Genomic DNA, 144,179 nt, shown 5'->3' on the forward strand with positions numbered 1-144,179 from the left:
CCTGTCACGACCCCCTCAGCGGATTGCGCCTCTGTCAAAGCATCCTCCCAGCGCCACTAGTCATCGCCCCCAGCGCCACGCCCGTCGATCATGCGATGGACGACTCTTTAGTTGGGAAGTCCATAACATTCTGGTCTTGTTTGATGAACTAAACAACTGCGCCTTGGACCATGACAACGCTGATACAGGACGCCGGCACCGCCGTTGCCGCAAGTAATTTTCTTTATATTGTATCTCCATTGTATGAATGTAAAGTTAATCCTTGACTGAATGAAATTTATGGTTCGATGAACTAAGTATTTATCCCTAGATTCATGTAGTAAGCAAAAAACCATCATTGGTTTATCTGAATAAACACTCGTCACAGGTTGAATACCCGTTTCCAGATCGACAACTATCTTTCCTTTGCTTGTAAGCTAAGTGAAGAATTGGTGCCAAGGATTGGTGCAATGCGTCATGAGAAATGTTTCTATAATATGACCCATGTGCTAGTAGAGACAATCCGGGAAGATTAGAATATATATCATATCGGGTAAATTGCAATTTGTCAAATCGGAAATATTGGCATTTGTCGGTCTGGTAACATTGGCATTTGTCAACATTGTAGCACTGGCATTTGTCAAATTTGGCAGGAACAAAATCACAATTAGGGTGCAATTTTGCAACTGAAATTCACTAAACATGGATTTCATTCATACATGAAACAATGGTCTTTGTACAAAAGAGTTCAACTCGATAGGTGTATCGAACAAACTTTTGCCCAATTGCTGCCAACCACGTACTGAAATAGCTAGTTCAACTATGTATTCTAGCTAATTTAAAGTATGTGGTAAAGTTCAATGATATATATAGAAAGAATTTGTACTATGGAGGAGCTTTGTACTACTTCCGGCAGAACCGAGTGCGCTCAGTAAGAGTCGATGGAGGAGGAGTTTGCCCATGAGTCGTGTCTGTTGCCTGCCAGTCCTACCCTTCGGTGCTCAATACGCCCCTCCTTGAAGCGGTGGTTGAAAGCACAATTGCTCCCTAAGGTGGTTTTGGTAATTAATAACAACATATGTATCATTGAACTAATGATACTATCCAAGTATATTTCAGAAAAGTTCAAAGATGCATTGGCTAAAGGATTGTGAGGAGAAACCCCTTGATGCAAGGAAAGGAATAGGATTATCCAAGCTTCAAGCAAGAGGACTCTACATTTTATACTTGTGAGAAATCACTTTTGAGTCCATAGGAAAGCCAATACTGTTAAAAGGGTGTGAGGCATTTATGATGAATTGGTTGCTCAAGTTCTTAGAGATAGCCACCAAATATACTCAGCATTTCTCTCACAATATTTCTCTGTCCAAAGCCTACACATCAAAATCGGTGTAACCAAGAATTCCATTTCGGCCCTACCGATTTTCCGAGTGACAAGACCTTTCCCAAACCCTAATCTCTCCGTACCTCTAACTTTCATATCGGTGCCATCGAAAGACAGTGCCAACTTTCTGGTATGTCGATTTCAAGAATCGGAAATTCCGAGTTTTGAAATAGGTCTCGTCGAGAATTGGAAACTGCCCTAGGTCATCGAATCGGTACCACCGAGATTCATATATCAGTCTCGCCAAGAATTCAAAAAGTTGGCACATTTAGTGCAACTCGGTACCACCGAGATTCATTTCGGTGTCACCGAGTTGGGAAATAATGTTGTAACGGTTGGATTTTGGGAGATGCCTATATACACCCCTCCACCACCTCTCATTCGTAGTGGAAGCACTCAAAACACACACTCCCTTGCCATATCCATTTTTCTGAGAGAGAGACACCTACTCATGTGTTGAGATCAAGAGATGTCAGTCCATCCATTTGAAACTTGATCTCTAGCCTCCCCAAGCTTCTTTCCACCAAATCAATCTCTCCTGCCCATGCCAAAACTGTGAGAGAGTGATTGAGTGTTGAGGAGACTATCTTTTGAAGCACAAGAGCAAGGAGTTCATTGGTCTACACCATCTATTACCTTTTGGAGGGTGGTGCCTCCTAGATTGGTTAGGTGTCACTTGGGAGCCTCCTACTTCGTGTTGATGAGTTGAACCAAGAAGTTTGTACGAGAAAGGAAATCGCTTACTTCGTGAAGATCTACCCTGAGTGAGGCTAGTCTTGTGTTGTAACAGCCCGGAACCGACGCTCCAGAAGATTCCTATTTTATTCCATTGTCCTCGTGTGATTTTTTTGGTTGTCGCATTCATCATCGCATCATCCACATTGCATCAGCACTCTGTTGCCTTCAGTTTTTCAAACTTGCATCCGTTGTTAGTTTTCGGTTCCCTCCGTTTTTGTCGTTGACCGTTTTGAGATCAACCATACAAGCACACGCCCGCGACATCATTAAAATTAATGTTTTTAGAAGTGTTTATAAAACATTCTCGGATTGGGTTGAAACTTGGCGTGCGGTCTTATTTTAGTGTAGGTAAGCCACCTGCCAAATTTCGTCGCGATTGTAGATACTTTGATACTCGAACCGTTAAACCTATAGCGGCACTATAGCCGGTCAAACCGCAGACGTTTTCAGTGTTCTAAATTGTTGCCAGGCTGCTTATTTCCCTCTCATCTCAGCCCAACACCTCCACACGGCCAACTTAAACCCACCTGGCCTACCTCTCCGTTTCGGACCGCCCGATCGAGATCCGATGGTCCGAAAACACAAAAAAACCCTAGCCCTAGCACCCCCCCCTGCTATATAAGGATGCCCCCCTTCCAAAAATTGACCTCCACCTTCCTCCTCCTCAAATTATCCTTTTCATCATTTAAATGCTTCTTGTGTTGGAAATTCTAATTCAAGCCTCTCTTATTTTTTTCATCCCTCTCTATTATGTCTGGAGTGTTGACGATATCTTAGAAGTTTCAGGTTTTTCAAGCATTTCAATTATTTTGAGGTTCTCAACTCATCAAGTTTTTACTTGTACCGGTACAATCTATGTTCTCAGCAATCTTTTCAACGGTGTTTTCTTTTGAGTGGGCCCATAACGCATAGGTTTTCCCAAGATCTTAACTCGCTCTTTGCTATCCCACAAACAACAGCGCCAGAAATTGACACGTTGACAGAGGCTGGGCTTGCGTTGGTTTTTCCCTTGAAGAGGAAAGGGTGATGCAGCACAGGAGCAGTAAGTATTTCCCTCAGTATGAGAACCAAGGTATCGATCCAGAAGGAGGGTCTCGTCAAGTCCAGAGTACCTGCGCAAACACAAACAAGCTTGCACCCAACGCTTCAAAGGGGTTGTCAATCCCTTCAAGATTGTTTTCAAAGTGAGATCTGAAGGCGGAAAGTGCAACAAAGTAAAAAGTGTAAGGCTAAAAATATGGTGTGGAGTAGACCAGGGGGCCATAGTGTTTACTAGAGGCTTCTCTCATAATAGCAAATATCACGATGGGTGAACAAATTACTGTCGAGCAATTGATAGAACCGCGCAAAGTCATGACGATATCTAAGGCAATGATCATACATATAGGCATCACGTCCGAGACAAGTAGACCGATACTTTCTGCATCTACTACTATTACTCCACACATGGACCGCTATCCAGCATGCATCTAGTGTATTGAGTTCATGACGAACAGAGTAACGCCTTAAGCAAGATGACATGATGTAGAGGGATAATCTCAAACCAATGATGAAAACCCCATCTTTTTACCATTGATGGCAACTGTTGGAAATATGCCCTAGAGGCAATAATAAAATGGTTATTATCATATTTCCTTGTTCACAATAATCGTCCATTGTTCATGCTATAATTGTATTAACAGGAAACACTAATACATGTGTGAATAAATAGATCACAATGTGTCCCTAGCAAGCCTCTAGTTGGCTAGCTCGTTAGTACATAGATGATCATGGTTTCCTGATCATGGGCATTAGATGTCACTAATAACGGGATCACATCATTGGGAGAATGATGTGATGGACAAGACCCAATCCTAAGCATAGCAGCAGATCGTATTGTTCGTATGCTAAAGCTTTTCTAATGTCAAGTATCTTTTCCTTCAACCGTGAGATTGTGCAACTCCCGGATACCGTAGGAGTGCTTTGGGTGTATCAAACGTCACAACGTAACTGGGTGACTATAAAGGTGCACTACGGGTACCTCCGAAAGTGTCTGTTGGGTTGGTACGAATCGAGATCGGGATTTGTCACTCCGTGTGACGGAGAGGTATCTCTGGGCCCACTCGGTAGAACATCATCATGAGCTCAATGTGACTAAGGAGTTAGTCACATGATCACGTGCTATGGAACGAGTAAAGAGACTTACCGGTAACGAGATTGAACAAGGTATAGGTATACCGACGATCGAATCTCGGGCAAGTTCTATACCGACAGACAAAGGGAATCGTATACGGGATTGATTGAATCCTTGACATCATGGTTCATCCGATGAGATCATCGTGGAGCAAGTGGGAGCCACCATGGGTATCCAGACCCCGTTGATGGTTATTGGCCGGAGAGGTGTCCCGGTCATGTCTGCCTGTCTCCCGAACCCGTAGGGTCTACACACTTAAGGTTCGGTGATGCTAGGGTTATAGGGAATTGTTATAAGAGGTTACCGAAAGTTGTTCGGAGTCCCGGATGAGATTCCGGACGTCACGAGGAGCTCCGGAATGGTCCGGAGGTAAAGGTTGATATATAGGAGGATGGTTTCGGACACCGGAAATGTTTCGGGCATCACGGGTAACGTACCGGGACCACCGGGACCTACGGAGGTGGCCCTGAGGGTCCACCGAAGGGGGGCAACGACCCCGGAGGTAAAGTGGGCCAAGTGGGGGAGGGAACCAGCCCCTAGGTAGGCTGGTGCGCCTCCCCACTCAGCCCAATGCACAGTGGAGAGGGAAGGGGGGCAAACCCTAAGCCAGGTGGGCCTAAGGCCCACCAGGGGTGTGCCACACCCCTCCTTCCCCCCTTGGCCGCCGCACCAGCCCCATCTAGGGCTGCTGCCCCCCCCAGGAGAGGGAAACCCTCAAGGGGGCGCAGCCCCTCCCTTCCTCTATATATAGTGAGCACTTTTGGCCATTGGAGATCAGACTTTTGCCTCTCCCTCGGCGCAGCCCTGCCCTTCTTCCTCCTCCTCTCTGCCGGTGCTTGGCGAAGCCGTGCCGGGAGACCTCGTCTCTCCATCGACACCACGCCGTCGTGCTGCTAGAGTTCTTCCCCAACCTCTCCCTCCTCCTTGCTGGATCAAGGTGCGGGAGACGTCACTGGGCTGCACGTGTGTTGAACGCGGACGTGCCGTAGTTCGGCACTAGATCGGAATCACTGCGAGTACGATTCCATCAACCGCGTTCTAGCAACGCTTCCGCTTAGCGATCTTCAAAGGTATGAAGATGCTCTTACCCCTCTCTCATTGCTGGTCTCTCCATAGGAAGATCTGAATATGCGTAGGAAAATTTTGAATTTATGCTACGTTACCCAACAGTGGCATCCGAGCCAGGTTTTCTATGCGTAGATTCTATGCACGAGTAGAACACAAAAGTTGTGGGCGATGATTTGTCAATTTTCTTGCCGCTACTAGTCTTATTCTTTTCCGGCGGTATTGTGGGATGAAGCGGCCCGGACCGACTTTACACGTACGCTTACGTGAAACTGGTTCCACCGACAGACATGCACACCGTGCATAAAGGTGGCTAGCGGGTGTCTGTCTCTCCTACTCTAGTCGGATTGGATTTGATGAAAAGGGTCCTTATGAAGGGTAAATAGCTTTGGCATATCATCGTTGTGTCTGTCACGTAGGTAAGAAGGCGTTCTTGCTAGAAACCCAAATCAGCCACGTAAAACTTGCAACAACAATTAGAGGACATCTAACTTGTGTTTGCAGAGTTTGACATGTGATGTGATATGGCCAAAGTTGTGATGTTGCATGTATGATGTATGAGATGATCATGTTATTGTAATAGGTTTCACGACTTGCATGTCGATGAGTATGACAACCGGCAGGAGCCATAGGAGTTTTCTTAATTTATTGTATGAGATGCAACGCCATGTGCTTACTACTTTTACTTCATTGCTAACGGTTAGCTATAGTAGTAGTGATAGTAGTAGTTGGCGTGACGACTTCATGGAGACACGATGATGGAGATCATGGTGTCACGCCGGTGACGATGATGATCATGCGATGCCCGAAGATGGAGATCGAAAGGGCGAAGATGATAATGGCCATATCATGTCACTATATGATTGCATTGTGATGTTTATCATGTTTTGCATCTTATTGCTTAGAATGACGGTAGCATAATAAGATGATCCCTCTTAAAATTTTGAGAACGTATTCATCGAAGGTTCATTGTCTCGAAGCACCACGTGATGATCGGGTGTGATAGATTCTAACGTTAGCATACAATGGGTGTAAGCCAGATTTACACACGCGAAACACCTAGGTTGACTCGACGAGCTTAGCATGTACAGACATGACCTCGAATACAAGAGACTGAAAGGTCGAACATGAGTCGTATGGTTGAATACGATCAGCATGAAGTTGCTCACCATGGTGACTAGTCCGTCTCACGTGATGATCGGACACGGGTTAGTCAACATGGATCATGTATCACTTAGATGACTAGAGGGATGTCGATTTAAGTGGGAGTTCAGACTTAATTTGATTAAATGAACTTAATTGTCATGAACTTAGTCTAAAAGTTGTCTTTATAAATATTGTAGATGGCCAACGTCAACCTCAATTTCAACGCATTCCTAGAGAAAAGCAAGCTGAAAGATGATGGTAGCAACTATGCGGACTGGGTTCGCAACTTGAAGCTCATCCTTGAAGCAGCTAAAAAGGCTTATGTCTTTGATGCGCCGCTAGGTGACCCTCCCGCTCCTGCAGCAGCCCAGGACATTCTGAACGTCTGGCAAACGCGGAGTGATGACTACTCTCTGGTTAGGTGTGGCATGTTATACAGTTTAGAAACGGGGCTCCAAAGGCGTTTTGAGCAACACGGAGCATATGAGATGTGCGAGGAGCTGAAGCTAGTTTTTCAAGCTCATGCCCGTGTCGAGAGATATGAAGTCTCTGACAAGTTCTTTAGCTGTAAAATGGAGGAGAACAGTTCTGTCAGTTAGCACATACTCAAAATGTCTAGGTTACACGGTCGTCTGACTTCACTTGGAGTCGAACTTCCGGATGATGCTATAATTGACAGAATCCTCCAGTCTCTCCCACCAAGCTACAAAGGCTTTGTGCTTAACTACAACATGCAAGGGATGGAAAAGACCATTCCCGAGTTGTACTCGATGCTCAAGTCTGCAGAAGTAGAAATCAAGAAAGAGCATCAAGTGTTGATGGTCAACAAGACCACTAGTTTCATGAAAGACAAGGGTAAGAAGAACTTCAAGAAAGATGGCAAAGCTATTGCCACGCCCGGTAAGCCAGATGCCGGGAAGAAGAAAAAGAATGGACCCAAGCCTGAGACTGGGTGCTTCTATTGCAAGGGAAAGGGTCACTGGAAGCGGAACTGCCCCAAATACTTAGCGGACAAGAAGGCCGGCAACGTTAAAGGTATATGTGATATACATGTTATAGATGTGTACCTTACGAGCACTCGTAGTAGCTCCTGGGTATTTGATACCGGTGCTATTGCTCACATTTGCAACTCAAAGCAGGAACTGCGGAATAAGCGGAGACTGGCCAAGGACGAGGTGACGATGCGCGTCGGGAATGGTTCAAAGGTCGATGTGATCGCCGTCGGCACGCTACCCCTACATCTACCGTCGGGATTAGTTTTAAACCTTAATAATTGTTATTTAGTACCAGCTTTAAGCATGAACATTGTATCAGGGTCTTGCTTAATGCGAGACGGCTACTCATTTAAGTCAGAGAATAATGGTTGTTCTATTTATATGAGTGGTATGTTTTATGGTCATGCTCCGCTGGTGAATGGTTTATTCTTGATGAATCTCGATCGTGATGTTACACATATTCATAGTGTGAGTACCAAAAGATGTAAAGTTAATAATGATAGTCCCACATACTTGTGGCACTGCCGCCTTGGTCATATCGGCGTTAAGCGCATGAAGAAGCTCCATACTGATGGACTATTAGAGTCTCTTGATTTTGAATCATTTGACACATGCGAACCGTGCCTCATGGGCAAGATGACTAAGACTTCGTTCTCAGGGATAATGGAGAGAGAAACCGACTTATTGGAAATAATACATACCGATGTGTGTGGTCCAATGAACGTTGAAGCTCGCGGTGGCTATCGTTATGTTCTCACTCTCACCGATGATTTGAGTAGGTATGGGTATATCTACTTGATGAAACACAAATCTGAGACATTTGAAAAGTTCAAGGAATTTCAGATTGAGGTCGAGAATCAACGTGACAGAAAAATCAAGTGTCTATGATCTGATCGTGGAGGAGAATATTTGAGTCACGAGTTTGGCACACACCTAAGGAAGTGTGGAATCGTTTCACAACTGACGCCGCCTGGCACGCCGCAACGCAACGGAGTGTCTGAACGTTGTAATCGCACCTTATTAGATATGGTACGATCTATGATGTCTCTTACTGACTTAGCGCTGTCATTTTGGGGATACGCATTAGAAACTGGAGCATTCACTTTAAATAGGGCACCGTCTAAATCCATTGAGACGACACCGTATGAACTATGGTTTGGCAAGAAACCTAAGTTGTCGTTTCTTAAATTTTTGGGCTGCGATGCTTATGTGAAGAAACTTCAACCAGAAAAGCTCGAACCCAAAGCGGAGAAATGCGTATTCATAGGATACCCTAAGGAAACTATTGGGTATACCTTCTATCTTAGATTCGAAGGTAAAACCTTTGTTGCCAATAACGGATCCTTTCTAAAGAAAGAGGTTCTCTCGAAAGAAGTAAGTGGGAGGAAGGTAGAACTTGATGAGGTAATGACACCCCCTCTCGAACATGATAGTAGCACAGCGCGGGAAGTTGTTCCTGTGGCACCTACACCAACTGAAGAGGAAGTTAATGATGATGATCATGAAGCTTCGGATCAAGTTACTACTGAACCGCGAAGGTCCACAAGGGCACGCTCCGCACCAGAGTGGTACGGCAACCCTATGATGGAAATCATGTTGTTAGACAACGGTGAACCTTCGAACTATGAAGAAGCGATGGCGGGCCCGGATTCCAACAAATGGCTTGAAGCTATGAAATCCGAGATAGGATCCATGTATGAGAACAAAGTATGGACTTTGGTGGACTTGCCCGATGACCGGCGAGCCATAGAAAATAAATGGATCTTCAAGAAGAAGACTGATGCAAATGGTAATGTAACCGTTTACAAAGCTCGACTTGTCGCAAAGGGTTTTCGACAAATTCAAGGAGTTGACTACGAAGATACTTTCTCTCTCGTAACGAAGCTGAAATCAGTCCGAATCATGTTAGCAATTGCTGCCTTTTATGATTATGAAATTTGGCAAATGGACGTCAAAACAACGTTCCTTAATGGGAACCTTAAGGAAGAGTTGTATATGATGCAACCAGAAGGTTTTGTTGACCCTAAGGGTGCTAACAAAGTGTGCAAGCTCCAGCGCTCCATCTATGGGCTGGTGCAAGCATCTCGGAGTTGGAACATTCGCTTTAATGAGGTGATTAAAGCGTTTGGGTTCATACAGGTTTACGGAGAAGCCTGTCTATACAAGAAAGTGAGTGGGAGCTCTGTAGCTTTCCTCATACTGTTTGTGGATGACATATTATTGATGGGGAATAATATAGAGATGTTGGAGAGCATAAAGGCCTATTTGAACAAAACTTTTTCAATGAAGGACCTTGGAGAAGCTGCATACATATTAGGCATCAAGATCTATAGAGATAGATCAAGACGCCTCATAGGTCTTTCGCAAAGTACATACCTTGACAAGATATTGAAGAAGTTCAATATGGAAAACTCAAAGAAAGGGTTCTTGCCAGTTTTGCAAGGTGTGAGATTGAGTAAAACTCAGTCGCCGACCACGGCAATAGATAGAGAGAAGATGAGTTCTGTCCCCTATGCATCAGCCGTGGGCTCTCTAATGTATGCCATGCTGTGTACAAGACCTGATATAAACCTTGCCATAAGCTTGGTAGGGAGGTGCCAAAGTTGTTGGAATTATGCCCTAGAGGCAATAATAAATATAGTTATTATTATAATTCCTGTATCAAGATAATCGTTTATTATTCATGCTATAATTGTATTGAATGAAGACTTATATAAATGTGTGGATACATAGACAAAACACTGTCCCTGGCAAGCCTCTAGTTGGCTAGCCAGTTGATCAAAGATAGTCAGGGTCTTCTGATTATAAACAAGGTGTTGTTGCTTGATAACTGGATCACGTCATTAGGAGAATCACGTGATTGACTAGACCCAAACTAATAGACGTAGAATGTTGATCGTGTCATTTTGTTGCTACTGTTTTCTGCGTGTCAAGTATTTGTTCCTATGACCATGAGATCATATAACTCACTGACACCGGAGGAATGCTTTGTGTGTATCAAACGTCGCAACGTAACTGGGTGACTATAAAGATGCTCTACAGGTATCTCCGAAGGTGTTCGTTGAGTTAGTATGGATCGAGACTGGGATTTGTCACTCCGTGTGACGGAGAGGTATCTCGGGGCCCACTCGGTAATACAACATCACACACAAGCCTTGCAAGCAATGTGACTTAGTGTAAGTTGCGGGATCTTGTATTACGGAACGAGTAAAGAGACTTGCCGGTAAACGAGATTGAAATAGGTATGTGGATACTGACGATCGAATCTCGGGCAAGTAACATACCGAAGGACAAAGGGAATGACATACGGGATTATATGAATCCTTGGCACTGAGGTCCAAACGATAATATCTTCATAGAATATGTAGGATCCAATATGGGCATCCAGGTCCCGCTATTGGATATTGACCGAGGAGTCTCTCGGGTCATGTCTACATAGTTCTTGAACCCGCAGGGTCTGCACACTTAAGGTTCGACGTTGTTTTATGCGTATTTGAGTTATATGGTTGGTTACTGAATGTTGTTCGGAGTCCCAGATGAGATCACAGACGTCACGAGGGTTTCCGGAATGGTCCGGAAACGAAGATTGATATATAGGATGACCTCATTTGATTACCGGAAGGTTTTCGGAGTTACCGGGAATGTACCGGGAATGACGAATGGGTTCCGGGTGTTTACTGGGGGGGGGGGCAACCCACCCCGGGGAAGCCGATAGGCCTTGGGGGTGGCGCACCAGCCCTTAGTGGGCTTGTGGGACAGCCCAAGAAGGCCCTATGTGCCATTGGAAGAAAATCAAAGAGAAAAAAAAAGAGGAGGTGGGAAAAGGGGGAAGGACTCCTCCTTCCAAACCTAGTTGGACTCGGTTTGGAAGGGGAGGGTTCCCCCCCTTGGCTCGGCCGAACCCCTTGGGGCTCCTTGGACCCCAAGGCAAGGCTCCCCCTCTTCCCCCTATATATACGAAGGTTTTAGGGCTGATTTGACACAACTTTGCCACGGCAGCCCGACCACATATCTCCATGGTTTTACCTCTAGATCGCGTTTCTGTGGAGCTCGGGCGGAGCCCTGCTGAGATAAGATCATCACCAACCTCCGGAGCACCGTCACGCTGCTGGAGAACTCATCTACCTCTCCGTCTCTCTTGCTGGATCAAGAAGGCCGAGATCATCGTCGAGCTGTACGTGTGCTGAACGCGGAGGTGCCGTCCGTTCGGCACTAGATCGTGGGACTGATCGCGGGACGGTTCGCGGGGCGGATCGAGGGACGTGAGGACGTTCCACTACATCAACCGCGTTTCTTAACGCTTCTGTTGTGCGGTCTACAAGGGTACGTAGATCAAATATCCCCTCTCGTAGATGGACATCACCATGATAGGTCTTCGTGCGCGTAGGAAAATTTTTGTTTCCCATGCGACGTTCCCCAACAGTGGCATCGTGAGCTAGGTTCATGCGTAGATGTCTTCTCGAGTAGAACACAAAAGTTTTTGTGTGCGGTGATGTGCGTTTTGCTGCCCTCCTTAGTCTTTTCTTGATTCCGCGGTATTGTTGGATTGAAGCGGCTTGGACCAACATTACTCGTACGCTTACGAGAGACTGGTTTCATCGCTACGAGTAACCCCGTTGCTCAAAGATGACTGGCAAGTGTCAGTTTCTCCAACATTATTTGAATCGGATTTGATCGAGGAGGTCCTTGGATGAGGTTAAATAGCAATTCATATATCTCCGTTGTGGTGTTTGCGTAAGTAAGATGCGATCCTACTAGATACCCATGGTCACCACGCAAAACATGCAACAACAAAATTAGAGGACGTCTAACTTGTTTTTGCAGGGTATGCTTGTGATGTGATATGGCCAACGATGTGATGTGATATATTGGATGTATGAGATGATCATGTTGTAATTGATAATATCGACTTGCACGTCGATGGTACGGCAACCGGCAGGAGCCATAGGGTTGTCTTTAAACTAATGTTTGTGCTTGCAGATGCGTTTACTATTTTGCTAGGATGTAGCTTTAGTAGTAATAGCATGAGTAGCACACAACCCCGATGGTGACATGTTGATGGAGATCATGGTGTGGCGCCGGTGACAAGAAGATCTGCCGGTGCTTTGGTGATGCAGATCAAGGAGCATGTGATGATGGCCATATCATGTCACTTATGAATTGCATGTGATGTTAATCCTTTTATGCACCTTATTTTGCTTAGAACGACGGTAGCATTATGAGGTGATCTCTCACTAAAATTTCAAGACGAAATTGTGTTCTCCCCGACTGTGCACCGTTGCTACATTTCGTCGTTTCGAGACACCACGTGATGATCGGGTGTGATAGACTCAACGTTCACATACAACGGGTGCAAAACAGTTGCGCACGCGGAACACTCGGGTTAAGCTTGACGAGCCTAGAATGTGCAGACATGGCCTCGGAACACATGAGACCGAAAGGTCGATCATGAATCATATAGATGATATGATTAGCATAGGGATGCTTACCACTGAAACTATACTCAACTCACGTGATGATCGGACTTGAGCTAGTGTAAGTGGATCATGAACCACTCAAATGACTAGAGAGATGTACTTTTTGAGTGGGAGTTTAGCGAGTAATTTGATTAAGTTAAACTCTAATTATCTTGAACATAGTCTAAGTCCACTTTGAATATATTTGTGTTGTAGATCATGGCTCACGCGACAGTCACCCTGAATTTTAATACGTTCCTAGAGAAAGCTAAGTTGAAAGATGATGGAAGCAACTTTGTAGACTGGCCTCGTAATCTTAAGCTAATCTTACAAGCTGGGAAGAAGGATTATGTCCTTAATGCTGCGCTAGGAGATGAACCACCCGCTACGGCTGACCGGGATGTTAAGAACGCTTGGTCAACACGTAAGGAGGACTACTCAGTAGTTCAATGTGCAGTCTTGTATAGCTTAGAACCGTGACTTCAACGTCGCTTTGAGCGTCATGGAGCATATGAGGTGTTCCAGGAGTTGATGTTCATCTTTCAGAAGAACACCCGAATCAAGAGGTATGAGACCTCCGATAAATTCTATGCTTGCAAGATGGAGGAGAACTCATATGTTAGTGAACATGTGCTCAAAATGTCTGGGTACTCAAACCGTCTAGCTGAGCTAGGGATTGAACTCCCGCAAGAGGCTATCACTGACAGAATCCTTCAATCACTACCGCCAAGCTATAAAGGCTTTGTGTTGAACTACAACATGCAAGGGATGAACAAGTCACCCGGCGAGTTGTTTGCGATGCTGAAAGTCGCAGAGTCTGAACTCCGTAAAGAGCATCAAGTGTTGATGGTGAGTAAGACCACTAGTTTCAAGAGAAACGGCAAAGGCAAGAAGGGTAATTCAAAGAAGAGCGGCAAGCCTGTTGCCAATCCGACGAAGAAACCCAAAGCTGGACCTAAGCCTGAAACAGAGTGTTACTATTGCAAGGGTATGGGTCACTGGAAGCGCAATTGCCCCAAGTATCTGGCTGATAAGAAGGCGGCCAAAGAAAAATCAGGTATATTTGATATACATGTTATTGATGTGTACTTAACCGGCTCTCGTAGTAGTGCCTGGGTATTCGATACCGGTTCTGTTGCTCATATTTGCAACTCGAAACAGGAACTGCGGAATAGACGAAGGCTGGCGAAAGATGAAGTGACGATGCGCGTAGGAAATGGTTCCAAGGTTGATGCAATCGCCGTCGGCACAGTCTCACTTCAGTTACCATCAGGATTAGTTATGAATTTAAATAAATGTTATTTAGTGCCTGCGTTAAGCTGAACATTATATCTGGATCTTGTTTATTGCGAGACGGTTACTCTTTTAAGTCAGAGAATAATGGTTGTTCTATTTCTATGAGTAATATATTTTATGGTCTTGCACCCAATGTGAGAGGATTGTTCATATTGAATCTTGATAGTGATACACACATACATAATATTGAGACCAAAAGAGTTAGAATTAACAATGATAGCGCCATATTTTTGTGGCACTGCCGCTTAGGTCATATTGGTGTAAAGCACATGAAGAAACTCCATGCCGATGGACTTTTGGAGTCACTTGACTTTGATTCACTTGACACGTGCGAACCATGCCTCATGGGCAAGATGACTAATACTCTGTTCTCCGGAACAATGGAGTGTGCAAGTGACTAGTTGCAAATCATACATACCGATGTGTGCGGTCCGATGAGCGTAGAGGCACGCGGCGGATATCGTTATTTTCTCACCTTCACTGACGATTTGAGTAGATATGGTTATGTCTACTTAATGAAGCACAAGTCTGAAACATTTGAAAAGTTCAAAAAAATTTAGAGTGAAGTTGAAAATCATCGTAACAAGAAGATCAAGTTCCTACGGTCTGATCGTGGGGGTGAATATCTGAGTTTCGAGTTTGGTGCTCACTTAAGACAATGTGGAATTGTTTCACAGTTGACACCGCCTGGAACACCACAGCGTAATGGTGTGTCCGAACGTCGTAATCGTACTTTACTAGAGATGGTGCGATCTATGATGTCTCTTACCGATTTGCCGTTATCATTTTGGGGTTATGTATTAGACACAGCTGCATTCACTTTATATAGGGCACCATCAAAATCCGTTGAGACGACACCATACGAACTGTGGTATGGCAAAAGGCCAAAGTTGTCATTTCTTAAAGTTTGGGGATGTGATGCTTATGTAAAAAAGCTTCAGCCTGAAAAGCTGGAACCCAAAGCAGAAAAGTGCATCTTCATAGGTTACCCAAAAGAGACAGTTGGGTACACCTTCCATCTCAAATCCGAGGGCAAAGTGTTTGTTGCTAAAAACGGAGCTTTTCTCGAGGAGTTTCTCTCGAGAGAATTGAGTGGGAGGAAGATAGAACTTGATGAGGTTGTCGAACCTCTCATCCCTCTAGATGGTGGCGCAGGGCAAGGGGAAACCTCTGTCATTGCGACGCCGGTTGAGGAGGAAGTTAATGATGATGATCATGAAACTCCGGTTCAAGTTCCTGTCGAACCACGCAGGTCGACGAGACCACGTGCTGCTCGAGAGTGGTACGGTAATCCCGTTTTGTCAATCATGTTGTTAGACAACAATGAACCTGCAAGTTATGAAGAAGCAATGGTGGGCCCAGATTCCAACAAATGGCTAGAAGCCATGAAGTCCGAGATAGGATCCATGTACGAGAACAAAGTGTGGACTTTGGAAGTACTACCTGAGGGCCGCAAGGCTATTCAGAACAAATGGATCTTTAAGAGGAAGACGGACGCTGACGGGAATGTGACCGTTTATAAAGCTCGACTTGTGGCAAAGGGTTTTTCACAAGTTCAAGGAGTTGACTACGATGAGACATTCTCACCCATAGCGATGCTTAAGTCCGTCAGAATCATGTTAGCAATAGCTGCATTTTTCGATTATGAAATCTGGCAGATGGATGTCAAAACAGCGTTCCTTAACGGTTTCCTTAAGGAAGAGTTGTATATCATGCAGCCCGAAGGTTTTGTCGATCCTAAGAATGCTAACAAGGTGTGCAAGCTCCAGCGATCCATTTATGGATTGGTGCAAGCATCTCGGAGTTGGAACAAACGCTTTGATGCGGTGATCAAAGCATTTGGGTTTATACAAGTGGTTGGAGAATCTTGTATTTACAATAAAGTGAGTGGGAGCTTTGTGGCGTTTCTAATATTATATGTGGATGACATATTGCTAATTGGAAACAACGTAGAGTTTTTGGAGAGCATAAAGGATTACTTGAATAAAAGTTTCTCTATGAAGGACCTAGGAGAAGCTGCTTACATTCTAGGCATTAAGATCTACAGGGATAGATCAAAACGCCTGATAGGACTTTCACAAAGCACATACCTTGATAAAGTTTTGAAGAGGTTCAAAATGGAACAGTCCAAGAAAGGGTTCTTGCCAGTTTTACAAGGTACGAGATTGAGTAAGACTCAGTGCCCAGCAACTGATTAGGATAGAGAGCATATGAGCACCGTCCCCTATGCTTCAGCCATAGGTTCTATCATGTATGCAATGTTGTGCACTAGACCGGACGTTAGCCTGGCCATAAGTATGGCAGGAAGGTTCCAGAGTAATCCACGAGTGGATCACTGGACGGCGATCAAGAATATCCTGAAGTACCTGAAAAGGACTAAGGAGATGTTTCTCGTGTATGGAGGTGACGAAGAGCTCGCCGTAAAAGGTTACGTCGATGCAAGCTTTGACCCAGATCCGGACGACTCTAAGTCGCAGACCGGATACGTATTTATTCTTAATGGGGGTGCGGTAAGCTGGTGCAGTTCCAAGCAAAGCGTCGTAGCAGATTCTACATGTGAAGCGGAGTACATGGCTGCCTCGGAGGCGGCTAAGGAGGGTGTCTGGATGAAGCAGTTCATGATGGATCTTGGAGTGGTGCCAAGCGCACTGAATCCAATAACCTTGTTCTGTGACAACACGGGTGCCATTGCCCTAGCAAAGGAACCACGGTTTCACAAGAAGTCCAGACACATCAAACGACGCTTCAACCTCATCCGCGACTACGTCGAAGGGGAGGACGTAAATATATGCAAAGTGCACACGGATCTGAATGTAGCAGACCCCCTGACTAAAACTCTTCCACGGGCAAAGCATGATCAACACCAGAACTGTATGTGTGTTAGATTTATTACAATGTAATTCGCATGATGATGTGAGGGCTAGATTATTGACTCTAGTGCAAGTGGGAGACTGTTGGAATTATGCCCTAGAGGCAATAATAAATATAGTTATTATTATAATTCCTGTATCAAGATAATCGTTTATTATCCATGCTATAATTGTATTGAATGGAGACTTATATACATGTGTGGATACATAGACAAGACACTATCCCTAGCAAGCCTCTAGTTGGCTAGCCAGTTGATCAAAGATAGTCAGGGTCTTCTGATTATAAACAAGGTGTTGTTGCTTGATAACTGGATCACGTCATTAGGAGAATCACGTGATGGACTAGACCCAAACTAATAGACGTAGCATGTTGATCGTGTCATTTTGTTGCTACTGTTTTCTGCGTGTCAAGTATTTGTTCCTATGACCATGAGATCATATAACTCACTGACACCGGAGGAATACTTTGTGTGTATCAAATGTCGCAACGTAACTGGGTGACTATAAAGATGCTCTACAGGTATCTCCGAAGGTGTTCGTTGAGTTAGTATGGATCGAGACTGGGATTTGTCACTCCGTGTGACGGAGAGGTATCTCGGGGCCCACTCGGTAATACAACATCCCACACAAGCCTTGCAAGCAATGTGACTTAGTGTAAGCTGCGGGATCTTGTATTATGGAACGAGTAAAGAGACTTGCCGGTAAACGAGATTGAAATAGGTATGCGGATACTGATGATCGAATCTCGGGCAAGTAACATACCGAAGGACAAAGGGAATGACATACGGGATTATATGAATCCTTGGCACTGAGGTTCAAATGATAAGATCTTCGTAGAATATGTAGGATCCAATATGGGCATCCAGGTCCCGCTATTGGATATTGACCGAGGAGTCTCTCGGGTCATGTCTACATAGTTCTCGAACCCGCAGGGTCTGCACACTTAAGGTTCGACGTTGTTTTATGCGTATTTGAGTTATATGGTTGGTTACCGAATGTTGTTCGGAGTCCCGGATGATATCAAGGACGTCACGAGGGTTTCCGAAATGGTCCGGAAACGAAGATTGATATATAGGATGACCTCATTTGATTACCGGAAGGTTTTCGGAGTTACCGAGAATGTACCGGGAATGACGAATGGGTTTTGGGTGTTCACCGGGGGGGGGGGGGGCAACCCACCCCGGGGAAGCCCATAGGCCTTGGGGGTGGCGCACCAGCCCTTAGTGGGCTGGTGGGACAGCCCAAGAAGGTCCTATGCGCCACAGGAAGAAAATCAAAGAGAAAATAAAAAGGAAAGAGGAGGTGGGAAAAGGGGGAAGGACTCCTCCTTCCAAACCTAGTTGGACTTGGTTTGGAAGGGGAGGGTTCCCCCCCTTGGCTCGGCCAAACCCCTTGGGGGTCCTTGGACCCCAAGGCAAGGCTCCCCCTCTCCCCCCTATACATACGGAGGTTTTAGGGCTGATTTGACATAACTTTGTCACGGCAGCCCGACCACATATCTCCATGGTTTTACCTCTAGATCGCGTTTCTGTGGAGCTCGGGCGGAGCCCTGCTGAGATAAGATCATCACCAACCTCCAGAGCGCCGTCACGCTGCCGGAGAACTCATCTACCTCTCCGTCTCTCTTGCTGGATCAAGAAGGCCGAGATCGTCGTCGAGCTGTACGTGTGTTGAACGTGGAGGTGCCGTCCGTTCGGCACTAGATCGTGGGACTGATCGCGGGACGGTTCGCGGGGCGGATCGAGGGACGTGAGGACGTTCCACTACATCAACCGCGTTTCTTAACGCTTCTGCTGTGCGGTCTACAAGGGTACGTAGATCGAATATCCCCTCTCCTAGATGGACATCACCATGATAGGTCTTCGTGCGCGTAGGAAATTTTTTATTTCCCATGCGACGTTCCCCAACAAAAGTGATCCCGGTATGGAACACTGGACAGCGGTCAAGAATATCCTTAAGTACCTGAAAAGGACTGAGGAAATGTTTCTCGTTTATGGAGGTGATGAAGAGCTCGTCGAAAAGGGTTATGTTGACGCTAGCTTCGACACAGATCCGGATGACTCTAAGTCACATACCGGATACGTATATGTGTTGAATGGTGGGGCAGTGAGCTGGTGCAGCAGCAAGCAAGAAGTCGTGGTAGCATCTACATGTGAAGCGGAGTACATAGCTGCTTCAGAAGCAGCTCATGAAGGAATTTGGATGAAGGAGCTCATCACCGACCTTGGAGTGGTTCCAAGCGCGTCGGGTCCAATGACACTCTTCTGTGATAACACCGGGGCCATTGCCATAGCCAAGGAGCCCAGGTTTCACCGGAAGACGAAGCACATCAAATGTCGCTACAACTCCATCTAGGACCATGTCCAGAGTGGAGTGATAGATATTTGTAAAGTACACACGGATCTGAATATTGCAGAACCGTTGACTAAACCTCTTCCACGAGCAAAACATGATCAACACCATAATGCTATGGGTGTTCGATACATCACAATGTAACTAGATTATTGACTCTAGTGCATGTGGGAGACTGTTGGAAATATGCCCTAGATGCAATAATAAAATGGTTATTATCATATTTCCTTGTTCATGATAATCGTCTATTGTTCATGCTATAGTTGTATTAACAGGAAACACTAATACATGTGTGAATAAATAGATCACAATGTATCCCTAGTAAGCCTCTAGTTGGCTAGCTCGCTAGTCAATAGATGATCATAGTTTCCTGATCATGGGCATTAGATGTCATTGATAACGGGATCACATCATTGGGAGAATGATGTGATGGACAAGACCCAATCCTAAGCATAGCACTAGATCGTATTGTTCGTATGCTAAAGCTTTTCTAATGTCAAGTATCTTTTCCTTCGACCGTGAGATTGTGCAAATCCCGGATACCGTAGGAATGCTTTGGGTATGTCAAACATCACAACGTAACTGGGTGACTATAAAGGTGCACTACGGGTACCTCCGAAAGTGTCTGTTGGGTTGGTACGAATCGAGATCGGGATTTGTCACTCCGTGTGACGGAGAGGTATCTCTGGGCCCACTCGGTAGAACATCATCATGAGCTCAATGTGACTAAGGAGTTAGTCACACGATGACGTGCTACGAAACGAGTAAAGAGACTTACCGGTAACGAGATTGAACAAGGCATAGGTATACCGACGATCGAATCTCGGGCAAGTTCTATACCGACAGACAAAGGGAATCGTATACGGGATTGATTGAATCCTTGACATCGTGGTTCATCCGATGAGATCATCGTGGAGCAAGTGGGAGCTACCATGGGTATCCAGACCCCGCTAATGGATATTGGCCAGAGAGGTGTCTCGGCCATGTCTACCTGTCTCCCGAACCCGTAGGGTCTACACACTTAAGGTTCGGTGACGCTGGGGTTGTAGGGAATTGTTATACGAGGTTACCGAAAGTTGTTCGGAGTCCCGGATGAGATCCCGGACGTCACGAGGAGCTCCGAAATGGTCCGGAGGTAAAGATTGATATATAGGACGGATGGTTTCGGACATCGGAAGTGTTTCGGGCATCACTGGTAACGTACCGGGACCATCGGAGGTGGCCCCGGGGGTCCACCGAAGGGGGACAACGACCCCGGGAGGTAAGGTGGGCCAAGTGGGGGAGGGAACCAGTCCCTAGGTGGGCTGGTGCGCCTCCCCACTCAGCCCGATGCACAGGGGATAGGGAAGGGTGGGGGCAAACCCTAAGCCAGGTGGACCTAAGGCCCACCAGGGGTGCGCCACACCCCTCCTTCCCCCCTTGGCCGCCGCACCAGCCCCATCTAGGGCTGCCGCCCCCCAGGAGAGGGAAACCCTCAAGGGGGCGCAGCCCCTCCCTTCCCCTATATATAGTGGGCACTTTTTGCCATTGGAGATCAGACTTTTGCCTCTCCCTCGGTGCAGCCCTGCCCTTCTTCCTCCTCCTCTCTGCCGGTGCTTGGCGAAGCCCTGCCGGGAGACCTCGTCTCTCCATCGACACCACGCCGTCATGCTGTTGGAGTTCTTCCCCAACCTCTCCCTCCTCCTTGCTGAATCAAGGTGCGGGAGACGTCATCGGGCTGCACGTGTGTTGAACGCGGAGGTGTCGTAGTTCGGCACTAGATCGGAATCGTTGCGAGTACGACTCCATCAACCGCGTTCTAGCAACGCTTCCGCTTAGCGATCTTCAAAGGTATGAAGATGCTCTTACCCCTCTCTCGTTGCTGGTCTCTCCATAGGAAGATCTGAATATGCGTAGGAAAATTTTGAATTTATGCTACGTTACCCAACAGTGGCATTCGAGCCAGGTTTTCTATGCGTAGATTCTATGCACGAGTAGAACACAAAAGTTGTGGGCGATGATTTGTCAATTTGCTTGCCGCTACTAGTCTTATTCTTTTCCGGCGGTATTGTGGGATGAAGCGGCCCGGACCGACTTTACACGTACGCTTACGTGAGACTGGTTCCACCGACAGACATGCACACCGTGGATAAAGGTGGCTAGCGGGTGTTTGTCTCTCCTACTCTAGTCGGATTGGATTTCATGAAGAGGGTCCTTATGAAGGGTAAATAGCTTTGGCATACCATCGTTGTGGCTGTCATGTAGGTAAGAAGGCGTTCTTGCTAGAAACCCAAATCAGCCACGTAAAACTTGCAACAACAATTAGAGGACGATTAACTTGTGTTTGCAGGGTTTGACATGTGATGTGATATGGCCAAAGTTGTGATGTTGCATGTATGATGTATGAGATTATCATGTTATTGTAATAGGTTTCACGACTTGCATGTCGATGAGTATGACAACCGGCAGGAGCCATAGGAGTTGTCTTAATTTATTGTATGAGATGCAACGCCATGTGCTTACTACTTTTACTTCATTGCTAACGGTTAGCTATAGTAGTAGTGATAGTAGTAGTTGGCGTGACGACTTCACGGAGACACGATGATGGAGATCATGAAGATGGAGATCATGGTGTCACGCCGGTGACGACGATGATCATGCGATGCCCGAAGATGGAGATCGAAAGGGCGAAGATGATAATGGCCATATCATGTCACTATATGATTGCATTGTGATGTTTATCATGTTTTACATCTTATTGCTTAGAACGACGGTAGCATAATAACATGATCCCTCTTAAAATTTTGAGAACATATTCCCCTAAGTGTGCACCGTTGCGAAGGTTCGTTGTCTCGAAGCACCACGTGATGATCGGGTGTGATAGATTCTAACGTTCACATACAACGGGTGTAAGCCAGATTTACACACGCTAAACACCTAGGTTGACTCGATGAGCTTAGCATGTACAGACATGACCTCGAATACAAGAGACCGAAAGGTCGAACATGAGTCGTATGGTTGAATACGATCAGCATGAAGTTGCTCACCATGGTGACTAGTCCATCTCACGTGATGATCAGACACGGGTTAGTTAAGATGGATCAAGTATCACTTAGATGACCAGAGTGACGTCGATTTAAGTGGGAGTTCATACTTAATTTGATTAAATGAACTTAATTGTCATGAACTTAGTCTAAAAGTTGTATTTATAAATATTGTAGATGGCCAACGTCAACCTCAATTTCAACGCATTCCTAGAGAAAAGCAAGCTGAAAGATGATGGTAGCAACTATGCGGACTGGGTTCGCAACTTGAAGCTCATCCTTGAAGCAACTAAAAAGGCTTATGTCCTTGATGTGCCGCTAGGTGACCCTCCCGCTCCCGCAGCAGCCCAGGACATTCGGAACGTCTGGCAAACGCGGAGTGATGACTACTCTTTGGTTAGGTGTGGCATGTTATACAGTTTAGAAACGGGGCTCCAAAGGCGTTTTGAGCAACACGGAGCATATGTGATGTTCCAGGAGCTGAAGCTAGTTTTTCAAGCTCATGCCCGTGTCGAGAGATATGAAGTCTCCGACAAGTTCTTATATGTAAAATGGAGGAGAACAGTTCTGTCAGTGAGCACATACTCAAAATGTCTGGGTTACACGGTCGTCTGACTTCACTTGGAGTCGAACTTCCGGATGATGCTATAATTGACAGAATCCTCTAGTCTCTCCCACCAAGCTACAAAGGCTTTGTGCTTAACTACAACATGCAAGGGATGGAAAAGACCATTCCCGAGTTGTACTCGATGCTCAAGTCTGCAGAAGTAGAAATCAAGAAAGAGCATCAAGTGTTGATGGTCAACAAGACCACTAGTTTCAAGAAAGGGAAGGGTAAGAAGAACTTCAAGAAAGACGGCAAAGGTGTTGCCGCGCCCGGTAAGCCAGATGCCGGGAAGAAGAAAAAGAATGGACCCAAGCCTGAGACTGAGTGCTTCTATTGGAAGGGAAAGGGTCACTAGAAGCGGAACTGCCCCAAATACTTAGCGGACAAGAAGGCCGGCAACGTTAAAGGTATATGTGATATACATGTTATAGATGTGTACCTTACCAACACTCGTAGTAGCTCCTGGGTATTTGATAACGGTGTTGTTGCTCACATTTGCAACTCAAAGCAGGAACTGCGGAATAAGCGGAGACTGGCCAAGGACGAGGTGACGATGCGCGTCGGGAATGGTTCAAAGGTCGATGTGATCGCCGTCGGCACGCTACCTCTACATCTACCGTCGGGATTAGTTTTAAACCTTAATAATTGTTATTTAGTACGAGCTTTAAGCATGAACAGTGTATGAGGGTCTTGCTTAATGCGAGACGGCTACTCATTTAAGTCAGAGAATAATGGTTGTTCTATTTATATGAGTGATATGTTTTATGGTCATGCTCCGCTGGTGAATGGTTTATTCTTGATGAATCTCGATCGTGATGTTACACATATTCATAGTGTGAGTACCAAAAGATGTAAAGTTAATAATGATAGTCCCACATACTTGTGGCACTGCCGCCTTGGTCATATCGGCGTTAAGCGCATGAAGAAGCTCCATACTAATGGACTATTAGAGTCTCTTGATTTTGAATCATTTGACACATGCGAACCGTGCCTCATGGGCAAGATGACTAAGACTCCATTCCAGGAATAATGGAGAGAGCAACCGACTTATTGGAAATAATACATACTGATGTGTGTGGTCCAATGAACGTTGAAGCTCGCGGTGGCTATCGTTATATTCTCACTCTCACCGATGATTTGAGTAGGTATGGGTATATATACTTGATGAAACACAAATCTGAGACATTTGAAAAGTTCAAGGAATTTCAGAGTGAGGTCGAGAATCAACGTGACAGAAAAATCAAGTGTCTACGATCTGATCGTGGAGGAGAATATTTGAGTCACGAGTTTGGCACACACCTAAGGAAGTTTGGAATCGTTTCACAACTGACGCCGCCTGGCACACCGCAACGCAACGGAGTGTCTGAACATTGTTATCGCACCTTATTAGATATGGTACGATCTATGATGTCTCTTACCGACTTACCGCTATTATTTTGGGGATACGCATTAGAAACTGCAGCATTCACTTTAAATAGGGCACCGTCTAAATCCGTTGAGACGACACCGTATGAACTATGGTTTGGCAAGAAACCTAAGTTGTCGTTTCTTAAAGTTTGGGGTTGCGATGCTTATGTGAAGAAACTTCAACCAGAAAAGCTCGAACCCAAAGCGGAGAAATGCGTATTCATAGGATACCCTAGGGAAACTATTGGGTATACCTTCTATCTTAGATCTGAAGGTAAAACCTTTGTTTCCAAGAACGGATCCTTTCTAGAGAAAGAGTTTATCTCGAAAGAAGTAAGTGGGAGGAAGGTAGAACTTGATGAGGTAATTACACCCCCTCTCGAACAGGATAGTAGCACAGCGCGGGAAGTTGTTCCTATGGTGCCTACACCAACTGAAGAGGAAGTTAATGATGATGATCATGAAGCTTCGGATCAAGTTACTAGTAAACCGCGAACAGAATAACGCCTTAAGCAAGATGACATGATGTAGCGGGATAATCTCAAACCAATGATGAAAACCCCATCTTTTTACCCTTGATGGCAACAACACGATGCGTGCCTGGCTACCCCTTCTGTCACTGGGTGAGGTCACCGCAGGGTATGAACCCAAAACAAAGCACTTCTCCCATTGCAAGAATCATAGATCTAGTTGGCCAGACAAAACCCACAACTCGAAGAGAATTACAAGGATGTGAAATCATGCATAAGAGAGATCAGAAGAAACTCAAATAAGATTCATAGATAATCTGATCATAAATCCACAATTCATCAGATCTCGACAAACACACCACAAAATAAGATTACATCGGATAGATCTCCATGAAGATCATGGAGAACTTTGTATTGAAGATCCAAGAGAGAGAAGAAGCCACCTAGTTACTAGCTATGGACCCGTAGGTCTATGGTGAACTACTCACGCATCATCGGAGAGGTCATGGTGTTGATGAAGAAGCCCTCCATGTCCGAATCCCCCCTCCGGCAGGGCACCAGAACGTGCCCCGGATGGGATCTTGCGGAGACAGAAGCTTGCGGCGGCGGAAAAGTACTTTCGATGATCTCCGGATTTTTTCTGGAATTTATGGGAATATATAGGCGAAAGATCTAGGGAAAAGGGCGTCCAGGGGGCCCACAAGCCTGGATGGCGCGGCCTCCCCCTAGCCGCGAGGTGGGGGCTTGTGGGGCCCCTGAGGCTCCCCTGCCTTGGCTCCCAAGCTTCCCGATCTTCTTCCGTTCCACAAATTCATACCGGTGTATCTTCCAAGACTTATTCAAGGTGTGCTCTATGTCTCTCTCCAATCTTTTCAAGAAGAATAAGTGGTATTTTAAACATTTTGCTTGTCATAAATTTAACTTGATGAAGGATAAGCATAACATAATTCTTATTCTTGTTTCTTCAAGGTGATTTCAGTTCTTCTTCCAAACTTGTTCATGTTATGAAATTATTTATCCCAAGTGCTTCATATTTTCTTTTCCGGAGTTCCAAGTCTTCTCAGGTATCTCATCACCAAGCTTCATCTAAATCATGGAAAGGCCTTAATCTTATTCTTTTGCAACCTTCAATTCTTTTCTGTGATCCTTTCATCCCGCAGTTCTTCCAAGGGTTCTTCAAGGATTTAATTCATTCTCAAGGTGTTCTTCAAGATTCTTGTTGGAGAACCTCAAGTGTTCTTTCTCTTGCATTTCAAAGTGCAGTTCTTCCTCCTTTATTCCTTGAGGTAGTGTTATATCATTTTGATTCTTGAGAATTCTCGAAGAGAATTTGTTTCAAGAATGGGATATTTAAACCCACCAATTTCTTCAGTCATGAGATATTTTTAACCCATCTTTTCTTCGATTGAGCTACCTTGGTTTAGATTTCACCTAAAGCTTTTCCTAAGGAATGTTGCTATCATGGTGCTTGTCATTAATCCAAGTTCTCAATGTATCCTCTTGGTGAAAGAAGTTTGCCTCTCTTGTTGCTATCAAGCAATCAATTGCTTATGTTAGTGGCTGGTTGTCACCTCATAATTTTGAAATAGTTTCCATAAGACTACAACAAGTATGTTCTTTTCGTTGTTGATTTTCGAACAACTCCGTTCAATTCTTCTTCATAAGGGTGTTTCAATTCAATTGTGGTGCAAGTTATCATTTTCGTCTCTATTCTTTTCTTTCCAATGATCTAGTTTCTATTCCTTGTACGTGAGGCATGGTGATGTTGCTCTCTTTCATTCATAATCTAGTTTTGTCAAGATCTTGTTATTCCCTTGCTTGTTCAACTAACGAGAGTGTTGTGTCCTTTCATCTTATTCTCTTCATCTCATCAAATTTTGCCTCTATTTCCTACTGAAGTGGTGTCGAAATTTCTTTTGAATTATTGGTTGTTCCCCATGTCATTCTTCATCTCTTTGCAACCCCCAAGATTCATTGGTTTCACTCATTTGTCAAAGAAGCAACAAAGTTTTACCTCTTCTTTCCTCTTCCTCTTCCCCCTTTCATTCTTAGATTTTGGGTCAAGATCTCTTGTTAGTATAAGGAGAGTTGTAATAGCCAGGAACCGACGCTTCAGAAGATTCCTCTTTTATTCCATTGTCATCGTGTGATTTGTTTGGTTGTTGCATTCAGCATTGCATCATTCACATTATCCGCATTGCATCGGCACTATGTTGCCGTCAGTTTCAAACATGCATCCGTTGTTAGTTGCCGGTTCCCTTCATTTTTGTCGTTGACCGTTTCGAGACCAACCATACACGCACGCGCCCACGAAATCGTTAAAATTATTGTTTTTAAAAGTGTGTATAAAAATTTCTCGGATTGGGTTGAAACTTGGCGTGCGGTCTTACTTTAGTGTAGTTAGGCCGCATGCCAAATTTCATCGCGATCGAAGGTAGTTTGATACCTGAACCGTTAAACCTATAGCGGCACTATAGCCGGTCAAACCGCAGACATTTTCGGTGTTCTAAATTGTTGTCGGGCTACTTATTTCCCTCTCATCGCAGCCCAACACCTCCACACAGGCCACGTAAACCCACCTGGCCTACCCCTCCATTTCGGACCGCCCAATCGAGATTAGACGGTCTGAAAATGGACAAAAACCCTAGCCCTAGCACCCCCTACTATATAAGGATGCCCCCATTCCAAAAATGGACCTCCACCTTCCTCATCCTCAAATCGTCGACCCTGCAGCGCCCCAGCCAGTGCGGCCCTGTAGAGCCCATCACAGGCCCGCCCGGGGCCCGAACCACCGCCTTCGCCCAGGAGCCTCCCGTGCCTGGATCTCGAGTGCTGCCCGAGCCAGGGCCTCGCCCAACCTCGTCGCCGCCTCAACCTCACCTCGCTGGACTTTGCCCAGGCCGGTCACCCCACGCACAACTTCTCTCCTCCCCCCGTTCTATCTCTCTGTCTTATCCTCTACCCCGCTCTCCTCCAAATGGACAGGGAGAAGACCAACCATGGCCGCCGCCCGATCTGCTCCACGCTTGCTCGGATCTGTCAGCCGCCGCCGGCAATGGATCCCTCGTGCCTGGATCCGTTCAGATCCGGTCGGACCCCCATGAAATCGCGCATCCACGCCTTCCCCACGTCACCGGAATCCCCCAGCGTCGCTATGGCCTCTGCTCTCTTGTGGGAGCATGAGCGAGGAGACGCACAGCGCTAACCGCTCGCTCGCCCTCGGCCACAACGATGCGAGGCCCGCCTCTAGCAGCATCGTAGGCCGCGCCAAGGCCCGGCCGCCTACCATGACCTCCTCTCCATCAACCCCATCATGGCCCAGCCTCCGCTTCCGGCTCGATGGCCTGGAGAGCGCCATCTGCTTACCCTACGCCCGTGCGGTGTTCTGCTAACTTGCGCTCGCTACTTTATTTAGGCTAGTGGACAAATTCGGCCCATAAACATTTTCCCTGCGGTGAAAATTTAACATTTAATCTTGGACATTTAATAAATTACAGAAAAATGCACATTTTAAAATGATAATAATTCTTCAACCACGCATCGGATATAAATGATTTGAATATGTAAAATATTTAGAACTTCATGTAGATTAATAATTTCCAACTTTCGTGCATGTTAAGAATAATTAAATGTTCTGTTTGCATCGATTTGCGTGATGACATATTAAAATGATTTAGTCCATAGCCAATTAAGTGTGCTTCAAATTTAAAAACTTCATACATGAAACCTGCTTCGAATTATGTTTAGTTTTGCAATATCCAAGTCTCACATGTGTTTAAAATGTTTAACTTTCTATTTCATCTAATTTGCATTATTTTCCATGTTAGAAACAGTTTGTCTCATAACTAATTAACCGTAGCTCCGATTAAAAATGTTTCACATATGTAACTTGGCTAGAAAAATGCGTATAATAACATGGTGACGTTTATCTTCCTATTTAACAACTCTAAAATTGTGTTTAGAAAGATCTATAGCAAATTCAAAATTACATATGGAGACTTTTCAGAATTCTATTCGTTGTTCCGGCCTCATTTAAACTTGCTTAGTATTTCATGTAGTCTCATATTATCTTGTTGCATCCATCATTAATATGTTGTGATTGCCATTTGCATGCATTTTATATTCGTAGCATATCATCTTGTGTTGCTCAAATATTTTAAATTATAGCTCCATTTTAGATGATATATATATGTAAATCGATTAGAATGACGTGTAGAATCATATGGTCTACTTCATTTTAATGTTTAACAAATAAAAAATGTGTTTAGTTCAGATCTGGACATATTTCGAAATTAACATGTGGGGTCGTTTCGAAAATGCTATAGGTTGTTTCTGACCTCATTTAAAATGCCTAGCTAGTGTAGTTTATTTATGCTTCACCTCTAGCCATGTTTAACAACATTTAATATTTTTGAGTACCTAAACGGTAGTGAACTGAGTAACTAAAATGTGGAGTTTCATCAATATGCAACGAGTTGCATATTGAGATTCATTTAATGTCTAGTAATAAATTGTTATGTTTTGTTGCGTCGTGCATAATTAAATGGACATGGATCATATTTGATTGTTCATCTTTACATGAATATGTGTGGTGTTATCGGGTGTTGGTTGTTGTTCCGGATTGTTTCTTCTCGATAGAGTTCCGCAAGCGTGTCAGATTGTGATGATTCGTTCGCCTACATTGGTTCGTCTGCTTCACAGATTCGTTTGACTACGTTGGTTTGTCTCCTTCACGGATTTGTTCTTCTTCCAAGCAAGATCACATGCAAGACAATCATTTCTCTAGATACCATTACTATCATTGTCATGCTAGTTGTCTCGTTTCTTTCGCTATGTCTCACTGCGTACCACTTAAATGTCAGCCTCCCAACATTGCCATGAAAAACTTCCAATCCTTCCACAACCCAGCAAACCACTATTTGATTATGTTACCGATTGCTCATCCTTTTGATAGCGTTGCTAGTTGCAGGTGCATTTGCTTCCATGTGAAAACATGGGTTTCTTGTTATATCACCATATTATTACTATTTCATTTAATGCACCTGTATACTTGGTAAAAGTCAAAAGGCTTGGTCTTCTGGCTGGGTGTTTTCCTTCGCTTTTGCCACCTTAGTTTTGGCTACCGGTGTTATTTTCCATAAATGAGCGCTCCTAACATGCTTGGGGTTGTTATGGGGACCCCCTTGATTTTTCTTTTGGGATCAAACTCTTCCGGCAAGGCTCAACATTGGTACTATATTTTCCCAACATAATAATATTGAACACCGTTAGTAACGCATAGGGAGTTAGCGCACCTGTGGATAAATCAACATAATATAGGGAGGGCGAGTGCTGATGGTGCTGGTCCTAAATAGAGCCCTGTGCGGGGCCAACCCGGGACAACTCGGGTGATGTCTATCAGGCCATTGTACGTTGTGCTTATCCATCGTGTCCTGAAAATGAGATACGCGGCTCCTATTGGGATCGTCGACACCTCGGACGACCTTGTTGGATTTTTTTTACCTTTCTTGAATGCCTTGTGTCAGGGATTCCGATGATACTTTGGTCTATCTCAAGGTTGAGGTTTTCCATTGGTAATATGAGGAGATCGCGGGTTTCCCACGGTCGAGGTTTCCGACGCAGCGTGTGGTAGTTTGTGATGGACTAGTTGGAGCACCCCTGTAGGGTTAAATCTTTCGAAAAATCATGCCCGTGTTTATGTGCAAACTTGGAAACTTGTTTAACATCCGGTTCTAGACAACTTGAAGTAAACTTAATTAAAATATGCCAACTACGTGCATACCCGTGACTGTCTCTTCTCGTGAGTTCCACATCCAGAAGAGGACACGATGGGGTTATGTTTGGCTCGTAAGTAGGTGTTCACGATCACTTCGTGGTCATTATTAGTTAACGTCTGTTATGCGTAGATCATCTGCCCTCTTATTCTTGTACTCGTAAGTTATCCACTCAAATAAATGCGTAATTGCTTAAGCCTCAGCACCTAACCATACCTCAGTCATTAAGCTTTACTAGTCTTGATACCTTTGGAAATGAGAGTGTTGAATCCCTGTGGCTCACAGATTGCTACAACAACAGTTGCAGGTATAGGTAAAGCGATACTTTGATGTGAGTGCGATGATTGCTCTATTTGGAGTTTCTTGTTCTTCATCGGTCATACTATGGGTTCCAGGCCGGCAGCCTGGGATAGCAAGGATGGAGGTCGCTTTTTTATCGATTGATTTCGTCCGTAGTCAGACCCTGCTCTTTTACTTGGTGGCTGAATATATTGTTGTATTGTGTTGTTCACGATGCAGCTTGTGGCGAGTGTAAGACAATTCCATATACTCATCTCTTCTGTAAATATACTAGTAATGATATCCATTCTTGCAAAACAACGAGATGCGCTTCTATCCCTGTCGAGGCCCTCGTGCCAAAATAGGGATAGGATAGCATCTTGGGCGTTACATGTGTGGACGTAAGCCATGGTGGAATAGACAAGGTCGCTTCTTCGTGGACCCTTTATGGGTGGATCCTTCCATGGACTCCTGAAGTCGTTACCCTCCTACTACTAGGGAAAAGCCTAGCAGTAGCGCGGTTCTAAGGGCTATCAGTAGCGCGGGGCACCATGCTACTGATACGACGCTACAACTAACGTTTAGTAGCAACACGCTTCGGCCCGCGCTACTGCTAGCTGTGATAGCAGTAGCGTTGGTTGTAGACGCGCTACTACTAAATAGCAGTAGCGCCTACTCTATTCCCGCGCTACTAATATTAATTTCAAAAACAAAAAAAATTCTTGATCCCATGTGTGCTGTCAATTGCTGCAATGATTCGATCCATCGACGAAGGGGTCGCCGGTGGGGTGGACCGACAGCGATAGACCAGATCTGGCGATGGCTCGGCGAGGGGGGGGTCGTCGGTCGATGGGATTTGAAGGGGGGCAGCCGGATCCGTCCATCTCTGACGTTGTACATCAACGGCGGTGACCACTGGCATCTTGGGGCGACGGCGACAGGCTGCAAGCTTCTTTCCATGGCGAAACGAGAGAGTAGAGACCATGAGAAGGAGAAGGAAAAAAGAAGGAGGAGGAAGAGGGCGACGGGGAGCTCGCCTATGGTGGTGCTCCGGCAAAGGCGGCAAACGGCGAGGCCCGGCATGAGGAGAGGCGGCGCGGAGCTCGGGGATGGCCACAGTTGTCTCCTACAGTTCGTTCAAATAGAGAGAGAGTGGAGATTAGAGAGATAAGGGGAATTACGCGCGAGAGAGAGATGAGGAGCAGAGAGCTCCGACCTTGAGGTCCTTGGGGTGGCCAGGGTTGTGCCGGCGATCACTAGACGGGGCGTTCCGCTAGGAGATGAGGAAGGCGACTCGGGCGCGGCCTGTTGGGCCCTCGTGAGCTCAGCCGCCAGGTGATACGTCTCAAATGTATATATAATTTTTTATGGTTTCATGTTGTTATCTTGTCATATTTGGATGTTTTATGTACCATTTATATCTTTTTTGGGACTAACTTACTAATTCAGTGCCAAGTGCCAGTTCCTATTTTTTCTGTGTTTTTGGCTCTTTTCAGATCTGATTTTGGAATGGAGTCCAAACGGAATAAAATCCCCGAAATATTTTTTTCCCGAACGGAAGAAGATGAGGGGGCTTGTGGGCCAAGCCAGGAGAGCTACAGGGAGCCCGAAAGCCCTGTAGCCGCCACCAGGGGGCGGCGGCTAGCAGGCTTGTGGCCTCCCTGGCGCCCCCCTGACCTAGCTCCTTCGCCTATATATTCCCTAAAATACAGAAGAAAATCAAGGGGATCCACGAAAATACTTTTCCGCCGCCGCAAGCTTCCGTTTCCGCGAGATCTCATCTGGAGACCCTTCCCGGTGCCCTGCCGGAGGGGACTTTGGAGTTGGAGGGCTTCTACATCAACATCATCACCCCTCCAATGACTCGTGAGTAGTTCACTTCAGACCTACGGGTCCGTAGTTAGTAGCTAGATGGCTTCTTCTCTCTCTTGGGTCTTCAATACAAAGTTCTCCATGATCTTCATGGAGATCTATCCGATGTAATCCTCTTTGGCGGTGTGTTTGTCGAGATCCGATGAATTGTGTATTTGTGATCAGATTATCTATGATATATATTTGAGTCTTTGCTGATTTCTTATATGCATGATTTGATATCCTTGTAAGTCTCTCTGAGTATTGGGTTTTTTTTGGCCAACTAGATCTATGATTCTTGCAATTGGAGAAGTGCTTGGTGTTGGGTTCTTACCGTGTGGTGACCTTTCCCAGTGACAGTAGGGGCAGCAAGGCACACATCATGTAGTTACCATCAAGGGTAACAAGGTGGGCTTTGTCGTAGATATGAGATTGACCATCTACATCATGTTGTCTTGCTTAAGGTGTTACTCTGTTCTTTTGGACTTAATACACTAGATGCATGCTGGATAGCGGTCGACGTGTGGAGTAATAGTAGTAGATGTAGAAAGTATCGGTCTACTTGTTTTGGACGTGATGCCTATAGATATAATCATTGCCATAGATGATGCCACGACTTTGCGCGGTTCTATCAATTGCTCGACAGTAATTTGTTCACCCACCGTCTACTTGCTTTCATGAGAGAAGCCACTAGTGAACACTACGGTCCCCGTGTCTATTCACACCTATCATTTCTACTTTTGCTTTTACTTTTCTTTGTTACTTTATTGCTTTCAGTTCTCACTTGGCGAACAATCTATAAGGGATTGACAACCCCTTCATAGCGTTGGGAGCAAGCTTTTTGTGTTTGTGCAGGCACTTGCGATACTCCTTCACTGGATCGATACCTTGGTTCTCAAACTGAGGGAAATACTTACCACCGCTGCGCTACATCACCCTTTCCGCTTCGAGGGAACACCAATGCAAGGCTCCAAGGCCACGGGGGAAATCCTTTGCATATTTGCCTAGGAAGTCCCTTAAGGCGTAGCCGTAGCGGAAGGATTCCTGGTGCCGTTGCTGAGGAGTATCAAGACAAGAACAGTCTCCCGTTAGCACGTTTCTGGCGCCATTGGAAGGTCTTTTGTTGCAGTAGCATCAGGCGACTCCGCGACCCGCGGGCGCAGTGCAAGGGCGGGGAGGAGGCTCGGTGCAGCAGAGTAGAGGGGTGACAAGATTTTGGGGAGAGTGACATGAGATAGGAGGGATTTGGGGGACGAGATCGGGGGGCACACTGAAGGCCACTTAGTAGTAGCGTGGGTTATAAACCCGCGCTACTACTATCAACTTAGTACTACCGCTAGTTTATACCACGCGCTACTACTATTGTATGTCCCGGGGGGCACGGTTGAGACCACTTAGTAGTAGCGAGGGGTAAAAACCCACGCTACTACTATCAGCTTAGTAGTAGCGAGGGGTAAAAAACCGTGCTACTAGTAAGTAGCAGTAGCGAGGGGTAAAAACCCATGCTACTAGTAAGCGTCTGTCTATAAGCTTTTCCCTAGTAGTGTTCGTGAGTTCAAGTCTCCACTAACGTGGACGTATGATAGCACCACCTATCGGAACCACGCCAAAAAACATCATGTCAACCTTTGCGTTTGATCTTCCTTCCCTACCCTCTACTTATATTTGCATGTCTTTACTTTCCGCTGCTATACTCTTGGATATCCACGTGTAGGGTGAACTTGACTAGTCATAATTGCTAAAACTAGTCCACAACTAAAATTGGGAAAAGGCTAAGTTTTTAATTGGTCAAGTAGTCTAGTCACCCCCCTCCTGTAGACATACTTTAGATCCTACCAGTGGTATTAGAGCTTTGGTCTCCATTGCATTGGTTTCACAACCTAGGAGAGTATGGAGTCTAGTGAGGGAAATTACCACCGTAGAGGTCCATATTTTGATGGTACAAACTTTGCTATTTGGAAGCATCAGATGAAAATGCATATTATTGGTCATAACCCTATCATTTGGGTTGTTGTTCGTGTTGGTATGCAAGGTGATTTCTTCGGTGATGGAAGGGAACCGGATCGTGATGCGACAACAGAAAAATTGAAGATGTTGCAATACAATGCTCAAGCCTACGACTTCTATTCAACTATCTATGCCCCTAAGAATTCAACAAAGTCAGTCGCCTTGAGAATGCAAAGGAAATTTGGGATACTTTCGTTGATATGTACGAAGGTACAGAAACTGTCAGGGAATCTAAGTTGGATGTGCTAGAAAGTCAGCTTCACAAGTTCAAGATCAAGGATGGTGAAGGAGTCGCTGAGATGTACTCTAGGCTAGTTCTCATTACAAATGAGATTGTCGGCTTAGCAAGCAAAGAGATTACCAAAAAATTCATCATCAATAAGAAACTTAGAGCCTTGGATGGAAGATACGACGCCGTGTGCACATTGATCCAAACGATGCCAAACTACAAGGATCTCAAGTAAACGGAAGTCATTGTAGGGATTGTCGCTCATGAAATGTCACTCAAGGACAAAGATGAGCTGCACAACAAGTCAATCGGTGCTTACAAAACTTTAAGTGATGCTCCTGCTACTTCAAATGACAACCTTGTTACCAATGAAGAGGAAAGCCTCATGGTTAGGAAATTCAACAAGTTCTACAAGAGTACAGGCAAAGGGAGAAGCTCTAGCTCAAGACATTAAGAGAAGCGCTCATCTAGTCGTGATAGAAATTACTACAATTGTGGAAAGCCCGGACACTATTCCATTGAGTGCTTGGCTCCCCACAAATGAAGGGAAGAGTTACCTAGAAGTCGAAGCTCAAGAGAAGAGTCATCTTGCAGAGAGGGAAGAAGTAGATAAGATCGTTATGAATGAAGACACTCCCGGAGAAGTTAGGGATCGGAGAAGAAGGACAAGTACACCAAGAGCCACTCAAGAAGAAGACATCAACTCATGTTTTTGTGAATGGGTATCCGGCTCCGAGTGTGACAACCAATCCGAGAGAAGCTACCACTCCATCTGTTGCTAATCTTCCACGCGTTTCCTCCAACTCCTACGACATATCTGATTCATCAAAAGAAGGGATTGGAAACTTCTTCTTGGCAAAAGGCCCCAAGGTATCACACCTCGAGTACTTCGACTTTGATAGTGATGAGAATGACTTGTTAGGAGAAGATGACTTGCTCTTTGATAAAACTAGTGACCATGTTAAACAAAAAATTGATAATAATCATGCTAGTCAAGAGAAGTCAAATAATGATGATAGGAAATAGATTGAATGACTAACTAAAAAATTAAACACTCTTAAGTGAGCTCATAAAACTACTTTAGAAGAACATATAGGGCTTTCAAGAACTCATGAGAAGCTACGCTTCGAGAAGCTAAATTTCAAGCAAGAGCATTAGTTTCTAAAAGCAATCAATGACGATCTTCGAAAAAGGAGTTCTTCTTATCTAGCCAAACGATTACTCATGTCTACTTTTGTTCCACAATTTAAATGTAAGAACACTAGTAACAAAGGCAAGAAGGTTTGTTCATATAGTAACAACAATTCTAAAGTTAAATCAAATGATGTTGTTTTCTAGTGGCTCTCTTGATTTCACTAATGATTCTCTTAGGCAAGTTACTCGGCATAGATCTCATGCTGCATCGGTACTCGGCATAGATCTCTGCATTCCGCACCGTCATTGCGGCTTCTGCTGCAGCCGAGGCATTGGTGAGATTCTTCGCGTGCGTGACCTCGGGCTCCACCTCCTTCTCGAGGAAATAGATGTAGCGCACAAGGTTTGCCATGAAGAAGCCCGGCGGCGGGCGTTTGGCGGCCTCCACCTCCCGCATTCAGGCTGCGGTGGTCGAGCGGGTGATGACCCCGCCGCCTTACGATGGGGTCATGACCAAGGCGGACGATGATTTGGTGGCGGCCCTGGTGGCTGGTGGCGTGGTGGTGGCAATGACGGCCACCGGCAGCAGCTGCCTTCGAGCAGCGGTGGTGGAGAGAAGTTGGTGGCATGCACACACCCACCAGGGAGGCCACGTGCACTACACTCTTAACAGGACTGCCATGCTGACACGGTGAAGCCTCCTAGATGGATCTGTCCTCTGGCTGAGTGGCTGAGCGACGACGAACGACCGGTGCCATTGGCGATTGGTTGAGAAGCAAACTAGACAAGCTACCGTGAGGGAGGGGATGAACGCAATGTGGAGTTGCTGACCGTGAGGGTTTATATATAAGGCCAACAAGCATTGGGGATTTCGCCGAGCCAGGCGGTAATCTAGAGCCGTAGGACGGTTTTGTGTACGAGAAGTTGCACGATGGTGCGTGGGAACAGGATCATCGAGCCGACGCGTGGCCAAAAGCGGTGCCGAAGCATGCACTGGAATCCTCGGGCGACAACTCGGTAACAAGACGTGAGAGAGGAGGATGTGGTGATGCGCAGGCATATGGTTCATAATAATAAAACATTTGTGATATTAATAGAGGCAAACAACACTTCCCAACGTAGCATCGATAATGATTTCATCCATCTCTGACAGTTGTTTAGCAGCAACTGTTTACCCACAACACACACAGCTTGTCACTATGAATCATTTCAGTTAATATTGGTCTTCCCACACAATTCCGATGAATGAACTGCTTGTCGGGTATCACACACACCTTGTTATGGTAACTCATTTGTGTTCTAGTTGTATCAACGCAAACGGTTTGTCCGAGCAAACTATATGTCATACTTTGCACACATATGTATTTTGTGAACCGTTTGTGTTATCTTGTCTAATTGCAAAAGTTCATAAGAACCAAATGTATTCCCTGCATCACACACACTGGTCTAATCCCAAACATGCCTGATGGACCAGTCATTGCACATAGTTTTTATTATTGGCCATAGAGCTATAACTATACCATTTGTGATGGCTCGGTCGCACATAGTTTAGGTGAAGGGTCTCTGAGATATGTGTCGTCTTTGGACCTTCCTGAGTAGTGGCAATTTGAACATGGTAGCGCCTATGTTTGGTTATGCTATAGATTCTAGAAATGCTATTGTGGGAAGTTGTTGTGGAAAGATGGAGGCTGTTTGGAAAGGCTAGTCTGGTCTTACAGTGCTCGGGGTGGGCGGGGAGGAGAGGAGGTCGAGGTAAGTTGCGGCGGAAACATCTGCAACGCTTGCGGATGCAGGAGACAACACCCATGGAATCCCTAACAAGGAGGGAGTAGATCACCCCCGGGATGAAGGTATGTATGAGTAGCCATGTGTTTGATCTCTTTCGCTCGTGATCTCAATAGGGCACGATCTTGATGTATCATGAGCTTTGTTAATATAGTTGGATAATATGGTATTCTTCCCTCTCTATGTTTGTTGTGATGAATTGAGTCTTGCTCTTTGAAGTTCTTTGTGTTGGTTTGAAAATTATGAATCTGAGATTATTTGATGCATATTGAATAATTAACTCATGGAGACTAGAGGTGACAATGGGGTTCTTTAGGTGACATTGGAGTTGATTGTTGTATATCATATGGTGTTATCATAGTACGTTCTCTACATCTATTCAAGACAATTAAGGATGGCTATAGATTGATTGGAAAAATAAGTTTGATGTGGGTTTACTACCTTCAACAATTTGATCTTATTTTCTTCCCTGTCGATAAGAACTTTGGAGTGATTCTTTATCACACGCTGATGGACTGTTATGTGATTCAATTATGCTAGTGATGTTGAGAGATTGTAATAGTGAAAGTATGAACCCTAGGCTTTGTTTTAAAAGCATTGCAATACAATTTGGGCTCAGTTTTATCACTTGCTACCTTGCTATTTTTATAATTTTAGATTACAAAAACCAATATCTAATATCCATACTATACTTGTATCATCATCTCTTTGCCGAACTAGTGCACATGTATAATTTACGATTGTATTGTATGTGTTGGGAACACAAGAGACTGTTTGTATTTGATTGTGGGGTTGTTTGAGAGAGACCAACTTCATCCTACACCTCCCATGAATTCATAAATCTTAGGTTATCCACTTGAGGAAAATATGATGTTGCCCTATAAAACTCTGCGCTTTGAGGCCCAACCAAGTCTACAATAATAAAGTTGCATAGTAGACATCAGTCATGCTCAAGGTTGTGGAGAGGAGAAGCACAACAGCGTTAGCCCCACAAGTAGGCACGGATACTCCGAACATGAGTTGCATGGTAGTTGGGCTCCCTGTGTTTGTGCACTAGGTAATGATGGCATGGGTGGGCTGGGAGGGTATCGGAAGCAACACATGTGTCTATGCTTGGCAAAGACAACACAACTGGTTCATGATATGCAGTGGCAGTGCATGGCGAGGAGCCGGGGAGAGGAAGGCGTCGTCGAGGAGGGGATGACCACCGATGGTAGCATGGTGGACCAAATAGGCTTGAAATAGCGCGTTGTAGCTCTGCTATAGCATGCCATGCGCTAAGGGACCTTGATCAAAACACATGAAAAAAACATTTTAAATAGCACGTTATTGCATGCCATAGCGTTTAGAGGAGGTTTGCCGCTAAGAGGCTGAGCACACTATTTAAAACTATGATGAATGCATGCCAATAGTGTATGTACGATAACGGCGGAGGCACGTTGGATACACTGTAAGAGCATGTAGGATCCGAAGTATGTCTAGGGGGGGTGAATAGACTACTTGACCAAACAAAAACTTAGTTTTTTTCCCAATTATAATAGTTGGCAAGTTTTAGCAATTATACCAAGTCAAGCACACCCTACACATGCAAGTCTAAAAGTATAGTGGCAATAAGTAAAGAGATGCACATGTAAGTAGAGGGAAGGGATAGGAAGATCAAACACAATGGGGACACAAAGATTTTTCCCTTGGTTACGATAGGTGTTGTTATTGTATGTCCACGCCGATGGAGACTTCAACGCAAGGAGGATAAAAATCACGGGAGTCCACACATGACTCCACCCACAAGGGGTCCATGAAGAAGCAACCTTGTTTATTCCACCATGACTTACATCCACGAAGGACTAGCCTCACTCGGGGTAGATTTTCACGAAGTAGGCGATCTCCTTCCCCTTGAGAACTTCTTGGTTCAACTCCACACAAAGTCGGAGGCTCCCAAGCGACACTTAACCAATCTAGGAGACACCGCTCTCAAAAAGGTAATATACGTGGTATGGATGGTGAACTCCTTGGTCTTGTGTTTCAAAAGATAGTCTCCTCAACACTCAATCACTCTCTCACATATTTGGCTTGGTAGAAGAGATTGATTGGGTGGAAAGCAACTTGGGGATGCTAGAAATCAAGATTAATAATGTTGGAGTGGAATATCTTCATCTCAACACATGATTAGATGGTTCTCTCTCAGAAAATAGATGGGGCAAGTGTTGGCTTGTTTGGAGTACTCTATCTACGAATGTGAGGGAGGTGGAGGGGTATATATATAGGAATCTCCAACATTATACCCAACTCGGTGAAACCGGAGCAAAAACCCGGTTGCACCGACTAGTGTAAAATGTGGCAACTTTTGGCGTTTCGATGAGATCGACATATAATTCTCGGTGAGTCTTATTTGGCTGTCCTAGGCGGTTACACAGACTCGGTGGCACCGATTCGTAAAACTCGGAGATTCCAATTTTTATCAAATGGATACCAGGGAGTTGGTCACTATTTTTGGTTGCACCGGAATCAAACTTGGTGTCACCAAGAAGGTAGGGTTGGCTCTGGATCTGTCTAGGGTGAAAGTCGGTAGGGCCGATTTGGAATAGTTGGTGGCACCGAATTTGGGTGATAGGGTTTAGACAGAATATTTTTGTTGGAGAATTCATGAGTATTTTTGGTGGCTAACTCTAAGCACTTGAGCAACCAGATCATCATGGATAACTCATCCCCTTTTAATAGTATTGGCTTTCCTATGGACTCAAATGTGATTTCTCACAAAATGCAAAATATATACTCTTGAAGCTTGAAGCCATTTGATGTTCCTTGCATCTAGGGGATCTCCTCACAATCCTTTGCCAATCCATTCATTGAAATTTTCCTAAAATATACTTGGTAGAATAATTAGTTCAATGAAATATATGTTGTTATTAATTTCCAAAACCACCTAGGGAGAAGTTGTGCTTTCAATCTCCCCTTTTTTGATAATTGACGACAACATACACATCAATGCTTCGACATATAATATAATCAACGAATAGAATCGTTGCTTTGAGAAGTATGTGATAAGCAAGAGCTCCCCCTAAAATTTTGCATTATTTTGAAAAAAATTGAATGCAAATGTACAATCGATTAGGTTCATGGGATACTCTTCTATGTCACATACAACTTGGTGGTGTGCATAAAATATATGAATGGATTACAATGCACATAACACCACAAATGAGTGAATTATTATCACATAAACATCACAATGATATTGGAAATAGTATCAACAGTCATAAAGCATATTATCAAACACCATGAAGTTCAAGACCAACAAAATATAGGCCAAATGTTTTACAATGAGAAGAGCAACCAAAATGCAACACTCTCTCTGGAAGCCCTATGACCTATAACACTTAGCCCCCTTTGGCAAGAAGTTACGAGGAAGCTTGAAGGTATAGAGATAAGCGTCGCTATGGGCATGGTCTCCTTCATGGGGTGATGAAGATGCGTCGATAGTCATGGAAGGAGTCGATAAGAGAGCATATGCAAATGCTTTAGCAGAAGTCCTGTGGGTTGGTTGAGTTGACACTAGAGGTGGTGATAGAGGCACGATAGTAGCAGCAAGTGTAGACATTGAGGGTCTCGGGGTCCTGAATAGGCACATCAGTAGATCGAGCCCGAGTCATGAACTGGGTCTGGAATGGTAGTGTGGACCTCTCGTCGTCATCATATGAGCTGGGTGCAGGCACTGCATCTACCTCCTGCTTCAACTGCTTGACCGTGGTGGTGAGCTCAATCACCTTGACATCAAGGTCATTAAACTTAGTCTCCACAATCCTATCGAAGCTCGTTGATGCTCTTTTCCATACCCTAAATAGTGCTAATGAGATAGGACATTTGATCACTTTTGGTCTTGAGCACTTGAGCAGTAGTGGCTCTAGCTGCCTCTGTCTGGGCCTCACCCTCAACATCTTGTTTTGCAATGGAGGAAGTGGGATGAGATGGCTCCATCACCACGACATTGTCCTCAAAGTCTGTCTGGAGGGGCAGGTGTGGCCGATCAAGTAGATATATGCTCTTCCCAACCTTGGAATTGATGAGCATCTCGATGTAAGGAGCATATCCACACGACCTCTTCTGGCCAGGAGTTGTTCTCTTAATTGTCTCTACAATCAAATCCATCACCCTGATCCTGGTGTGGTTGTCTACATGATGCAGCATGTTGATGGAATACCATCTGTTCATCTTATCATCACCTGATTTGGGCATCAACGTGTGCCTCAGAATGGTATTGGAGGTTTGTAGACCTGCTTGCAAGAAGTAGAGTGAACGAAGCTTAGGTGTCTTCATGTATGGATTGGGGATGGGGTTATACATATTTTCCATGGAGTTGTGGTTCATCTTGGCCTCAGCATACACATCAAGATCACCATCTTGTACCTTTGGGGCTCCTAATATGGTAGCCCACTCATCAAATAACGACTGGTATCTGGTGCCCTCAGTCATCCATACAACCTTCCCATCAGGACATAAATGAGATGTGGAATAAAATTGCATGATCATCTCATCATTCCAGTGAATCATACCTCTCCCAAAAAAAATCTTCAATGTCCATCATCCTGAAGTTTTGTTGCACATGAGGGAAGTAGTCTTCATTCTTCTTGATGAACTTCCAATCAACATATCTCATGTCATTCACAACCAGGCTCTTATCAAGCAGCACAACCTCATAAAAGTCTCGTTGTTCCTTGGTCTAAAATCTCACATCCACAACAGTCCTTCTCCTCACGGCATATGGATCATCTGCTGTCCATCTTCTGAGATCCTGGTCCTTTCTCTCATTCATGTTCTCTCCCACTTGATGGTTATCATTAGGCAAGTGAGGCCCAAGCTTCCTCAAAATAGCAATCTCTTCATCATCTGCCATAGCATCTCTAGAAGTTAAACTCTTGTTCTTCTCAGCAGTAGGGATGTCTCTGATTGTCCTCTTAGGCTTGGAGGCAGCTGGCGTGGTTGTTGTAGGCTTGGCCTTGGGAGCTGAGGGATTTTCCTTAGAAGATGGCTTGCTGGGAACAACATCCTTCATTAGCTTCCTTTGCTTGGAAGGAGGAGGGTTAGCAGCTGGGGCCTCCTTTTCTCCCCCTCCTTCTCATCAGGATATTATGGAGTGGAAGGGTGCGCAACACCTTTGAAAAATCTCGTTCTTTGCCTTTTCTGCCCTGGCTTCGTAGCCAAGACCTTAATCCTCCTAGTTCCACTTGGTTGCTCTAAAAATAGAGACAACCCTCTCTTAGCTGCAACAGACTCTGGAAGTTTTTTGTTGCTGCCATATCTTTCCATTCAGACTGTTTCTGGGATGTATCTTCATCTGGAACAAAGTCTGCATCCTATTCATTTGAGTTCATATTCCTCGTGGCCTTGGGCAAGTCATGTGAACTAGGGGTGCCAGGGTCTGAAGACCTAGCTTCTAGACTAGTGCTAGCATTAAGATCTATACTTGGTTCTCTGAAAGCATTCTGACTGTCCTCTAAATTTGGCATGGCTAAGAACTGGCCATGTGAATAGATATAGAGGAGTGGACAAGATGAGCATCACCAAAAACACATATTTTTGCAAAATATGAACTCAAAAACTTAGTTTCAGATTTCCACAGTATGGGTTTCGGTTCCACCAAGTTTTAAATTTCAGAGTCTCCGAGACAAACAACTTCATCAACAAAAAATTGTACATCGTTCTTGGTTTAACCAAAACATGACTCAGTCTCATCCAAGCTTCTCTTGGAAACCCTAAAACTCCAAATCGGTGATAGGAACTTTTGGTTTCATCGAGAAATCCTTTGTGCTTTGGGTAACCCACATCGGTGATATTGATGTGTTTCGACTCGGTGACGCCAAATCACATATGGCGGAAACCTAAACCTAAATCTTCTCATTTCATCCATTCTACGGAGTTTCTTCGAGGATGGAAGTATTTCAAATCATGGCAAGATATCAAGTACTTACTAATGCACATGAATCAGACATGGAGCACAGGAGGGGTTGGAGACTTACCCTAGCTTCGCAAAATCTCCTCTAAGGCGGCAACGATGGAGAGGATTCCCGTTGACGGCGGGAGACTCCTATGGTGCAGGTGCACGTGAAGCAAAGTAGATTGTCCGTGGACTCAAGCGACAGTAGAAGTGGGGTGTGGGGTCTTTCGTTTGAGGATGAATTTCAAAGTATGGACCAACATAGCTATATATACCCACCTGCCATCGGTGATATCGAGCCACAAGTTTCAGTTCTACCGAGATGCATAATTGCTAGACAGAACAACTCGGTGATGCCGAGAGTTCGAAATCGGTGGTACCAAGAATTAAGACCAGATCAACCCTAGTGCTTCGATGGAACCGAGTTTTCAGAGTTGATTACGTCGAGTGGCACATGGGATGCTTTGGAAGTCAGCCGTTTGTCGAGAAGGTAGCACCGAGTGCTCCTCACACAAAGAGTCTGAGAAGTGCTTGCTCAAAAAAATTTATGAAGCATGAACAGAATTTGAGACGAGGAAGCATAGATGGCTAGAAGGGTTACTTAGGCATTTTTGTATGTCCAATTGGCCAAAAAATTAAAAGCCAATAGAACAACAATTGGAGGTACTCGGATGAGTAAAAATATGCATACCAACATGCTTACACAATAAGATGTCAAATAAAACATGGCAAACATACAAAACCACTCTAGTATCTATCAAGCACGTTGGTGATGAGGTAGTCATCTATATATGAGTATATTGGCTTAGGAGCCAAGTAAGGTTACTTGATCATAGGTCATACTCATGATTTAAGAACAAGTGGGGTTGCCACTGTTACATAAAGCTTATAATGTGTTCACATCTTGTGAGATGCTTTGACTCAAGTCTTAGAGTAAAGCCCCCCCTTGATGTGACATGCCCCCTAAGAGGGATAAAGTAACCTTGGGTTTGTCGTTGAAGACTTCGTGTAGGTGCTGTAGTAGTGGATGCTCTTAGATGATGAATACCATCTTGAGTTGGGAGCTATCCTTGTTGTTGTGTACTCTTCTCAATTCTCACCTACATGGCTTATCCCACACAAGGAACAAATACAATGATATCTATGGGCATGGAGTGAAACACATGTAAGATGATGTCCATTGATACATTAATAACCTTTCTCCTTGCTTACCTATGAGGGAATGTGTGACTCCTTGAACTATTGCATAAGATTAAAGTTGATTGCAATTAGTTCTTGCCAATGATGAATGTGAGTGAATTTTGTTCGCAGATTCACCCCTCAAGAACTTATCTAGTTTTTTTCTTGTGGACCCACATCAACTTGACGGGGATCCTTGGATTTCATTTAGCACATGATGAATTAGAGCTAGTGGTGGCCTTGGGAACCCACATGACTATGGCTTGGGATTCTTCTTCATATGAGTCAATGTCCTCTTGAAGCTTGTCCTTGCCCTTGAGCTTGTGGTCTTGTGTTGGAAGGTCATCTTGAGCATTTGCTCCCTTGAGGAGAGTAGGATCATACTTCTCCTTTTGGGTAAGAAACTTCATGTTGGAGTATTGACTTTCTTATTGTTCAACTCCATTTGCATTGAAATAGCCAATGCCTTGGTTCTTCTGGTGCCATCCTTGCTTGCGTACAATCTCCTAAAATTGCTTACTTCTGAAAATACTATTGTAGGTACTTTTCTTTAAAATCCCCTTCAATATATAGTTTTCTTGCTCAAGTGTAACTTGGCTAAGAATATCATTATTGGAATAAATAGAACTACTAGAATCAACATCATTTGATTTAGCATTTTTATTGTTTCTACTAGAATAAGAACCATTCTTGCCTTTTTTACTAGTTTGCTTAGATTTAACTTGTGGAACAAAAGTAGACAAGAGTAATCATTTGGCTAGATAAGAAGAAATCTTCTTCCGAAGATCATCATTGATAGCTTTAAGAAACTCATGTTCTTTCTCTAAATTTATCTTGTTGAAGCATAACTTCTCATGAGTTTTTAGAGGCTCTCTATGATCTTCTTGAGTAGATTCATGAGCTAACTTAAGAGTGTTTAATTCCTTATTTAGACGTTCAATCTCCTTCCTATCATCACACGGCTTATCTTGACTAGTATGATTATTATCAAGTTCATTTTGACTAACATCACTAGTTTTATCAAATAGCAAGTCATCATCTACTAGTAAGTCATCCTCATCACTATTAAAGTCAAAGTATTCAGGGTGTGATACCTTGGGGCCTTTAGCCATGAAGCAACTTCCACTTCTTTCATTTGGCGAATAAAATATGGCATAGGAATTGGAGGATACAAATCCTAGTCCGAGAAAACCTTCACTTTGACTATGGTCAGAGTTGGAGTGGTATCTTCTCTCGGATTGGTTGTCGGATTCGGAGCCGGAAACCCATTCACCAACATGAGCTTGATGTCTTCTTCTGGAGTATCTCTTGGTGTACTTGTCCTTCTTCTTCGAGCCCTTGCTTCTTCGGGAGGGTCTTCATTCATAATGATCTTCTCTATTGCTTCTGTCTCTACAAGGTGACTCATCTCTTGAGCTTATTATTCTAGGTGATTCTCCTCTTCTCTTGGAGGGGGTTGACCACTCATTGGAAAACTGTTCGGGCCTTCCACAATTGTAACAATTTCGTTCATGACTAGATGAACACTTCTCTTCATATCTTTAATTGGAGCTTCTCTCTTTGCCTATATTCTTGTAGAACTTGTTGAATTTATTTACCATGAGTCTTATCTCTTCATTGGTAACAAGGTTGTCACTTGAGGTAGTGTGGATGTCGCTTGAAGCTGTGTATGCACCACTTTATTTGTTGTGAAGCTCTTCTTTGTCCTTGAGTGACATTTCATGAGCAACAATCCCTCCAATGACTTCCGTAGGCTTGAGATCTTTGTAGTTTGGCATCATTTGGATCAATGTGCACATGGTGTCATACTTTCCATCCAAGGCTCTAAGGATCTTCTTGTCGGTCATCTCTTCGCTTCCGAAGCCGGCGATCTCATTTCTCATGAGAGCGAGCGTAGAGTACATTTCAGTGACTCCTACACCATCCTACATCTTGAACTTGTCAAGTTGACTTTGTAGCACATCCAACTTAGATTCCCTAATGGATTCGATACCTTTGTGCATATCAACCAAAGTATCCCAAATTTTCTTTGCATTCTCAAGACCACTAATCTTGTTGAACTCTTCGAGGCATAGGTAGTTGAATAGAATGTCGCATGCTTGAGCGTTATATTGCAACATCTTCAATTCTTCCGCAAAAGCTTCATGATCTAGTTCCTTTTCATCACCAAAGAATTCACCTTGCAATCCAACACAAACAATAGCCCAAACGGCAGGGTTATGACGAAGAATATGCATTTTCATTTTATGCTTCCAACTAGCAAAGTTTGTACCATAAAACGAAGGACCTCTACGATGATAATTTCCCTCACTAGACGTCATACTCTCCTAGGTTGTGAAACCAATGTGATGGAACCAAAGATCTAATACCACTTGTAGGATCCGGAATATGTCTATAGGGGGTCATTAGACTACTTCACCAAATAAAAACTTAGCCTTTTCCAAATTTTAATAGTTGCCAAGTTTTAGCAATTATACTAAGTCAAGCTCACCCTACACATGCAAGTCTAAGAGTATAGCAGCACAAAGTAAATACATACACATGTATGTAGAGGGAAGGGATAGGAAGATCAAATGCAATGGGGACACAGAGATTTTCCCGTGGTTCCGATAGGTGGTGTTATCATACGTCCATGCTGATGGAGACTCCACGAAGGGTAACGGTCGTGAGAATCCATGGAGGGCTCCACCCACAAGTGGTCCACAAAGAAGCAACCTTGTCTATTCCACCATGACTTACGTCCACGAAGGACTAGCCTCACTCAGGGTAGATCTTCATGAAGTAGGCGATCTTCTTGCCCTTAAAAACTTCTTAGTTCAACTCCACATGAAGTTGGAGGCTCCCAAGCAACACCTAACCAATCTAGGAGACACTACTCCACAAAAGGTAATAGATGTGGTATGGATGGTGAAGTCCTTGCTCTTGTGTCTCAAAAGATAGTCTCCTAAACACTCAATCACTCTCTCACAGATTTCGCTTGGTTGAGGAAATTGATTGGGTGGAAAGCAACTTGGGGATGCTAGAAATCAAGGTTCATAAGGTTGGAGTGGAATATCTTGATCTCAACACATGAGTAGGTGGTTCTCTCTTAGAAAATATATGGGGCAAGTGTTGGCATGTTCTCCGTGCTCTGTCTACGAATGAAAGGGATTTGGAGGGGTATATATAGGTGTCACCAAAAATCCAATTGTTACAACATTAGTGCTCAACTCGGTGAAACCGAAGCAAAAACTGAGTTGCACCGACTAGTGCAAAATGTGGAAACATTTGGCATTTCGATGAGACCGATATATAACTCTCGGTGAGTATGATTTTGCTAGCCTAGGCAGTTACACAGACTTGGTGGCACCAATTCGTAAAACTCAGAGATTCCAATCTTTAGCAAATGGATACCAGGGAGTTGGTCACTGTTTTTCGGTTGCACCGGAATCAAACTTGGTGTCACCAAGAAGGTAGGGTTGGCTCTGGATCTGTTTATGGTGAAAATCATTAGGGCCAATTTGGAATAGGTTATGGCACCAAATTTGAGTGATAGAGTTTAGACAGAATATTTTTGTGGGGAAATTCATGAGTATTTTTGGCTAACTCTAAGCATTTGAGAAACCAGATCATCATGGATACCTCATCCCCTTTTAATAGTATTGGCCTTGGTATGGACTCAAATGTGATATCTCACAGAATGCAAAATGTGAAGTCTTGAAGCTTGAAGCCATTTGAGGTTCCTTCGCTAGTAGAAAACAAGGCTTTGGTCCAGGCGATGAAAGGGCTTTAATCCCGGTTCTGTTACAAACTGGGACCAATGGGTGCATTAGTCCCGGTTCGTGAGGCGAGGGCGCCGGCCGGGCCAGGGTCCAGGTTCGCCTGACCCCTTTGGTCCTGGTTTGAGACACGAACCGGGACCAATGGTCCTTGCTCCTACTGCAACACCTTATTCCTGGTTGGTGGCTGGAACCGGGACTAAGGTTTAGTCTTCTGTGCCGTTTCTAGCCACCAACCGGGACCAAAGAGATGCCTATATATACTCTCCCCTGCCCACCCTCTCCTCTATTTTTTACCGTAGAAGGTAGGAGGTGTGTGTGCTGCTCTGTTCTGCCTTCCTATGCACATGAGGTGTTCGATGAAATGCCCGAGCCACACTTGAGCTTTATCCTCTCCAAGCTCGACCTCCAAGTTCCATTTTTATCAAGATTTGTTAGGTTTGGCGTGCACCAACTACACAAGTGTTCTAAAAGGTTAGCTACTTCATCATTTCATCTCTCACTGCTAGTTTAGCTCATTTCAAATGCTCTAGAAGTAGAGCGGTTTGTGGATTTTAGTGTAGGGGTGTATGTGGGAGTTCTTTTGATTTCGATGCACAATTTGAGCTCAAATTAACTTATTAGAGTTTGCACATGTGTAAGGTGCGGCCCCGACCCCGTCCTCACTGTCGTTGATCGCCCGCGCCGATCTCGTCACCGGCACCACTCTGGTGAGCTTCTTATTATTATCTTATTTCTAAGAGAAAAAAAATTCTTACTTGTATGATTTAGATAGATACTTGTATAAATTTCTTACTTTTATTATTGTTTCTTATTATATAGTGCGATGGTTTTGGTATCCGCCCACGTGAGCCCTAGTTCGGCCTGTGATTCGGACGTGGTATATTTTCTTTTATAACTATTTGTTTCATGTAGTGTTTATGACAATTATGCTTACCAAAGTGACATGGATGTTTTTATCTAGGATGTATGTGAACCAGAAATTCCAACCGACCCTCTTGTCGAGGGGTTAAATTTAGTTGAAAAAGAAAACAATTACTTGAAGAAAAAATTGAAAATAATTGAGGAGAAGAATATGGAATTGGAGTTGCATGTTGGCGATGTCGTCGATGATCACAAGATCAAGATGGATGCAATGCGGTTGAAGATGGATGCAATGCGGTTGAAGATGGATGCAATGCGCTTGAAGATGGATGCAATGCACTTGAAGATTAGGAATAATAGAAAATATGACATTGATAAAGAGGCTTGGTATCATTATGTTGTTGGGTCAATTGTTACCTTATTTGCGATTTTATCACATTTCTTGTTGCATTTAAGTGGTCTACATAGTTGTATGTTGTTTTACGAGAACTATATATTAATTTTATGTATTCTTTTGCAGTCATAACATTTGATCACTAATGTACTTTGGTTTTAATGTGATGATGAGGTTTTATTAATTTGGTCATTTCTCTATTCATGATCTTCTGCAATGGTTTTTGATATACTTAATTTCATAATATAGATGAACCGCCAATGGATTTACGGTGATTGACGCACTTCGGAGTACATTACGGGCCTGCATAATTTTCTCGGTGTGGCCGAGGCAGCCAATTAGAATGGTTTTACATACTGTCCATGTGTTAACTTTGAGAATACGAAGGATTACTCTTCCGCGAAAACCCTTCATGTCCACCTGCTTGAGAAGGGTTTCATGCCCCAGTATTATGTTTGGACCAAGCATGGAGAAACAGGGGTTATGATGGAAGAGAATGAAGAAGAATAGGATGATGACAACTATCTGGATCCTATGTTCCCTGAATATGGTGATACTGCAATGGGGGAAGCTGAAGATCAAGAGGCACCAGACGATGTTCACGATGATGATCTTTGTCGTGTCATTGTCGATGCACAGAGAGAATGCGAAAGTGAAATGGAGAAGTTGAAGTTCGAGCACATGTTAGAGGATCACAAAAAAGGGTTGTACCTAAATTGCGAAGATGACAACACAAAGCTCGGTACCACACTGGAATTGTTGCAATGGAAGTAAGAGAATGGTTTATCTGATAAGGGATTTGGGAAGCTACTAAAAATAATGAAGACGAAGCTTCCGAAGGATAATGAATTGCCTCATAGTACGTATGAAGCAAAGAAGGTTCTCTACCCTCTAGGATTGGAGGTGCAGAAGATGCATGCATGCCCTAATGACTGCATCCTCTACCGCTGTGAGTACGAGGATTTGAACGCATGCCTGGTATATGGTGCATTGCGGTATAAGATCAGACGAGATGACCCTGGTGATGTTGAGGGAGAGCGCCTAAGGAAGAGGGTTCTTGCAAAGGTGATGTTGTATGCTTCTATAATACCACGGTTGAAACATTTGTCCAGAAACAAATAATATCCCAAGTTGATGCGATGGCACAAGGCAGACCGTAAGAAACATGGGAAGTTGAGAGCACCCATTGATGGGTTGCAGTGGATAAGAATCGAGAGAAGGTGGGTGGACTCTGTAGGTGATGTAAGGAACGTATGGTTTGGTTTAAGTGCAGATGGCATTAATACCTTTGGGGAGCAGAGCAGCAATCGTAGCACCTGGCCTGTGACTCTATGTATCTATAACCTTCCTCCTTGGTTGTGCATGAAGCGGAAGTTCATTATGATGCCAGTGCTCATCCAAGGCCCTAAGCAACCCAGCAACGACATCGATGTGTACCTAAGGCCATTAGTTGAAGAACTTTTACAGTTGTGGAATGGAAAAGGTGTATGTGTGTGGGATGAGCACAAACATGAGGAATTTGACCTACATGTGTTGCTATTTGTAACCATCAATGATTGGCCTACTCTCAGTAGCCTTTCATGACATACAAACAAGGGATACCATGCTTGCACGCACTATTTAGATGACACCAAAAGTATATATTTGGACAAATGCAGGAAGAATGTGTACCCGGGACATCACCAATTTCTTTTGACCAACCATCAATGTCGAAAGAAAGGCAAGCATTTTAAAAGTGAGGTAGATCACCGAAAGAAGCCCGCCCTTCGTACTGGTGATCACATACTTGATATGGTCAATGATTTACAAGTAATCATTGGAAAGGGTCCTGGCGGACAATCTGTTCCGAAGGACGCTGAGGGATGCACACCCATGTGGAAGAAGAAATCTATATTTTGGGACCTACCCTATTGGAAAGACCTAGAGGTCTGCTCTGCAATCGATGTAATGCACGTGACAAAGAATGTTTGCGTGAACCTGCTAGGCTTCTTGGGCGTGTATAGGAAGACAAAAGATACACCGGAGGCATGGGAGGACCAACAACGTGTGATGAAAAAGACGCCATGCATTCAAAGCAGTACGAAGGTCCTGCCAGCTATGCTCTTACCAAAGTAGAGAAGGAAATCTTCTTTAAATGCCTTCTCAGTATGAAGGTCCCGTCTGTCTTCTCATCCAATATAAAGGGGATAATAAATATGGCAGAGAAAAAGTTCCAGAACCTATAGTCTCATGACTGCCACGTGATTATGGCGCAACTGCTTCCGGTTACATTGTGGGGGCTTCTACCAGAAAATGTCCGATTAGCCATTGTGAAGCTATGTGCATTCCTTAATGCATTCTCTTAGAAGGTAATCGATGTAGAAATCATGCCAAGGATAAAGAGTGATTTGGTGCAATGTCTTGTCAGTATCGAGCTGGTGTTAGCACCATCCTTCTTCAATATCATGACACACGTCCTAGTTCGTCTAGTCGACGAGATTGGCATTATGGGCCTTCTATTTCTACACAATATGTTCCCCTTTGAAAGGTTCATGGGAATTTTAAAGAAATATGTCCGTAACTGTGCTAGGCCAGAAAGAAGCATCTCCACGGGCCATCAAATAGAGGAGTGATAACCCACAAGTATAGGGGATCGCAACCATTTTCGAGGGTAGAGTATTCAGCCCAAATTTGTTGGTTCGAGACAAGGGGAAGCCGAAGAATATTCTCGAGTATTAGCAGTTGAGTTGTAAATTCAACCATACCTGAAAGACTTAGTATCTGCAGCAAAGTTTCAGTAGCAAAGTAGTGTGATAGTAACAGTAGCAGCGGTAACAGTAATAGTAGTGACAACAATAGCGGTAACAGTAGCAGAAGTGACAGCAGGAAAAGACTCGTAGGCATTGGATCGGTGATGGGTAATTATGTCGGATGGCATTCATCATGTAACAGTTATAAATGGGGAGATATGTCACTAGCTCCAGTTCGTCAATGTAATGTAGGCATTGATAACCCACAAGTATAGGGGATCGCAACAGTTTTCGAGGGTAGAGTATTCAACTCAAATTTGTTGATTCGACACAAGGGGAAGCCAAAGAATACTCTCGAGTATTAGCAGTTGAGTTGTCAATTCAACCACACCTGAAGGACTTAGTATCTGCAGCAAAGTATCAGTAGAAAAGTAGTGTGATAGCAATAGTAGCAACGATAATAGTAGCAGCAGTAACAACAGTAGCGGTAACAGTAGCAGCAGTGACAGTAGTAGCGACAGAGTAACAGTAGCAGCAGCGACAACAATAGCAGCAAAGTAACTTAGCAAGGACCAGTAGGAAAAAATCGTAGGCATTGGATCGGTGATGGATAATTATGCCGGATGACATTCATCATGCAACAGTTATAACATGGGGAGATTGGTGATGACGATGGCGACGATCTCGCCTCTCCGGAGCCCAGAACGGACTCCAGGTCTGCCCTCCAAAGGAAGAACAGGTGGTGGCAGCGCCTCCGTATCGTAAAACGCGATGAACTCTTCTCCTTGATTTTTTTCCGGACGAAAGGGACTAAATAGAGCTGGAGTTGGAGGCGGCGGAGCCCTGAGGGCCACACAAGCGTGCTAGGTGCGGCCAGGGGGGGCCCGCGCCTGGTGGGCTTCCGGGATCCTCGCTCCACTCCTCTGGTTGATTCTTGCACCAGTATTTTTTTTATATATTCCACAAAAAATCCTCGTAAGTTTCCAAGTCATTTTGAGAACTTTTATTTCTGTGCAAAAACAACACCATGGCAATTCTGCTGAAAACAATGTTAGTCCAGGTTAGTTGCATTCAAATCATGCAAATTAGAGTCGAAAACAAGGGCAAAAGAGTTTGGAAAAGTAGATACGATGGAGACGTATCAACTCCCCAAGCTTAAAGCCTTTCTTGTCCTTAAGCAATTCAGTTGACAAACTGAAAGAAAGAAAAGAAAAACTTTTACGAACTCTGTTTGATCTTTTTGTTGTAACTATGTCTAACTCGTATTCAGATTTTCAGCAAGATCATAAGCTAACCACATAAGCAATGACATTTAGGTCTCAAGAGGAACTCACATCAATGGCATAATCAACTAGCGAGCAATAATAATAAGTTTCAAACGTCAACAGTTCAATCAAAACAATCATGAAGCAATATGAACAGATGGTATCTCGCTAGCTCTTTCTGAGACCGCAAAACATAAATGCAGAGCACCTTCAAAGACCAAGGGTTCACTGAACATTGTAATTCATGGGAAAGAAGATCCAGTCACATTCATAATCAATATCAATTAATAACAAAGCATAAAAATGACGAAGGTGCTCTCTAATTGGTGCTTTTATAAGAAGAGGATAACTCAACAGAAACATAAATAGATAGGCCCTTCGGAGAGGGAAGCATTGATTTGCAGAGGTGCCAGAGCTCAAGCTTTTAAAAGAGAGAAGAATAATTTTGGGTGGCATGCTTTCATTGTCAACGCGATGACCAAGAGTTTTCACCGTCTTCCATGCTACACATACTATAGGCGGTTCCCAAACAGAAAAGTAAAGTTTTGACTCCCCACCACCGATCAATCACACTCCACGGCTAGACGAATACTCGGGTGCGTCCATACCAACAACAATCCAGGGGAGTTTTGTTTGCAATTATCTTTCGATTTGAGCATGGAACTGGGCATTCCAATTACCGGCCCCTTTCTCATGACTGATAGTGAATAAACACATATCGAGCATAACACGCCTATCATGCAAGATACTGATTGCCCCTTGTCATCACATGAGCGGTTCGGGCATTGTCGTGGTTTTTTCACGGCAGGTGTCCTTGTAAAAGGACTTGATACTGGAGCCATCGCACCTTGGTGGCGACTCAAAGGGGTTAAGCGGGAGAGACACGACGATTTACCCAGGTTCGGCCCCTCGAGAGGAGGTAATAGCCTACGTCCTGCTTTTGTGTGTATTGATATGGATTCAATTACAAGGAAGGCGTAACTCGCCTAAACCTAGCACTCGATGATTTCTAACCTCCCCCTGTCCCCTGGGACTTCGCCTTTATATATAGGTCGATTCCCTAGGGTTTACAAGGATTCCTTCCTTTCTACAACTCGTGAACATTGCGGTCTCTAAATCGCCATCTTCCAAAGCTGGGAGACCCGCCAAGAGCCATACTCGTCGTACGACCCTGATTCGGCCCAAACGAGGCCCAACTAAACATTTATATGGATCGCCCAATGGATAACCCGACCCAACTAGGGCGAGTCATCCACTGGTTACATCCCCAACATTAGGCCCCAAATTGACTTGAACCTTTCTTCTTCATGCCAATACCTCTGCTTCATTGAAGGCGATTCATTCCCTACTTTTCTTCATCTGTCAAAAAATTGCACACCCGCCATCGCCTTTGGGCACTGACAATCCCTTAAGTCGCCAGATCATTACTAACTGGCCTTTTCTTATTCCTCTTTTTTCGGGAAGACCGCCACAACTCCAACGAATCTTTAGGGCATTGTTATCCCGAAATTTTCGGCGCACATTTATAGCGAATCTTTTATCTCCCGGCGGTTCCCGCTCATGGCGCCTCGATTCCAGCACCCGCCTTGATAAATAGGCCCGGGGTGGGGGGGGGGGGACAGAACTGGCGCTTCCCACCTACCAGTCATGTCACCTTCCTCCCCACCGGCGCAGCGAGAAAACCGCATCGCCGCGAGGAATCCGTCGCCGACCGAGCTTTCGGCCTTCACGCGAGGAGCTTCGGTGCTGCCTGTGGGCTTTTGCCGTCGTCCATTCTCGTGCCGCAACCAACACATCCGCCATCGTCATCGTCGACTGCATCGCCGTCGGTCACCTCGCCATTCACCACGAACTTCGCCGCCGTCGGAAACCTCTTCGCTCGACGGGACGCCCGTGCTTCTCCAGCAAACCCCATCACCGTCGGCTTCTCTCACCTGACAGCATCAGGTTAGGCTTCCACCTATCTTTAGGAGTAGATTTACTCTCCGCTTGAACTTCCGCCATTGCCGTATTCTTGAAGCTCCTTGCATATAGACGACATCTGCTCTGAATCGATTAGCACGAGTGTTGGTAGGATAGCTAATGTTCTGAATACTTCTACTTATCCGCTGTACTCGTGAATCTTTGAAAATAATGTTTTCACCAAGCGAAGGGCATCATCTGATAATAAACTGTCGCGACCAGTCATTTTCTTTAGGTTTTCTCATCTGTCTGGTAGATCCATTCCTTATTTACTGTTTGCAAAAAGTTGTTTATAGTCTTCATCTCCTGGTACTTTAAGTGAAGCGCCTTTACCATATTCAGAACGTAGCTCTTGGGAATAGCCACACCTCCATAAGTCGCCATAGTGACCCAACTCGGCCCTTTGATCTGGCGGGTCAAAGTCTTCCTTAATCAAATTACTCGGCGGGTTAAATGAACTGATTTCATCCCATACAGTAGGTGTCCAAGGTTTGTAATATCGTACTTTACTTATTTGTAGCATGGTCGCCTTCTTCAAAAGTGACTGGCTTCCTACAAAGGTCGATGACTCCATATTAGCCGATTATGTGAAAACGGGCAGCTTGGATCCTCAGGATGTTATTGGCTGGCGCACCGGGTTCGGAGAAGATCTCCCTAACCCCAAAGAAGGGGAAGTAATCGTTTTTGTTGAACACCTGGAGCGAGGTTTTAAGCCGCCCGGATCAAAGTTTCTTAGGGACGCCTTGACTTTCATGAACATCCGTCTCCAGGATCTGGGACCCAATTCCATAAGTAATTTGTGCCAATTCCAAGTTCTCTTTGAGGCTTATCTGCGAATCGAGCCTTCTGTCCCTTTATTCTTGCATTTCTTTCATCTGAATCGCCAAACGGAATTCCACAACGGCCCTAGCTTGGAACGTGGTGGCGTCAATGTCCAGCGGCGCAGGGATAGCCCATTCCCCTCACTCACCATGCCTAGCCATCCCAAAGGCTGGGGCGAGTCTTGGTTTTACTGTCAAGAGACGTCTCCTGCTGGCGAGAACAAGCTTCTGGGTTACAGGCCAACTCGCCTTCCAACCAACTTCAAGCTTCCAGACAAGCTTACCGAGGAGGAGGAATCGGAATTTATCCCAATACTATCTGAATTAAGATCTCTGACGAACAACGGCCTTACCGGGGTCGACCTAATCTGCTGTTGGGTTGAATGGCGTATCCTCCCTCTGAGCCGCCGGGATGGTCTGATGTGTAAATTTGATGGCACCCTGGATCATCCTCAATGCTATTTCCGCACAGCTTTAACGGAAAAGGATATTGTTACCATTATCAAAAAGCTGACTGGCGAGCCTGCGGGAAAATGCGGCCAAATCGGCCTTAAGCCTTTCTGCAAAATTAACCCGGCGCCCAAGGTAAACAAACCTAACCCACCTTTGGTCCTTATTCTTTATGCTTCATTTGTATTGTGGTTTCGTAATATATGCCATTTCAGAAAGGCGATAAGTTCTGGTCCAGGAAGCCCAAAAAGGAAGCCATGAAAAATGTCAAGCCGCCCTCAAAGAAAACCAAGGGTAAGGGCAAATCTGGTGCAGCTGAACCATCCGAAGTTGACGAATCTCAAGTCGGCGATGCACTTTCGGAGGTAAAAATTCGTCCTGTTTTCACTCGCCACCTATTATTGTTAGCCTTTGTATTTATATCTCTCCCTTTCCTTGAAATAGAATGAAGATAACGGAAGCCAAGAGGACTCTGTTGAGGTAATTTTTGTTTCCTCCGATTCATCTCCTTCTCCACCTAAGCCGGCCAGGCGAATTTGTGGGAAGTTCCCTTCTCACATCCAAATACTTATTTGGATCCAAATTTCCTACTGAAGAAAGCACAGCATGCCTCAAACCGGAAAACACGAAGTCACTCCGGCGATCTGGTATCTGGCTTACCAGCAACGAACAAAAGAAAACCAAGCGAGGTACTCTTATGAGTAACCATTCTTCATGTCTCTTTGGATCACGCTTGTAACCCGCCTATATTATTGATGTATAATTCTTGCAGAACTCTCCTCCCACTTCCGGCGACTCAGTGATGTCAACACTTCCACCAATGATTCGAGTTCCGGGGTAAGTCTTTTGATAACCTTGCCTTGACTTTTGAGAATAACGAGCTTTTCAATTCCTTAACATGCTTATTCCCTTTTTTAAGGGCACAAGCCAAGAAGAGGAAAACCAGTGGATCAACTCCTGATGCAACTTCAGAACCCGTGAAAGAATCAACTCCGACTCAAGACAATCCGGATCAGACTGAGCCTGTGATTCAAGTGGATCTTCCTAAGTCGCCGAAGGAAACAATGGATGCCCCTAAGCCGCCGAGCCCATTGACGACAACAAAAGACCCAGATGCTGTAGTTATTACTGGCTCTGGCTTTTCTAAGCCGACGGCGACAGTGTTGTCCAAACATGTAGCATCCTCCTCCCAAGCCATTCCCGAGTCTGGGCTCTCCAAGGCGAAACTTTCCGACTATGCAAATTTGGAGTTTAAGGAACTCTGCTCTGGCTTTGCAAGTCGCCTGGAGGCGAGCTATGAGATGGAGAAAAACCTGCTGCGGATGTTAAACAACAAACATGAGGTAAATTTTGTTATACTATATTATTCCCATTAACCCCCAAGGGCCGGGTCATCAGTAAAAAGATGAGCCGGGTCTTGAAAAATTAAAAAAAAACTTCGCGACCAGTAACCCCCAAGGGCCGGGTCATCAGTAAAAAGATGAGTCGGGTCTTGAAAATTTAGAAAAAACTTCGCGACTGGTAACCCCCAAGGGCCGGGTCATTAGTAAAAAGATGAGCCGGGTCTTGATTTTTGTATAATTTCATCTGAAAAAATTATACATTAGCCCCCAAGTGTCAGGGATATTGCTTTGCAGTAGTTCTGAGACTTGCCCTTATTTTAAACTTTCAATAGGAAAACCTTGCTCAGACCGAATCGGCGCTGGGCGAGTTAAGGAAGAATTTAGCTGGTCAACAAGACGCCCGAGCTAAGTCGGAGGAAAAATGTCAATTGGCCTTGGCCGAACTGGTAAAACTCAAGGCCGAGTTGAAAGAAGCTCAGGCTGACCAAAATGCTGCCTTGAAGAGGGCAGAGAAAGCTGAAGCTAGGCTGGCCACTGTACAACAGGAATTGTCCGGCTTAAAGCGTCATATCTCTAACATGACGCAAGCTGTCTTTGGTAAGCCTTACTTAAACCTTTGATCTCCTCATCTCTTTTTTGTTTTAAAATAACACTTACGATAAGTCGCTAATCATCATGATTCAGGTCCGAGAGTCGCCAACCTTCAAGAAGACTGTGTGTTGATGCTGAAGGCGATTTACACGCTGACAGAGCAATTGTACACAGGCAGTGTCTTGACTGTTAAAGCTGTGATGGGTGCCAAAGAACCTATCACTTACATCAAGAAGGTGCTTGGCTGCTTGTCCACACTTCCCCCTCAGATTGGCGAGTTAACTCGGTCAGCCGCCCGGAGAGGTATTCTGACTGCCCTGAGTCGCTGTTTGGCGTATGCTCCAGAAATCAACTTAGAAGAAGTAGCCGCAGGATTTCCTCAGCTCAAGGACGATGGGTCCGAATTTGTTGAAGAGGACTATCAGCGAGTCGTCAAGGACTCTCGGTTGGCTGCAACTCAACTTGCCGCAAGCCTTGTTTTAACAAAATACCAGGCGGCTTACGATAGCAGAAACAAGAAGGTCAGCCCGCCAACCTTCGTGACGACCAGTCTAACTCCTTGGCGACCCAAGAATCCTTTCGACTTGGAAGCAGACCTGGCATCAATTCTGACTGATGAAGATGACTTTGCTGCTTTGGCCAAGTGCAATTGGGTATTGGGCGACTTGCAAATCAAAGTCGGCCAGAGCTCACATCACGATGATCCCGAGGCGCCAGCCAAGTAAACTTTTTTGATTTTGGCCTGAGAGCCATGTAATAGGTCCTTTTTCCGTAAGTCAGTACTGTTTTTGATGATACCCTCTGCAAGAACCTTTATATCGCCCTTAAGGCGATTTGAAATACTTGACCCGCCTTTATAGGAGTCTTCTATAACGCTTAATTTGCCATGGATGAAACAATTCTTATCACCCTTCTGTCTTAAGCTTGGAGAATAGCATATGTGAAAACAAACAAACTATAGATATTTTCAACAAGCATCAGAAAGAAAAGGCTTAACACTTTCAGGGCTATGCCACGACGAAAAATAGCAACAGTAATTTCGTCGGCTCATAATGTCGCGACAGGGGGAGGCGAGTCAGAAAGCTCGTGCACCCACCCTAAATGCAGGTTTCGTCGGCTCATAAGGTCGCGACAGGGGGAGGCGAGTCAGAAAGCTCGTGCACCCACCCTAAATGCAGGTTTCGTCGGCTCATAAGGTCGCGACAGGGGGAGGCGAGTCAGAAAGCTCGTGCACCCACCCTAAATGCAGGTTTCGTCGGCTCATAAGGTCGCGACAGGGGGAGGTGAGTCAGAAAGCTCGTGCACCCACCCTAAATGCAGGTTTCGTCGGCTCATAAGGTCGCGACAGGGGGAGGCGAGTCAGAAAGCTCGTGCACCCACCCTAAATGCAGGTTTCTTCGGCTCATAAGGTCGCGACAGGGGGAGGCGAGTCAGAAAGCTCGTGCTCCCACCCTAAATGCAGGTTTCGTCGGCTCATAAGGTCGCGACAGGGGGAGGCGAGTCAGAAAGCTCGCGCACCCACCCTAAATGCGGGTTTCGTCGGCTCATAATGTCGCGACAGGGGGAGGCGAGTCAGAAAGATCGTGCACCCACCCTAAATGCAGATTCTGTCGGCTCATACGGTCGCAACAGGATGACACAATTTGCTTTTTAATGAAGAAGCCCCCAAGTCAGGGAGTATTTTATTACTTCATAATGAAACTGAAAAACTTACAAAGTGTAGAGCTTAAGAACTCAAGTGTAGTAAGGCCGCAAATGGGCAATATTCCAAGGGCGAGTTGACTCAGCCTCCGTGGTCGGTCGATTAGGCCGAAGATCCACCAAATAATAAGAGCCATTGGAGAGGTTCTTGCTGACGACGAACGGCCCTTCCCAAGGGGGTGACAACTTGTGCATGCCTGCTCGATCTTGTATTAGACGAAGCACTAAGTCGCCTTCCTGAAAGGTCCGACTCTTAACCCGGTGACTATGATAACGCCGCAGATCTTGCTGATAGATAGCCGAACGGGCCGCAGCCAGGTCACGCGCCTCCTCCAAGGCATCCAAAGAATCTTGACGCGCCAGCTCATTATCTTGCTCCACATATGCGGCGACTCTAAGAGAGTCATGCCTTATGTCAGTAGGGAGAACAGCCTCTGCTCCATAGACCAAAAAGAAAGGGGTGAATCCCGTGGACCGGTTCGGGGTGGTCCAAATACTCCACAGTACCGAAGGTAACTCTTCAACCCAACACCCTGGAGTCCTTTCCAGGGGAACCATGAGTCGGGGCTTGATCCCTCGCAAGACCTCCTGATTCGCCCGCTCTGCTTGCCTGTTGGATTGCGGGCGAGCGACTGCAGAAATATCATGTCGGATATGTTCTCGACGACAAAAATCCTGCATCGCCCCTTGGGACAAGTTAGTACCATTATCAGTGATAATACTGTGCGTATATCCAAACCGGAAAATCAGCTTCTTCAAAAATTTGACCGATGTCTCCGCATCGCAAGCTCCAACAGGTTTCGCCTCAACCCACTTGGTGAATTTATCAACTGCCACCAATAGGTGGGTCTTCTTGTTGGTGGACATTTTAAAAGGACCAACCATGTCCAGCCTCCAAACTGCAAAAGGCCAAGTAATGGGAATCATTCTTAATTCTTGAGCCGGCACATGAGCCTGCCTCCCATAACGTTGGCACCCCTCGCACCGACGAACTATGTCTTCTGCATCTGCATGAGCCGTCAGCCAAAAGAAACCATGACGAAAAGCCTTTGATACCAAAGAACGTGACCCGACGTGATGTCCACAGTCTCCGGAATGAATGTCATTTAGGATCGCGCATCCTTCTTCGGGGGAAACACATCGCTGAAACACCCCAGAAGCGCTCCGTTTATATAACTCACCATTAATGATGACCATGGATTTGCTGCACCGAACGATCTGGCGAGCCAAAACTTCGTCGGTGGGTAACTTGCCGCGAGTGAGATAAGCCAGATAAGGAAGAACCCAATCCGGAGTGACACGGAGAGCCACCACGAGCTGAGACTCGGGATCTGGTATCGCCAATTCCTCCTCTGAGGGTAAAACCACGGATGGTTTATGCAAGATATCCAGAAAACATTAGGGGGAACCGGTTTTCTCTGAGAGCCGAGTCGCGAGAGGGCATCAGCTGCCTCGTTGAGGCGCCGGTCAATATGGTCCACCTGATAGCCATGAAAATGACCCACCACATCAGACACAGCTCGTCTGTAAGCCACCATCATGGGATCCCGAGAGTCCCAGGTACCCGAATCTTGTTGCGCCACCAAATCGGAGTCACCAAAACACCTGACTCGTGTTAGGTTCATCTCTTTTGCAAGTCGCAAGCCGTGAAGCAAAGCTTCATATTCCACCGCATTATTAGTGCAGGGAAACATGAGTCGGAGAACGTAACAGAACTTATCTCCTTGAGGGGATACTAACACCACACCAACCCCCGAGCCTTCCAGCTGCCTGGATCCATCAAAGTAAATAGTCCAGTAGGTAAGGTCAGGCCGGTCTTCCGGAGCCTGTAGCTCTGTCCAGTCGTTAACGAAATCAACTAGTGCCCGGGACTTGATAGCTGTGCGGGGAGTATATTGTATGTGATGAGACCCAAGCTCTATCGCCCATTTGGCGATTCGCCCTGTTGCCTCCCGATTCTGGATGATGTCACCAAGGGGAGCAGAACTAACCACTGTGATCGGGTGCTCCTGGAAATAATGCTTAAGTTTTTGACTTGCCATAAACACCCCATATACCAGTTTTTGCCAATGCGGGTATCGTTGTTTGGAAAGAGTTAACACCTCGCTGATAAAATATACTGGGCGTTGCACTGGGTATTCCTTCACTTCTTCCTTTCTTTCAACGACCACTGCCACACTTACTGCCTTGGAATTTTCCGCGATATACAGGAGCATAGGCTCCTTTTCAGTTGGGGCTGCCAGGACCGGCGGGTTAATCAATTGGTGTTTCAGGGCCTCGAGCGCCTCGTCTGCCTCATTTGTCCACACGAATTGATCGGACTTCCTCAATAATTGATAAAGAGGAATTGCCTTTTTCCCTAGGCGACTTACAAAACGACTTAAAGCCGCAACGCGACCCGCCAGTCGTTAAACTTGATTAACATTCGCCGGCTTTCCGAGAGAGGTAACCGCTTCGATCTTGTCCGGGTTAACTTCGATGCCGCGCTCCGATACCAAGAAACCCAACAATTTCCCTGCAGGTACACCAAAAGCGCACTTGGTAGGATTTAGCTTCATCTGATATACCCGTAGATTATCAAAAGTCTCCTTAAGGTCTTCCAATAGTGTCTCCCGGTGGCAGGTCTTGATCACAATATCGTCGACATAGGCATGGACGTTGCGACCAATTTGGTTACGAAGACAATTCTGGATACAACGTTGATAAGTCGCCCCCGCGCTTTTGAGTCCAAAAGGCATGGACACATAGAAAAAGGCCCCGAAGGGGGTTATGAAGGCCGTCTTCTCCTGATCCTGTACGGCCATTTTGATCTGGTGATATCCTGAATAGGCGTCCAAAAAGCACAATCGTTCGCATCCCGCCACCGAGTCAATGATTTGGTCGATGCGGGGAAGAGCGAAGGGATCTTTGGGACAAGCTCTGTTGAGATCTGTATAATCAATACACATACGGAAAGTACCATTCTTCTTGAGTACCAACACCGGGTTAGCCAGCCATTTGGGGTGAAAAACTTCCACAATGAACCCGGCGGCTAAAAGACGGGCGACTTCTTCTCCAATCGCCTTGCATTGTTCCTCGTTGAATCTGCGAAGGTACTGCTGGACAGGTTTGCATTTTGGGTCAACGTTAAGATGGTGCTCAGCGAATTCTCTCGGTACACCAGGCATGTCAGAAGGTTTCCATGCGAAGATGTCCCAATTCTCACGGATGAATTCGATGAGCGCGCTTTCCTATTTGGGGTCCAGACCCGTCCCAATGGTGAACTGCTTGGATGAATCGCCAGGCACGAAATCGATTGTCTTAGTGTCATCCGTTGGTTTGAACTTGAGGGGCGACTCAGAATCTGTAGTTGGCTTCTTGAGCGGTGACATGTCCGCCGGGTCAACATTGGCCCGATGGTGTTTGAGCTCTTCCGCCGCACAGGCGACTTCCGCATAAGCCGCGTCCCCTTCTTCACATTCTTTTGCGATCCTTCTATCTCCATCAACTGTGATGGGTCCTTTGGGACCAGGCATTTTGAGCTTGAGGTAGACATAGCACGGGCGGGCCATGAAGCGGGAGTAAGCCGGTCCCCCGAATAGTGCATGGTAGGGGCTTTTCAGCTTGACCACCTCAAAGATTAGAGACTCCGACCTGTAATTCTGCGCAGTTCCAAACGCCACTGTGAGCCTGACCCGGCCTATGGGATAAGCCGACTTGCCCGGGACAATTCCGTGGAAAACCGTGGTTGAAGGCATCAAGTCTTTCTCCAATAGATTCATCCTCTGGAAGGTGTTGAAGTGTAGGATATTGATGCTGCTGCCACCATCCATTAATACCTTTGATAGGGTGTAACCCCCCACTTGGGGAGCCACGACCAACGCCAGATCGCCTGGGTTATCTACTCTTGGCGGGTGATCCTCCCTGCTCCATGTTATGGTCTACTCAGACCAATGGAGATATCTGGGAATCGCCCGCTCAGATACACTGTACGCCCGGTGACTTACCTTTTTATCACGCCTGCAAGCATTAGTAGTGAAAACATGGTACTGCCCATTACTTAGCTGTTTGGGGTTGCTGCGGAAGCCCCCATTATCATCCTGGTCCTGTGGAGCGCCCTTTGGGGGCGGCTGCGGGAAAACTCCCGGCGGGTTGTACCGCCGCTGGTGGTGCACCGGGTATTGGCCGCCGCCTGGCTGCGGGCCTCCCTGAGCCCCCTGTTCGGGAAAGCCGCCGAAGGGGTTCTATCTTTGGTTGGACGCGGCGAGTTGGTCCTGGCGTCGGTCTGGATCTTCGTTTTGACTCTTCTTGATCGCCTCCGCCCGAAACTCTCGCATCACGAAACAGTTTTCCCAAGAATGACTCGCCGGGCCGTCAGCCGTGGCGTGGTGCGGGCAAGGGCCCTTGAGTAACTCTTCATAGTTACGCGGCCTTTTCCCACTGAAACCTCGATTCTTCTTTTTGCCGTCATTGGCATTGGTGTTGGCGACCAAGTCCGAGGGCTCCTCCTGCGGTCTACGCTTGCCATTGGTCCCCTGATTGTGACGGTTGCGCCCCTGGAAACGGGTATGATTTTTGGATGACTCGCCCTTTTTGGGCGAGTTAATCTTACCATCCTCGCCGGGATCCTTAGTATCATCGGCCTCGGCGTATCTAGTGAGGGTGTCCATCAGTTCGCCCATGTCTTGGATCTTCCGTTTGAGTCGCCCCAACTTCTGCACTAAGGGCTCGTAATGACAATTGTGCTCGAGGATAAGCACAGCTTGAGCCGCCGTAATACCATCTGACGAATGAATAATTTCTGCAACCCGCCGTGACCAATGGTGGGCCGATTCATCCGGGCGCTGAACACAATGTTGTAGATCGACAATCGTCATCGGACGTTTGCAGGTTCCCGGGAAGTTTTTGATGAAACGCTCTTTTAACTCGGCCCAGGACTGGATGGAATTGGGAGGCAAGTTTTTCAACCAAGTGCGTGCCGACCCCTCGAGCATCATCGTGAAGTATCTGGCGCAAACCGCCTCGTTTACGTCGAGCATGTCCATGGCAATCTCATAACCCTCGATCCATGACGTTGGTTCGAGGTCTGGTGTATAATTAGGCACTTTCCTTGGTCCCTTAAAATCCTTGGGCATCCTTTCGTTCCGAAGGGCCGAGGACAAGCATGGTACCCCAACTCGCCCTCCGCCCCCTACGAGGGGGGCCGGGGCGTCTTGGATGTTCGGGAGATCTCGGCCCGGCAGGTTCCGCTCGGGCGGGTTGTCCTTCGGGAAGTGTCGCGGCCCACTGTTTACGGCAGGCTGGTCCTCCGGCCTGCTCCTGGTATAACTTGCCTGAGGGGTGGAGTGCAACCTCTCGAGGCTATGCGAGAACTGGGCATTTTGAACCACCGCCGTCTTCAACATCTCGATGGCATTCCTTGCTTCTATCTCAGCTGGGGTGTTGCCGTGAATCGGAAGAGACTCCAGGTGGCGAGTTGCGGCAAGCACGTTATCCACCGGGTTGGAGAAGTGGCCTTGAGGCATCCGGAAACGAGGAATTTGACCCTCAATCGGCTGAGTCGGCGGGTTAGGTGGGCGGCCCGGTCCTCCTGCCGGGGCGGCTCCCATCCCAGGGGTTCGTGGAGGGTCGAACATACGGGTCGCATTGAGGTCATGGGGCAGGCAACCCTGGTGTCTCCGCTGATGGACGGCGTCGGACGCGCGCTGCTGTCTCTCGAGCCGCCAGTTGTCAGTGTTTAAGCGCATCCTTTCGGCCGCAATTTGGGCTTGTCGAGTCTCGATCCTGGCGGACTCCATCTCAGCATCCTGGTGGGCCTTTGCCACCGCCTCTCTGAGCTTCGCTAACTCTGCGTTTATCTCCTCTTGGTTCTCAGGAGTGAGGGGAGTCGCCATTAGTCTCGTGATTTCCGCCGCTAAATCTACCAGGACTGCGGATGGACTCCTGGACGTCCCGCCGGTCCCATCGCCTCCAGCAGGGTTTTGTGTGGGTTTAGTTGCCCCAGCCATGTAGATGGCGATCTGGCGGCGGGTTCGGTCAAGGACTTCCGGATCCATGGCCAGCGACAAGCCTCCGAGACCATCCCCATGAAGAGACCGGATGGAATCTGAGTCGCCCATGGACGATTCATCATCCGAGTTGACCAGGGTAGTTTCCTGAGTCGCCAAGTCTTCTGGCTCCTCCGATCCCTGCGTGAACCCCACAAAGACCGGGCGAGTTAGATTTTGCGTTATGACTGGGCGGACGTACGATGTCGGCGGAGATGTCCGGCTCAGGAACGGATGATCCGATCATGCCGATGAAGATGTTGATCTTGCCGAAGGGGACCCTGTAGCCAGATTCAATTGAATTCGCTTCAGGTCCCCATTGCTGGTTGTCGATGTAGGTTATCCCGCGGCGGCTCCGAGTCATGAGCGCCATCGCGTAACTCCCAAACCCTGGTAGGGCTCCCTTTGAGAACTCAACTCCACCGTGCGCAGGCCCCACGGTGGGCGCCAACTGTCGTGGTTTTTTCACGGCAGATGTCCTCGTAAAAGGACTTGATACTGGAGCCATCGCACCTTGGTGGCGACTCAAAGGGGTTAAGCGGGAGAGACACGACGATTTACCCAGGTTCGGCCCCTCGAGAGGAGGTAATAGCCTACGTCCTGCTTTTGTGTGTATTGATATGGATTCGATTACAAGGAAGGCGTAACTCGCCTAAACCTAGCACTCGATGATTTCTAATCTCCCCCTGTCCCCTGGGACTTCGCCTTTATATATAGGTCAATTCCCTAGGGTTTACAAGGATTCCTTCCTTTCTACAACTCGTGACCATTGCGGTCTCTAAATCGCCATCTTCCAAAGCTGGGAGACCCGCCAAGAGCCATACTCGTCGTACGACCCTGATTCGGCCCAAACGAGGCCCAACTAAACATTTATATGAATCGCCCAATGGATAACCTGACCCAACTAGGGCGGGTCATCCACTGGTTACATCCCCAACATGCATGCAAAACATATTATTTCTTGAAGGTTTAGAGAGTGCCACATGCAAATTTACTTGGAACGACAGGTAGATACCGCGTATAGGTAGGTATGGTGGACTCATATGGAACAACTTTGGGTTTATGGAAGTGGATGCACAAGCAGTATTCCCGCTTAGTACAAGTGAAGGCTAGCAAAAGACTGGGAAGCGACCAACTAGAGAGCGACAACAGTCATCAATATGCATTGAGATTAACCAACATTGAGTGCAAGCATGAGTAGGACATAAATCACCATAAACATGAATATCATAGAGGCTATGTTGATTTTGTTTCAACTACATGCGTAAACATGTGCCAAGTCAAGCCACTTGAATCATTCAAAGGAGGATACCATACTATCATACTACATCATAATCATCTCAAAATTCATGTTGGCATCCAAGACAAACCATTATAAGCTCCTAGCTAATTAAGCATGGCATCAGAAACTATGATCTCTAAGTTGTCATTGCAAACATGTTTCTCTCACAACAAAGCTGAATTAGGAACGATGAGTGATACGTCCATTTTGCATCATGCTTTCATGTTGATATTTATTGCTTTATGGGCTGTTATATTACTTTGTGGTACCATATTTATGCCTTTTCTCTCTTATTTTGCAAGGTTTATTTGAAGAGGGAGAATTCAGGCAGCTGGAATTCTGGACTGGAAAAGGAGCAAATCTTAGTCCACTATTCTGCACATCTCCAAATGCCCTGAAAATTTACGTGGATTTTTCGGGATTATATAAAAAATACTGGGCTAAAGAAGTACCAGAGGGGAGCTACCAGGGCGCCACAAGCCCTGCCACCGCCACCCCCTGGTGGCGGCTAGCAAGGTTGTGGGATCCCTGACGGCCCACTGGCCCCCCTCTTTTTCTATATGAAGGGTTTCGTTCGAGAAAAAAATTCAATCGGGAGCTTTTTCGTGGTTTCGTCGCCGTCACGAGGCGGAACTTGAGCAGATCCAGTCTAGAGCTCCGGTAGGACGATCCTGCCGGGGGAAGAAATCGTCGCCATAGTCATCACCAACACTCCTCTCGTCGGAGGGGAGGCATCTTCATCAACATCTTCATCAACACCATCTCCTCTCCAATCGCTAGTTCATCTCTTGTAACCAATCTCCATCTCACGACTCCGATTGGTACTTGTAAGGTTACTAGTAGTGTTGATTACTCTTTGTAGTTGATGCTAGTTGGATTACTTGGTGGAAGATTTTATGTTCAGATCCTTGATGCTATTCATTACACCTCTGATCATGATTATGATTATGCTTTGTGAGTAGTTACTTTTGTTCCCGAGGACATGGGTAAGTCATGCTGATAATAGTCATGTGAATTTGATATTCGTTCGGTATTTTGATATGTTGTATGTTGTTTTTCCTCTAGTGGTGTTATGTGAACGACGACTACATAACACTTCACCATACTTGGGCCTAGAGGAAGGCATTGGGGAGTAGTAAGTAGATGATGGGTTGCTGGAGTGACAGAAGCTTAAACCCCAATCTATGCGTTACTTCGTAAGGGGTTGATTTGGATCCACTAGTTCAATGCTATGGTTAGACGTTGTCTTAATTCTTCTTTCGTAGTTGTGGATGCTTGCGAGAGGGGTTAATCATAAGTGGGATGCTTGTACAAGTAAGGGCAGTACCCAAGCGCCGGTCCACCCAGATATCAAACTATCAAAGTAACGAACGCGAATCATATGAACATGATGAAACTAGCATGACAGAAATTCCCGTGTGTCCTCGGGAGCGTTTTTCCTCCTATAAGACTTTGTTCAGGCTTGTCCCTTGCTACAAAAGGGATTGGTCCACTTGCTGCACCATTGCTACTACTTGTTACTTGTTACTTTTCGCTTGATACGTTTCACCTCACTACACCATCACTTGTTACCGCTACTTTCAGTGCTTGCAGTTATTACCTTGCTGAAAACCGTTTATCAGAGCCTTCTGCTCCTTGTTGGGTTCGACACTCTTACTTATTGAAAGGACTACGATTGATCCCCTATACTTGTGGGTCATCAAGACTCTTTTCTGGCGCCGTTGCCGGGGAGTGAAGTGCCTTTGGTAAGGAAACATTTATGTACTGTGCTGAAATTTATTGTCACTTGTCACTATGGAAACTGTTCCTTTGAGGATTTTGTTCGGGGTATCTTCACCACGAACGGAAGCACGGGGAGTTGTTCCTCAACCTGAGGTACTTACTGAAAATATCTTTTATGAAATTCCTTCGGGTATGCTTGAGAAACTGCTGGCTAATCCTTTCATAGGAGATGGATCTTCACATCCAGACTTGCATCTGATCTATGTAGATGAAGTTTGTGGTTTATTTAAGCTTGCAGGTTTGCCCGAGGATGAGGTAAAGAAGAAAGTCTTTCCTTTATCTTTGAAGGATAAGGCGTTGACATGGTATAGGCTATGTGATGATACTGGATCATGGGACTACAATCGGTTGAAATTGGAATTTCATTAAAAGTTCTATCCTATGCATTTAGTACATCGTGATCGGAACTTTATTTATAACTTTTGGCCTTGTGACAGGGAAAGAATAGCTCAAGCTTGGGGGAGGCTTAAATCAATGCTATATTCATGCCCCAATCATGAGCTCTCGAGAGAAATTATCACTCAAAACTTTTATGCTCGGCTTTCTCATGAAGATCGTACCATACTTGACACTTCTTGTACCGGTTCTTTTATGAAGAAGGATATTGACCACAAGTGGAATTTATTGGAATGAATCAAACGTAACTCTGCAGATTGGGAGCTGGAGGAAGGTAAGGAGTCACGTATGAATTTCCAGTTTGATTGCGTTAAATCTTTTGTTGAGACAAACACCTCTAGAGATTTTAGCGCTAAGTATGGACTTGACTCTGAGATAGTAGTTTCTCTATGTGAATCTTTTGTTGCTCATGTTGATCTTCCCAAAGAGAAGTGGTTTAAGTATCATCCTCTTGTAGAAAGCAACATAGTCAAAACCAATCTAGTTGAGGAGAAAGTCATTGCTTTTAGTGATCCTGTTGTTCCTTGTGCCTACGCTGAGAAACCACCATACCCTGCTAGGATAAAGGATTATTCTAAAGCTCCAACTATGATACGTAGGGGTTACATTAGACCACTTGCACCCCCTGAGGAGATTAGAGTTGAACCTAGTGTTGCTATTATCAAAGATCTCTTAACCGAAGACGTAGACGGGCATGTTATCAAATTCTGTGAGGACTCCGCTAGAATTGCTAAACCTCACGCGAAAGACAAATACAGACCTGTAGTTGGCCTGCCCGTTGTTTCTGTCAAGATAGGAGATCACTGTTACCATGGTTTATGTGATATGGGAGCTAGTGTTAGTGCAATACCCCGTTCCGTATATGATGAAATCAAAGAGGAGATTGCACGTGCTGAGCTAGAACCCATTGATGTCACTATTACGCTAGCTAATAGAGACACTATCTGCCCTCTAGGAATTGTGAGAGACGTAGAAGTCCCGTGTGGTAAGACGAAGTATCCTACTGATTTCCTCGTCCTTTTGGTACTGCACAAGATAGCTTTTCTCCCATCATATTCGGTAGGCCATTTCTCAACACTGTCAATGCTCACATTGATTGCATTAAGCAGACTGTCATAGTTAGTTTCGAGGGTGTGTCTCATGAATTTAACTTCTCCAAGTTTGGAAGACAACCCCATGAAAAAGAGTCGTCTGGTAGGAATGAAATTATTGCTCTTGCCTCTATTGCCGTACCTCCTACGGATCATTTAGAGCAATATATGCTTGAGCATTAAAATGATATGCATATGGAGGAGAGGGATGAGATAGATAAAATTGTCTTAGAACAATATCCTGTTGAACTGCTTGGGGATCCTCCCCCACCAAAGGGTGATCCTGTGTTCGAGCTTAAACAGTTGCCTGATACTCTTAAGTATGCCTATCTTGATGAGAAGGAGATACATCCTGTTATTATTAGTGCTCTCCTCTCAGAGCACGAAGAGAAGAAGTTACTAAGAACTTTGTGGAAGCACCGTGCTGCTATTGGATATACTCTTGATGATCTTAAGGGTATTAGTCCCACTCTATGTTAGCACAAGATTAAAACCGATCCTGATTCTAAACCAGTTGCTGATCATCAAAGGAGATTAAATCCTAAGGTGAAAGAGGTCGTTAGAAAAGAAATATTAAAGCTTATGGAAGCAGGAATCATTTATCCCGTTTCTCATAGTGATTGGGTAAGTCCAGTACATTGCGTACCCAAGACGGGAGGTATCACCGTCGTTCCTAATGATAAGGATGAACTAATCCCACAAAGGATTATTACTGGCTATAGGATGGTGACAGACTTCCGGAAACTGAACAAGGCAACCAGGAAAGATCATTATCCTTTGCCGTTCATGGACCAAATGCTAGAAAGGCTATCCAAGCACACACACTTCTGCTTTCTAGACGGTTATTCAGGTTTCTCGCAAATACCTGTTGCACAATCCGATCAGGGGAAAACCACTTTCACCTGCCCCTTCGGTACCTTTGCTTATAGACGTATGGCTTTTGGCTTATGCAATGCACCTGCCACCTTTCAAAGATGTATGATGGCTATATTCTGTGACTTTTGTGAAAAGATTGTAGAGGTTTTCATGGATGACTTCTCCGTTTACGGGTCTTCCTTTGATGATTGCCTCAGCAATCTTGATTGAGTCTTATAGAGATGCAAAGATAACAACCTCGTCTTGAATTGGGAGAAGTGCCACTTTATGGTTAATGAAGGTATCGTCTTAGGACACAAAATTTCTGAAAGAGGCATTGAAGTTGATAAGGCTAAAGTTGATGCAATTGAGAAAATGCCTTGCCCCACAGATAGCATAGGTATACGAAGTTTCCTAGGTCAAGCTGGTTTCTATAGAAGGTTCATTAAAGACCTCTCTAAGATTTCTAGGCCTCTTACCAACCTCTTGCAGAAGGATGTTCCTTTTGTTTTTGATGAGGATTGTGAGGAAGCTTTCGAAATACTTAAGAAGGCTTTGATAACCGCACCTATTGTTCAACCACTTGACTGGAAATTGCCCTTTGAAATCATGTGCGATGCTAGTGATTATGCTGTTGGTGCTGTTCTAGGACAAAGAGTTGACAAGAAGTTGAATGTCATTCACTACGCTAGTAAAACTCTAGACAACGCCCAAAGAAACTATGCCACTACGGAGAAGGAATTTTTAGCAGTCGTGTTTGCATGTGAAAAGTTCAGATCTTATATAGTTGACTCCAAAGTCACTATTCACTCTGATCATGCTGCTATTACCTTATGGAGAAGAAGGACGCTAAGCCTAGGCTGATCAGATGGGTTCTCCTGCTACAAGAATTTGATTTGCATGTCGTTGACCAAAAGGGTGCTGATAACCCTGTAGGAGATAACTTGTCTAGGCTAGAGAATGTCCTTGATGACCCACAACCTATTGATGACAGCTTTCCTGATGAGCAATTAAATGTCATCCGCACTTCACATAGTGCACCGTGGTATGTGGATTATGCAAATTATATCGTAGCCAAAATACATACCACCCAGTTTCACCTATCAGCAAAAGAAGAAATTCTTCTTTGATTTGAGACACTACTTTTGGGATGATCCTCACCTTTATAAGAAAGGAGTAGATGGTGTTATTAGACGTTTTGTGCCTGAACATGAACAGGGACAGATCTTGCAGAAGTGTCATTCCGAAGCCTACGGAGGACACCACGCTGGAGATAGAACTGCCCATAAGGTATTGCAATCAGGTTTCTATTGGCCCACTCTCTTCAAGGATGCCCGTAAGTTTGTCTTGTCTTGCGACAAATGCCAAAGAATAGGGAATATCAGTAAGCGTCAGGAAATTCCTATGAACTATTCACTTGTCATTGAGCCATTTCATGTCTGGGGATTTGATTATATGGGACCCTTTCCGAGTTCCAATGGGTACACTCACATCTTAGTTGCTGTGGATTACGTCACTAAGTGGGTAGAAGCTATCCCCACTAAAAATGCTCATCACCGCACCTCTATTAAGATGCTTAAAGAAGTCATTTTCCCAAGATTTGGAGTCCCTAGATATTTGATGACTGATGGCTGTTCACATTTCATTCATGGTGTTTTCCGCAAGATGCTCGCTAAGTATGATGTCAACCATAGAGTTGCATCTCCTTATCATCCTCAGTCTAGTGGTCAAGTGGAGTTGAGTAATAGGGAGATCAAATTGATCCTACAAAAGACCGTCAATAGATCTCGAAAGAATTGGTCTAGCAAACTTGATGATGCACTATGGGCTTATAGGACTGCTTATAAGAATCCCATGGGCATGTCACCGTATAAAATGGTTTATGGTAAGGCCTGTCATTTACCTCTTGAGCTGGAACACAAAGCTTATTGGGCAATCAAAGAGCTCAACTTCGATTTCAAACTTGTCGGTGAGAAGCGGTTGTTTGATATCAGCTCATTAGATGAATGGAGGGCCCAGGCATATGAGAATGCCAAGTTGTTCAAGGAAAAGGTTAAGAGATGGCACGACAAACGAATACAGAAACGAGAGTTCAATGTAGGTGATTATGTCCTGCTATACAATTTTCATTTAAGATTCTTTGCAGGCAAGCTTCTCTCTAAATGGGAAGGTCCTTATGTTATCGAGGAAGTATATCAATCCGGTGCCATCAAAATCAATAACACGGAAGGAAATTTTCCTAGAGTGGTAAATGGGCAAAGAATCAAGCATTACATCTCTGGTACTCCCATAAATGTTGAGACCAATATCATCAATGTCATAACTCCAGAGGAGTACATAAGGGATGTTTATCAGCCTGTTTCGGACCCTGAAAACGAAGAGGTATCTGTTTCAGTAAGAAATTGGACTCCGATGCTTTTCCAATAGCAAATTTCCTTCGTTTTGGAATTTTTGGAAAATTAGAAAAATAAAAAGCAGTCCGGAGAGCGCACGAGGCGGCCACAAGCTTGGAAGCCGCCACCTACCCCCTGGTGGCGGATGGAGGGCTTGTGGGCACCTCGTGTGCCTCCCGGACTCCGTTTCCTTGCGGAGCACTCCTCCTGGCCCAGAAAAAATCAATATATATTCGACCGAAGGTTTTGATCTCCGTATCGCGCAGTTTTCCTCTGTTTTTGTTTCAAGCTTGTTGTCTGCCACAAATTTAGGTCAAGATGTCTTCTCAAGATTCAGAAGAAGAGATCTATGTGGCCGATGATCATGCTACATCTAGGATTAATGGGGACCTGGAACCATATGGCTGGCCCACTGACGAGGAAGAGGACTATGAGCCCAAGGGGAAGGAACAAACGAGTTCCGATGAAGAGGAGGCTCCTCTACCTCAACCTGGACGCACTCGTGTGGAGTTCAAGAAGTGAAGCCTCCCTGACCAAAGGAAGAAGCCTAAGACCTTGTTTATCCCTTCTCATTTCTTGCACGAGAGTAAGCAGGAACTTTGCCATAGAGTGTTGAAAATTTAGGAGGAAAATGACGATCTAAGGGAGCAGAACTTTTTTCTCTAGTGGAAATTAGACAAGCTCAAGACTGCTTCAGCAACTCCACCACCATCACCACCAAAGGAAGACAACTAAGCATTGGTATAGGCAATCCCCTTGGCTTCTGCCAAGCTTGTGGGAGTTGCCTTGGTATCGTATCACCTTTATATCTTTTGCTTTTACCTTTGTTTTAGTTCTTTCCTTTTCAGTTTTTATTTCTTCTCTTAGAGGAGCAAGTCTTTAGTGTTTAGTTTTGAGTCTTTTGCCTTGTGTCTCCCCCGATGTATTCGAGCTTGCGAGCTATATAATAAAGAGTATCTTAGTCAAGGGCTTTGCTTTGTGCCATGATCAAAAGTATGAAAAGAACGATAGCATGAAAGATCATGAGACGATCTTATGGAAAGTGATAGCTTCACATATGACACATAGGATGATTGAAACTTGTTGAGAATAGATCAACATAGACCTCAGTCATTGTTGCAATTAATAAGAAGTAATAAGGAAAGAGAGGTTCACATATAAATATATCTTCTTAGACACTTTTTACAATTGTGAGCACTCACCAAACTATTACATGCTTAGGAGTAGATGTTGGACAAGGAAGACAACATAATGAATTGTGTTTGCTAGGTTCCAAACAATGTTATATCATTAGAGATCCCTTAGCATGTGACGATTGCTTCCGCCTCATATTAGCCAAAACTCCCGCACCAAGTAGAGATACTACTTGTGCATCCATAAACCTTCAACCCAGTTTTGCCATGAGAGTCCACCATACCTACCTATGGATTGAACAAGATCCTTCAAGTAAGTTTTCATTGGTGCAAGCCATAAAAATTGATCTCTAATATGTATGATCTGTTAGTGTGTAGAAAATAAGCTTTGTACGAACCTGTGATGAGGAAGACATAAACGCAACAGACTACATAATAAAGTTCTTTATCACAGGAGGAAATATAAAGTGACGTTCCTCCGCACTAAGAGGACACGCATTCAAACCTCAAAAGCGCATGACAACCTATGCTTCCCTCTGCGAAGGGCCTATCTTGTACCTTTACTTTTTTCCCTTGTAAGAGTCATGGTGATCTTCACCAATTCCCTATTTTTGCCTTTGTCTTAGCTACCGTCACATGCTTGGGAAAGATCTATATTCATATATCAACTTGGAGTTGAGTACTTATGCTTTATTGTTGTTGATATTTATTGCTTTATGGGCTGTTATATTACTTTGTCGTACCATATTTATGCCTTTTCTCTCTTATTTTGCAAGGTTTATTTGAAGAGGGAGAATTCAGGCAGCTGGAATTCTGGACTGGAAAAGGAGCAAATCTTAGTCCACTATTCTGCACATCTCCAAATGCCCTGAAAATTTACGTGGAATTTTTTGGGATTATATAAAAATACTGGGCTAAAGAAGTACGAGAGGGGAGCTACCAGGGCGCCACAAGCCCTGCCACCGCCACCCCCTGGTGTTGGCTAGAAGCTTGTGGGTTCCCTGACGGCCCACTGCCCCCCTCTTTTGCTATATGAAGGGTTTCGTTCCAGAAAAAAAATCAATTGGGAGCTTTTTCGTGGTTTCGCCGCGCCATGAGGCAGAACTTGAGCAGATCCAATCTAGAGCTCCGGCAGGACGATCCTGCCGGGGGTACTTCCCTCCCAGAGGGGGAAATTTTCGCCATCCTCATCACCAACACTCCTCTCGTCGGAGGGGAGGCATCTTCATCACCATCTTCATCAACACCATCTCCTCTGGAATCCCTAGTTCATCTCTTGTAACCAATCTCCGTCTCACGACTCTGATTGCTACTTGTAATGTTACTAGTAGTGTTGATTACTCTTTGTTGTTGATGCTAGTTGGATTACTTGGTGCAAGAGTTTATCTTCAGATCCTTGATGCTATTCATTACACCTCTGATCATGATTATGATTATGCTTTTTGAGTAGTTACTTTTGTTCCTGAGGACATGGGATAAGTCATGCTGATAATAGTCATGTGAATTTGATATTCGTTCGGTATTTTGATATGTTGTATGTTGTTTTTCCTCTAGTGGTGTTTTGTGAACGTCGACTACATAACACTTCACCATACTTGGGCCTAGAGGAAGGCATTGGGGAGTAGTAAGTAGACGATGGGTTGCTGGAGTGACAGAAGCTTAAACCCCAGTCTATGTGTTGCTTCGTAAGGGGCTGATTTGGATCCACTAGTTTAATGCTATGGTTAGACGTTGTCTTAATTCTTCTATCGTGGTTGCAGATGCTTGTGAGAGGGGTTAATCATAAGTGGGATGCTTGTCCAAGTAAGGGCAGTACCCAAGCGCCGGTCCACCCACATATCAAACTATCAAAGTAACGAACGCGAATCATATGAACATGATGAAACTAGCATGACAGAAATTCCCGTGTGTCCTCGGGAGGGTTTTTCCTCCTATAAGATTTTGTTTAGGCTTGCCCCTTGCTACAAAAGGGATTGGGTCACTTGCTGCACCGTTACTACTACTTGTTACTTTTCTCTTGATACGTTTCACCTCACTACACCATCACTTGTTACCGCTACTTTGAGTGCTTGCAGTTATTACCTTGCTGAAAACCGTTTATCAGAGCCTTCTGCTCCTCGTTGGGTTCGACACTCTTACTTATCGAAAGGACTACGATTGATCCCCTATACTTGTGGGTCATCAATGAGCTAGTCATATTTACAAAAACAAAATAGATCGAGTTCATACCAGCTTTTCCAGGCCGAGTCACTTCATCATATATCGTCATTATTGCCTTTCACTTGCACGACCGAACGATGTGAACAATAATAAGAGTGCTCGTGCATTGGACTAAGCTGGAATCTGCAAGCAAACACAAAGGACAAGACAAAGTAATATGGCTCTTTGACAGATAAGCAGATATTCATGCGAGAGCCACTAAATATTGTAGCCATGGTTTCTGCCTTGACCAAAAGAAAAAGAAAACTATTTACACGGAAAAGCTCCCAACAAGCAAAAGAAGAACATGAAATATTTTTGGGTTTTGTCAAACTAGACAAACACACGAGAAGAAAGCGAGAAAAATAAATAAACTAGCATGGATGATACAATGGCAAGGTGTGAACACCGACTAACAAAGTGAAAGCATAAGCAAGAATATAAGGTCGGTGAGAAACACGTACTCCCCCAAGCTTAGGCTTTTGGCCTAAGTTGGTCTACTCCCATGGCTGGTCCGGGCGATATCCAAAATCATAATGGGGGTTGTACGGAAGCGCGGCAGCTACCGCCTGAATAGGTGCCTCACGGAGGCGAGCAACCTTTGCCTCCCTCTCATACTCCTCTGCCTCTCCTCTGGTTATGTAATATCTCTGTTTTACCTGAAAGTCAAAGAAGGCAGGAGCAGGAAGGGTAATATGGAAAACACGCTGTCGGTTAAATATTGACCGGTATAGGAGGGTTTCATTGTCCCTCTCAAGGAACTGATAGCGTGTCGTAGTGGCGCGATCGAGGAAAGCTGTATGGAGTGGGGGATCTCCTTCGCGGATGGGTACTCCAAGAAAATTTGCCATGCGAGTGGCATAGATACCACCAAAGAAATCCCCTTCATTAGCATTATTATTCAGCCTCCTTGCTATTATAGCTCCCATGTTGAAACTTCTATCACCCGTTACTGCGCTCTTAAGAATACTAAGGTCAGGTGCGCAGAGGTGACAATGCTCGATCTTGCCGTTAATGCATCTACCTATGAAGAGGGCAAAGTAATGCAAGGCAGGAAAATGAATGCTCCCCATGGTAGCCTACGTAATATCTCTAGTTACTGTGACCGTTATACTAGAGAAAAAAATCTCTAACCGAAGATTTAGGAGGATCATTAAGACTACCCCAATCAGGTATCTTGCAAATTCTATTGAAATCCTCTAAATCAATGGTATACAATTTGTCATAGAGATCAAACAGTACGGATGTGTCACGGCCAGCTGAAAATTTGAATCTACGAACAAAAGAGACAGTGAGAGCTATCGGGAAAGTCTGGCAAGGGGAATATCTGGCTGAGGAATTAGAGGAACTTTGGTAGCACTCGGGAGTATACTATTCACATTTATTGGAGATGAATTCTTCGAGGCCGACATTGTGAACAAGTGTATGAAACTCGTCTTTGAAACCTGCATCAATCATGAATTCATCAGAAGGCCATTCACATGGTTGTACCTATGCGTTCCTCGGTTGGTAAGGATCGGGCTCCCGAATCGCGAGACGGGGACCCCTCTTGCTTGAGGAACCACCATGATAGTTTCTCTTGAACATCTTCCTTTTCTGAAATTTTCAGTAACTCAAAGGAAAAGTGAACAAGGCTCAACGAAACTCATAGCAACTACTCCTACAAGTGCCTAGAGGCCATATCATGCATCAAAACTACTTGGGACCATTTAAAATTAGCATGTAAAGCTCAAGAATAGGGTCACCAAGGCAGCAAAAATATGCAACGAATAAGGCACTAGAGTAAAAACTAATTGGACCAATGGAGGAGTCACATACCAAGGAACAATTTCCCGAAAACAGTTTGATGAATGGGGCTTTGCACAAGGAGATCGAAAATCACAGCAAGAAGAGCAAGAACATGGGTTTGAGATGTAGATTCTAGAGGTAGGAGAAGGAGATGGGAGCTGGAATAAGTGGAGGGGGGACACGTGGGCCCCACAAGCCTGGTAGGCACGGCCAGGGGGGTGCCCGCGCCTCCTGGGCTTGTGGGCCACTGGTGCATCCCCATGACTAGCTCTCCGTCTCAGAATTTTTCAAAAATTCCAAAAAAAATCATACTTGATTTTCAGGGCATTTGAAGAACTTTTATTTTTGGGACACTTTTCTACAGGACGCAAAAAGCAGAAAACAGGAAAAACTAAAGCTAAATCTATCATTTTTCTTCTAAGCAACCAAAGGTAAAGGTTTGGAACAGAGGGCTGTGACTCTCAGATTCATCCATTATGGTCATCAAAAGAAATCTGTCAATGAGGTTGATGAAGTCTCCTTGACAACTTTTTTCGAATCGCATAAAACCGGAAATTTTCGAATAGTCACTAGGTTACCTCAATGGGGATGTGCATATCCCCAACAAGCAAATCATACTTCATCTTAACAGTAGGTATAGGGCATTCAAAGCTCCCAATAAGAATCGATGACGTTTTTTCAATAGCATTGATGCAATGTACTCGATATTGTTTCTTCAGAAAGTGTACCGTATGCTCATTACCATTGACATGGAAAGTGACATTGCCTTTGTTGCAATCAATAACAGCCCCTGTAGTGTTTAAAAAGGGTCTTCCAAGGATGACTGCCATGGCATCATCCTCGGGAATTTCCATAATAACAAAGTCCGTTAAGATAGTAACGTTAGCAACCACAACAGGCACATCCTCGCAAATGCCGATAGGGAAAGCAGTTGATTTGTCCACCATTTGCAGAGAGATTTTAGTGGGTGTCAACTTATCCAGTTCAAGTCTACGATAAAGAGAGAGAGGCATAACACTAACACCGGCTCCAAGATCGCATAAAGCGGTTCAAACATAGTTGCCTTTAATGGAGCAAGGTATAGTGGGCACTCCGGGATCACCTAGTTTCTTAGGAGTTCCACCCTTGAAGGTGTAATTGGCAAGAATGGTGGAAATATGAACCTCAGGTATCGTCCTCTTATTAGTCACAATATCCTTCATGTACTTAGCATAAGGAGACATTTTGAGCATATCTGTCAAACACATTTGGAGAAAGACATGTCTAATGATGTCAACAAAGCGCTCAAAATCCTGATCATCCTTTTTCTTGGATGGTTTGGGAGGAAAGGGCATGGGTTTCTGAACCCATGGTTCCCTTTATTTACCATGCTTCCTAGCAATGAAATCGTTCTTATCGTATCTCCTATTCTTAGGTTGTGGGTTATCAAGATCAACTGGTTTGATCTCCACATCCTTATCATTGCTAGGTCGAGCATCTTCATAAACATCACTATCGATATTATCATTAGGCTCATGTTCATCACCAGATTGTGTTTCAGCATCAGAAGCAGAGACATCGTTTGGACTCTCGGGTGTAACAGCAACGGGGTTGCTAGCCTGCAAGATCCTATCATATTTCTTTTTGTTTCCAGGATGACTAGGTGTATCCGTGCTAACTCCTTGAGAATCTTGTTCAATTCTCTTAGGATGACCGTTAGGATACAAAGGTTCCTGGGTCATTCTACCGCCTGTAGTGACGACTCTAACAGAATTGTCATTCAACTCATTGAGCAAGTCATTTTGAGCCTTAAGTACTTGTTCTACTTGAGTAGTAACCATAGAGGCATGTTTACTCAAAAGCTTAAGATCATTGACGTTTCTGTCCACACAAGCACTTAAATGACTAATCATACGAGCATTCTGTTCCAATTATCTGCTAACATAATCATTGAAACTTTGTTGTTTGACAACAAAGTTATCAAATTCATCTAAGCATAAGCTAGTAGGTTTATCAAAAGGAATATCACTCTCATTGAATCTACAAAGAGAATTTACCTCTACTACGTGTGTCGGGTTATCAAGACCTTGGATCTCTTCGATAGGTGGTAGATTTTTGACATCTTCAGATTTAATGCCTTTCTCTTTCATAGATTTCTTAGCTTCTTGCATATCTTCAGGACTGAGGAATAAAATACCTCTTTTCTTCGGAGTTGGCTTCAGAGGTGGTTCGGGAATAGTCCAAGCATTCTCATTGCACAAGATATTATTCAATAGGATGTCAACTTGTTCCACAGTTCATTCCCTGAAAACACAACCAGCACAACTATCTAGGTGGTCCTTAGAAGCTTTGGTTAGTCCATTATAGAAGATATCAAGTATTTCATTCTTCTCAAGAGGGTGCTCGAGCAAATCATTCAGTAGCTGGACGAGCCTCCCCCAAGCTTGTGAGAGACTCTCTTCTTCAACTTGTGCAAAGTTATATATTTCCTGCAAGGCAGCTTGCTTCTTATGGGCAGGAAAATATTTCTCAGAGAAGTAGTAGATCATATCCTGGGGACTACACACACAACCAGGAGCAAGAGAAGTGAACCAAGTCTTAGCATCATCCTTTAGCAAGGAAGGAAACAACTTAAGGATATAGTAGTGGTGAATCTTTTCCTCACTCGTGAATAGGGTGGCTATATCGTGCAACTTAGTAAGATGTGCTATAACCGTTTCAGACTCATAACCATGAAAAGGATCAGATTCGACCAGAGTGATTAACTCAGTATTGACAGAGAATTCATAATCCTTATCGGTCACAAATATAGGCGAAGTAGCAAACTTCGGGTCGTATTTCATCCTAGCATTCAAAGATTTTTCTTTCCACTTGCGCAGTAATTTCTCAAGATCATAGCTATCCTTACAAGCAAGAAAGTCCTCAGCTATCTCTCCCTCCATAACATAACCCTCAAGCATATGAGGCAATTCATGTCTAGGAGAGCTAGTTCTATGAGGTGAAATAGCAGGTTCTACTTCAATAATCTCAGCAGTTTCAGAAGTATCATCACATTCAGCAGCAACTCTAGCAATTTGTGCATCAAGGAATGCACCTAGTGGCAAAACAGTATCAAGCAAAGCATCATCACAAGCATCAAGGATAGCAGAAGTAGCATCATCAAGCATAGGCGACACATCAAAATTTCTAGCAGGAGGTGCTGTCGCAAACTTACTCATAACTGAAGGTGAATCAAGTGCAGAGCTAGATGGCCATTCCTTACCTGTCCTCGTAGTTGAGGGCAAGAATTTAGTTTTCGGATCTCTCGGATTACTCATAGTGATCAACAGACGTAAATCCCAAGTGACTCAAAGAATAGTGCTATGCCTCCCCGGCAATGGCGCCGGAAAATAGTCTTGATAACCCACAAGTATAGGGGATCGCAACAGTTTTTAAGGGTAGAGTATTCAACCCAAATTTGTTGATTCTACACAAGGGGAAGCCAAAGAATACTCTCGAGTATTAGCAGTTGAGTTTTCAATTCAACCACATGTGAAAGACTTAGTATCTGCAACAAAGTATCAGTAGAAAAGTAGTGTGATAGCAACAGTAGCAACGGTAACAGTAGCAGCAGTGACAGTAGTAGCGGTAACAGTAGTAGTAGTGACAGCAGTAGCGACAGAGTAACAGTAGCAGCAACGACAGCAATAGCGGCAAAGTAACGTAGCAAGGACCAGTAGGAAAAACTCGTAGGCATTGGATCGGTGATGGATAATTATGCCGGATGACATTCATCATGCAACAGTTATAACATGGGGAGATATGTAACTAGCTCTAATTCGTCAATGTAATGCAGGCATGTATTCCGTATATAGTCATACGTGCTTAGGGAGAAGAACTTGCATGACATCTATTGTCCATCCCTTCCGTGGCAGCGGGGTCCTAATGGAAACTAAGGGATATTAAGGTCTCCTTTTAATAGAGAGCCGGAACAAAGCATTAGCACATAGTGAATACATGAACTCCTCATACTATGGTCATCTCCGGGAGTGGTTCCGACTATTGTCACTCCGGGGTTGCCGGGTCATAACACATAGTAGGTGACTTCAACTTGCAAGATAGGATCAAGAACACACATATATTGATGAAAACATAATAGGTTCAGATCTGAGATCATGGCACTCGGGCCCTAGTGACAAGCATTAAGCAAGGCAAAGTAGTAGCAACATCAATCTCACAACATAGTGGATACTAGGGATGAAACCCCATCAAAACTAACTCAATTACATGATAGATCTCATCCAACCCATCACCGTCCAGAAAGCCTACAATGAGATTACTCACGAACGGTGAAGAGAATCATGGAATTGACGATGAAGGATGGTTGATCATGACGACGACGTCGATTTCCCCTCTCCAGAGCCCAGAACGGACTCCAGATCTGCCCTCCAGAGGAAGAACAGGTGGTGGTGGCTGCTCCGTGTCCTAAAATGCGATGAACTCTTCTCTCTTAATTTTTTCTGGGCGAGAGAGTCTAAATAGAGCTGGAGTTGGAGGCGGTGGAGCCACGAGGGCCTCACTAGCCTGCTAGGCGCGGCCTGGGGGGCCGCGCCTCTTGGGCTTGTGGGCTCCTGGCTCCGTCCCTCCAGGTAATTCTTGCGTCAATATTTTTTATATATTCACAAAAAATCCTCGTAAATTTCCAGGTAATTCCGAGAACTTTTATTTCTGCGCAAAAACAACACCATCGCAATTCTGCTGAAAACATCGTGAGTCCGGGTTAGTTCCATTCAAATCATGCAAATTAGAGTCCAAAACAAGGGCAAAAGAGTTTGGAAAAGTAGATACGATGGAGACGTATCAACTCCCCAAGCTTAAAGCCTTGCTTCTCATCAAGCAATTCAGTTGACAAACTGAAAGAGACAAAATAAAAACTTTTACGAACTCTGTTTGATCTTGTTGATGTAATTATGTCTAACTCACATTTGGATTTTCAGCAAGATCATAATCTAACCACATAAGCAACGACATTTAGGTCTCATGGTATACTCATATCAATGGCATAATCAACTAGCGAGCAATAATAATGAGTTTCAAACGTCAACACTTCAATCAAAACAATCATAACACAATATGAACATGTGGTATCTCGCTAGCTCTTTCTGAGACCGCAAAACATAAATGCAGAGCACCTTCAAAGACCAAGGGCTGACTGAACATTGTAATTCATGGCAAAGAAGATCCAGTCACAGTCATACTCAATAACAATTAATAGCAAAGCATAAAAATGACGGAGGTGCTCTCTAACTGGTGCTTTTAAAAGAAGAGTTTGACTCAACAGAAACATAAATAGATAGGCCCTCCGCAGAGGGAAGCATTGATTTGCAGAGGTGCCAGACCTCAAGCTTTGAAGACAGAGATAAATAATTTTGGGTGACATGCTTTCATTGTCAACGCGATGACCAATAGTTTTCACCATATTCCATGCTACACATATTATAGGCGGTTCCCAAACAGAAAAGTAAAGTTTTGACTCCCCCACCACCGATCAATCACACTCCACGACTAGCCGAATCCTCTGGTGCCGTCCATACCAACAACAATCCAGGGGGAGTTTTGTTTGAAATTATCTTTTCGATTTGAGCATGGAACTGGGAATTCCGATTACCGGCCCCTTTCTCGTGAGTGATAGTGAATAAACACGTATCGAGGATAACACGCCTAGCATGAAAGATACTGACCGCCCCTTGACACCACATGAGCGGTTCGGGCATGCAAAACAGATTATTACTTGAAGGTTTAGAGAGTGGCACATGCAAATATAATTGGAACGGCAGGTAGATACCGCATATAGGTAGGTATGGTGGACTCATATGGAACAACTTTGGGTTTAGGGAAGTGGATGCACAAGGAGTTCCCTCTTAGTACAAGTGAAGGCTAGCAAAAGACTGGGAAGCGACCAACTAGAGAGCGATAATAGTCATCAATATGCATTGAAATTAACCAACATTGAGTGTAAGCATGAGTAGGACATAAATCACCATAAACATGAATATCATAGAGGCTATGTTGATTTTGTTTCAACTACATGCGTAAACATGCGCCAAGTCAAGCCACTTGAATCATTCAAAGGAGGATACCATCCTATCATACTACATCATAATCATCTTGAAATTCATGATGGCATCCAAGACAAACCATTATAAGCTCCTAGCTAATTAAGCATGGCATCAGAAACTATGATCTCTAAGTTGTCATTGCAAACATGTTTCTCTCATAACAATGTTGAATTAGGAACGATGAGATAGTCATATTTACAAAAACAAAATAGATCGAGTTCATACCAGATTTTCCAGGCTCAGTCACTTCATCATATATCATCATTATTGCCTTTCACTTGTACGACCAAATGATGTGAATCATAATGAGAGTGTTCGTGCATTGGACTAAGCTAGAATCTGCAAGCAAACTCGGAGGAGAAGACAAAGTAATATGTCTGTGATATGTCTCCGTCGTATCTACTTTTCTGAACTCTTTTGCCCTTGTTTTGGACTCTAATTTGCATGATTTGAATGGAACTAACCCGGACTGACGCTGTTTTCAGCAGAATTGCCATGGTGTTGTTTTTGTGCAGAAATAAAAGTTCTCGGAATGTCCTAAAAATTTACAGAGAATTTTTCTAGAATTAATGAAAAATGCCCGCACAAAGATCCACCGGAGGAGGTGTGCTAGTGGGCCACAAGCCCGTTGGCCGCGGCCACCCCCCTGGCCACGCCGTGAGGGCTTGTGGGGCCCACGTGGCACCACCACCTCCAAACTCAGCTCTATATCTTCTGTGTCGCCCGGAAAAAAAATCAGAGAGAAGGACTCATCGCGTTTTACGATACGGAGGCGCCGCCACCCCTTGTTCTTAATCTGGAGGTCAGTTCTGGAGTCCGTTTTGGGCTCCAGAGAGGGGAGATCATCGCCATCGTCATAATCAACCTTCCTTCATCGACAATTCCATGATGCTCTTCATCGTTTGTGAGTAATCTCATCATAGGCTTGCTGGACGGTGATGAGTTGGATGAGATCTATCATGTAATCGAGTTAGTTTTGACGGGGATTGATCCCTAGTATCCACTATGTTGTGAGATTGATGTTGCTACTACTTTGCCATGCTTAATGTTTGTCACTAGGGCCCGAGTGCCATGATTTCAGATCTGAACCTATTATGTTGTCGCCAATATATGTGTGTTTTAGATCCTATCTTGCAAGTTGTAGTCACCTACTATGTGTTATGACCCGGCAACACCGGAGTGACAATAGCCGGAACCACTCCCGGAGATGACCATAGTATGAGGAGTTCATGTATTCACCAAGTGTTAATGCGTTGGTCCGATTCTTTATTAAAGGAAGAACCTTAATATCCCGTAGTTTCCATTAGGACCCCGCTGCCACGGGAGGGATGGACAATAGATGTCATGCAAGTTCTTTTTCCTAAGCATGTATGACTACATACGGAATACATGCCTACATTAGATTGACGAACGGGAGCTAGTTACATATCTCTCCGTGTTATAGCTGTTACATGATGAATCACATCCCTCATACTCATCCATCACCGATCCACTGCCTACGAGTCTTTTACTACCGGTCCTTTCTACGTTACTTTGTCGCTACTACTGTTGCTACTGCTGTTACCCTGCTGCTGCTGTCACTACTGATGTTCCTTGCTACTGCTGCCACTACTGCTGTTACTTGTTGCTGTTGTCACTACTGATGTTACTTGCTGCTTTGTTGTTACTTGTTGCAAGACTTTTCCGACATCGTTGCCGGGGAAGAATAGTTCCCCGTCCACGTGCTATTTACTGGCGCCATTGATACAACAGTTAGGAATTGTCTGTCGTCAACAAATCTTTTTCTAAAATCGTTGCTATCATACCACTTTGCTACTGATACTTTGCTTGCAGACACTAATCTTTCAAGTGTGGTCGAAGCTGACAAATTCAGCTGCTAATACTTGAGAATGTTCTTTCGCTTCCCTTTGCGTTGAATCAATAAATTTGGGTTGAATACTCTACCCTCGAAAAATGTTGCGATCCCCTATACTTGTGGGTTAGCAAGACCTTTTTCTGGCGCCGTTGCCGGGGAGGCACATCTATATTCTCTGAGTCACTTGGGATTTACGTTTGTTGGTCACTATGACGAATCCGATATATCCAAGAACTAAAGTCTTGCCTTCCATTACGAGGACAGGTAAGGAACTACCATCTAGCTCTGCACTTGATTCACCTTCAGTTATGAGTTAGTTTGCGACTTCACCTCCTGCTATAAATCTTGATATGCCGCCTGTGCTTGATGATGCTACTTCTGCTGCCCATGATGCTTATGATGATGCTATGCTTGATACTATGCCTGATGATGCTATGCTTGATACTGCTTTGCCACTAGGTGCATTCCTTGATGCACATATTGCTAGAGTTGCTGCTAGATGTGATGATACTTCTGAAACTGCTCATACTATTGAAGTAGAACCTGCTACTTTGCCTGTTAGAACTAGCTCTCCTATGCCTGAATTGCCTGTTATGCCTGATACACATTATGTTATGGAGGGAGAGATAGCTGAGGATTTTCTTGCGTGTAAGGATAGCTATGATGTTGAGAAATTACTGCGCAAGTGGAAAGAAAAATCTCTGAACGCTAGGATGAAATACGACCCGAAGTTTGCTACTTCGCCTATCTTTGTGACCGATAAGGATTATGAATTCTTTGTCGACCCTGAGTTAATCACTCTGGTCGAATCTGATCCTTTTCACGGTTATGAGTTTGAAACGGTTGTAGCCCATCTTACCAAACTGCACGATATAGCCACCCTATTCACTAGTGCGGAAAAGATCCGCCACTACAACATCCTCAAGCTATTTCCTTTCTCGCTAAAGGATGGTGCTAAGACTTGGTTCACTTCTCTTGCTTCTGATTATCTGCGTAGCCCCCAGGATATGGTCTACTACTTCTCTGAAAAATATTTCCCTGCCCATAAGAAGCAAGCTGCCTTGCAGGAAATATACAACTTTGCTCAAGCTGAAGAAGAGAGTCTCCCACAAGCTTGGGGGAGGCTTATCCAGCTACTGTATGCTTTGCCTGATGACCCTCTTGAGAAGAATGAAATACTTGATATCTTCTATAATGGACTTACTGATGCTTCCAAAGACCACCTAGATAGTTGTGCCTGTAGTGTTTTTAGGGAACAAAACATAGAACAAGCTGAGATTCTATTGAATAACATCTTGCGCAATGAGAATGCTTGGACTATTCCCGAACCACCTCCTAAGCCAACTCCGAAGAAAAGAGGTATTCTATTCCTCAGTCCTGAAGATATGCAACAAGCTAAGAAATCTATGCGAGAGAAAGGCATTAAATCTGAAGATGTCAAAAATCTACCACCTATCGAAGAGATCCATGGTCTCGATAACCCGATACAGGTAGTAGAAGTAAATTCTCTGCGTAGGTTTGATGAGAGTGATATTCCTTTTGATAAACCTTCTAGCTTATGCTTGGATGAATTTGATAACTTTGTTGCCAAACAACAAAGTTTCAATGATTATGTTAGCACACAATTGGAATAAAATGCTCGTATGCTTAGTCATTTAAGTGCTTGTGTGGACAGAAACATCAATGATCTTAAAATTCTGAGTAAACATGCTTCTATGGTCACTACTCAGGTAGAACAAGTACTTAAAGCTCAAAATGACTTGCTCAATGAGTTGAATGACAATTCTGCCAGAGAATGACCCAGGAACCTCTGTATCCTGAGGGTCATCCGAAGAGAATTGAACAAGATTCTCAAGGGATTAGCACTGATGCACCTAGTCTTCCTAGAAAGAAGAAGAAAGATGATAGGAACCTACACGCTAGCAACCCTGCTACACCTGGGAGTCCAAACGATGCCTCTGTTTCTGATGATGAACATGAGCCTAATGATGATATCAATAGTGATGTTCATGAAGATGCTCAACCTAGCAATGAAAAGGATGTGGAGATTGAACCTGTTGATCTTGATATTCCACAACCTAAAAACAAGAGATACGATAAGAATAACTTTGCTGCTAGAAAGCACGGTAAAGAAAGGGAACCATGGGTTCAGAAACCTATTCCCTTTCCTCCCAAACAATCCAAGAAAAAGGATGATGAGGATTTTGAGCGATTCGTTGAAATGATCAGACCTGTCTTTCTGCAAATGCGTCTGACAGATATGCTCAAAATGTCTCCGTATGCTAAGTACATGAAAGACATTGTGACTAATAAGAGGAGGATACCTGAGGTTGAGATTTCCACCATGCTCGTTAATTATACCTTCAAGGGTGGAACTCCCAAGAAACTAGGTGATCCCGGTGTGCCCACTATACCTTGCTCCATTAAAGGCAACTACGTTAGAACTGCGTTATGCGATCTTGGAGCCGGTGTTAGTGTTATGCCTCTCTCTCTTTATCGTAGACTTGAACTAGATAAGTTGACACCCACTAAAATCTATCTGCAAATGACCGACAAATCAACTGCTTTTCCTATATGCATTTGCGAGGATGTGCGTGTTGTGGTTGCTAACGTCACTATCTTAACAAACTTTGTTCTCTTGGATATTCCCGAGGACGATGCCATGGCTGTCATCCTCGGAAGACCCTTTTTAAACACTGAAGGGGCAGTTATAGATTGCAACAAAGTCAATGTCACTTTCCATGTTAACGGTAATGAGCATACAGTACACTTTCCAAAGAAACAATATCGAGTACATTGCATCAATGCTATCGAAAAAACTTCATCGATTCTTATTGGGAGCTTTGAATGCCTGATACGTCTCAAATGTATCTATAATTTTTGATGGTTTCATGCTGTTATCTTGTCAACTTTGGATGTTTTATATACCTTTTATATATTTTTTGGGACTAACTTATTAAATCAGTGCCAAGTGCCAGTTCATGTTTTTTCTATGTTTTGACTCTTTTTAAATCTGATTTTGGAACAGAGTCCAAACGGAATAAAATCCCCGAAATGAATTTTTCCAGAACAGAAGAAGATCGGGGGACTTGAGGGCCAAGGCAGGAGGCCCACAAGCCCTGAACCCGCGGCCAGGGGGGCTGCGGCGACCAGGCTCGTGGCCTCCCTGGAGCTCCCCTGCCCTAGCTCTTTGGCCTATATATTCCCTAAAATCCCAAAAAAATCAGGGCGTCCACGAAACCACTTTTCTACCGCCGCAAACTTCCGTTTCCGCGAGATCTCATCTGGAGACCCTTCCCGGTGCCCTCTCCAATGACTCGTGAGTAGTCTACTTCAGACCTATGGGTCCGTAGTTAGTAGCTAGATGGCTTCTTCCCTCTCTTGGATCTTCAATACAAAGTTCTCCATGATCTTCATGGAGATCTATCCGATGTAATCCTCTTTGGCGGTGTGTTTGTCGAGATGCGATGAATTGTGGATTTGTGATCAGATTATCTATGAATTATAATTGTGTCTTTGCTGATTTCTTATATGCATGATTTGATATCCTTGTAAGTCTGTCCGATTCTTGGGTTTTGTTTGGCCAACTAGATCTATGATTCTTGCAATGGGAGAAGTGCTTGGTTTTGGGTTCATACCGTTGTTAACAGATCCCTGTCAATGGCTAGAAAAATGCTATTCTCGATCGCTCAACAATTAGAAATTGTCTTGCAATAGCCCACCAGCGCGTGGGATCGAGGCAGTTTTCGAGGGTAGAGTATTCAACCTAAATTTGTTGGTTCGCCGGACAGGAAGTGATAGGATACTCTCAAGAAGTAGCAACTCAATGTGTCAGATTCAACCACACCTGAAATATTAGTATCTGCAAGCAAAGTATCAGCAACAAAGTAGTATGATGACAACGGTGTCAGAAACGATCTGTTGACGGTAGACTATTCCTAACGATTGTATCAATGGCGCCAGAAGTTGCCCGTGGACGGGAAATATTCTTTCCCGTCAACCTCGTGCGAACAAGAATTGTAGCAGGTAGCAGCAGTGTAACGAGTAACAGCAGTGGCAAGGAACAGCAATAGTGACAGCAGTAGCAAGTAGCAACAGTATCACGTAACAGCAGAGCAAAGCAAGTAACAGCAGCAGCAACAGTAGTAACAACAGCACAGTAAAACAATTAACAACAGCAGTGGGACAAACTCGTAGGCAATGGGTCGGTGATTTGTTTGGATGATATTCATCATGCAACAGCTATAACACGGAGACATATGTGTCTAGCTCCCGTTCGTCAATGTGATGTAGGCATGCATTCCGTGTGTCGTCATACGTGCTTAGGGAAAAGAACTTGCATGACATCTATTGTCCATCCCTCCCGTGGCAGCGGGTTCCAATAGGAAACTGCGGGATATTAAGGTTCTCCTTTTAATAAAGAACCGGACCAACGCATTAGCACTTGGTGAACACATGAACTCCTCAAACTTTGGTCATCACCGGGAGTGGTTCTGGTTATTGTCACTCCGGGGTTGCCGGGTCATAACACATAGTAGGTAACTACAACTTGCAAGATCGGATCTAAAACACACATATATTGGTGACAACATAATAATTTCAGATCTGAAATCATGGCACTCGGGCCCTAGTGACAAGCATTAAGCATGGCAAAGTAGTGGAAACATCAATCTTAGAACATTGTGGATACTAGGGATCAGTCGCCGTCAAAACTAACTCGATTACATGATAGATCTCATCCTACTCATCACCGCCCAGCGAGCGTACGAATAGATTACTCACGAACGATGAAGAGCTTCATTGAATTGGAGAGGGAAGAAGGTTGATGATGACGATGGCGACGATTTCCCCTCTCTGGAGCCCAAACCGGACTCCAGATCTGCCCTCCAGATGAAGAACGAGATGTGGCGGCGCCTCCGTATCGTGAACGCAACAAAATCTTATCTCTTGATTTTTTCTAGGACGAAAGTGAATTTATAGAGCTGAGATTGGGGGCGGTAGAGCCACGTGGGCCCCACAAGCTTGCTAGCCGCCACCAAGGGGTGGCGGCTACACGGCTTGTGGCCACTGGCCATCCCCTCCGGTGGATCTTTGCGCAGGTATTTTTCATATTTTCGAGAAATATTCTTCGTAAATTTTCAGGACATTCCGAGAACTTTCATTTCTGGACAAAAACAACAGCAAGGCAATTCTGCTGAAAACAGCATCGGTCCAGGTTAGTTCTATTCAAATCATGCAAATTAGAGTCCAAAACAAGGGCAAAAGAGTTTGTAAAAGTAGATACGATGGAGACGTATCAACCGCGCGGTGACCTTTCCCAGTGACAGAAGGGGCAGCAAGGCACGCATCGTGTTGTTGCCATCAAGGGTAACAAGATGGGCTTTCATCATAGATTTGAGATTGTCCATCTACATCATGTCATCTTGCTTAAGGCGTTACTCTGTTCTTTTGAACTCAATACACTAGATGCATGCTGGATAGTGGTCGATGTGTGGAGTAATAGTAGTAGATGCAGAAAGTATCGGTCTATTTGTTTTGGACGTGATGCCTATATATATGATCATTGCCATAGATAACGTCATGACTTTGCACGGTTTTATTAATTGCTCGACAGTAATTCGTTCACCCACTGTCTACTTGCTTTCATGAGAGAAGCCACGAGTGAACACTACGTCCCCCGGGTCTATTCACAACTATCATCTCAACTTTCACTTTTACTTTGCTTTGTTTACTTTTTTGCTTTTAGTTCTCACTTTGCAAACAATCTATAAGGGATTGACAATCCCTTCATAGCGTTGGGTGCAAGCTCTTTGTGTTTGTGCAGGTACTTGTGACTTGATGCGATCCTCCTACTGGATTGATACCTTGGTTCTCAAACTGAGGGAAATACTTACCGCCGCTGTGCTACATCACCCTTTCCTCTTCAAGGGAACACCAACGCAAGGCTCCAAGGCCGCGGGGGAATCCTTTGCATATTTGCCAAGGAAATCCCTATAGGCGTAGCCTGCAGCAGAAGGATTTATGGCGCTATTGCCGGGGAAGGTATTTTTTTGCCGCAGCAGAAGGATTTCTGGCGCCGTTGCCGGGGAGGAGAGATCGAGTCAAGATCTATCCAAGTGTCACAAACTCATCTCTTGCATTTACCTTTTTGGCCAGTTGCCTCTCGTTTTCCTCTCCCCCACTTCACATTTGCCGTTTTCATTTGCCTTTTTCGTTCGCCCTTTTCTCTCGCTTGCTTTCTGTTCGCTTGTGTACCATGTTCCTTCAATATGCTTGCATCTTCTCTTGCTAAAAATCTAGTGATATGGATCCTCATCCACTTGCTAATCTCTTTAAGAGATCCACTTATGAGGAACCAATTGCTAGTGAGTTGAGTGCATTTGACTTTCTCTATGGAGTTTTGCTTGAGATGCGTGAATCTGAAAATTGCGAGGAAGAAATTTATGAAGTGATTCACGAGGCCTCCTTCGATGAAAAGCATGATTGCAATGGTTTCACTATAAATTCTATTAGTGACAATCATGCTAAAAGTATGAAAAACCCTAAGCTTGGGGATGCTAGTTTTGCTATGACCACTACTTATTGCAATAATCATGATTGGGGTGATGATCTTTCTTATGATCTTGAAATTTTGTTTAAACCTCATGATGAATATGATATTTGCAATAATATTGAAAGTGGGTTTGGAGAAGTCATGACTTTAGTTGATGATAATCCCACTATTTTTGAAGAGCGTCAAATTTGCATGCATGTGGATCATGAAAATAATATCCTATGTGATAGTTACATTGTTGAATTCGAATATGATCCCACATGTAATTGCTATGAGAGAGGAAAATATTTTTGGTAGAAACTTTCATGTTACCAAATTACCTCTCGTTATGTGGAGATTGCTATTGTCTCTTTCTTCTTCCTTGCATATGGAAACTATTGGTTGTCTTGACAATTTGTTTTCCTATAAAATGCCTATGCATAGGAAGTATGTTAGACTTAGATGTCATTTTCACATGCTTTATGATGCTCTCGTTGTGCTTCAATTCTTGTCTTTTGTGTGAGCATCATTGATTTATCAATGCCTAGCTAAGGGCGTTAAACAATAGCGCTTGTTGGGAGGCAACCCAACAAATCTATCCTTTTTCTTTTTGTTTTGTGTTTTCCACACTTTCATAATTCTGTTATGATTGTGTTTTTCGTGTTTCTTTTGCGTTTGTGTCAAGTAAAACCGTTATGATTAGCCTTGGGGATGATCGTTTGATCATGCTGGAAAAGACACAAACTTTCTGCGCACGAAAAGAATTTTCATTTTTTTTATGTGAGTGATTTTGAGTTCATTGTTTCTGCTGCTGATGCCTACGCAAATCCTTGAGACTGTCGTAATTTTTCAGAAATTTTGAAGTAAAGAAGTATACGAAGTATACAGATTGCTACAGACTAGTCTGCTGTTAACAGGTTCTGTTTTTGTTGAGTTGGTTGCTTATTTTGATGAAACTATTGATAGTATCGGGGGTATTAGCCATGGAAGATTGAAAATACAGTAACCCAACATCAACATAAGTAGAATTTAAGTTTGCTACAGTACCTAAGGAAGTGGTGATTTTCTTTCTTATACTAATGATATCACGAGTTTCTGTTTAAGTTTCGTGTTGTGAAGTTTTCAAGTTTTGGGCGAAGTTCTTATGGACAAAGAGATAAAGAGTGGCAAGAGCTCAAGCTTGGGGATGCCCAAGGCACCCCAAGTTGATTCAAGGATGCCGAAAAAGCCTAAGCTTGGGGATGCCCCGGGAAGGCATCCCCTCTTTCGTCTTCAATCCATCGGTAACGTTACTTGGGGCTATATTTTTATTCACATGTTATGTGTTTTGCTTGGAGCGTCTTGTATCGTAGGAGTCTTTTATTTTTGTTGTGTCACAATCTTCCTTGCTGCACACCTAGAGAGAGAGACATGCACTCACCGTGATTTTGTCGAGCTTCACTTATATCCTTTGGTTAGACAATTCAGCTCGCATGTGTTTCACTTATATATTTTGAGCTAGTTGATTTTGCTCTATGTGTTTCACTTCTGTCTTTTAGAGCATGGAAGTGCGTGGCGTGGTAGTTGATCTATGTTGTGAAAGTAGTCTCAAAAGGGGTAGTTATCCAAAGGGATATGAAAACTTCCACCTTCATGTGCATTGAATAGTTAGAGAAGTTTGATTCATCTCAATTAGTTTTGAGTTGTGGTTGTGGTAATATTGAAGTTATACTAGTAAGGTGTTGTGGATCTAGAAATACTTGTGTTGAAGTTAGTGATTCCCGTAGCATGCACGTATGGTGAACCGCTATGTGATGAAGTCTGAGCATGATTAGTTTATTGATTGTCATCCTTTGTGTGGCGGTCGGGATCGCGCGTTGGTTTATACCTACCAACCCTCACTACTGGAATCAGAGAATTTTCCATCTGCTGCTTCTTTGCCGTCTGCTGCCTGATGGCAAAGACACTCTTTGCCATCAGCTACCCAAAACCTGACGGCAAAGAGCAGGCTGATGGCAAAGAGTGTCTTTGCCATCTACTGCCTCTTTGCCGTCTGCCAGCTGACGGCAAAGCACATGCAGGCAGACGGCAAAGAACCCACCCCACACCGCCCTCTAACCCATAACGGCCCACCGCTTTGCCATCAGCCTGCTACCCCTTTGCCGTCGGGGGGAGACGGCAAAGCGCCCACTAGACCTAACGTCGTCAACCCCCACCCCACCCCCTCTCTCCCCCGTAACGGCTCACCTCTCTCCCCCACGCCCGTGACTCTCTCCCTGCAGCGCCGCCAGAGCTCGTCCTCCCTCCTCCCCGCGACCCGCCGCCGGAGCTCGCCCCTCCTCCTCCCTGCGACCCCCTCCTCCACCATCGTGCCCCTGCTCCACCACCGCCCCTCCTCTCCGTTCCCCTGCTCCACCACCGCCCGACTCTCTCCCTGCACCGCCGCCGGAGCTCGTCCTCCCTCCTCCCTCCTCCCCGCGACCCGCCGCCGGAGCTCCTTGTAAGTCCTTCGGCCCTCCTTTCCTTTCTTTGCCACTATGAAAAAAAGTGTAGTAGTCAATAGACAATTTTTCCACTGATGGATTAAGCCCAAGGAACTTTTAGTAAAATTATAGTTTAACCATACTCAATCACCCTTAGGGAACGTATACCAATATACCCTGGGTTTTAATACCGTGGTTTTTATATCAAAGTATTATGAATTATGAGTAATACACAAGTGAGCTATAATAAGGAGGTCAGTCCCTTTTGATCAAGCTGCTGCCTAGCCCTGCCTTTAGAAAAGAGAAAACAAAGGGGTACCTGCATTTGACGAATTTACTCACTCACTTTCCCTAGCCTTTTTTATGTGTTGTCATTTGATTTGTGGGATTAGTCTACGCAGACATGAATCCAACATTTCCAGGTTCTATTCCATTTTCCTTTTGAGAAGAAAAGAAGTTCTTGCCTAGTAAGATCCATCTCCGTTGCTAGTTTTAGTTGTTTCCAGTTGATGGTTTGTGTTTCTCTATGTTCACCAGAGCAACCAGAGCACAACGTCATGCCGTGCCTCCCCTCGTTTCTCCCCTTCCTCCGAGTTCTCTCTCTCTCTCGCTCGTTTTCTTTTAGGAGCACGCCCGAGTAACCATGGCGCTGCCTCGAGAACCCCGACACCTTGCAAGTCGCCACTATTGCTCGCCTGGATCCGTCCCCACCGTCATTCCGTGCGTACAACCCGTCCGCTGCCTCGCTGCGCACACCACACTCAATCGGATCGAGCGGGAGAGCCGCCTGTCGCCTGCATGTTCGCTGAGTCGCCTCGATCCAGATCGATTGAGAGGAGACCCTCATGCGTTGAACCATCCCGTCGACTCTTCATTTTCTCCTCCTTCAACTCCATGCGGTCCTCCTGCATTGCCTGAGGGCAGCGCCGGCTCCCCGCCTAGCTGTCGCCGCGACCATGGGCAGCGCCGGCTCCCCGCGCTGAATCCCCGCCTATTTGTCGCCGCGCCCGTGGGCAGCCCCGGCTCCCCTCCTTGTCTAGATGGGATCGGGAGAATTTTTGTCTCCTACGTAACAGTTCAATTGACTTATTATTATATCGACCGCAGGTTAAATACACAAAATGTCAGGGGCTTTTTTTTGAAAAATAGCCACGACGGTTTTCCGACAGAAGCGCTAGCCTCTTTATTATTGGGTAAAGATTTAGTTAAGTTACTTAGGTTAATTTTTATTAGGTTCTTAGGTTAAGTTACTTAGGTTAATTCTTATAAGGTTGCAAATTTTTTTTCAAGTTTCATATAGGCTATTTAAAGAAAAGAAAAACAGAATTGATTACCACTAGTTCCAAATATTTGAAGTGGACATGTCATATGTGGACATGTGATTTGGACACGTGATATTTCGAATTGGGACGTGTCATGTCGAAATTTCCCGTGAAAGAAGAAGAAGAGGAGAGGAGGAGGAGAAAAGGAGAGGAGGAGGAGGAGGAGAAGAGGAGAGGAGGAGGAGGAGGACGAGAAGAAGAAGAAGAGGAGAGGAGGAGGAGGAGGAGAAAAGGAGAGGAGGAGGAGGAGGAGAAGAGGAGAGGAGGAGGATCAAGGAGGAGGAGGAGAAGAAGGCCAAGGACCTTCTAGTCCTTCTCCTCCTCCTCCTTCTCCTCCTTCTCCTCCTTCTTCTTGATTTCTTCTTATTCTCCTCCTCCTCCTCTTTCTTCTCCTCTTTCATATTATCCTTGCTTTAATTTCCCCAACAATGACATAATTAGCCCATTTAGCTCCAAAATACCATAATAAGCTCAAATGGCATAAGAACCTTGGTTAGCTCATGAATATTATATACTTAGCTTGTTTTCCTCTAAAATGTGATAATTAGCCCATTTAGCTCAAAAAGACATAATTAGGTAATTTAGCTCCAACAAGAGGAGAAGAGGAGAAGAAATAGGCAAAATGAAAAGAAATAAGAAGAAGAAGAAGAAGAAGAAGAGAAGAAGGAGAAGGAGGACGAGGAGGACGAGGAGGAGGAGAAGGCCAAGGACCTTCTAGTCCTTCTCCTCCTCCTCCTTCTCCTCCTCCTCCTTCTCCTCCTTCTTGATTTCTTCTTCTTCTCCTCCTCCTCCTCTTTCTTCTCCTCTTTCATATTATCCTTGCTTTAATTAACCCAACAATGACATAATTAGCCCATTTAGCTCCAAAATACCATAATAAGCTCAAAATGGCATAAGAACATTGGTTAGCTCATGAATATTATATACTTAGCTTGTTTTCCTCTAAAATGGGATAATTAGCCCATTTAGCTCCAAAAAGACATAATTAGGTAATTTAGATCCAACAAGAGGAGAAGAGGAGAAGAAATAGGCAAAATGAAAAGAAAGAAAAAGAAGAAGAAGAAGAAGAAGAAGAGAAGAAGGAGAAGGAGGAGGAGGAGGAGAAGGCCCACGACCTTCTAGTCCTTCTCCTCCTCCTCCTCCTTCTCCTCCTTCTTCTTGATTTCTTCTTCTTCTCCTCCTCCTCCTCTTTCTTCTCCTCTTTCATATTATCCTTGCTTTAATTTCCCCAACAATGACATAATTAGCCCATTTAGCTCCAAAATACCATAATAAGCTCAAAATGGCATAAGAACCTTGGTTAGCTCATGAATATTATATACTTAGCTTGTTTTCCTCTAAAATGGGATAATTAGCCCATTTAGCTCAAAAAAGACATAATTAGGTAATTTAGCTCCAACAAGAGGAGAAGAGGAGAAGAAATAGGCAGAATGAAAAGAAAGAAGAAGAAGAAGAAGAAGAAGAGAAGGAGAAGGAGGAGGAGGAGGAGGAGAAGGCCAAGGACCTTCTAGTCCTTCTCCTCCTCCTTCTCCTCCTTCTCCTCCTTCTTCTTGATTTCTTCTTCTTCTCCTCCTCCTCCTGTTTCTATTCCTCTTTCATATTATCCTTGCTTTAATTAACCCAACAATGACATAATTAGCCCATTTAGCTCCAAAATACCATAATAAGCTCAAAATGGCATACGAACCTTGGTTAGCTCATGAATATTATATATTTAGCTTGTTTTCCTATAAAATGGGATAATTAGCTCCAAAAAGACATAATTAGGTAATTTAGCTCCAACAAGAGGAGAAGAGGAGAAGAAATAGGCAAAATTAAAAGAAAGAAGAAGAAGAATAAGAAGAAGAAGAAGAAAAGAAGGAGAAGGAGAAGGAGGAGGAGGAGGAGAAGGCCGAGGACCTTCTAGTCCTTCTCCTCCTCCTCCTTCTCCTCCTTCTCCTCCTTCTTGATTTCTTCTTCTTCTCCTCCTCCTCTTTCTTCTCCTCTTTCATATTATCCTTGCTTTAATTAACCCAACAATGACATAATTAGCCCATTTAGCTCCAAAATACTATAATAAGCTCAAAATGGCATAAGAACCTTGGTTAGCTCATGAATATTATATACTTATCTTGTTTTCCTCAAAAATGGGATAATTAACCCATTTAGCTCTATGAAAGACATAATTAGATAATTTAGCTCCAACAAGAGGAGAAGAGGAGAATAAATAGGAAAAACGAAAAGAAATAAAGAAAGAAGAAGAAGAAGAGAAGAAGAGAAGAAAAATACCTTCTCCTCCTCCTTATTCTCCTCCTCCTCCTTCTCCTCCTTTTTGATTTCTTATTCTTCTCCTCCTCCACCTCTTTATTCTCCTCTTTCATATTATCCTTGCTTTAATTTCCCCAACAATGACATAATTAGCCCATTTAGCTCCAAAATACCATAATAAACTCAAAATGGCATAAGAACCTTGGTTAGCTCATTAATATTATATACTTAGCTTGTTTTCCTCTAAAATGGTATAATTAGCCCATTTAGCTCAAAAAAGACATAATTAGGTAATTTAGCTCCAACAAGAGGAGAAGAGGAGAAGAAATAGGCAAAATTAAAAGAAAGAAGAAGAAGAAGAAGAAGAAGAAGAAGAGAAGGAGGAGGAGAAGGAGGAGGAGAAGGCCAAGGACCTTCTAGTCCTTCCCCTCCTCCTCCTTCTCCTTCTCCTCATTCTCCTCCTTCTTCTTGATTTCTTCTTCTTCTCCTCCTCCTCCTATTTCTTCTCCTCTTTCATATTATCCTTGCTTTAATTAACCCAACAATGACAAAATTAGCCCATTTAGCTCCAAAATACCATAATAAGCTCAAAATGGCATAAGAACCTTGGTTAGCTCATGAATATTATATACTTAGCTTGTTTTCCTCTAAAATGGGATAATTAGCCCATTTAGCTCCAAAAAGACATAATTAGGTAATTTAGCTCCAACAAGAGGAGAAGAGGAGAAGAAATAGGCAAAATGAAATGAAAGAAGAAGAAGAAGAAGAAGAGAAGAAGGAGAAGGAGAAGGAGGAGGAGGAGGAGGAGGAGGAGGAGGAGGAGAAGGCCAAGGACCTTCTAGTCCTTCTCCTCCTCCTCCTTCTCCTCCTTCTCCTCCTTCTTCTTGATTTCTTCTTCTTCTCCTCCTTCTCCTCCTTCTTCTTGATTTCTTCTTCTTCTCCTCCTCCTCCTATTTCTTCTCCTCTTTCATATTATCCTTGCTTTAATTAACCCAACAATGACATAATTAGCCCACTTAGCTCCAAAATACTATAATAAGATCAAAATGGCATAAGAACCTTGGTTAGTTCATGAATATTATATACTTAGCATGTTTTCCTCTAAAATGGTATAAATAACCCATTTAGCTCCAAAAAGACATAATTAGGTAATTTAGCTCCAGCAAGAGGAGAAGAGGAGAAGAAATAGGCAAAATGAAAAGAAAGAAGAAGAAGAAGAAGAAGAAGAGAAGAAGGAGAAGGAGGAGGAGGAGGAGAAGGCCAAGGACCTTCTAGTCTTCTCCTCCTCCTCCTTCTCCTCCTTCTCCTCCTTCTTCTTGATTTCTTCTTATTCTCCTCCTCCTCCTGTTTCTTCTCCTCTTTCATATTATCCTTGCTTTAATTAACCCAACAATGACATAATTAGCCCATTTAGCTCCAAGATACCATAATAAGCTCAAAATGGCATAAGAACCTTGGTTAGCTCATGAATATTATATACTTAGCTTCTTTTCCTCTAAAATGGGATAATTAACCCATTTAGCTCAAAAAGACATAATTAGGTAATTTAGCTCCAACAAGAGGAGAAGAGGAGAAAAAATAGGCAAAATTAAAAGAAAGAAGAAGAATAAGAAGAAGAAGAGAAGAAGGAGAAGGAGGAGGAGGAGGAGAAGGCCAAGGACCTTCTAGTCCTTCTCCTCCTCCTTCTCCTCCTTCTTCTTGATTTCTTCTTCTTCTCCTCATCCTCCTCTTTCTTCTCCTCTTTCATATTATACTTGATTTAATTAACCCAACAATGACATAATTAGCCCATTTCGCTCCAAAATACCATAATAAGCTCAAAATGGCATAAGAACCTTGGTTATCTCATGAATATTATATACTTAGCTTGTTTTCCTCTAAAATGGGATAATTAGCCCATTTAGCTCCAAAAAGACATAATTAGGTAATTTAGCTCCAACAAGAGGAGAAGAGGAGAAGAAATAGGCAAAATGAAAATAAAGAAAGAATAAGAAGAAGAACAAGAGAAGAAGGAGAAGGAGGAGGAGGAGTAGAAGCCAAGGACCGTCTAGTCCTTCTCCTCCTCCTCCTTCTCCTCCTTCTCCTCCTTCTTGATTTCTTGTTCTTCTCCTCCTCCTCCTCTTTCTTCTCCTATTTCATATTATCCTTGCTTTAATTAACCCAACAATGACATAATTAGCCCATTTAGCTCCAAAATACCATAATAAGCTCAAAATGGCATAAGAACCTTGGTTAGCTCATGAATATTATATACTTAGCTTGTTTTCCTCTAAAATGGGATAATTAACCCATTTAGCTCAAAAAAGACATAATTAGGTAATTTAGCTCCAACAAGAGGAGAAGAGGAGAAGAAATAGGCAAAATTAAAATAAAGAAGAAGAAGAAGAAGAAGAGAAGAAGGAGAAGGAGGAAGAGGAGGAGGAGAAGGCCAAGGACCTTCTAGTCCTTCTCCTCCTTCTCCTCCTCCTCCTCCTTCTTCTTGATTTCTTATTCTTCTCCTCCTCCTCCTCTTTCTGCTCCTATTTCATATTATCCTTGCTTTAATTAACCCAACAATGACATAATTAGCCCATTTAGCTCGAAAATACCATAATAAGCTCAAAATGGCATCAGAACCTTGGTTAGCTCATGAATATTATATAGTTAGCTTGTTTTCCTCTAAAATGGGATCATTAGCCCATTTCGCTCCAAAAAGACATAATTAGGTAATTTAGCTCCAACAAGAGAAGAAGAGGAGAAGAAATAGGAAAAATGAAAAGAAAGAAGAAGAAGAAGAAGAAGAGAAGAAGGAGAAGGAGGAGGAGGAGGAGGAGGAGGAGAAGTCCAAGGACCTTCTAGTCCTTCTCCTCCTCCTCCTTCTCCTCCTTCTTCTTGATTTCTTCTTCTTGTAATCCTCCTCCTATTTCTTCTCCTCTTTCATATTATCCTTGCTTTAATTAACCCAACAATGACATAATTAGCCCATTTAGCTCCAAAATACCATAATAAGCTCAAAATGGCGTAAGAACCTTGGTTAGCTCATGAATATTATATACTTAGCTTGTTTTCCTCTAAAATGGGATAATTAACCCATTTAGCTCAAAAAAGACATAGTTAGGTAATTTAGCTCCAACAAGAGGAGAAGAGGAGAAGAAATAAGAAAATTTAAAAGAAAGAAGAAGAAGAAGAAGAAGAAGAAGAAGAGAAGAAGGAGAAGGAGGAGGAGGAGGAGGAGGAGAAGGCCAAGGACCTTCTAGTCCTTCTCCTCCTCCTCCTACTTCTTCTTGATTTCTTATTCTCCTCCTCCTCCTCCTCTTTCTTCTCCTCTTTCATATTATCCTTGCTTTAATTAACCCAACAATGACATAATTAACCCATTTAGCTCCAAAATACCATAATAAGCTCAAAATGGCATCAGAACCTTGGTTAGCTCATGAATATTATATAGTTAGCTTGTTTTCCTCTAAAATGATATAATTGGCTGAAAAACATCATATTTTGTTCTTCTTCTGACTTTCTTATTCACATTTTTGCAGATTGGATATACTACATGCATGGAAGCTGGCATTCATGGAGTTGAACAATGTCGATGGATGAACTTTATATGTATATCATCTAGTTTTCATTTGAGTTGATGAACAATGTCGAACTATATGTATATGTATATATGGATAAACAGTGCAATACTTTGTATGTTGGTTCTTTGGATATATGGGGATGTACATTGATTTATATGTATATCATATATGTGTGGTGAATTATATATATGTGTTGGCAAGTATATGTGTGGTGAACTATATATCATATATAGGTGCTGAATTATATAAATGTGCTGTCATATATATATATATATATATATATATATATATATATATGGGTGTGTGTGTGTGTGCTGTGAAATAATATAAAACAAAAAAGGTACTATATGGGCTCTTTGCCGTCTGCCAGCTGATGGCAAAGACCTGTGCCATTAGCTGGCAGATGGCAAAGGTGCCACATGGCACCCAGCTGTGAATCCAGGGGTGTCTATATAGTCTCTTTGCCGTCTGCCTCCAGGGTGGGCAGACGACAAAGAAGAGGGCACAAAGGAGGGGGGAGGAGGAGGCAGACGACAAAGAGTGGAGGGGGGGAGAGGCAGACGACAAAGAGTGGAGGGGGGGAGTAGGCAGACGGCAAACATGGAGGGGGGAGGCAGACGGCAAAGATGAAGGGGGGAGGGGAGGAGTAGGCAGACGGCACAGATGGAGGGGTAGGCAGTCGGCAAAGATGGAGGGGGAGGCGGACGGCAAAGGCTCCGTTAACCCCTAACAGAGGCAACGCCTGTCGGCTGCCGTCTCGAGCACTTTGCCGACTGCTCCTAAGGAAAGCTGATGACAAAGAGCTTTGCCGTCCGCTTTGGGGGGGGGGCAGACGGCAAAGAAGGTCCTATGCCGTCGTAGGCTGACGCAGAAATTTTGCCGGCCGTGTGAATCTTTGTCGTCTGTGATTTTGTCTTTCCCGTCCGGGCTTTTGTCTTTGCCGTCTGTGATGGCAGACGGCAAAGAAGCTGATTCCTGTAGTGCCTGCCCCTAGGAGTATGCGTTGAATGCTTTGTTTCGATTACTACTAAAACTTTTGCAACAAGTATATGAGTTCTTGATGACTAATGTTGAGTCCATGGTTTAGATGCACTTTCACCTTCCACCATCATTATCTTCTTTAGTGTCGTGCAACTTTCGCCGGTGCACAAAACCCACCATTAGCCTCCCTCAAAACAGCCACCATACCTACCTACTATGGCTTTTTCAAAGCCATTCCAAGATATATTGCCATGCAACTACCACCATGACATGTGCCACCACTTCTACATTGACATTGCATGATCATAAGATAGCTAGCATGATGTTTCCATCGATGTCTATGCCATGCTAGATCATTGTCACGGTACACTACCGAAGGCATTCCATATAGAGTCATCATTGCTCTAAGTTTTGAGTTGTAAGTGTGATGATCATCATTGATGGAGCATTGTCCCATGTGAGGAAATAAAAGAGGCCAGCGAAGCCCAATTACAAAAAGAGGCCAAACATGCCCACCAAAATAATAAAAAATTTATAAAAAAGAGGCCAAAGAGCCCACCAAAAAATGAGAGAAAAAGAGAGAAGGGACAGTGCTACTATCTTTCCACACTTGTGCTTATTAAGCACCATGACCTTCATGATTGAGAGTCTCTCGTTTTGTCACCACCATATAGCTAGTGGAAATTTTCATTATATAACTTGGCTTGTATATTCCAATGATAGGCCTCCTCAAAATTACCTTAGGTCTTCGTGAGCAAGCAAGTTGGATGCACACCCACTAGTTTTCTTTAAGAGCTTTCACATACTCTTAGCTCTAGTGCATCATTTGTATGGCAATCCCTACTCATTCACATTGATATCTATTGATGAGCATCTCCATAGCTCATTGATATGCCTAGTCAATGTGACCATCTTCTCCTTGTTTGCCTTGCAACCTCCACCACACTCCATTCCACTTATAGTGCTAAAACCATGGCTCACGCTCATGTATTGCGCGAGAGTTGAAAAAGTTTGAGAAAGTAAGGTGTGAAAACAATTACTTGGCCAATACCGAGGTTGTGCAGGATTTAAATTCGTTTTGCAAGGATGATAGAGCATAGCCAGACTATATGATTTTGTAGGGATAACTTTCTTTTGGCCTTGTTATTTTGAAAGTTCATGATTACCTTGCTAGTTTGCTTGAAGTATTTTTGTCTCCACGTCAATAGAAAACTATTGTTTTGAATCTAACGGATCTGAAAATTCACGTCACATAAGAGGAGTTACAAAGGACATCTATGCTAGGTTGCATGAAAGCATCAAAAATTCATTCTTTATCACTTCCCTACTCGAGGACGAGCATGAATTAAGCTTGGGGATGCTTGATACGTCTCAAACGTATCTATAATTTTTGATGGTTTCATGCTGTTATCTTGTCAACTTTGGATGTTTTATATACCTTTTATATCTTTTTTGGGACTAACTTATAAATTCAGTGCCAATTCCTGTTTTTTCTGTGTTTTTGACTCTTTTCAGATCTGATTTTGGAACGGAGTCCAAACGGAATAAAATCCCCAAAATGATTTTTTCCAGAACAGAAGAAGATCGGGGGACTTGAGGGCCAAGGCAAGAAGCCCACAGGGAGCCCACAAGCCCTGACGCCGCGGCCAGGGGGGCCCGTGGCGACCAGGCTTGTGGCCTCCCTAGAGCTCCCCTGCCCTAGCTCTTTGGCCTATATATTCCCTAAAATCCCAGAAAAAATCAGGGCGTCCACGAAACCACTTTTCTACCGCCGCAAACTTCCGTTTCCGCGAGATCTCATCTGGAGACCCTTCTCGGTGCCCTGCCGGAGGGGACTTTGGAGCTGGAGGGCTTCTACATCAACATCATCGCCTCTCCAATGACTCGTGAGTAGTCTACTTCACACCTATGGGTCCGTAGTTAGTAGCTAGATGGCTTCTTATCTCTCTTGGATCTTCAATACAAAGTTCTCCATGATCTTCATGGAGATCTATCCGATGTAATTCTCTTTGGCGGTGTGTTTGTCGAGATCCGATGAATTGTGGATTTGTGATCAGATTATCTATGAATTATATTTGAGTCTTTGCTGATTTCTTATATGCATGATTTCATATCCTTGTAAGTCTCTCCGATTCTTGGGTTTTGTTTGGCCAACTAGATATATGATTCTTGCAATGGGAGAAGTGCTTGGTTTTGGGTTCATACCGTGCAGTGACCTTTCCCAGTGACAGAAGGGGTAGCAAGGCACACATCGTGTTGTTGCCATCAAGGGTAACAAGATGGGCTTTCATCATAGATTTGAGATTGTCCATCTACATCATATCATCTTGCTTAAGGCGTTACTCTATTCTTTTGAACTCAATACACTAGATGCATGCTGGATAGCGGTTGATGTGTGGAGTAATAGTAGTAGATGGAGAAAGTATCGGTCTACTTGTTTTGGACGTGATCCCTATAGATATGATCATTGCCATAGATAACGTCATGACTTTGCACGGTTCTATTAATTGCTCGACAGTAATTCGTTCACCCACCGTCTACTTGGTTTCATGAGAGAAGCCACTATTGAACACTACGGCCCCCGGGTCTATTCACAACTATCATCTCAGCTTTCACTTTTACTTTGCTTTGTTTACTTTTTGCTTTCAGTTCTCACTTTGCAAACAATCTATAAGGGCTTGACAACCCCTTCATAGCGTTGAGTGCAAGCTCTTTGTGTTTGTGCATGTACTTGTGAATTGACGCGATCCTCCTACTGGATCGATACCTTGGTTCTCAAAATGAGGGAAATACTTACCGCCGCTATGCTACATCACCCTTTCCTCTTCAAGGGAACACCAACGCAAGGCTCCAAGGCCGCGGGGGAATCCTTTGCATATTTGCCAAGGAAATCCCTATAGGCGTAGCCTGCGGCAGAAGAATTTCTGGCGCCATTGTCGGGGAAGGTCTTTTGTTGCCACAACAATTCCCTATTCCTCGTGTCAAGATGAAGTATGATTTGCTTGTTGGGGAAATACACATCCCCATTGAGGTGACCTAGTGACTATTCGGAAATTCTCCGTTCTCTTTTTTAATTCGAAAAGTTTTGTCGAGGGGATTTGATCAACCCCATTGACGTATTTCTTTTGATGAGAAGGAGATGGATGAATCAAGGAGTCACAAACCTCTATTCCAAACTTTCACTTTCGGTTGCTTAGAAGAAAAATGTTAGATTTAGTTTAGTTTTCCCAGTTTTCTGTTTTAGCGTCCAATAGAAATGTATGCCGAAAATAAAAGTTCTCCGAACGTCCTGAAAATCAAGTATGATTTTTTCTGGAGTTTTTGAAAAAATCTAAGACTAAGAGCTTGTCTGGGGGCTGTACCAGTGGGCCACAAGCCCTGGGCGCGGGCACCCCCTGGCCGCGCCACCCAGGCTTGTGGAGGCCACAGGCACCCCCTCCACTCATTCTTGCTCTCATCTGGTTCTCCTACCTCTAGAAAAAATCGTTTCGCAGCTCAAACCCGTGTTCTTGCTCCTCTTGCTGGGATTTTCGATCTCTTTTCTCAAATCACCACTCTCCGAACTGTTTTGGGGAAATTACTCCTTGGTAAGTGACTCCTCCATTGGTCCAATTAGTTTTTGCTCTAGTGCCTTATACTCCGCGTATTTTTGCTGCCTTGGTGACCATGTCCTTGAGCTTTGCATGCTGATTTTAGCTGGTCCCAAGTAGTTTTGATGCGTAATATGGCCTCTGGGCACTTGTGGGAGTAGTTCCTTCTAGTTTAGTTGAGCCTTGTTCACTTTTCCTTTGGGTCACTGAAAATTTCAAAAAAGGAAGATGTTCAGGAGAAACTTTCATGGTGGTTCCTCAAGCAAGAGAGGTCCCCGTCTTGCGATTCGGGAGCCTGATCCTTACCAACCAAGGGGCGCGTAGGTACAACCATGTGAATGACCTTTTGATGAATTTATGATTGAGGCAGGGTTCAAAGATGAGTTTGATACACTTGTTCACAACGTCGGATTCTAAGAATTCATCTCCGATAAATGTGAAGAGTATGTTGCTCTCACTGCCTCTTTTGTTTGTAGATTCAAATTTTCAGCTGGCCGTGAGCCATCGGTACTGTTTGATCTCTATGATAAATCGTATACCATGGATTTAGAGGATTTCAATAGAATTTGCAAAATACCTATTTGGGGTAGTCTCAATGATCCTCCTAAATCTTTGGTTAGATATTTTTGCTCTGGTATTACAATTGGAGAAACTAAAGACATTACGCAAGCTACCATGGGGAGTATTCATTTTCCTGCCTTGCATTACTTTGCCCTCTTCATAGGCAGATGCATTAATGGCAAGATTGAGCATTGTCACCTCTGCGCACCCGACCTTAGTATCCTTAAGAGCGCAGTGACTGGTGACAAAAGCTTCAACATGGGAGCTATAATAGCAAGGAGGCTGAATAAGAATGCTAATGAAGGGGATTTCTTTGGTGGGATCTATGCCACTCGCATAGCAAATTTTCTTGGAGTACCCATCCGCGAAGGAGATGCCCCGCTCCATATAGCTTTCCTTGACCGCGTCGCTTTGACACGCTACCAGCTCCTTGAGAGGGATGACGAATCCCTCCCATACCGTCTGATATTTAACCGGCAGCATGTTTTCCATATTACCCTTCCTGCTCCTCCCTTCTTTGACTTTCAGGTAAAACGGAGATATTACATAACCAAATGAGAGGCAAAGGAGTATGAGAGGGAGTCAAAGGCTGCTCGTCTCCGTGAGGCAGCTATTCAGACAGTGGCTGCAGCGCTCCCGTATAACCCCCATTATGATTTTGGGTTTCGCCAGGACCATCCATGGGAGTAGACCAACTTAGGCCAAAAGCCTAAGCTTGGGGGAGTATGTGTTCTCACCGACTTTAGATTCTTGCTTATGCTTTCACTTTGTTCGTCGGTGTTCATACTTTACCACTGTATCATCCATGCTAGTTTATTTTCTTTTTCTCGTTTTCTTTTCGTGCGTCTGTCTAGTTTGAGAAAACCCAAAAATATTTTCTTTTTCTTCTTTTGCTTGTTGGTAGCTTTCCCATTTAAATAGTTTTCTTTTTCTTCGGGTCAAGGTAGAAGATAATGGTTACAATGTTTAGTGGCTCTTGCTTGCATACCTGTTTAGCTTTCAAAGAGCCATATTACTTTCTCTTCTCCTTCGTGTTTGACTGCAGATTCCAGCTTTAGTCCAATGCACAAGTACTCTTATTATTGTTCACATCATTCGGTCGTGCACGTGAAAGGCAATAATGACAATATACGATGAAGTGACTGAGCCTGGAAAAGCTGGTATGAACTCGATCTATTTTTTTTGTAAATATGACTAGCTCATCTGCCTGATTCAGCTTTGTTGTGAGAGAAACATGTTTGCAATGACAACTTAGAGATCATAGTTGCTTATGCCATGCTTACTTAGCTAGGAGCTTATAATGGTTTGTCTTGGTTGCCAACATGAATGTTGAGATGACTATGATGTAGTATGATAGGATGGTATCCTCCTTTGAATGGTTCAAGTGGCTTGACTTGGCGCATGTTCACGCATGTAGTTGAAACAAAATCAACATAGCCTCTATGATATTCATGTTCATGGTGATTTATGTCCTACTCATGCTTGCACTCAATGTTAGTTAATCTCAATGCATTTTGATGACTGTTGTCGCTCTCTAGTTGGTCGCTTCCCAGTCTTTTGCTAGCCTTCACTCGTACTAAGCGGGAATACTGCTTGTGCTTCCACTTCCACAAACCCAAAGTTGTGCCATATGAGTCCACCATACCTACCTATGTGCGGTATCTACCTGCCGTTCCAAGTAAATTTTCATGTGCCACTCTCTAAATCTTCAAGAAATAATCCATGCTAGCCGTGTTATCCTCAATATGTGTTTATTCACTATCATTCACGAGAAAGGGGCCGGTAATTGGAATTCCCAGTTCCATGCTCAAATCGAAAAGATAATTGCAAACAAAACTCCCCCAGGATTGATGTTGGTATGGACGGTACCCGAGGATTCGGCTAGCCGTGGAGTGTGATTGATTGATGTTGAGAACTCTTAGTCATTGCGTTGACAATGAAAGCATGCCACCCAAAATTATTATCTCTGTTTTCAAACCTTGAGCTCTGGCACCTCTACAAATCAATGCTTCCCTCTGCGAAGGGCTTGTCTATTTATGTTCCTGTTGAGTCATCCTCCTCTTACAAAAGCACCAATTAGAAAGCACGTCTGTCATTTTTATGCTTTGCTTTTTAACTATGTTGAGTATGACTATGACTGGATCTTCATTGCCTTGAATTACAATGTTTAGTGAGCCCTTGGTCTTTGAAGGTGCTCTGCATTTATGTTTTGCGGTCTCAGAAAGAGCTAGCGAGATACCATCTATTCATACTGCTTCATGTTGTTTTGATTGAAGTGTTGACATTTGAGGCCTATTATTATTTGCTCGCTAGTTGATTATGCCATTGATATGAGTTTATTGTGAGACCTAGACGTCATTTGCTTTTGTGGTTTGCTTGTGATCTTGCTGAAATTTTGGTTATGAGCTAGACATAGTTGCAACAAGAAGATAAAACAGAGTTCGTCAAAGTTTTTCTTTTGCCTCTTTCAGTTAGTCAACTGAATTGCTTGAGGACAAGCAAGGCTTTAAGCTTGGGGGAGTTGATACGGCTCCGTCGTATCTACTTTTCCGAACTCTTTTGCCCTTGTTTTGGACTCTAATTTCCATGATTTGAATGGAACTAACCCGGACTGACGCTGTTTTCAGCAAAATTGCCATGGTATTGTTTTTTTGCAGAAATAGAAGTTCTCGGAATGTCCTGAAAATTTACGGAGAATTTTTCTGGAATTAATGAAAAATACCTGCGCAAAGATCCACCGAAGGAGGTGTGCTAGTGGGCCACAAGCCCCTAGGCCGCGGCCACCCCCCTGGCCGCGCCGTGAGGGCTTGTGGGGCCCGCGTGGCACCACCGCCTCCAAACTCAGCTCTATATCTTCCGTCTCGCATGGAAAAAAATCAGGGAGAAGGATTCATCGCGTTTTACGATACGAAGGCGCCGCCACCCCCTGTTCTTCATGTGGAGGGCAGATCTGGAGTTCGTTTTGGGCTCCGGAGAGGGGAGATCGTCGCCATCGTCATCATCAACCTTCCTCCATCGACAATTCCATGATGCTCTTCATCGTTCGTGAGTAATCTCACCGTAGGCTTGCTGGACAGTGATGAGTTGGACGAGATCTATCATGTAATCGAGTTAGTTTTCACGGGGATTGATCCCTAGTATCCACTATGTTCTGAGATTGATGTTGCTACTACTTTGCCATTCTTAATGCTTGTCACTAGGGCCCGAGTGCTATGATTTCATATCTGAACCTATTATGTTGTCGCCGATATATGTGTGTTTTAGATCCTATCTTGCAAGTTGTAGTCACCTACTATGTGTTATGACCCGGCAACCCCGGAGTGACAATAGCCGGAACCACTCCCGGAGATGACCATAGTATGAGGAGTTCATGTATTCACCAAGTGTTAATGCGTTGGTCCGGTTCTTTATTAAAAGGAGAACCTTAATATCCCGTAGTTTCCATTAGGACCCCGCTGCCATCGGAGGGATGGACAATAGATGTCATGCAAGTTCTTTTCCCTAAGCACGTATGACTACATACGAAATACATGCCTACATTAGATTGACGAACGGGAGCTAGTTACATATCTCTCCGTGTTATAGCTATTACATGATGAATCACATCCGTCATTACTCATCCATCACCGATCCACTGCCTACGAGACTTTTACTACTGGTCCTTGCTACGTTACTTTGTCGCTACTACTGTTGCTACTACTGTTACTCTGCTGCTGCTGTCACTACTGCTGTTCCTTGCTACTGCTGCCACTACTGTTGTTACTTGTTGCAGTTGTCACTACTGTTGTTACTTGCTGCTTTGCTGTTACTTGTTGCAAGACTTTTCCGACACCGTTGTCGGGGAAGAATAGTTCCCCCTCCACGTGCTATTTACTGGCGCCATTGATACAACAGTTAGGAATAGTCTGTCGTCAACAGATCTTTTTGACACCGTTGCTATCATACCACTTTTCTAGTGATACTTTGCTTGCAGACACAAATCCGTCAGGTGTGGTTGAAACTGACAAATTCAGCTGCTAATACTTGAGAATATTCTTTCGCTTCCCTTTGTGTCGAATCAATAAATTTGGGTTGAATACTCTACCCTCGAAAACTGTTGCGATCCCCTGTACTTGTGGGTTATCAAGAGGCTCTTTGACAGATAAACAAATATGCATGTGAGAGCCACTAAACATTTTAACCATGGTCTTCTACCTTGACCCAAAGAAAAAGAAAACTATTTACACGGGAAAGCTCCCAACAAGCAAAAGAAGAACGGGAAATCTTTTTGGGTTTTCTTTTCAAACACCACTAAGCAAGCTGGAAAGTAAACTTACAACTAATTTTTTTTGTTTTTCTCAATCTAAACAAACACACGAGAAGAAAGCGAGAAAAATAAATAAACTAGCATGGATGATACAATGGCAAGGTGAGAACACCGACTATCAAAGTGAAAGTGTGAGCATGAATATAAAGTCGCTCAGAAACACATACACCCCCAAGCTTAGGCTTTTGGCCTAAGTTGGTCTACTCCCATGGAGGGAAATAGCCATCTCCGAGGTACTCCAGAGTGTACTGAGGGTGCCACTGCTGGGTGAGCTCCTCTGGCTCCTACTGATAAACTAGCGTCTGGTACTCGACTGGTAGCTCGGGCACGGGCGCCTATGGTGGCGCTATGCCCCAATATGCATAGATGTCCGAGGGCATAATAATGTACCTGCCTATATGAAGATTGAACAAAGAAGGAGCAGGCAAAGTAATAGTCTCACGAGTACCCTGACTAAATACAAAGTTATAAATCATCCTCTTATTTATATCTTTATCAAGAAAGTCATGGCGAACCATGCTATCATAATCTAGATATCTCTCAGGAAGAAGCATATCTTCTTCCTTGTACAGTCTAATAGGTATCTCAAAATGTTTAGTGCTATGGCAACAAAAGTCCTTCCCCAGCAAAGCCAGGAATTCTTCTTGCTACTTCTCTTGTTGGCGTCGGTTTTTCCCTTGAAGAGGAAAGGGTGATCTAGCACAGGAGCAGTTAGTATTTCCCTCAGTTTGAGAACCAAGGTATCAATCCTGTAGGAGAATCTCGTCAAGTCCAGAGTACCTGCACAAACACAAAGAGCTTGCACCCAACGCTATAAAGGGGCTATCAATCCCTTCAAGATTGATTGCAAAGTGAGATCTGAAGGCGGAAAGTGCAACGAAGAAAAAGTGTAAGGCTTAAAATATGGTGTGGAGTAGACCCGGGGGCCATAGTGTTCACTAGAGGCTTCTCTCAAAATAGCAAATATTACGGTGGGTGAACAAATTACTGTCGAGCAATTGATAGAACCGCGCAAAATCATGACGATATCTAAGGCAATGATCATACATATAGGCATCACGTCCGAGACAAGTAGACCGATACTTTCTGAATCTACTACTATTACTCCACACATCGACCACTATCCAGCATGCATCTAGTGTATTGAGTTCATGACGAACAGAGTAACGCCTTAAGCAAGATGACATGATGTATAGGGATAATCTCAAACCAATGATGAAAACCCCATCTTTTTACCCTTGATGGAAACAACACGATGCGTGCCTTGCTAACCCTTCTGTCACTGGGTGAGGTCACCACACGGTATGAACCCAAAACCAAGCACTTCTCCCATTGCAAGAATCATAGATCTATTTGGCCAGACAAAACCCACAACTCGAAGAGAATTACAAAGATATGAAATCATGCATAAGAGAGATCAGAACAAACTCAAATAAGATTCATAGATAATCTGATCATAAATCCACAATTCATCGGATCTCGACAAACACACCGCGAAAGAAGATTACATCGGATATATCTCCATTAAGATCATGGAGAACTTTGTATTGAAGATCCAAGAGATAGACGAAGCCATCTAGCTACTAGCTATGGACCCGTAGGTCTATGGTGAACTACTCACGCATCATCGGAGAGGTCATGGTGTTGATGAAGAAGCCCTCCGTGTCCGAATCCCCCTACGACAGGGCACCAGAGCGTGCCCCAAATGGGATCTTGCGGAGACAGAAGCTTGCGGCGGCGGAAAAGTACTTTCGATGATCTCATGATTTTTTCTCGGATTTTAGGGAATATATAGGCGCAAAACCTAGGGCAGAGGTGGCCCAGGGAGCCCACAAGCTAGGGAGGCCCGGCCCTCCTGGCCGCGGCTAGGGGGCTTGTGGGGTCCCTGCAGGCCCCGTGTCCTGATTCTCCGATTTCCCGATCTTTTTCTGTTTCGGAAAAAATCTTTTTGGCAGTTTCATTCCGTTTGTACTCCGTTCAAAATCCTCCTCTGAAAGGGGTCAAAAACAAGGAAAAAACAGGAACTGGCAGTTAGCACGGATTTAATAAGTTAGTCCCAAAAAATATATAAAAGGCATGCAAAACATCCAAAGTTTGACAAGATAATAGCATGAAACCATCAAAAAATATAGATAAGTTGGAGACGTATCAAGCATCTCCAAGCTTAACTCCTGCTCGTCCTCGAGTAGGGAAGTGAAAAAGAATGTATTTTTTATGTGGAATGCTACCTAGCATAGTTGTCCTTTGCAACTTCTTTCATGTGACATGAGTGTCAGATCCGTGAGATTCAAAGCAATAGTTTGCTATTGACATGAAAACAATAATACTTCAATCAAACTAGCAAGGTGATCATGAACTTTCAAAATAACAAGGCCAAGGAAAGTTATCCCTACAAAAACATATAGTCTGGCTATGCTCCATCATCCTCACGCAACTAATTTAAATCATTCACAACCCCGGTATTGGCCAAGTAATTGTTTTCGCACTCTTACTTTCTCAAACTTTTTATAACTATCACGCAATACATGAGCGTGAGCCATGTATATAGCACTAAAAGTGGAATAGAGTGGTGTGGTGGTTGTGAGACAAAAAGGAGGAGATGGTCACATTGACTCGGCGTATCAAAGGGCTATGGAGATGCCCATTAATAGATATCAATGTGAATGAGTAGGGATTACCATACAAAGGATGCACTAGAGCTATAAGTATGTGAAAGCTCAAAAGTAGAACTAGTGGGTCTGCATCCAACTTGCTTGCTCACGAAGACCTAGGGCAATTTTGAGGAAGCCCATCATTGGAATATACAAGCCAAGTTTTATAATGAAGATTCCCACTAGCATATGGTGGTGACGACACGAGAGGCTCTCAAACATGAAGAACATGGTGCTATTACGAAGCACAAGTGTGGAAAAATATAGTAGCATTTTCCCTTCTCTCTTTTTCTCTCTTCTCTTTTTTTATTTGGGCTCTTAGGCCTCTGTTTTTTTATTTTTTATTTTTTTTATTTTTTGGGCTCCCTGGCCTCTTTTTTTCCTCACATGGGACAATGCTCTAATAATGATGATCATCACACTTTTATTTACTCACAACTCAAAGCTTAGAAATGACTCTACAGGAAATGCCTCCGACAGTGTACCGGGATGTGCAACGATCTAGCTTGGCGTATGACGTTGATGTTGGAATTATGCCCTAGAGGCAATGATAAATAAGTTATTATTATAATTCCTGTATCAAGATAATAATTATTCTCCATGCTATAATTGTGTTGAATGAAGACTTAGATACATGTGTGGATACATAGACAAAACACTGTCCCTAGCAAGCCTCTTGTTGGCTAGCCAGTTGATCAAGGATAGTCAAGGTCTTCTGACTATGTACAAGGTGTTGTCGCTTGATAACTGGATCACATCATTGGGTGAATCATGTGATGGACTAGACCCAAACTAATAAATGTAGCATGTTGATCGTGTCATTTTGTTGCTACTGTTTTCTGCGTGTCAAGTATTTATTCCTATGACCATGAGATCATATAACTCACTGGCACCGTAGGAATTCTTTGTGTGTATCAAACGTCACAACATAACTGGGTGACTATAAAGATGCTCTACAGGTGTCTCCGAAGGTGTCCGTTGAGTTAGTATGGATCAAGACTGGGATTTGTCACTCCGTGTGACGAAGAGGTATCTCGGGGCCCACTCGGTAATACAACATCACACACAAGCCTTGCAAGCAATGTGACTTAGTGTAAGTCACGGGATCTTGTATTACGGAACGAGGAAAGAGACTTGCCAGTAAACGAGGTTGAAATAGGTATGCGGATACTGACGATTGAATCTCGGGCAAGTAACATACCGAAGGACAAAGGGAATGACATACGGGATTATATGAATCCTTGGCACTGAGGTTCAATCGATAAGATCTTCGTAGAATATGTAGGATCCAATATGGGCATCCAGGTCCCGCTATTGGATATTGACCGAGGAGTCCCTCGGGTCATGTCTACATAGTTCTCGAACCCGTAGGGTCTGGACGCTTAAGGTTCGATGATGTTTTATGCGTATTTGAGTTATATGGTTCGTTACCGAATATTGTTCGGAGTCCCGGATGAGATCACAGACGTCACGAGGGTTTCCGGAATAGTCCGGAAACGAAGATTGATATATAGGATGACCTCATTTGATTACCGGAAAGTTTTCGGCATTACCGGGAATGTACCGGGAGTGACGAATGGGTTCCGGATGTTCACCGGGGGTGCCAGCCCACCCGGGGGAAGCCCATAGGCCTTAGGGGTGCCGCACCAGCCGGACTGGTAGGACAACCCAAGAGGCCCTATGCGCAGGAGAAGAAAAAATCAAAGAGATAAGAAAAAAAGGGGGGAAGTGGGAAAGTGGAGAAGGACTCCAACTTCCAATCCTAGTTGGACTAGGATTGGAGGAGGACTCCTCCTCCCCCCCCTTCGGCCAACCCCTTGAGGCTCCCTTGAGCCTCAAGGCAGGTCCCTCCCCCTCCCTCCTATATATACTGAGGTATTAGGGCTGATTTGAGACAACTTTGCCACGGCAGCCCGACCACATGCCTCCACGGTTTTTCCTCTAAATCCTATTTATGCGGACCAGGGCGGAGCCCTGGTGAGATATATCACCACCAACCTCCGGAGCACCGTCACGCTGCCGGAGAACTCATCTACCTCTCCGTCTCTCTTGCTGGATCAAGAAGGCCGAGATCATTGTCGAGCTGTACGTGTGCTCAACGCGGAGGTGCCGTTCATTTGGCACTAGATCGGAGCGGATCGTGGGACGGATCGCGGGACGGTTCGTGGGACGGTTCGCGGGGCGGATCGAGGGACGTGAGGACGTTCCACTACATCAAAATCCCCTCTCGTAGATGGACATCACCATGATAGGTCTTCGTGCGCATAGGAATTTTTTTGTTTCCCATGCAACATTCCCCAACAATTGAAACATCTCGCTAGCTATCTTACGATCATGCAATGGCAATATCAGAGTGATGGCACAAGTCATGAGACGGAACGGTGGGAGTTGCATGGCAATATATCTCGGAATGGCTATGAAAATGCCATAGTAGGTAGGTATGGTGGCTGTTTTGAGGAAGGCATATGGTGGGTTTGTGTATCGGCAAAAATTGCGCGGCACTAGAGAGGCTAGCAATGGTGGAAGGTGAAAGTGCATCTATACCATGGACTCACATTAGTCCTGAAGAACTCACATACTTGTTGCGGAAGTTTTTATTAGTAATCGAAACAAAGTTCTAAACGCATACTCCTAGGGGAAGGGTTGGTAGGTGCTAACCATCGCGCGATCCCGGCCTCAACACAAAGGATGACCATCAGTAGATCAATTGTGCTCCGACTTCCTAACATAGTACTTCACCATACGTGCATGCTACGGGAATCACTAACTTCAACACAAGTATTTCTAGATTCACAACACCCTACTAACATAATTCTTAATATTACCAATTCCACGTCTCAAAACTAATTGAGAGGAATCGAAACTTCTCTTTCTACTCAATGCACATGAAGATGGAGGTTTTTGTATCCTTTTTGGGTACCTATCACCTTTGGGACTACTTTCTTAGCATAAGCCAACTACCAAATCACGCACCGCCGTGCTCTAAAAGATCTAAGTGAAGCACATAGAGCTAAATTATCTAGCTCAAAAGATATAAGTGAAGCACAATGAGCATTCTAGCAAAATCACGATGAGTGCATGTCTCTTTCTAAAGGTGTGCAGCAAGGATGATTGTGACACAACAAAAAGGAAAGACTCCTAAGATACAAGATGCTCCAAGAAAAACACATATCATGTGGTGAATAAAAATATAGCTCCAAGAAATGTTACCGATGGATTGAAAACGAAAGAGGGGATGCCTTCCCGGGGCATCCCCAAGCTTAGGTTTTTGGTGTCCTTGAATTTGGCTTGGGATTCCTTGGGCATCCCAAAGCTTGAGCTCTTTCCACTCCTTATCTCTTTGTCCATGAGAACATCACCCAAAACTTGAAAACTACACAACACAAAACTTAAACAGAAACTCGTGATAACATTAGCACAAGAAAACAAACTACCACCTCCTTCGGTACTGTAACAATCTTGATTTCTATTTGTATTGGTGATGGGCTACTGTATTCTCACTTTTCCATGGCAAGTACCCCCCCCCCGATACTAATCATAGTTTCATCAAAACAAGCAACCAACTCAACAAAAACAGAATCTGTCAAAAATAGACTAGTATGTAGAAATCTGTATACTTCGTATACTTCTGGTACGTCAAAAATTCTGAACAGTTGCGACTGCCTGCAAAGAAGGCATATAAACCAGCAGAAAAAAGAATCAACTCAAAACCTCTTTCTGAATAAAAATGAAAAATCATCTCATGAGCGAAAAGTTTCTGTCTTTTTTTAGCAGGATCAAACAACCATCACCAAGACTAGTCATAAAGGTTTTGCTTGGCTCAAACACAAAAAGAAACACAGAAAACACAATCACAACAGAATTATGAAAGTGTGGATGCAACAAAAGAGAAAGAAAAAGATAAATTCATTGGGTTGCCTCCCAACAAGCGCTATTGTTTAACGCCCCTAGCTAGGCATAAAAGCGATAGAATCACGTATCTTCGTCTTTGGTGCTCAAACCATAAGTGGCCCTAATCATGGATTAATAAGGAAATCTTATTTTCTTTCTAGGAAGGTGCTCCATGCCCTTCTTTAAAGGAAACTGAAATCTAATATTCCCTTCCTTCATATCGATGATAGCACCGATAGTCCTTAGGAAAGGTCTACCAAGAATAATAGGGCATGTAGGATTGCAATCAATGTCAAGCACAATGAAATCCACGGGTACATAGTTCCTATTTGCAATAATAAGAACATCATTGATCCTTCCCATGGGTGTCTTGACAGTAGAATCCGCAAGATGAAAATTAAGAGAACACTCCTCAATCTCATTAAAACCCAGAACATCACATAAAGACTTCGAAATCGCGGAAACACTAGCACCCAAATCACACAAAGCATTGCATTCATAGTTTTTTATTTTGATTTTGATAGTAGGTTCCCACTCATCATGAAGCTTTCCAGGGATAGAGACTTCCAATTCAAGTTTCTCTTCAAGAGATTTTGGCATGGCTTCGACCATATGATCGGTAAAGGCCTTGTTTTGGCTATAAGCGTGTGAAGAGTTTAACATGGATTGAATCAAGGAAATGCATTCAATCAAGGAGCAACTATCATAGTTGAATTCCTTGAAATCCAAGGTAGTAATTTCATTACTACTCAAAGTTTTAATATCTTCTACTCCACTTTCAATGCTTTTAGCATCAAGATAGATGGACTCCGAATCATTGGGGCACTTTTCAACCAAAGTGGATTCATATCCAGCCCCATCATCATTAGGTTTGACACAAGAAAACAAAGATACAATGGGAGTCACACCAAGCACTTTAAGATCTTCGTGATTCTTATCACGAGAACATGCCTTTTTAAGCCATTCATGTCTAGCACGAATTTGGGCGGTTCTTTCTTTGCAATCAATCATGGAAACACGCATAGCTTTCAAAGTTTCATCCATATTGATCTTGGGAGGAGTACATCTAACTTTCAAAGCATCAACATCACTAGACATTCTATCAACGCTCTTAGCCAAATCGTCAATTTTGAGTAGTTTTTCCACTATGGACGTATTGAATTTTTTTTGTGAGTTGATAAACTCTTTGATATTACTCTCTAGATCAGAGGGTAACCTATTGTAATTTCCATGAGTATTGTTGTAAGAGTTGCCAAAGTTATTAGAGGAGTTACTAGGAAAAGGCCTAGGAACATAGTTTCCTCTAAAAGCATTATTGTTGCAAAAATTATTCCTACCAACAAAATTAACGTCCAAGCTAGCGTTGCCACTATCAATCAAGGAAGACAAGGGCATATCATTAGGATCTAAAGGAGCACTTCTACTAGCAACCAAATTCATTAACTCATCCATCTTAGCACTCAACGAGTTAGTTTCTTCTATAGCGTGTACCTTCTTACTAGTAGGTGACCTTTCAGTGTGCCACTGGGAGTAGTTCGTCATGATATTGTCTAGGAGCTTTGTGGCCTCCCCTAACGTGATTTCCATGAACGTTCCACCTGAGGCGGAGTCCAAGATATTTCTAGAAGCGAAATTCAAGCCAGCGTAGAAGATTTGTATAATCATCCAACGACTCAAGCCGTGAGCAGGACAATTTCTAATCATCAATTTCATTCTCTCCCAAGATTGTGCAACGTGTTCATGATCAAGTTGCTTAAAATTCATGATATCATTACGGAGAGAGATAATCTTAGCCGGCGGAAAATACTTGGAAATATAAGCATCTTTGCACTTATCCCAATAATCGATACTATTTTTGGGCAAAGACGAAAACCAAGTTTTTGCTCGATCTCGCAACGAGAAAGGAAAAAACTTCAATTTAATCACATCATTATCCACATCTTTCTTATTTTGCATATCGCAAAGCTCAATGAAGGTATTGAGATGGGATGCGGCATCTTCACTAGGAAGGCCGGAGAATTGCTCTTTCATAACAAGATTCAGCAAAGCAACATTGATTTTGTATGACTCCGCACTAGTGGCGGGAGCAATTAGAGTACTAATAAAATCATTATTATTAGTATTCGAGAAGTCACAAAGTTTGGTGTTTTCAGTCATGGTAACTTCGGCAACCAAGCAAGCACACAAGAGAACAAAGAGTAAGCGAGAAAAAAGGGTGAACGAAAAGGCGAACGAAAAAAGGCAAATCGGTGAAGTGGGGGAGAGGAAAACGAGTGGCAACTGGCAAACAAAGTAAATGCAAGAGATGAGTTTGCGACACTTACTTGGATGAGTTCTTGACTTGATCCTCCCCGGCAACGGCGCCAGAAATTATTCTGCTACGGCAACAGAAGTCCTTCCCCGGCAACGCTAGGAATTCTTCTGGCTACTTCTCTTCCTTGCGTCGGTTGAGAACCAAGGTATCAATCGAGTAGGAGAATCTCGTCAAGTCGAGAGAACCTGCACAAACACAAAGAGCTTGCACCCAACGCTATAAAGGGGTTGTCAATCCATTCATGATTGATTGGAAAGTGCGATCTGAAGGCGGAAAGTGCAACGAATAAAAAGTGTAAGGCTGAAAATATGGTGTGGACTAGACCCGGGGGCCATAGTGTTCACTAGAGGCTTCTCTCAAAATAGCAAATATTACGGTGGGTGAACAAATTACTGTCGAGCAATTGATAGAACCGCGCAAAGTCATGACGATATCTAAGGCAATGATCATACATATAGGCATCACGTCCGAGACAAGTAGACCAATACTTTCTGCATCTACTACTATTACTCCACGCATCGACCACTATCCACCATGCATCTAGTGTATTGAGTTCATGACGAACAGAGTAACGCCTTAAGCAAGATGACATGATGTAGAGGGATACTCTCAAACCAATGATGAAAACCCCATCTTTTCACCCTTGATGGCAACAACATGATGCGTGCCTTGCTACCCCTTCTGTCACTGGGTGAGGTCACCACACGGTATGAATCCAAAACCAAGCACTTATCCCATTGCAAGAATCATAGATGTAGTTGGCCAGACAAAACCCACAACTCGAAGAGAATTACAAGGATATGAAATCATGCATAAGAGAGATCAGAAGAAACTCAAATAAGATTCATAGATAATCTGATCATAAATCCATAATTCATCGGATCTCGACAAACACACTGCAAAAGAAGATTACATCGGATAGATCTCCATGAAGATCATGGAGAACTTTGTATTGAAGATCCAAGAGAGAGAAGAAGCCATCTAGCTACTAGTTATGGACCCGTAGGTCTATGGTGAACTACTCACGCATCATCGGAGAGGTCATGGTGCTGATGAAGAAGCCCTCCGTGTCCGAATCCCCCCTCCGGCAGGGCAACAGAACGTTCCCCAAATGGGATCTTGCGGAGACAGAAGCTTGCGGCGGCGGAAAAGTACTTTCGATGATCTCCTGATTTTTTTTGGGATTTTAGGGAATATATAGGCGCAAAACCTAGGGCAGAGGTGGCCCAGGGAGCCCACAAGCCAGGGAGGCGCGGCCCCCCTGGCCGTGGCTAGGGGGCTTGTGGGGTCCCTGCACGCCCCGTGCCCTGATTCTCCGGCTTCCCAATCTTTTTCTGTTTCGGAAAAAATCTTTTTGGCAGTTTCATTCTGTTTGGACTCCGTTCAAAATCCTCCTCTGAAAGGGGTAAAAAACATGGAAAAAACAGGAGCTGGCACTTGGCACTGAGTTAATAAGTTAGTCCCTAAAAATATATTAAAGGCATGCAAAACATCCAAAGTTTGACAAGATAATAGCATGAAACCATCAAAAATTATAGATACGTTGGAGACGTATCATTTAGCAAGACGGGTAGCATCGATACCTCCATAAACAACGCCTTTAGTATGGTTCATGTTGAACTGTTGAGCCACTATAGCGCCCAAGCTATTAGTTTTATCATTATAAAGAGCTTCGCGCAGAACCGCAAGATCTGGGGAGCTAAGAGCCCCAGCTTTCCCACAGCCAATCAAACATTTTCCCACAAATAATGAGAGATACCGAAGCACGGGAAAATGTACACTAGCAACTCTAGTGCAAGACACTGCTCTCTCCTCTCCTACATCAATAGTATCAATGAAAGTCTCCAAGTCCCGTGGACGAGGTTCATGAATATCCCCAACATAAGGTAATTTGCAAACATTGCAAAAATCCTGAAGTGACATGCGCTGGGGGATATCATATAACTTGAACTCAACCATAGGAGGACTCTTCCTTGGATAGAAATTAAAGCTTTGCACGAAAATATTAGTGAGGAGGAGGTATTGTGGACACTTATCTTCAACAAATGCGGTAAGTCATGTGTTCTCCACCAAGTAATAAAAATCCTCATAAAGACCGGCGACACGTAAGTATACATCGCTTGGCCACTCGCACGCTCGAACTTCTGCAACTCGGGGGACCGGATACTTGGGTTTCTTCTTCTCATTGTCATCTTCCTTGGGATCACGGCTTGAAGAGACTCTTAGGAACCTCCTCATCTTTTCCCTTTTCTTTCTCTGATTTTTTTTGAAATTTTTAGTGACTCAAAAGAAAAGTGAACAAGGCTCAACAAAACTCATGGCAACTACTCCTACAAGTGCCTAGAGTCCATATCATGCATCAAAACTACTTGGGACCAACTAAAATTAACATGCAAAGCTAAAGAATAGGGTCACCAAGGCAGCAAAAATATGCAACGAATAAAGCACAAGAGAAAAAAATAATTGGACCAATGGAGGAGTCACATACCAAGGAACAATTCCCCGAAAACAGTTTGGTAAATGGGGCTTTGCACAAGGAGATCGAAAAATGCAGCAAGAAGAGCAAGAACACGGGTTTGAGCTGTGGAATGCTTTTTTATGGAGGTATAAGAAGGCGATGGGAGCTGGAAGAAGTGGAGGGGGCCATGTGGGTCCCACAAGCCTGCCAGGCGCGGCCAGGGGGTGTGCCCACGCCTCCTGGGCTTGTGGCCCACAGGTGCATCCCCGTGACTAGCTCTTTATCTCAGAAATTTTTCAAAAATTCCAGAAAAAATCATACTTGAATTTCAGGGCGTTTGAAGAACTTTTATTTTCGGTACACTTTTCTAAGGGACGCAAAAAGCAGAAAACAGGAAAATAAAGCTAAATTTATCATTTTTCTTCTAGGCAACCGAAAGTAAAATTTGGAATACAAGGTTGTGACTCCTAGATTCATCCATCTCATGGTCATCAAAAGAAATCTGTCAATGAGGTTGATCAAGTCTCCTTAACATACTTTTTTTTGAATCACATAAAAACGAAGAATTTTTGAATAATCACTAGGTTACCTCAATGGGGATGTGCATATCCCCAACAAGTAAATCATACTTCATCTTGACAGTAGGTATAGGGCATTCAAAGCTCCCAATAAGAATTGATGAAGTTTTTTCAATAGCATTGATGCAATGTACTCGATATTGTTTCTTCGGAAAGTGCACCGTATGCTCATTACCATTAACATGGAAAGTGACATTGCCTTTGTTGCAATCAATAAAAAACCCTGCGGTGTTTAAAAAGGGTCTTCCAAGGATGACCGCCATGGCATCATCCTCAGGAATATCCAGAATAACAAAGTCCGTTAAGATAGTAACGTTAGCAACCACAACAGGCACATCCTCGCAAATGTCGATAGGAAAAGTAGTTGATTTGTCGGCCATTTGCAAAGACATTTCAATGGGTGTCAACTTATCCAATTCAAGTCTACGATAAAGAGAGAGAGGCATAACACTAACACTAGCTCCAAGATCGCATAAAGTAGTTCTAAAATAATTTCCTTTAATGGAGCAAGGTATAGTGGGCACTCTGGGATCACCTAGTTTCTTAGGAGTTCCACCCTTGAAGGTGTAATTAGCAAGCATGGTGGAAATCTCAACCTCAGGTATCTTCCTTTTATTAGTCACAATATCTTTCATGTACTTAGCATAGGGAGACATTTTGAGCATATCTGTCAAGCGCATTTGCAGAAAGACCGGTCTAATCATTTCAACAAAGCTCTCAAAATCCTCATCATCCTTTTTCTTGGATGGTTTGGGAGGAAAGGGCATGGGTTTCTGAACCCATGGTTCTCTTTCTTTACCATGCTTCCTAGCAATGAAGTCGTTCTTATCGTATCTCTTGTTCTTAGGTTGTGGGTTGATACGTCTCCAATGTATCTATAATTTTTGATGGTTTCATGCTATTATCTTGTCAAACTTTGGATGTTTTGTATGCCTTTTATATCTTTTTTGGGACTAACTTATTAATTCAGTGCCAAGTGCCAGTTCCTGTTTTTCCATGTTTTTGACCCCTTTCAGAGGAGGATTTTAAACGGAGTCCAAACGGAACGAATCTTCCAAAAAGATTTTTTCCAAAACAGAAGAAGATCGGGAAGCCTCAGAATCAGGGCAGGGGGCCACCAGGGACCCCACAAGCCCCCTAGCCGCGGCCAGGGGGGCCGTGCCTCCCAGGCTTGTGGGCTGCCTGGGCCACCTCTTCCCTAGGTCTTCTGCCTATATATTCCCTAAAATCCCAGAAAAAATCAGGAGATCATCAAAAGTACTTTTCCGCCACCACAAGCTTCTGTCTCTGCAAAATTCCATCTGGGGCACGTTCTAGTGCCCTGCCGGAGGGGGATTCGGATACGGAGGGCTTCTTCATCAACACCATGACCTCTCCGATGATGCGTGAGTAGTTCACCATAGACCTACGGGTCCATAGCTAGTAGCTAGATGGCTTCTTTTGCGGTGTGTTTGTCGAGATCCGATGAATTGTGGATTTAAGATCAGATTATCTATAAATCTTATTTGAGTTTCTTCTGATCTCTCTTATGCATGATTTCATATTCTTGTAATTCTCTTCGAGTTGTGGGTTTTGTTTGGCCAGCTTGATCTATGATTCTTGCAATGGGAGAAGTGCTTGGTTTTGGGTTCATACCATGCGGTGACCTCACCCACTGACAGAAGGGGTAGCGAGGCACGCATCGTGTTGTTGCCATCAAGGGTAAAAAGATGGAGTTTTCATCATTGGTTTGAGTTTATCCCTCTACATCATGTCATCTTGCTTAAGGCGTTACTCTGTTCGTCATGAACTCAATACACTAGATGCATGCTGGACAGCGGTCGATGTGTGGAGTAATAGTAGTAGATGCAGAAAGTATCGGTCTACTTGTCTCAGACATGATGCCTATATGTATGATCATTGCCTTAGATATCTTCATGACTTTGCGTGGTACTATCAATTGCTCAACTGTAATTTGTTCACCCACCGTGATATTTGCTATTTTGAGGGAAGCCTCTAGTGAACACTATGGCCATCGGGTCTACTTCACATCATATTTTCAGCCTTACACTTTTACTTCGTTGCACTTTCCGCCTTCAGATCTCACTTTGCAATCAATCTTGAAGGGATTGACAACCCCTTTATAGCGTTGGGTGCAAGCTCTTTTGTGTTTGTGCAGGTACTCTCGACTTGACAAGATTCTCCTACTGGATTGATACCTTGGTTCTCAAACTGAGGGAAATACTTACTCCTCCTGTGCTGCATCGCCCTTTCCTCTTCAAGGGAATAACCAACGCAAGATCAAGGGACGACAAAATATTTCTGTCGCCGTAGCAGAAGAATTTCCGGCGCCGTTGCCGGGGAGGACCAAGTCAAGAACTCATCCAAGTAAGTGTCGCAAACTCATGTCTTGCATTTACCTTTTTTGCCTCTCGTTTTCCTCTACCACACTTCTGAAAAACAAAAATTTACAAAAAAATATATTTGCCTTTCCTTTGCTTTTGTGCTATGTGCCTTCAATTTGCTTGCATCTTTGCTTGCTGAAAATCTAGTGATATGGATCCTCATCCACTTGCTAATATCTTTAAGATATCCACTTATGTTGATCCAATTGCTAGTGAGTTGAGTGCACTTGACTTTCTCTATGGAGTTTTGCTTGAGATGCGTGAATATGAAAATCATGATGAAGAAATTCATGAAGTGATTCACGAGGGCTCCTTGAATGAAAAGCATGACTGGAATGGTTTCACTGTAAATCCTATTAGTGTCAATCATGCTAAAAATATGCAAAACCCTAAGCTTAGGGATGCTAGTTTTGCTTTGTCCACTACTAGTTGCAATGATCATGATTGGGGCAATGATTTTTCTTATGATCTTGAAAATTTGTTTAAGCCTCATGATGAATATGATATTTGCAATAATATTGAAAGTGGGTTTGGAGAAGTCATGACTTCATTTGATGATAATCCCACTATTTTTGAAGAGCGTCAACTTTGCATGCATGTGGATCATGAAAAAAATATCATTTGCGATATCTATATTGTTGAATTTTAATATGATCCCACATGTAATTGCTATGAGAGAGGAAAATATTGTGGTAGAAACTTTCATGTTACCAAATTACCTCTCGTTATGTTGAGATTGCTATTGTCTCTTTCTTCTTCCTTGCATTTGGTAACTATTGGTTGTCTTGCCAATTTATTTTCCTATAAAATGCCTATGCATAGGAAGTATGTTAGACTTAGATGTGATTTTCACATGCTTTATGATGCTCTCGCGGTGCTTCAATTCTTGTCTTTTGTGTGAGCATCATTGAATTATCAATGCCTAGCTAAGGGCGTTAAACAATAGCGCTTGTTGGGAGGCAACCCAATGAATTTATCTTTTTCTTTCTGTTTTGTTGCGTCCACACTATCATAATTCTGTTATGATTGTGTACTTTGTGTTTCTTTTTGTGTTTGAGCCAAGCAAAACCTTTATGACTAGTCTTGGTGATGGTTGTTTGACCCTGCTGAAAAAGACAGAAACTTTTCGCTCACGAGATTATTTTTTATTTTTATTCAGAAAGAGCTTTTGAGTTGATTCTTTTTGCTTCTGGTTGATATGACTTTTTACCAGGCTGTGGTAATGTTTAAGAATTTTTTAGGTACCATAAGTATACGAAGTATACAAATTGCTACAGACTGGTCTCTTTTTGACAGATTCTGTTTTTTGTTGAGTTGGTTGCTTGTTTTGATGAAACTAAGGATAGTATCCGGGGGTACTAGCCCTGGAAAAGTGAGAATACAGTAATATAACACCAATATAACTGGAAATCAAGATTGCTACAGTACCAAAAGAGGTGGTAGTTTGTTTTCTTGTGCTAATGTTATCACGAGTTTCTTTTAAGTTTTGTGTTGTGAAGTTTTCAAGTTTTCAAGTTTTGGGTGATGTTCTCATGGACAAAGAGATAAGGAGTGGAAAGATCTCAAGCTTTGGGATGCCCAAGGCATCCCAGGCCAAATTCAAGGACACAAAAAAGCCTAAGCTTGGGGATGCCCCGGGAAGGCATCCCCTCTTTCGTCTTCAATCCATCGGTAACATTACTTGCAGCTATAATTTTATTCACCACATGATATGTGTATTGCATGGAGCGTCTTGTATCGTAGAAGTCTTTTCTTTTTGTTGTGTCACAATGATCCTTTCTGCACACCTTTAGAGATAGACATGCACTCCTCATGATTTTGCTAGAATTCTCATTGTGCTTCACTTATATCTTTTGAGCTAGATAATTTTGCTCTATGTACTTCACTTAGATCTTTTAGAGCACGGCGATGCGTGACTTGGTAGTTGGCTTATGCTATGAAAGTAGTCCCAAAGGTGATAGGTACCCAAAGAGGATACAAAAATCTCCATCTTCATGTGCATTGATTAGAAAGATAAGTCTTGATTCCTCTCAATTAGTTTTGAGATGTGGATTTGGTAATATTAAGAGTTATGTTAGTAGGGTGTTGTGAATCTAGAAATACTTGTGTTGAAGTTAGTGATTCCCGTAGCATGCACATATGGTGAACCGCTATGTTAGGAAGTTGGAGCATAATTGATATATTGATTGCCATCCTTTGTGTTGAGGTCGGGATCGCGCCATATTTAACACCTACCAACCCTTCCCCTAGGAGTATGCGTTTAGCACTTTGTTTCGATTACTAATAAAAACTTCCACAACAAGTATGTGAGTTCTTCATGACTAATGTGAGTCCATGGTATAGATGCACTTTCACCTTCCACCATTGCTAGCCTCTCTAGTGCCGCGCAATTCTCGCTGGTGCACAAACCCACCATATGCCTTCCTCAAAACACCCACCATACCTACCTACTATGGCATTTTCATAGCCATTCCGAAATATATTGCCATGCAACTCCCACCGTTCTGTCTCATGACTTGTGCCGTCACTCTCATATTACCATTGCATGATCGTAACATAGCTAGCGAGATGTTTCAACTTCATACGCCAAGCTAGGTCGTTGGACATCCCGGTACACCGCTGGAGGCATTTCCTATAGAGTCATCATCATTCTGAGCTTTGAGCTGTGAGTAAATAAAAGTGTGATGATCATCATTATTAGAGAATTGTCCCCTGTGAGGAAATATAAAAAAAATAAAAAGAGAGAGGCCCAAGATCCCATAAAAAAGAGAGAGAAAAAGAGAGAAGGGACAATGCTACTATCTTTTTCCACACCTGTGCTTCATAATAGCACCATGTTCTTCAGGATTGTGAGCCTCTTGTTTCGTCACCACCATATGGTATTGGGAATCTTTATTATATAACTTGGCTTGTATATTCCAATGATGGGCTTCCTCAAAATTTATCTAGGTCTTCATGAGCAAGCAAGTTGGATGCACACCCACTAGTTCTCCTTTTGAGCTTTCACACACTTATAGCTCTAGTGCATCCTTTGTATGGCAATCCCTACTCATTCACATTGATATCTATTATTGGGCATCTCCATAGCCCTTTGATACGCCGAGTCAATGTGGCCATCTCCTCCTTTTTGTCTCACAACCACCACCACACTCTATTCCACCTATAGTGCTATATCCATGGCTCACGCTCATGTATTGCGTGATAGTTATAAAAAGTTTGAGAAAGTAAGAGTGCGAAAAAAATTACTTGGCCAATACCGGGGTTGTGCATGATTTACATTAGTTGTGTGGGGATGATGGAGCATAGACAGACTATATGATTTTGTAGGGATAACTTTCCTTGGCCTTGTTATTTTGAAAGTTTGTGATTACCTTACTAGTTTGCTTGAAGTATTATTGTTTTCATGTCAATAGCAAACTATTGTTTTAAATCTTACGGATATGAACATTCATGTCACATGAAAGAAGTTGCAAAGGACAACTATGCTAGGTAGCATTCCAGATCAAAAATTCAGTCTTTATCACTTCCCTACTCGAGGACGAGCAGGAGTTAAGCTTGGGGATGCTTGATACGTCTCCAAAGTATCTATAATTTTTGATGGTTTCATGCTATTATCTTGTCAAATTGTGGATGTTTTGTATGCCTTTTATATCATTTTTGGGACTAACTTATAAACTCTGTGCCAAGTGCCACTTCCTGTTTTTTCCATGTTTTTGACCCCTTTCAGCGGAGGATTTTAAACGGAGTCCAAACGGAACGAAACTTCCAAAAAGATTTTTTTTCCGAAATAGAAGAAGATCGGGAAGCCTGAGAATCAGGGCAGGGGGCCACCACGGACCCCACAAGCCCCCTAGCCGCGGCCAGGGGGGCCGCGCCTCCCAGGCTTGTGATCTCCCTAGGTCTTCCGCCTATATATTCCCTAAAATCCCAGAAAAAATCACGAGATCATCAAAAGTACTTTTCCGTCGCCGCAAGCTTCTGTCTCCACAAGATCCCATCTAGGGCACGTTCTGGTGCCCTGTCGGAGGGGGGATTCGGATACGGAGGCTTCTTCATCAACACCATGACCTCTCCGATGATGCGTGAGTAGCTCACCATAGACGTACGGGTCCGTAGCTAGTAGCTAGATGGCTTCTTCTCTCTCTTGGATCTTCAATACAAAGTTCTCCATGATCTTCATGGAGATCTATCCGATGTAATCTTCTTTTGCGGTGTGTTTGTCGAGATCCAATGAATTGTGGGTTTATGATCAGATTATCTATGAATCTTATTTGAGTTTCTTCTGATCTCTCTTATGCATGATTTCATATCCTTGTAATTCTCTTCGAGTTGTGGGTTTTGTTTGGCCAGCTTGATCTATGCTTCTTGCAATGGGAGAAGTGCTTGGTTTTGGGTTCATACCATGCGGTGACCTCACCCAGTGACAGAAGGGGTAGCGAGGCACGCATCATGTTGTTCCCATCAAGGGTAAAAACATGGGGTTTTCATCATTGGTTTGAGTTTATCCCTCTACATCATGTCATCTTGCTTAAGGCGTTACTCTGTCCGTCATGAACTCAATACACTAGATGCATGCTGGATAGCGGTCGATGTGTGGAGTAATAGTAGTAGATGCAGAAAGTATCGGTCTACTTGTCTCGGACGTGATGCCTATATGTATGATCATTGCCTTAGATATCGTCATGACTTTGCGTGGTTCTATCAATTGCTCAACAGTAATTTGTTCACCCACCATGATATTTGCTATTTCGTGAGAAGCCTCTAGTGAACACTATGGCCCCCGGGTCTACTTCACATCTTATTTTCAGCCTTACACTTTTACTTCGTTGCACTTTCCGCCTTGAGATCTCACTTTGCAATCAATCTTGAAGGGATTGACAACCCCTTTTATAGCGTTGGGTGCAAGCTCTTTTGTGTTTGTGCAGGTACTCTAGACTTGACGAGATTCTCCTACTGGATTGATACCTTGGTTCTCAAACTGAGGGAAATACTTACTGCTCCTGTGCTGCATCGCCCTTTCCTCTTCAAGGGAAAAACCTACGCAAGGTCAAGAGACGAGAGAATATTTCTGTCGCCATAGCATGGGTTATCAAGATCAACTGTAGGTTCATTCTCCACATCCTTATCATTACTAGGTTGAGCATCATCATGAGCACCACTATCAATATTATCACTACGCTCATGTTCATCACCAGATTGTGTTTTGACATCAGAAACAGAGATATCATTTGGATTCTCAGGTGTAACAGAAGCACGTTTGCTAGCATGCAAGTTCCTATCATCTTTCTTTTTCTTCCTATTACTAGGATGACTAGGTGCCTCAGTGCTAACTCCTTGAGAATCTTGTTCAATTCTCTTAGGATGGCCCTCGGGATACAGAGGTTCCTGAGTCATTCTACCACCTCTAGTGACGACTCTAACAGAATTGTCATTCAAGTCATTGAGCAAGTCATTTTGAGCCTTAAGTACTTGTTCTACTTGAGTAATGACCATAGAGGCATGTTTACTCAAAATCTTAAGATCATTGACATTTCTATCCACACAAGCACTTTAATGATTAATCATGCGAGCATTTTGTTCCAATTGTCTGCTAAAATAATCATTGAAACTTTGTTGTTTGGCAACAAAGTTATCAAATTCATCTAAGCATAAGCTAGCAGGTTTATCAAAAGGAATATCACTCTCATTGAATCTACGAAGAGAATTTACCTCTACTACCCGTGTCGGGTTATCAAGACCATGGATCTCTTCGATAGGTGGTAGATTCTTAACATCTTCAGATTTAATACCCTTCTCTTGCATAGATTTCTTGGCTTCTTGCATATCTTCAGGACTGAGGAATAGAATACCTCTTTTCGTCGGAGTTGGCTTCGGAGGTGGTTCGGGAATAGTCCAAGTATTATCATTGCTCAAGATATTATTCAATAGAATTTCAGCTTGTTCCACAATTCGTTCCCTGAAAACACAACCAGCACAACTATCTAGGTGGTCCCTAGAAGCATCGGTTAGTCCATTATAAACGTTATCAAGTACTTCATTTTTCTCAAGAGGGTGATCAAGCAAAGGATTCAGTAACTGGACAAGCCTCCCCCAAGCTTGTGGGAGACTCTCTTCTTCAACTTGCACAAAGTTATATATATCCTGCAAGGCAGCTTGTTTCTTATGGGCAGGAAAATATTTCTCAGTGAAGTAGTAGATCACATCCTGGGGACTACGCACACAACCAGGAGAAAGAGAAGTAAACCAAGTCTTAGCATCACCCTTTAGCGAGAAAGGAAACAACTTAAGGATACAGTAATGGCGAATCTTTTCCTCAGTCGTGAATAGGGTGGCTATATCATTCAGCTTAGTAAGATGTGCTACAATAGTTTCAGACTCATAACCATGAAAAGGATCAGATTCAACCAAAGTGATCAACTCGGGATCAACAGAGAATTCATAATCCTTATTAGTCACAAAGATGGGTGAAGTAGCAAACTTAGGATCGTATTTCATTCTAGCATTCAGATATTTTTCTTTCCACTTGCGCAATAAATTCTCAAGATCATAACTATCCTTAGAAGAAAGAAAGTCCTGAGCTACCTCTCCTTCCATAACATAACCCTCAGGTATATCAGGCAATTCATATCTAGGAGAGCTAGTTCTAACATGTGAAACAGCAGGTTCTACTTCAATAATTTCAGCAGTTTCAGAAATATCATCACATTCAGCAGCAACTCTAGCAATTTGTTGGTTCGACACAAGGGGAAGCTGAAGAATATTCTCGAGTATTAGCAGTTGAGTTCTCAATTTAACCACACCTGAAAGACTTAGTATCTGCAGCAAAGTTTCAGTAGCAAAGTAGTGTGATAGTAACTGTAGCAGTGGTAATAGTAACAGTAGTGACAGAAGTAGCGGTAACAGTAGCAGTAGTGACAGCAGGAAAAGACTCGTAGGCATTGGATCGGTGATGGGTAATTATGTCGGATGACATCATCATGTAACAGTTATAACATGGGGAGATATGTAACTAGCTCCAGTTCGTCAATGTAATGTAGGCATGTATTCCATATATAGTCATACGTGCTTAGGGAAAAGAACTTGCATGACATCTATTGTCCATCCCTCCCGTGGCAGCGGGGTCCAAATGGAAACTAAGGGATATTAAGGTCTCCTTTTAATAGAGAACCGGAACAAAGCATTAGCACATAGTGAATACATGAACTCCTCATACTATGGTCATCTCCGGGAGTGGTTCCGGCTATTGTCACTCCGGGGTTGCCGGGTCATAACACATAGTAGGTGACTACAACTTGCAAGATAGGATCAAGAACACACATATATTGATGAAAACATAATAGGTTCAGATCTGAAATCATGGCACTCGGGCCCTAGTGGCAAGCATTAGCCGTAGAAAAGTAGTAGCAACATCAATCTCAAAACATAGTGGATACTAGGGATCAAAACCCCATCAAAACTAACTCGATTACATGATAGATCTCATCCAGCCCATCACCGTCCAGCAAGCCTACGATGAGATTACTCACGAACGGTGAAGAGCATCATGGAATTGGCGATGAAGGATGGTTGATGATGACGACGGCGTCGATCTCCCCTCTTCGGTGCCCAGAACGGACTCCAGATCTGCCCTCCAGAGGAAGATCTGCCCAAAACGCGATGAACTCTTCTCTCTTAATTTTTTCTGGGCGAGAGAGACTAAATAGAGCTGGAGTTGGAGGCGAGAGAGCCACGAGGGCCTCACAAGCGTGCCTAGCACGGCTAGGGGGCGCCTCCTGGGCTTGTGGGCTCCTGGCTCCGTCCCTCCAAGTAATTATTGCGCCAGTATTTCTTATATATTCCACACAAAAATCCTCGTAAATTTCCAGGTCATTCCGAGAACTTTTATTTCTGCGCAAAAACAACACCATGGCAATTCTGCTGAAAACAGCTTCAGTCCAGGTTAGTTCCATTCAAATCATGCAAATTAGAGTCCAAAACAAGGGCAAAAGAGTTTGGAAAATTAGATACGATGGAGACGTATCAAGGAGGCCATTGGGTTTTGTGTTGACTTCATTCCTGACCTTAAGAAGATTGGTCTCCCTCAATCACGGTATGAGGGGAGACTGACTGGAAAAGGCACACTAGGAGCAGACTCAATAATATGTCGGGACGGGCATTCTTGGGCCCAAGCACACTACACAGTTCCACAGAATTCTACCTTGGTGACCCCGTATGTCAATGAACACAAGAATATTCTGCGCTCCAAACACCTGTTGTAGTGTGACGACTGGACTAAATGTGAACACATTAGGACTTTCGATAGTCGGTTGCAAACACATCTCATGGGTGACAACACTGTTGAAGATGAGTTGTACTCGTTGGCCAGGGGACCATCTTCGACTATATTGACTTACGAAGGGTACAAGATAAATGGAAATACATTTTACATGATCGCCCAAGATCAAAAGAGCACCAACCAAAACAGTGGTGTCTGCTTTGATGCAGCAACCAAGAGGGGAAAAGACACATATTATGGTTACATAGTGGACATATGGGAACTTAAATATGGACAAGATTATAAGGTCCCTTTGTTTCGGCGCAAATGGGTCAATCTGTTAGGAGGTGGGGTACAAGTAGACCCATAGTACGGAATGACAATAGTGGATCTGAACAATCTTGGGTACACAGACGAACCATTCTTCCTAACTAATGATGTGGCGCAGGTTTTCTATGTGAAGGACATGTCTACCAAACCGAGAAAAAGAAAAGATAAGGAAGTGAATACATCATACGATGGGCCAAAGAGCCACATAGTTCTTTCAGGGAAAAGAGACATCGTGGGAGTGGAGGGCAAGACAGACATGTCTGAAGATTATGAAAAGTTTCATAAAATTCCTCCATTTAAGTGAAGGCTGACCCAAGCACCCTGTTAAGAGATGAAGATTATCCATGGTTACGGCGCAATAAACAAGGGACACACATGAAAAAAGTGAAGACTTCCTCTCCAGAACTATTCTGATGATGGCTCTAATGATGGATTTGATTACGCGAAGAAATGAAATCCTTTGGTAGTAGATGAGTTTTCGTCCGAAACCCTGATACTTCGAAAGAGATTGTCCATTTTGTACACGGAGTGTATACACTTTTGCCGTAACCCTCTCAACTTTTTAGCACATGCTATGTGTATGAAATTATGATACCATGCCAACTTTCAACCTTTTCAAAGTTCATTTATAGTGCTTTTCAGTTTCACGGTCATTTAGCTCAAAAAACAGTAAATGCATGAAAAATACCAAATGAAGTCAAAAAGGGTTGAAAATTGATGGTGTTGATTTGATTGGTGCTTGACGAACGTAGAAAAAATTTGGAGTTGAAATAAGTTCAAAAAAATGAAATCCCTTTGTAACACATTAATTTTCGTCCGAAACCCTCATACTTCGAAAGAGATTATCGATTTTGTACACGAAGTGCATCCAGTTTTTCCCATAACCCTCTCAACTTTTTAGCACATGCTATGTGGGTGAAATGACGATACCATGCCAACTTTTAACCTTTTCAGAGTTCATTTGTAGTGCTTTTCCATTTCACGGTCATTTAGCTCAAAAAAATTAGTAAATGCATGAAAAATACCAAATGAAGTCAAAAGGGTTGGAAATTGATGATGTGGCTTTGAATGGTGCACGTTGAACGCACAAAATATCTGAAGTTGTAATAAATTCAAAAAAAATGAAATACCTTTGTAACACATGAGTTTTCGTCCGAAATTGTAATACTTCGAAAGATATTGTCAATTTTGTACACGAAGTGCATCCAGTTTTTGTCGTGACCCTCTCAACTTTTTAGCACATGCTAGGTGGGTGAAATGATGATACCATGCCAACTTTCAACCTTTTTAGAGTTCATTTATAGTGTTTTTCAATTTCATGGTCATTTAGCTCAAAATAATCAGTAAATGCATGAAAAATACCAAATGAAGTCAAAAGGGTTGAAAATTGATGATGTGCCTTTCAATGGTGCATGTTGAATGCAAAAACAACTGGATTTGAAATAAGTTTTAAAAAATGAAATCCCTTTGTAACACATGAGTTTTCATCCAAAACCCTCATACCTTGAAAGAGATTGTTAATTTTGTACACGAAGTGCATCCAGTTTTTGTCGTAACCCTCGCCACTTTTTAGCACATGTTATGTGGGTGAAATGATGATACAATGCCAACTTTCAACCTTTTCAGAGTTCATTTGTAGTGCTTTTTTAATTTCAGGATCATTTATCTGAAAGAATAAACTAATAGCAAAAAGAATGAACTAAAAAGAATCAAAATAATATTAACTAAAATTATCAAAGTATTGATTTGTTAAAAAGAATGAACTAAAAAGAATAAAAAAATATTAACTAAAATTATTAAAGTACTTAATTGTTAAAAAGATTGAACTAAAAAGAATCAACTAAAAAGAATCAAGTAAAGCATTAACTAGAAAGAATGAACTAAAAAGAATCAAAAAACATCAAGTAAAAAAGAATTATCATAAAGTTTTTTTTTGTTAAAATCTTTAATAGCAAACTAAAATAGCAGGAAAAAGTTCAACTAAAAAGCTTTTGTAAACCTCAGGTTATGATTGAAGTATAATTTTGCAAAAAATAAAAAAATACCCTCCTAATAGTCCACCATGGCGTGCATACGACTAGAAACCCAGCTTTACTTGGGCCAGGATGCACGCCCACTGGGCAATTAGGCCAAACAGGGCACAGAAAGTGTTAGGCATGTACTGTCTTCTAGAGAGGAACTCGAGAGGTAAGCCGCTGCAGGGCTTATAAACTAATGACAGCGCCCTTCGCTTGGCGAGGTGGGACTAAACTCCCACCACCTCGCGCTAGTGCCACGATCAACCTCTTAGTGCTGGTTGGTGGCTTCAACTGGAACTAAAGGCCCCCTTTAGTCCCGGTCCGAACCACCAACCGGGGCTAAAGGACTGGCGGTTTCGCGCCCTTTGGGCTGTTGAAATTCACCTTTAGTCCCGGTTGGTGGCTCCAGAAGGGACTAAAGGACCCCTTTAGTCCCGGTTAGAGCCACCAACCAGGACTATAGGGTTCGGTATATAAGAAGCACTTAGAGAACTTTCCCCCAATCTCTCCCGTTCTCTCCCACGATGTCGAACCACAACACGACGCCGTCACGCTGCTGCGACGGAGATCGCCGTCGCCTTCGAGCCTACTCGGCCTCGTCGTCGGGCCTCCTCGCCATCGCCGTCCCCGTCAAATTCCACTCCTTTGACTACGAGGATAGGTGCCATGCTCCGTCGATCCCTCCCCCGTCAAGCTCCGCTGCTTCCTCCTGTGGCCGCTGTCGTTTGATACGTCTCAAACGTATCTATAATTTTTGATGGTTTCATGTTGTTATCTTGTCATGTTTGGATGTTTTATGTACCTTTTATATATTTTTTGGGACTAACTTATTAATTCAGTTCCAAGTGCCAGTTCCTGTTTTTTATGTGTTTTTGGCTCTTTTCAGATCTGGTTTTGGAACGGAGTCCAAACGGAATAAAATCCCCGAAATGATTTTTTTCCCGAACGGAAGAAGATCAGGGGGCCTGTGGGCCAAGCCAGGAGGGCTACAGGGATCCCACAAGCCCCCACTCCGCCACCAGGGGAGGCGGCGGTGGGCAGGCTTGTGGCCTCCCTGGCGCCCCCCTGACCTAGATCTTGCGCCTATATATTCCCTAAAAATCATTAAAAAAATCAAGGGAGCCTCGAAAATACTTTTCCGCCGCCGCAAGCTTTCGTTTCCGTGAGATCTCATCTGGAGACCCTTCCCGGCGCCCTGTCGGAGGGGACTTTGGAGTTGGAGGGCTTCTTCATCATCATCGTCGCCCCTCCAATGACTCGGGAGTAGTTCACTTCAGACCTACGGGTCCGTAGTTAGTAGCTAGATGGCTTCTTCTCTCTCTTGGATCTTCAATACAAAGATCTCCATGATCTTCATGGAGATCTATCCGATGTAATCTTCTTTGGCGGTGTGTTTGTTGAGATGTGATGAATTGTGGATTTGTGATCAGATTATCTATGATATATATTTAAGTCTTTGTTGATTTATTTTATGCATGATTTGATATCCTTGTAAGTCTCTCCGAGTCTTGGGTTTTGTTTGGCCAACTAGATCTATGATTCTTGCAATGGGAGAAGTGCTTGGTTTTGGGTTCTTACCATGTGGTGACCTTTCCCAGTGACAGTAGGGGCAGCAAGGCACACATTGAGTAGTTGCCATCAAGGGTAACAAGGTGGTCTCTGTCGTTGATATGAGATTGTCCATCTACATCATGTCATCTTGCTTAAGGCGTTACTCTCTTTTTTTGGACTTAATACACTAGATGCATACTGGATAGCGGTCGACGTGTGGAGTAATAGTAGTAGATGTAGAAAGTATCGGTCTACTTGTTTTGGACGTGATGCCTATAGATATAATCATTGCCATAGATGACGTCACGACTTTGCGTGGTTCTATCAATTGCTCGACAGTAATTTGTTCATCCACCGTCTACTTGCTTTCATGAGAGAAGCCACTAGTAAACACTACGGCCCCCGGGTCTATTCACATCTATCGTTTACGCCTCCACTTTTACTTTGCTTTGTTACTTTGTTGCTTTCAGTTCTCACTTTGCGAACAATCTATAAGGTATTGACAACCCCTTCATAGCATTGGGAGCAGGTTCTTTCTGTTTGTGTAGGCACTTGTGATACTCCTTCACTGGATCGATACCTTGGTTCTCAAAACTGAGAGGAATACTTACCACCGCTGTGCTACATCACCCTTTTCGCTTCGAGGGAACACCAACGCAAGGCTCCAAGGCCACGGGGAAATCCTTTGCATATTTTCCTAGGAAGTCCCTAAAGGCATAGCCGTAGCAGAAGGATTCCTGGTGCCGTTGCTGAGGAGAATCAAGACAAGAACAGTCTCCCGTCAGCATGTGTTTCTGACGCCGTTGGAAGGTCTTTTGTTGTAGTAGCAGAAGTATTTCTGTCGATCCCGCTGCCGTCTACTGCGACTAGTCCCTCAACGAGCCTTCGTATGCTCTTCGGTGAGCACCGCTATTTCTCCCTTTGTTTCCTACCTCGATCCGTCGCCGTGACCGTTGGCCCCCTGCGGGTGTTAATACCTTTTTGTCTAAACTTGGTCAAAATTTACATGGATTTTCGCAACTTGGTCAAAACTTACTCCATTATAAAGTTCGAGCAAGTTTATAGGAAACAATGTAAATTTTCATGACAACAAATTTATATGTTGTGAAAATATATGCAATGATTATTCTAATGGTAGATTGTGGGTGTTAATACCTTCTTGTATAAACTTGGTCAAAATTTATAATGTTTGTCATATACTAAAGATCTTTATTAGGCTAATTTTCAAAATAAAGTAGTTTGTCATATACTTTATTAGAGGATTACTTTTAATACGTAACTTCTTTGATTCAAAAAAATCATAGAATTTTTGGAGGATTGGATTCTTCGGAATTCTTTCTGGATAGGTTGTTTCATTTGCAAATTGGAATCCTTTTTTTTCACTAGATGATTAGATGTATAGAAAAAAGTTAAGGAATTTCGACATTTGAGAAATTTTTATATTTTGATCCAATATGTATAGAAATTAGTATATACATATATACATACATATATATATATATATGTATGTATGAATACAATGTATAGAAAAATGTTGATGAATTTTGACATTTGATCCAATGTATAGCAATTAGTATTTGCAAAAGTTGCATGTTTTAATGTTGTATTTGCAAAAGTCTGTTATATATTTGCAATTAATTAGTATATGTATGTATACAATAGATTCTCTTAGTCCTTTAATAATGAATTTATCAAGAATGCCCCCATTATGGTTGTGCACAAGTTGATCCATTTTTTCTGATCTCATTTACGTACCCTAGCTAGCTTCTATATGTCATGTTGTCTTGTGTCAAAGTACTAAAGAAATCCATGGCTTCATCATTAGCCGGAAGTAACAAACACATGATGGTACGAAGCTCTCCAAAGTTGTTTTGGAATGGAGTTCTTGATACGATAATTCGCTTTTTGGTACGAAGTTCAGCAAAGGCCTTCCAAATAGCGATATTGGGAAGGCTCTTGTTGAACTTTGTACCAAAAAGCTAATTATCCTATTTGGGACTCCGTTCCAAAACAATTTTGGAGAGCTTGGTACCATCATGCGCCTCTTACTTCCAGGTAATGATGAAGTCATGGTTTTCTTTAATCCTTTGATAGTAGACAACGTCACATATAGAAGGGTAGATGAGATTAGGAAAAATATGGACCATTTTGTGCACATCCAGAATGGCGCCATTTTGTTAAATCCCTTAAAGGTTAAGAGAATCCGTTGTGATTCTGAATCCTGTTCCTAGCCAGGGACTAAAGGTTCCTCGTATATATGAAATCACAATCCAAGCATTTAAGAAATGTTAAATTTGCATAGAAATTTGTTCTCGGCGTCAACGATGCATGAGAGAGACGCGGTCCGCTCCCCCGACCAACTATCGAGGCCACCTAAACCCTAGAAGAAAGAGGGTCGTTGTTGATCTACCCCCTCCCCGATAACTTCAACATGAGGGGGATGTCGGACATGCATGAGAGAGAGGCGGTCCGCTCGCCCGACCAACTATCGAAGCCACACAAACCCTAGAAGAAAGAGTGTCGCTGTCGATCTACCACCTCCCGATAACTTCGACATGAGGGGGGCGTCGGACATGCATGAGAGAGAGGCGGTCCGCTCGCCCGACCAACTATCGAGGCCACCCAAACCCTAGAAGAAAGAGAGTCATTGTCGATCTACCCCCTCCCCGATAACTTCGACATGAGGGGGGACGTCGGACATGCATGAGAGAGAGGCGGTTCGCTCGCCCGACCAACTATTGAGGCCACGCTAATCCATCTCTCATGTTTATATATTGCCATGTTGTAATATTTGCAGAAATCATGGAAATAGACTTGGAACAAGAAGAGTTGTTGGGGGATATAATCGGCGATGGAGGTGATCCCTTGTTGTTTCTCAATGACACCGATGGTCAGTTAGGAGAGGATGACGGCTCCAATGATCCAACAATGGAGGAGGAAGGAGGTCATGACGGCTCTGGTGACCGAATGTTGGGGGAAGGAGATCATGACGACAGCTCCGGTGACCGAACAGAGGAGTGAGCCTAAATTGTTGCAAAATCCGGCGAGGTATATATATATATATATATATATATATATATATATATATATGTATATATGTATATATATATATTGGGTCGCGCTATTCGTCACCCTGGATGAGGAATAGTTATTCTTCATCCCCTCTGTTTTCACATTAATACACCGTAATTTTACGTTTCTTAAATTTTAATCTTATCTCATACGAAAAAAGAGACCGTAAAAAAATACATAGTCACCATAAAAAATATTTTATGTCACGTAAAATTACAAACATAAAAACATAGTGTAAATTATACATAAAATGCGATTTTTCTGGTCTTATGATCTATATTTATTTTTCTTATGGCAAATTTTCCGTAGTTAATCAATATAAATGTATCTATTTGCATTTCAAATTTAATTTATTTATAAAATGATCGTAAAATTACCTTGAGTGAGGAATAATTTATTCTGCACCCTCGGTGATGAATAGAGTTTACATATATATATATATATATATATATATATATATATATATATATATAAATTAAGCCTGTGCTGACTTGATGCATTAATTGTTTTGGTATGTACATATATTAACGCTTCTTTCTTCTTTTAGCCCTCCGGATTGAGCCAAAGCTCCATAAGGAGACGAGGCCCGAAGAAAAGGTTGCGCCAGGATGAAAGGCTCAGAATCATAGAATTCACGGAAAATGGCCAACTGATTGCTCCCACGCGTACCAAGAACACATTTGTACATCACTGCGGAGTTGTTGTTAGGGACACCACCCCGATCACAATCCATGAATGGAATAAGAAGAAGGACCCTGAAGTTTCTTATGTCCTTGATAGACTAAAAGATGATCTTTGGACCTCACCGATGACAAATTTCAGCCTACCGCTAAAGGAGGATCCGAATAACCAAGTTATAGAGCGAAAGGTCAAGGCGTTTTCTCTTAAGAAGATGGCGGAACTATTCAAGAACTGGAGGAAACATTTGAACACAAAGTTTTTCGAGAAAGACGAGACTTGAGAGTTCATCAATCAATACGAGAAGATTAGAGATCATTGGGGACAAGAAATCGAACAAGGGTAAGCAAAGGTCAGAGAGTGATGACCCACAAGTATAGGGGATCTATCGTAGTCCTTTCGATAAGTAAGACTGTCGAACCCAACGAGGAGTAGAAGGAAATGACAAGTGGTTTTCAGCAAGGTATTCCCTGCAAGCACTGAAATTATCGGTAACAGATAGTTGTGTGATAAGATAATTCTTAACGGGTAACAAGTAACAATAGTAACAAAGGTG

Source organism: Hordeum vulgare, chromosome 7H (assembly GCF_904849725.1).
Source record: "Hordeum vulgare subsp. vulgare chromosome 7H, MorexV3_pseudomolecules_assembly, whole genome shotgun sequence".
NCBI classification, from domain to species: domain Eukaryota; kingdom Viridiplantae; phylum Streptophyta; class Magnoliopsida; order Poales; family Poaceae; genus Hordeum; species Hordeum vulgare.